The sequence below is a fragment of the Oreochromis niloticus genome, linkage group LG23 (assembly GCF_001858045.2).
Source record: "Oreochromis niloticus isolate F11D_XX linkage group LG23, O_niloticus_UMD_NMBU, whole genome shotgun sequence".
Lineage (NCBI taxonomy): Eukaryota > Metazoa > Chordata > Actinopteri > Cichliformes > Cichlidae > Oreochromis > Oreochromis niloticus.
In genome coordinates this window covers 20,982,520-21,126,698 of record NC_031986.2, presented here as the reverse complement: position 1 = coordinate 21,126,698, position 144,179 = coordinate 20,982,520, and the positions used below count along the sequence as shown (strand labels likewise).

The window sequence follows — 144,179 nt, the reverse complement described above, 5'->3', positions numbered from 1 at the left end:
ACAAATGCATCCTCCTTTTACCTGGATTTGAACGATGATTCGGGTGTCCTCGTGGCCCACCCTATCCCAGGATTCATAGCAGTGGCAGTGGATAATTTTTTGATTTAAGCTTGTTCTGCAGCCAAGAGATAGGCACCTTGCAGTCGACAAAATCCTCTGTATGCCAGAGTTTCTAGAGTCAAATGTGAGGCCATCTGTCCGACAGCTAAAGCTTCTCCTAAATTAGCCATGCAACAGGATCATGACCCCAAGCACAGCAGCAAATCTACAGCATGGAAGTCCAGACCTCAACTGACTGAAATGCTGTGTATAAAGGAATGCTTGCAATGTCAATGAATTGAAGTTATTGCTGCTGACTGAAGGTTCTGTAAAATTCCTCAATCATAGAATGATTACGATATTGAACTAAAACAAATGCCTGAATCCTAAATTGTGATATCCTATTATGGTGATCTAAAATGTAACACTAAATGTGATTAAAACACTAAAACACTGGACTCCTGGGCTGAACGACCGTGAGAATCACCACCCGAGGAAAACACACAATACACGAGTCCATGACAAAGACAATTCATTCTTGAATGAAGACATTGTTCAGACCATTTAAAATGCAGCCAATGTGTTTATTATTAAATTATTGAGGAAATAGAGGGGGGGGGGGGGGTTAAGAAGAGGGTAAATTAAAGGGATAGAAAAGAGAAAGAGATAGAGGACAGAAACCCCAACAATCCCCTCTGAGCAAGCACTAGGTGCGACAGTGGATAGGAAAAACTCCCTTTAAGGAAGAAACCTATGACAGAACCAGGCTCTAGAGGGGGCAGTCAACTGTCGGACTGGTTGGGGGGTGAGGGTGAAAAAGAGAGAGAGGGAGGGAGATGGGACAGTGTTTTTGCACTTCAAGAGGGTAAATTAAAGGGATAGAAAAGAGGAAAGAGATAGAGGACAGAAAACCCCAACAATCCCTCTGAGCAGCACTAGGTGCGACAGTGGATAGGAAAAACTCCCTTAAAGGAAGAAACCTATGACAGAACCAGGCTCTAGAGGGGCAGTCAACTGTCGGGACTGGTTGGGGGGTGAGGGTGAAAGAGAGAGAGAGGGAGGGAGATGGGACAGGTGTTAGGGTTAAAGGGAATAGGGGAGGGAGAGGTGTCAGGTGGGAAAGGGAGGGGACAGGATTGGAGAGGTGAAGATTACGATGGAACAGAGGTGGAGGAAGACGAGGTGACATCAGCAGCAGAAAACATAGAAACGTAGAAAAGCAGGAGTGTCCCTCCTCCAGAAGAACGGAAGCGTTTTTCTTCTTCTCCAGGAGCTTTCCACAAGCACTTTTTCTCTAGGATGAGGGTTCTTAACTCATCGATCATTTGTGTATTTTCCTTCTCAAGTTTCCTGCATGTTTTCTCCACTTCTTCTAAGTTGGCTTGCTTTTCTTCCAGCCTTTCTTTCAGTTCGTTACATTTTGCCTCCTGCATTAGCTTTGCCTTGTGCATCTCTGTATAACACGTTCTAATTGTTGTGCGTGTCTTCTAGCTGCTGACTTCTCTCGATTTGTTGAAGTGTACACTGCAGGTCTTTGTTTGTTTTCTCTAGTTGCTGCTTTAACATCTGCACCTCAGTGTTTTTGCACTTCAAGTTGTTGGAAAGTTCCTCAAGTTCTGTGTTTTTTCTCAGCATGTCATTGAGCTACTCTGCATGTCTGAGCATTGTTTTTGCAGTGTTTCTTTCCCTCTCCAGTTCAGTTGTTTGTTGTTCATTTTGTTATAACGTTCTTGCAGTTTTGGTTTTCCTCTCAAAGTCCTGGAGAGTTTGTTTTTCTTCTTTCTGCTTTATTTCCCGTTGTTCTTTGTCTTGAAGCAGCTCTTGATATTTCTGCAGTGTTTCATCAGTTTTACCTGCTGCGCTCCGTATTTTTCCTGCATGCCTTGGAGTTGGCACTGCATGTCTCTCTGCTTTATGTCCAGCTTTTCTTTCTCTTCAAGGATTTCTTTATTTTTTGCAGAGCTTCATCAAGCATTACTTGCAAACCTTTGTTGTGTTTCTGATGTTCTGAAGCTCGCATCCGTATCTTTGTCTTTCATGTCTTGCTGTTCTTCTCTTGTTTGAAATCCTATTTCTTTGCACTGTTTTATCGAGCTTTATTTTCAGCGCTGTGTATTTTCCTCCACGTCTTCAAGCTTGCAGTCCATTTCTTTCTGTTTAATTTCTGTTGCTTTTTTTCTTGAAGCAACTCTTTATTCTTGTGCAGTGTTTTATCATGCCTTGCCTGAAGCGCTTTGTACTTTTCCTCCATGCCTTGGAGTTTGCGCTGCTTTACGTCCATTTGCTCTTTTTCTTGGAGGAGTTCTTTATTTTTTTGCAAGCTTCATCGAGCTTTATTTGCAAGCCTTTGTTGTGTTTCTCCATGTCCTGAAGCTTGCAATCCGTATCTTCCTGTTTCATGGTCTGTTGCCCTTTCTTTTGAAGAAACTCAACCCTTCCTTTCAGCACTTTGTGATTTATCTCTGTGCCTTGGAGTTTTATGACCAGTTGTTTCTTCTCTTGGAGGATTTCTTTATTTTTTTGCAAAGCTTCGTCAAGCTTTACTTGCAGCTCCTGAATCTTTTTGTCCTTGTCCTGCTCGTTTTTCTTCTGTTGGAGGACTTCTTCTGTTGGTTTTTCTTGAGCTTTATTAAGCTTTGCTTGGAGCTCAAAGATCCTTCCGCGCATGTCTAGGACTTCCATTTCTTTCTCCTTTTGAATATCTTCCTTTTCAACAAGCTGGCTGAACAATCTATGTACTTCAGCAGTCCTTCTCTCATATTCTTCTCTCAGCAACATAATCTCCGCTCGTTGTTAAAAAACTTTGCCAGACGTAATAGATGTACTCTGGCTGGGCGGGTGTCGCGTATTGTGATTCTCCTGAGATTTTCTCATGCATTTCTTCCAAGCACATCTTCTGTACTTGAATATTGTCCTCTTGATCGCAAAGAGGAGCGCTGGGCTTTACTATTTCTCTTTTGTTGTGTTTTTTGGAGACATGTTAGAATCTGTAAACAGTGACAGTGACTCTGAAAAGGATCCAAAAAAGGCTTCTCTGGCGAGCGTTTGAATGCTGCAAACGTAAATGCTGCGAATAACAGACTAAAAGTTGTTGTGTCTCACTCCTATTTAAGGGTTTTTAGGATCAAAGGATCAAAGGATCAAAGTGGTGGTAAGATTCTAAATGTGGGTGATGTCAAAACTCTGTAAGCCAATGAGGTTGTCACATGACATTTGTGGGAGGGCATTTTTTACCTGGACAAATTATCAATAAAGTTTCAATCTCTGTAACAATGATGACAGTATAATTGTTATTGTTCAGCAGAACAACAAACAATTATATTGACAATTATATGTGTCCAGTATGTTGGCTGATTTTCTTTTACTTTTTGCATTGAAAATAAAAGTTGTCCTGATTTTAACACCATTACAAGAAGTGTTGTTAATTATTCATTTTGAATCATAATCAGGTTACCACAAATTGTTATTCTTAGTACTGCATACTTGCAGTGAAGAAGTTGTCCTAACAGTCATCTTAAGTAAACTGCACTCAATTTTTCTGGAGGCAATGAGTTTGCATAGTTTTTTTGAGTTCTGGGAACTACTTAGATTTTACAGTGCAGTAGTTTGAACATTTGTAATAACATTTCTGCAAACTGGAACAAACTTCTCCTTTTCTAGAACTGTTGCTAACACTTATGACATGAAAATGAATCGAGATGGAGTGATAAATGTTATTTTCTTGTTTTGTTTATATCTAAAGTTTAAAAACAAAAATAGAAACTGTTACCTGGACTGCCTCAGCCCAGGTGATGTAATATTAGCAGACAGAGGGTTTGATGTTGCAGAATCTTTGGAGCTGTACCATGCTGAACTGAAGAGCCCAGCTTTCACCAAAGGGAAGAACTAACTGGCCCCTAGATTGCCCAATCAAATCTCTTAATGCCATCAGCCCTCCCCTTCCTTCACTGTGCGCTCACCTTGTAGAAAAGAGTTGAGTGTGGAAGAAATGGCAAAAATGTGGAGCTGAAAAGCTAAGAGAGAAAAAGAAATTATAAATAAATCAACGTGTCAAATTAACTGACATGTTAGCTGTTGCAGCTCCTGCTGCATTTTATGTATCTATATTGTGTCTTTTTCATAATAAATAATAAAAAACATGATTTATCCTCACTGTATGAACATTCTTGGAGTCCTTGAAGTCTCGTCATGGTGAAGTTACTCATGTGATGCGATGTTGTTATAATGGTCCAGCTGGTGTGTAGCTATCATATTAGAGTTCTCTTTCTTCTTCTGATTTTATAACATTTTTTGGTGATGGTGTCACATTTACAGTGGTTGCAACACTTGCACCTAAAGTGCCACCATAGTAACCACTGCATAAATGCAACACACTTGTTTTCTAACAGGAAAAAACTGAGTATTTGCACGGACATGCTCAAATTCAAAGTCATCTTTTTGTCAAAAAAACATATGGACAGGTCATACACAAGAATTTGTAATTGCAACGCTCCCACGGCCCTCGGTGTACACTAAACAACATAAACATAAAAGATACAAATAAAATAAAAGTCTTATGTACTATACATTAAATAAAATCATATAAACGACAGTATCCAACACAATCCAGGGTCAGAGGGCCCGGTGGCGCCAGTGTTCGGCAGCCTCGCCTCTGTCAGTGCGCCCCAGGGTGGCTGAGGCTACAATGTAGCTTGCCATCACCAGTGTGTGAATGTGTGTGTGAATGGATGGATGTAAAGCGCTTTGGGGTCTTAGGGACTAGTAAGCACTAAACAAATACTGGCCATTTACCATTTACCATTTACAATCCAACTGTTTGATGGGAGAAATCACCTGTTTTTCATAGAACAGCAGGTAAGCTGTTCTCTGCCGCTGCTCATCATTGACGAACTCGTCATCGTATGTTAGTCAGCAGTGTGTGACGTGGTCTCTTAGCATGGCCCCTGGCTCCCACCGTGACCTGCTGGGGTACACGGCCTGGAAAGTGGCTCATCTCTCTCATTGACTTCAGGACAACGCGGCTCATCATCTAAGGTCACCTTTTCTTTGAGGAACACATCACCAGTTAGTTCAACCAAAATGGATGACATAATGAGAATTTGAGTGTCAATCTAACATTCAGACTCCACATGTTCCTATAACAGCTGTTCACGTGTCACACTCGGCTCTGTAGAACGTACCGTGCAGAAAAACAGCAGCGAGTTGGGAGGGCAGGAAACCTCTGTCTGGACACCAACGTCCTTGACTTCACATTTTTCAGTGCTGATGGTACTGTTATGGAAAGACACAAACAGTGCAATCACAGTGATGAAATTACAGGAGAAGAAACACAAAGCAATCAATCAGCTTTAAATAGGAACACAGTAAAAGGACCAAAAATCCTCAGACTGGCTGACGGGGTTAACACTGGACAAAACAAAAGATTCTCCTTCATGATCCAAGAGGAGGAGTACCAGCAGAACTTGTTCAGACAGTAAATAATATCGTACCTCTGTTGGGGTTCAGAAGGTGGCACGACCGTGTCTTCTGCCTTGTCTCATTTTTGGGAAAACCTTTGACTTTTTCTGCCAGTTACAAATAAATCCAGTTAAAAACAAATGATGCACAAATTCCTGCACGTTTGTTTGTTCAGAGCTTATTCTCTGCAGTGGTAAACTCACCTCACAAAAAAGCCATCTGCGCCACAGGAAGCCTTCTTTGATTTGTTCGTCTGAGCCTCAGCTGAGGTGAGACTGGTGCAGAAGAGGTGGCTGGATGTCAGGGGCCACATGTTATCTGTGAGATCCTTTCGTGCACTCACACTGGAAAGATAACAGAGAAGATCAGTCTGCTGTAATGCACTCAAACTGCCCTCAGTGCCTCAAGAAAGTCAGCTAAACGACTGCATGAAGCTGTGGACTCCACAGAGGAACAAATCTACAACTTACACAGTAAAAACTGATTCAGCTCAAATATTCAGACAAATATTTACTTTCAAATGAGAAAACTGTGCATGCATGTTTATATGTGTATTTAAAATGTATACATAAACATAATTTTAAACATAGTAAAAATGTGACAGAGAGCAAAGATCGTACTTTTTCAGTGGGTCCTCTCCAACACCCACAGTATCCTCCTTTATTATCTGTTTCAAATAAATCAAACAGCATGTGATTTAATAAGAACTGCTGCACAAAAACAGCATTTTTTTTTTTAAATATTAAAAAAACATGACAAATCAGGCTGTGCCTTTCTTCTTCTTAGAGTCCAGCAAAACATGTTTGCACTTTTGCTGTTTGAGCAAATAATCCGTAGAACTTGTAAAGTTTTTACAAACCACTTCGCCTTCTCTCTGCAATCTCCAACTCCGGTTTGCAAAAGTCTGAAAGTGTGTGAACTTACAGTCCTCAAAATGTGACACCTACAGAATGTGTTTGAGTTAGCAGGTAACAACATAAACATGGTTACCATAGTGATAATAATAAACTTTATAATGTGTTGCTAACATTTTGGTTGTTGTGATGATTCAAATTTGTTCAGTAAACCTCATCAACATGAACATGTGTTGACATTGGCATATATTTGGATCTCATCAGTAGCGGTTTTAGATACGGGCGACACGGGCGGTTGCCCGGGGCGGCATCACGGGCATCGGCAAAGAAAAAAAAAAAAAAAATGCTCGTACTCATGCTGCCCCGACGGCAGCCAGCGCATATGGGAATGGCATAGGCACCGATCGGTTTTCTATCGCCCATTTGCTGGGAGTAAGGGCACCCTCCGTTTGCGAGGTGCGCCTGCTGCTTGCGGCACAGGGAGGAGAGGGCGGGGCGGCGGGGGATTCTCTGGCTGGCTGGAGCAGCATCTAATAACCAACTCACAAAATAAAACAAAATAAAAACAAAACAACAAACACGAAAACACCGGACATTATGATACAGACTTATAATTTGCACCGATGTTTTTCGAATTCTATACACGAAAACTGAGCGCGAGAGCCCTCGGTGCGCCTGCGCGCTGCTGAAGTCAAAGTAAACTTTATTGTCATCTCCGCTACATACAGTCCGTATATAGAGAGACGAGACGACGAGGCTCCAGTTACAGCAGTGCAAATAAACGAACAATAATATAGTAGAGTAAGAAAATAAATATACACTTTAGGACTCGGCGTAACGGGATCAATAACAATTTAAAATTTATAATTTACAGTTTGATGATTTAAAGTCTCACACATAACCCGTCGAAAGGGAGGGAGACCTGCTGCTTCCAAAGAGAGCACATTTCATTCATAATGTTGTAAATCCAAGCCCATTATGTATTCATGATTGAATCCTGGGTTGTGTGAAATCCCAGAAATACACCCTAGACAAAGTTAATCTGTGAACTAAGGTGTAGGTCTATTAGGTTATGTTGTGGTGATCCTCTGGTTGAGGATGGGTGTTCATACTGGAGTGCAAAATTAAAACCAATGGAAGATGGACAAGAAAAGTTCAAAGCCATCAGGTGCTCAGTTTAGAAAAAAGAGAAAAGAAGAGGAGAAGAAACGAACAAATGATACAGGTAAACAGATGTGTCATTGGATAATGGCAGGTCATCCTGAAACAATCAGAATCAGAATACTTTATTAATCCCTAAGGAAATAATGTGGGTTACAGTTGCCCCAAGAAGAAATGGTAAAAATAGTAACAGCAACAGACTAAACTCCAAACAATACATTATGTTACAGATTTTAATATTAATTAGTCATTGTTGATTTGTCCTGTTCTCATTGTATGACGAATTATGATGGCTGTTTGGTAGCCGTTTGCATACTATGCATACTCTCTCTCTCTCTTCATATGTGTGTGTGGACAACAGTTTTATGTTAATGTACAATCCTTAACATGTTTTGTGTGTGTGTGTGTGTGTGGGGGGGGGGGCACTGGATCTCATATCTTCTTATTAAATGTAGCTAATGTCCGATAAACTGAAATCTGGGACTTAGATAGCAGTAATATTTCATACATTACTTAAACTCACTAATTTAATTAAGGGATTTGTTTTAAATTATAACGTAAAAAAACAAAACAATACACAATGCAAGAAGGTTGTGCATGTAAATGTGCTGGCTGCTGTTTGCATATTGTGTTCTCTGAGGGTGCTCCGGCTCCCTCTCACAGTCCAACAACTCGCTTTTTTAGGTTAATTGTCGATTCTTTGGGGAATTACAATCATCTATTGGGAATGTGATTCTGAGCGGTGAACTGTCAAGTGTGTACCCTGAGTTTTACATTATGGCAGCTGGGATAGTCTTCAACCCCCTCTCCAGCAACCCTTAAGTGCTTAAGAGGAATGAAGAAGGAAAGGGAGGAAGGCAGAAGGAAAGGAAGGAAGGATAACTACACTTTATGATCTCAGCTGTGATTATTAAAGGTTTGTGCTTTCTAGACATTCCCTGTAATGGAAAGAGCAGAGGGTATGGTACTTCATCACGGCACTGTGGAACTATCAAACAAAAGACCCCAGTGCTGATAAGGCAACATGCTGTCCATTACCACCAGTTATGAGGACATAAGGTAGGTGGAAAACTCATCTGATCCAGCCTCAGTCGCCCTAAATGAGAGTAAATGTGTTACTTTTCTTCAAGTCCTGTCATATTATTTTGTATGTACAAAAGTTTTAGAACAGAAATATCTTTATGCATGCTTAATCAACCAGGTAAGGAATCCCAAATGTTGATTCTGTTCAGCTGGACGTAATGTTTTCAGTGGGAGAAACGTTTCATCACTCTTCCAAGTGACTTCTTCAGTCTCAGCTGACTGCATGTTACCCCAACCTTATAAACAGTACATTTGCACAATGACTCAAACTAGCACCACTGAATGAACAATGGGTTGGTAGGTCAGTTCCTTGACCATTACAATGCAAATTTGAATGATATTGATCAATGATCATTGATCAAAGGACATGGTTACCATTCACAGAGATTTGGGGAATGGCTGCAATCACCGGATTGTAAGATGATGAAAGCACAGAAATATTTAACTTAAAAAGATAAATCCAAATAGATTAAATCACTGTTCCCATTTTTTTACCTTCCTGAATTATAGCTACATTTTCAGGAGGGTAAAATTAGTACTTCTGTAATGGAAGTGCCCGAGGTGACTGAGAACCCATGATTGCAAGGTGACTGAGAAATGTTCCAAACTAAGAAATCATGTTTGTTAAATATGTGTAATTTATATGTTTTTTATTTATCCTTCTCCTTTTCTGTGGTTTTTCTTTCTATTTGTTTTTATCTATTTAATCTTCTGTAAGGCACTTTGGTCCATTGTGGTTGTTTTGTGATTTGGAGGCTGCCTTTAACAGCCGATTACGTGACAGCCAGGCGACAAAGGCTGCTCCAAATGTGACCCACAAATGCATCCTCCTTTTACCTGGATTTGAACGATGATTCGGGTGTCCCTCGTGGCCCACCCTATCCCAGGATTCATAGCAGTGGCAGTGGATAATTTTTTGATTTAAGCTTGTTCTGCAGCCACAAGAGATAGGCACCTTGCAGTCGACAAAATCCTCTGTATGCCAGAGTTTTCTAGAGTCAAATGTGAGGCCATCTGTCCGACAGCTAAAGCTTCTCCTAAATTAGGCCATGCAACAGGATCATGACCCCAAGCACAGCAGCAAATCTACAGCATGGAAGTCCAGACCTCAACCTGACTGAAATGCTGTGTATAAAGGAATGCTTGCAAATGTCAATGAATTGAAGTTATTGCTGCTGACTGAAGGTTCTGTAAAATTCCTCAATCATAGAATGATTACGATATTGAACTAAAACAAATGCCTGAATCCTAAATTGTGGATATCCTATTATGGTGATCTAAAATGTAACACTAAATGTGATTAAAACACTAAAACACTGGACTCCTGGGCTGAACGACCGTGAGAATCACCAACCCGAGGAAAACACACAATACACGAGTCCATGACAAAGACAATTCATTCTTGAATGAAGACATTGTTCAGACACATTTAAAATGCAGCCAATTGTGTTTATTATTAAATTATTGAGGAAATAGAGGGGGGGGGGGGGGTTAAGAAGAGGGTAAATTAAAGGGATAGAAAAGAGAAAAGAGATAGAGGACAGAAAACCCCAACAATCCCCTCTGAGCAAGCACTAGGTGCGACAGTGGATAGGAAAAACTCCCTTTAAAGGAAGAAACCTATGACAGAACCAGGCTCTAGAGGGGGCAGTCAACTGTCGGGACTGGTTGGGGGTGAGGGTGAAAAAGAGAGAGAGGGGAGGGAGATGGGACAGTGTTTTTGCACTTCAAGAGGGTAAATTAAAGGGATAGAAAAGAGGAAAGAGATAGAGGACAGAAAACCCCAACAATCCCCTCTGAGCAAGCACTAGGTGCGACAGTGGATAGGAAAAACTCCCTTTAAAGGAAGAAACCTATGACAGAACCAGGCTCTAGAGGGGGCAGTCAACTGTCGGGACTGGTTGGGGGGTGAGGGTGAAAGAGAGAGAGAGGGGAGGGAGATGGGACAGGTGTTAGGGGTTAAAGGGAAATAGGGGAGGGAGAGGTGTCAGGTGGGAAAGGGAGGGGACAGGATTGGAGAGGTGAAGATTACGATGGAACAGAGGTGGAGGAAGACGAGGTGACATCAGCAGCAGAAAACATAGAAAACGTAGAAAAAGCAGGAGTGTCCCTCCTCCAGAAGAAACGGAAGCGTTTTTTCTTCTTCTCCAGGAGCTTTTCCACAAGCACTTTTTTCTCTAGGATGAGGGTTCTTAACTCATCGATCATTTGTGTATTTTCCTTCTCAAGTTTCCTGCATGTTTTCTCCACTTCTTCTAAGTTGGCTTGCTTTTCTTCCAGCCTTTCTTTCAGTTCGTTACATTTTGCCTCCTGCATTAGCTTTGCCTTGTGCATCTCTGTATAACACTGTTCTAATTTGTTGTGCGTGTCTTCTAGCTGCTGACTTCTCTCGATTTGTTGAAGTGTACACTGCAGGTCTTTGTTTGTTTTCTCTAGTTGCTGCTTTAACATCTGCACCTCAGTGTTTTTGCACTTCAAGTTGTTGGAAAGTTCCTCAAGTTCTGTGTTTTTTCTCAGCATGTCATTGAGCTTACTCTGCATGTCTGAGCATTGTTTTTGCAGTGTTTTCTTTTCCCTCTCCAGTTCAGTTGTTTTGTTGTTCATTTTGTTATAACGTTCTTGCAGTTTTTGGTTTTTCCTCTCAAAGTCCTGGAGAGTTTGTTTTTCTTCTTTCTGCTTTATTTCCCGTTGTTCTTTGTCTTGAAGCAGCTCTTGATATTTCTGCAGTGTTTCATCAAGCTTTACCTGCTGCGCTCCGTATTTTTCCTGCATGCCTTGGAGTTGGCACTGCATGTCTCTCTGCTTTATGTCCAGCTTTTCTTTCTCTTCAAGGATTTCTTTATTTTTTTGCAGAGCTTCATCAAGCATTACTTGCAAACCTTTGTTGTGTTTCTTGATGTTCTGAAGCTCGCAATCCGTATCTTTGTCTTTCATGTCTTGCTGTTCTTTCTCTTGTTTGAAATCCTTATTTCTTTGCACTGTTTTATCGAGCTTTATTTTCAGCGCTGTGTATTTTTCCTCCACGTCTTCAAGCTTGCAGTCCATTTCTTTCTGTTTAATTTCTTGTTGCTTTTTTTCTTGAAGCAACTCTTTATTCTTGTGCAGTGTTTTATCATGCCTTGCCTGAAGCGCTTTGTACTTTTCCTCCATGCCTTGGAGTTTGCGCTGCTTTACGTCCATTTGCTCTTTTCTTGGAGGAGTTCTTTATTTTTTTGCAAAGCTTCATCGAGCTTTATTTGCAAGCCTTTGTTGTGTTTCTCCATGTCCTGAAGCTTGCAATCCGTATCTTCCTGTTTCATGGTCTGTTGCCCTTTCTTTTGAAGAAACTCAACCCTTCCTTTCAGCACTTTGTGATTTATCTCTGTGCCTTGGAGTTTTATGACCAGTTGTTTCTTCTCTTGGAGGATTTCTTTATTTTTTTGCAAAGCTTCGTCAAGCTTTACTTGCAGCTCCTGAATCTTTTTGTCCTTGTCCTGCTCGTTTTTCTTCTGTTGGAGGACTTCTTCTGTTGGTTTTTCTTGAGCTTTATTAAGCTTTGCTTGGAGCTCAAAGATCCTTCCGCGCATGTCTAGGACTTCCATTTCTTTCTCCTTTTGAATATCTTCCTTTTCAACAAGCTGGCTGAACAATCTATGTACTTCAGCAGTCCTTCTCTCATATTCTTCTCTCAGCAACATAATCTCCGCTCGTTGTTTAAAAAACTTTGCCAGACGTAATAGATGTACTCTGGCTGGGCCGGGTGTCGCGTATTGTGATTCTTCCTGAGATTTTCCTCATGCATTTCTTCCAAGCACATCTTCTGCACTTGAATATTGTCCTCTTGATTGCAAAGAGGAGCGCTGGGCTTTACTATTTCTCTTTTGTTGTGTTTTTTTGGAGACATGTTAGAATCAATAAACAGTGACCAGTGACTCTGAAAAGGATCCAAAAAAGGCTTCTCTGGCGAGCGTTTGAATGCTGCAAACGTAAATGCTGCGAATAACAGACTAAAAGTTGTTGTGTCTCACTCCTATTTAAGGGTTTTTAGGATCAAAGGATCAAAGGATCAAAGTGGTGGTAAGATTCTAAATGTGGGTGATGTCAAAACTCTGTAAGCCAATGAGGTTGTCACATGACATTTGTGGGAGGGCATTTTTTACCTGGACAAATTATCAATAAAGTTTCAATCTCTGTAACAATGATGACAGTATAATTGTTATTGTTCAGCAGAACAACAAACAATTATATTGACAATTATATGTGTCCAGTATGTTGGCTGATTTTCTTTTACTTTTTGCATTCGAAAATAAAAGTTGTCCTGATTTTAACACCATTACAAGAAGTGTTGTTAATTATTCATTTTGAATCATAATCAGGTTACCACAAATTGTTATTCTTAGTACTGCATACTTGCAGTGAAGAAGTTGTCCTAACAGTCATCTTAAGTAAACTGCACTCAATTTTTCTGGAGGCAATGAGTTTGCATAGTTTTTTTGAGTTCTGGGAACTACTTAGATTTTACAGTGCAGTAGTTTGAACATTTGTAATAACATTTCTGCAAACTGGAACCACCTTCTCCTTTTCTAGAACTGTTGCTAACACTTATGACATGAAAATGAATCGAGATGGAGTGATAAATGTTACTTTTCTTGTTTTGTTTATATCTAAAGTTTAAAAACAAAAATAGAAACTGTTACCTGGACTGCCTCAGCCCAGGTGATGTAATATTAGCAGACAGAGGGTTTGATGTTGCAGAATCTTTGGAGCTGTACCATGCTGAACTGAAGAGCCCAGCTTTCACCAAAGGGAAGAACTAACTGGCCCCTAGATTGCCCAATCAAATCTCTTAATGCCATCAGCCCTCCCCTTCCTTCACTGTGCGCTCACCTTGTAGAAAAGAGTTGAGTGTGGAAGAAATGGCAAAAATGTGGAGCTGAAAAGCTAAGAGAGAAAAAGAAATTATAAATAAATCAACGTGTCAAATTAACTGACATGTTAGCTGTTGGAGCTCCTGCTGCATTTTATGTATCTATATTGTGTCTTTTTCATAATAAATAATAAAAACATGATTTATCCTCACTGTATGAACATTCTTGGAGTCCTTGAAGTCTTGTCATGGTGAAGTTACTCATGTGATGCGATGTTGTTATAATGGTCCAGCTGGTGTGTAGCTATCATATTAGAGTTCTCTTTCTTCTTCTGATTTTATAACATTTTTTGGTGACGGTGTCACATTTACAGTGGTTGCAACACTTGCACCTAAAGTGCCACCATAGTAACCACTGCATAAATGCAACACACTTGTTTTCTAACAGGAAAAAAACTGAGTATTTGCACGGACATGCTCAAATTCAAAGTCATCTTTTGTCAAAAAAACATATGGACAGGTCATACACAAGAATTTGTAATTGCAACGCTCCCACGGCCCTCAGTGTACACTAAACAACATAAACATAAAAAGATACAAATAAAATAAAAGTCTTATGTACTATACATTACAATAAAATCATATATAAACGACAGTATCCAACACAATCCAGGGTCAGAGGGCCCGGTGGCGCCAGTGTTCGGCAGCCTCGCCTCTGTCAGTGCGCCCCAGGGTGGCTGAGGCTACAATGTAGCTTGCCATCACCAGTGTGTGAATGTGTGTGTGAATGGATGGATGTAAAGCGCTTTGGGGTCCTTAGGGACTAGTAAAGCACTAAACAAATACTGGCCATTTACCATTTACCATTTACAATCCAACTGTTTGATGGGAGAAATCACCTGTTTTTCATAGAACAGCAGGTAAGCTGTTCTCTGCCGCTGCTCATCATTGACGAACTCGTCATCGTATGTTAGTCAGCAGTGTGTGACGTGGTCTCTTAGCATGGCCCCCTGGCTCCCACCGTGACCTGCTGGGGTACACGGCCTGGAAAGTGGCTCATCTCTCTCATTGACTTCAGGACAACGCGGCTCATCATCTAAGGTCACCTTTTTCTTTGAGGAACACATCACCAGTTAGTTCAACCAAAATGGATGACATAATGAGAATTTGAGTGTCAATCCTAACATTCAGACTCCACATGTTCCTATAACAGCTGTTCACGTGTCACACTCGGCTCTGTAGAACGTACCGTGCAGAAAAACAGCAGCGAGTTGGGAGGGCAGGAAACCTCTGTCTGGACACCAACGTCCTTGACTTCACATTTTTCAGTGCTGATGGTACTGTTATGGAAAGACACAAACAGTGCAATCACAGTGATGAAATTACAGGAGAAGAAACACAAAGCAATCAATCAGCTTTAAATAGGAACACAGTAAAAGGACCAAAACATCCTCAGACTGGCTGACGGGGTTAACACTGGACAAAACACAAAAGATTCTCCTTCATGATCCAAGAAGGAAGGAGTACCAGCAGAACTTGTTCAGACAGTAAAATAATATCGTACCTCTGTTGGGGTTCAGAAGGTGGCACGACCGTGTCTTCTGCCTTGTCTTCATTTTTGGGAAAAACCTTTGACTTTTTCTGCCAGTTACAAATAAATCCAGTTAAAAACAAATGATGCACAAATTCCTGCACCGTTTGTTTGTTCAGAGCTTATTCTCTGCAGTGGTAAACTCACCTCACAAAAAAGCCATCTGCGCCACCAGGAAGCCTTCTTTGATTTGTTCGTCTGAGCCTCAGCTGGAGGTGAGACTGGTGCAGAAGAGGTGGCTGGAGTGTCAGGGGCCACATGTTCATCTGTGAGATCCTTTCGTGCACTCACACTGGAAAGATAACAGAGAAGATCAGTCTGCTGTAATGCACTCAAACTGCCCTCAGTGCCTCAAGAAAGTCAGCTAAACCGACTGCATGAAGCTGTGGACTCCACAGAGGGAACAAATCTACAACTTACACAGTAAAAACTGATTCAGCTCAAATATTCAGACAAATATTTACTTTCAAATGAGAAAACTGTGCATGCATGTTTATATGTGTATTTATAAATGTATACATAAACATAATTTTAAACATAGTAAAAATGTGACAGAGAGCAAAGATCGTACTTTTTCAGTGGGTCCTCTCCAACACCCACAGTATCCTCCTTTATTATCTGTTTCAAATAAATCAAACAGCATGTGATTTAATAAGAACTGCTGCACAAAAACAGCATTTTTTTTTTTAAATATTAAAAAAACATGACAAATCAGGCTGTGCCTTTCTTCTTCTTAGAGTCCAGCAAAACATGTTTGCACTTTTGCTGTTTGAGCAAATAATCCGTAGAACTTGTAAAGTTTTTACAAACCACTTCGCCTTCTCTCTGCAATCTCCAACTCCGGTTTGCAAAAGTCTGAAAGTGTGTGAACTTACAGTCCTCAAAATGTGACACCTACAGAATGTGTTTGAGTTAGCAGGTAACAAACATAAACATGGTTACCATAGTGATAATAATAAACTTTATAATGTGTTGCTAACATTTTGGTTGTTGTGATGATTCAAATTTGTTCAGTAAACCTCATCAACATGAACATGTGTTGACATTGGCATATATTTGGATCTCATCAGTAGCGGTTTTAGATACGGGCGACACGGGCGGTTGCCCGGGGCGGCATCACGGGCATCGGCAAAGAAAAAAAAAAAAAAATGCTCGTACTCATGCTGCCCCGACGGCAGCCAGCGCATATTGGGAATGGCATAGGCACCGATCGGTTTTCTATCGCCCATTTGCTGGGAGTAAGGGCACCCTCCGTTTGCGAGGTGCGCCTGCTGCTTGCGGCACAGGGAGGAGAGGGCGGGGCGGCGGGGGATTCTCTGGCTGGCTGGAGCAGCATCTAATAACCAACTCACAAAATAAAACAAAATAAAAACAAAACAACAAACACGAAAACACCGGACATTATGATACAGACTTATAATTTGCACCGATGTTTTTTCGAAATTCTATACACGAAAACTGAGCGCGAGAGCCCTCGGTGCGCCTGCGCGCTGCTGAAGTCAAAGTAAACTTTATTGTCATCTCCGCTACATACAGTCCGTATATAGAGAGACGAGACGACGAGGCTCCAGTTACAGCAGTGCAAATAAACGAACAATAAATATAGTAGAGTAAGAAAATAAATATACACTTTAGGACTCGGCGTAACGGGATCAATAACAATTTAAAATTTATAATTTACAGTTTGATGATTTAAAGTCTCACACATAACCCGTCGAAAGGGGAGGGAGACCTGCTGCTTCCAAAGAGAGCACATTTCATTCATAATGTTGTAAATCCAAGCCCATTATGTATTCATGATTTGAATCCTGGGTTGTGTGAAATCCCAGAAATACACCCTAGACAAAGTTAATCTGTGAACTAAGGTGTAGGTCTATTAGGTTATGTTGTGGTGATCCTCTGGTTGAGGGATGGGTGTTCATACTGGAGTGCAAAATTAAAACCAATGGAAGATGGACAAGAAAAGTTCAAAGCCATCAGGTGCTCAGTTTAGAAAAAAGAGAAAAGAAGAGGAGAAGAAACGAACAAATGATACAGGTAAACAGATGTGTCATTGGATAATGGCAGGTCATCCTGAAACAATCAGAATCAGAATACTTTATTAATCCCTAAGGAAATAATGTGGGTTACAGTTGCCCCAAGAAGAAATGGTAAAAATAGTAACAGTAACAGACTAAACTCCAAACAATACATTATGTTACAGATTTTAATATTAATTAGTCATTGTTGATTTGTCCTGTTCTCATTGTATGACGAATTATGATGGCTGTTTGGTAGCCGTTTGCATACTATGCATACTCTCTCTCTCTCTTCATATGTGTGTGTGGACAACAGTTTTATGTTAATGTACAATCCTTAACATGTTTTGTGTGTGTGTGTGTGGGGGGGGGGGGGCGGGGGGGGCAGAGGGAGGCTAGGACCGCCACTGCATATAAATGGCCCACCCTGTAGGTTTTAGACCATTTTTGAACACAAGTGTGTTTCTGGCTTGACATTTCATTTTTAGCGTGTGTGTAAAATTGATTTAGCAGAGTTTAAATAACATGTTTTTTAGCCCCGAAAACGTAACCTCCTTTACTTAACAAGTCACGAGTCCTTGAAAATACAAAGTGCCACATTTCAGCCCACTCCTGTGCACTTTGAGTGCCGGTAACTCAGAAAGTATTCATCATATGGAGGTAAAATTTTGTGGATCATTCTGGGTCAGCTAAAGGAAGCTGTACAAAGCTAGTACAGTGAATAAAGTACGTTCTTACAGCTCGTGAGGTAAGCGGATGCTCTGGGTGGCAGCCCATCTGTGCGCAGTCCTTGCACAGGTAGAAGTAACTGCACACTGTGCATCTGTCAGACATAAATATGAAATCATATGGAGATTATACAGTTAGAAATTTACCAAGCGTTTCAGCATCACAACTTCTAAAATGCTGTTTTTTAAAAGCCACTGAAGCAAAACTGCATTTCTTTAAGGTGCCTTAAACATAAGTAGACTAATGCCAGAGCCCATTTTATGTGGGAAAAGCCTCAAGTTTCACTGAAACTAGACGGAGTAAAAGTACATATTGAGGTCATCCTCACCCCCCCCCCCCCCACCCCCCACCCCCCACCCACTGTATTCTCACTGTATTCTGGCAGTAAGCTTACTTGAAACACATTCTTGGCAGATGTCAAAGTCGATCTTACGTCATCTCTAAATGAAGCTGTGTGCGAGCACACCTGCAATAAGCCACGGGCTGTTTTTTCTCCAGCAGCTCCTCCAGGCAGATCGGACACACGTCCTGGGCCTCGATCGCTTTAACCCTAGAACACTATCGCTATAAATAGTAACACAATCACTAGTGCCGGGTGATTTTTACCCGATATAATATAACCAATAAAAAGTAATCAAATATATCAAAATATGACAACACATGACAAATTAGAGTGGTCTTCTGTTACTTTCAACTGTGCCATGTCTAACAAAATGAAAAAAAAACCTCCTAAAACAAAATAATGACTCTGGAAAGCTGGTCTTTGGTCCACCCATTCCTGGGAAATTTGAGACTTCCCTGGTGAAGGCACAGGCTCCTCGACACGCAAACAGCTGCAGGAGAGAGAAATCATGTAAATGTATTTTCCCGGGTGTAAATCACCCGGCGATAGTGTTCTAGGGTTAAAGCACACACTTCCAGACTCTGGTCCCGTGACCAGTTGGCTCGCTGCCCTGGAATCAGAGGGGAAATCTGTATCTGTCTGCTGGACTTTGGCTTGGTGTGAACCTTGAAGCACCTCCTCTCTCCACAAGTCCGAGCTGAAATGCATCTAGAAAGGAATTATTTTTATTAGCAGCAAAACAAATGGTGGGCTGATTCTCTCTGACAGCAACTTTACAAAGAAAAGTTTCACCTGAAAGCCGTGTGATGCTAATTTTTAATGATTTCTTTCAACTGTTCTTTTTCCGGGGTGGAATGATTGAACAGCTTAAATCGTTAATGTAACTGGTCATTTTCTCTTTGCAGCATTAAAGAGATTGTTTGACAGCACTCATTCAATTAACCAATACTCAGAACAATGGGAAAGTCCAAGGAACTCCAAGTGAAGATCCAAGAAAGAGAATTGTTGATTTACATAAATTGGGAATATTTTTTGGAGCCATTTCTAAACAACTGCAGATTCCAAGATCATCCATTTAACTGACTGTATGTAAGTAAAGTTGTTATTAAGATCTGTCACCACGTTTTAAAGGTCTGGAAGAAGACCCAAACTGTAAAGTATCATGACAGGTAAAGGTGAGGCTTTCAAACCTGAGAACACTGTACCAGCTGTCAAGCATGGTGGTGGTAGCATCGGAGGCTGTTTTGCTGCCAGTGGTACTGATACATTATACAAAATGGTTGGAATAATTAAGGAGGAGGACTAGCTCCAAATTAGCAGCTAGATGGTTGAAACTTGGACACAATTGGGTGTTCCAACATGACATTGATCCCAAATATATGAAAACTGGTTACGGAACGGATAAAGCCGGCTAACACTGAGCTTCCGGAATGGCCTTCCCAAAGCTTCGGCCTCAACCCTGTTGAAAATTTTTGGACTGAGCTTAAAAGCCTAGATTGTGCCAAGAAACCACCCGATTTAAATGAATACTTCCTATTCTGCCAAGAAGAGCCATTAGATATGAACCAGGATTATTCCAGAAGCTTGTTGATGGCTACCAAAAGTGTCTGGTTGAGGTCCAACATGCTAAGAGACATTAAGCCACAAATTAATGGGAGTGTATATGTATAAAATCAAAGTTGGTCACACAGTTCTTGTTTTTTAAAGCTTTTAATGATAGAATTATATAACATACATAAGTTCTTTTTCCACCATGGAAAAAGAACAGTTCAAAGAAATCATTAAAAGCCCCAAAATACCATGAGATTCATGCCCATGGGTGACTAATAATCGTTTCAAAGGTTTTTACAATCTTTGGCCAACCAAAAGTCTGAAAGTAACTCACATTCATGTTCTCTGGGTAGTCTGAATTTCTGCAGTAAAACCATGAAATGATAAAGGTTAAAAAGGTTGATTTAAGAGGTAGTCATGCTCATTTAACCCTTTCCATCCTGGAGTTTCCTGTTTGCAGCCTCTCATCACTATTCCTGTTGGTAAAGCTACCGATTAGAATTTTTAGAAAGGATGCCATAACATAACTGCTGACTCTTTAGAGGCATAAAGGAGTTTTTGGAGAGGATTGTTAAATAGTTCTCCTAAAAATGGGTAAAGAGAAAAATAAACACTATGTACTATGGACAAATCAATGCATTCAACTGTTACAGTCAGTGTTTGCCTTCACACAGATACATGTATTTAAAAAATATATTAAAACGCTCATCAATGGCTATTCCTTCCTTTTTGTCAGTGATATCAACAGATGTGCTTGCAGGGCTCCAGCTCCTTGGTGAACACAGGTCAGGAACAGGTATGTGGGTCACCCAGGAAAACCTGAGCATCGTGACAAAGAGCAGCACGTTAGCAGGAAGGATGTGAGTCATTTCTGGAGCGCTACCAGCACGCTCCCCCTCGTCTCTGAGCAGAAATCCAGTCGGACGGTAGGACCTCAGCAGTAACATGCTGGTGTTAAGGGCGTGTACCTGGTGGAGAGTCATGACTTCACTGGGTGTGTTCCTCCACGCCGTCTTCCTGAACATCCTGACCTGGCACAGCATGAGCATAAGAGCACTGTGATTTGATGGGACTCACTACTCTGTTGATCTTTAGCCCAGATCCTGCAGTTATAGATGTGCAGTTTACAAACACATATAAGGTCGTGATGAGAGGTCACATTATTTCCTTCGAATCTTCCAAGAAAAAAACATTGGAGAAAAGGCTCAAAGAAATAGGAAAAAAGCTCCCCGAACTAGAAGAAGTATATAGATCATCCTTGTCGCAAACTGACGTAAATGAAATTTTGAAATTGAGGTATGAATACAATACAATTTCAAATAAATGCATTAGCAATCTTCTTTTGAAGCTCAAACAGAAACATTTTGAATTTGGAGATAAACCAGAAAAACTGTTGGCAAATCAACTTAGAGGAGAACAAGCAAAACGAGCAATCCAAAAAGTGAAAATGATATCCGGTAAAGTAAGCACCAATCCAAATTTTACAAAAACTTGTATTCTAGTAAATTAAACCTTCTCAAAGCAACTTCTGCAATTTCGACCAATTATCTATTCCCCAACTAGATGGAGCCCTGAGAGATGAAATTGATTCCCCTCTCTCTGAAAACCATCTTTTAAGAGCAATTCAGACCCTACCGCTTGGAAAGACAGCTGGTCTGATTGACTGTTTAACCAACATTAAAAAATGGTTGAACAATAATTGCTTACAGCTAAACCCGGCCAAAACAGAGACTTTGATTATTGCACCAGGCAGTGCAATACCCGATATTAAACGGCGACTGGGTGATTTAGGTTCCTCACAGAAACATAACCTTAGAAACCTGGGTGTTATTTTTGATGAAGCTTTTTCTTTGGAGGGACATTTAAATCAGATAGTAAGAACCTGCTTTTTTCACTTGAGGAACATTTCTAAACTTAGATCCATCGTGTCAACTCGAGATGATAATACATGCTTTTATCTCTACAAGACTCGACTACTGTAACAGCCTGTTTACTTGTCTAAACATGAAAGGGCTAGCCCGCCTACAGGTTGTTCAAAACTCTGCAGCGAGGCTACTGACCCGCTCGAACAAGGGTGCTCATATGACCCCTGTTTTAAAGTCGCTGCACTGGCTACCAATCAGATTTAGGTTCCATTTTAAAATTCTAGTTTTAACTTTTAGAGCATTACAGAGACAAGTCTAAGATGTTAACACCCCCTGTGCTACAAAGACGCCATCTTTTAACCCCCATGTGGCAATTTCAAAAAAGTCTTATGTTTATAAATGCAGAACTACAGAGAGATAAATCTTTGGCCAACCACAAGCTGAATTTCATTTGAATAGATCAACTTATTTGGTTTATGTTGTCATTCATGGCACAGTTTAACAGAAAACAATGGCAAATATTTTAAGGAAATCTCACACATTTAAAAGAAAAACAAATCCATCAAATTTAGAAAGAAGAAATGGCAAATTTCTACAGTCTACAGTGTGATGATCTTTTTATGAAATGCTGTTAGTTTTATGTTAGACGTAACGGGACTCAAACCTTCCACAAAGTTCAGCTTATGTCTCGTCAGTCCACAGAATATTTTCTTGGGGATCATCTAGATGTTTTTAGTAAATGTGAGACTGAGATGAGCTTTTGTGAGCTTTTTGGTCAGCAGTGGTTTTCTCCTTGAACTCTGGCATGGAGGCCATTTTTGCCCAGTCTCTGTCTCACTGTTGAATCATGAACTCGGACCTTAGCTGAGACTAGGCCTGCAGTTCTTTAGATGTTGTTCTGGGTTCTTTTGTGACCTCCTGGATGAGTCGTCGATGTGCCCTTGGAGTAATTTTGGTGGGCTGGTCACTCCTGGGAAGCTTCAGGACTGTCCCAAGTTTTCTTTATGTGTGTATGTCTCTCACTGTGGTTCACTGGAGTCAGAAATGGATTTGTAACCTTTCCCAAACTGATAGATGTCACTGACTTTATTTCTCAGCCGTTTCTTTACATCGTGGCCTGATGCGTTGGTGTTTGAGATCTTTCAGCCCAGGGGTCTCCAACTCCAGGCTTCAAGGGTCGGTGTCCTGCAGTTTTTAGATGTGTCCTTGATCCAACACAGCTGATTCAAATGGCTAAATGACCTCCTCAACATGTCTTGAAGTTCTCCAGAGGCCTGGTAATGAACTAATCATTTGATTCAGGTGTGTAGACCCAGGGTGAGATCTAAGACCTGCAGCACACCGGCCCTCGAGGCCTGAAGTTGGAGACTCCTGTTTTAGCCTGTTTCACTTTGTCAGACAAGTTCTGTTTAACTGATTTATTGATTCAGCAGGTCTGGCAGTAATCAGGCCTGAGTATGGCTCATGAAACTGAACTAAAAGCTTTCCAAAATGTGATTAATCACAGTTAAGTCATTATTAATCAAGGGGGTGTTACTTTGTCTCCCCCCCCCCCAAATATTCAGTGCATTGGGAAATTAACAAGTGCAAATATAGATTTATTAAAATTAAGTCTGATTGTATTTGTATTTGTTTGCACTTGTATTCATTTGGACAGAAGTCAAACACAGTTGCAGATTTTCTGATATTCTTCATCTTTATTGTAGAACAGAAATTATGCATCCTTCATATCGATTACATCAGTACTGGAAGTGGAAGTGAGGCAGTGCTTTTCTATAATAAAAAATAAAAACATTCCTCCAGCGTGGTTTGCAGAATGAGACATAAGCAATGTGTACAGTACCTAAAAACAGTCATACCACTAAGGTGGTCGAAAAACCGAGGTTTTTCGTCTTTATTTTTCAGGACGGAGCTACTGTTTGTTAGTGTGACATTCAGTCACTCAGTCTACCTGCACGATAATCTAATCTAAAACCTCTACAGCAGGAACCAGGCCACATGATGGTGAAATTAAACAGTCTGTCATCACAGTATCTTCACTGTACTCAGTCTGATCGCATAGTGGTCCTCTGATCTCCTCCGGTCAGGTCTCCACTTTGCCAAAGGTGCCGTCGGGCGGTCGGTATTGTCTGGGGAAGGCCTTGAGCTGCAGCGAGTTAAACGCGTACTTCCGGCATCCGACGTTCTTCACGGTGTTTTCCCGCCTACAGCCCTCGCTGAGGAGACAGGAGGAGGAGGAGACAGAGGGGAGAGAGGGCGTTCACAGGCAGAATGAGAGCAAAAGGAAAAAAAAAAGCAGAGATGATGACTTGTGCACATGATGACAAGAAAAGATGAAAATGATCATTCAACCATGAGTGCAAAGGACTAAGAGTTCTGTTAGAGGACACACGTCTCTTCATATGAAGTCAAAAGGAAACGCTTGTTGATGGATTGAAAATCAGGGATAAAACTCAATTTTGTGTACTTGTAAAACTAACACTATTTTCAAAAGGAAATGGATTTAAATATTTAAAAAAAGATAAAATATTATAAAAATATATTCTATTATTTCTCCTATTCTCTATTATCACATCCTGGTAATAATAAAAAGTAAACTTTAACTTTCCTGGTAGAAAATTAAAGTTAACTTTAGTCATTGTGATGCTGTGACTCCTCAGCCTTTTTTTTTTTTTTTTTTTTTTTTTTTTTTTTAAAAAAACCAGAGCTGTCCAGTAAGGGTTGAACATGACTGAGAAGTGCTCACTGTGTGGTCGGTTTCACTTCAAATGGAACCAAAATTTAAAAAAAAAAATTTAAAATCACATTATATTCAGTAAGACTCAAAACTACAGACCAGTGAACTCATTCCTGATAATTTTGTGATTATGAAGCAGGAGATCGAATGAGAAGCAGGGACATTTTTGTCCCAGACGTCTGTAGAATGACTGATTTCTATAGGCACAGGAGTAGAAAGAATGCAGGTTGGAGCCAATGGATGAAAACACGTTCTTCATGTTTTATATCTAATCTTCATATCAATCTAATCTACCATGCAGACAGGCAGTCAGATCACTAAACGTAATGTTAGTACAAATGACAGAAAATAAGACTGAAACTTTAATTAAAAAAAAAAAAAGCATCTGTCTCAAACCGAGAACACTAACGTTGGGTAATTTTCACCAACGCGATATTAGCTACGTGATTTTCATTGCGTTGCATTAGAGCCTGGAGGGTCCCGCCATGATGCCTTTATTTTGTTTTGAGACTTTGCACAGAGGTTACGTAGAGAAAGAAGAGTACTGTTGATGTTAAGTATGTTTTAACAGTATATCAAGTAAAATAGACCCAATGTTAGTGACAAAACAGCACATTAGGGTTCAAGGGTTTAAAAAATGTATTGTTTTATTATTTAAAAAAATAAATAAAAAAAGCCTATGGATTGTTTCACAATAGCAATTCCTGCTTATGACCAGCAGAGGTCAGTAAGTTTACACGCTTTCAAATTGACTCTAGAAAGGCTCAAAGCCTAAGGCGAAGCAGTCATACTTTAAAGCAGGCATGGGGGAACTCCAGGCCTCAAGGGCCGGTGTCTTGCTGGTTTTAGATATCACCCTAGGTCAACACATCTGAATCAAATGATTAGTTCATCTAGAGAACATCAAGACATGTTGAGGTCATTTAGCCATTTGAATCAGCTGTGTTGGATCAAGGACACTGGCCGTTGAGGCCTAGAGTTCCCCCGTGCCTTAAAGATCTCTGATTTGAGACCAGGAGGAGAGACACTCATCCTCAGGGGGGTCACAAGCCAGTGTACTCTCACTGCCAGTCACAACTAAGGCAGCAGCTCAAAACATGTTTCTTAAACTGATAAACAGCATAACTACTGCCGAATTTAAAAAAAAAAAAAAAAAAAAAATCCATTCATAGACACAACAAATACACATTATGACACATGGACTGACAAACACATGAATAAATAGATAAACGACCTCCAAATTGTCTGCTACCAGCTGGATAATCTCATTTGTCTGTTTATTCAGAGCACAGCTATTCAAGGATAACCAGGTAGAACCTGACACCGTTAAAGCAGGTGAGAATAAGATGAGAGTGCACAACTTTAAAGACTATTAAATATCACACGGTTTACATTCTGCAGGTGGATGCAGGAAGCATTTATTTGAGCAGGAAAAGGGGAGGTTTTCTGGGGTTTGCGATACTCTGCGAGATTAAAAGCCTTTGGAGGTGAAGAAGAACAGAAACTCTGGAACCATGATTTTCTGCTGTTTGCTAACTTAAACAACAAGAGAGCCACAAAACCCGTGCAAGTCCTTCAAAACGAGGTTTGAAAACACCTGCAAACAGAGAAGCAATCAAATCCACAGCTAACAGTCACAACACAACAAAATACATATAAATATGCATATCACAGGGAACTCAACAACAGTCATGTTCAGCTGTGACCAAGAGTAATGACAGCGTGACAGTTATGGCACAAGCATTATGATAATCAGTATATACACACTCTACTTTGGAATAACCTCAGACTATATATATGTATACATATAGCAGACAACAATATGATAAATAAAGCATTTTGGCAATACAGGCATTTAAATACAGTTTATCTACAGCAGTACAAATATATTCTCTGATATATCTGATTTCCTAAAAATAAATAAATACATAAATAAATAAATAAAGCAAAGGAAAAGGCAAACTGATGTTTTCTCTTCAGGTGGATAATATAACAGATTTATTTTTGTAGGAAGCACTTTAGGGTAATTACACCTGCAGGTATAGTGGGATTTAATGTTCAAAGTATCTGAAACCATTATCCCTCACTGGCATTTAGTCTTGATCAAACTTCCACAACTTTTTACCGTTTCCCAATAATACTTACATTCCTACTGCTCAGTGATGATAAGTTTTGATATTATTTTATTTTTGAATAAATGCTAAGCTCACAGAGGTAGTTTAACAGATGATAAGAAAGCAATAACCTTAAAACTAATGCTAAAAACCTCAAAAGCAGCGTATAATCACTTAAATTGAGACAATTTGTAGTTGCATTGTTACTAGATTTGAGCTAAAACAAAAGTCGACTCCACACTCACATTAGCATGCTAAGCTACCGCCAGCAGCTAGTTAGCTTCAGTTAGCTATATTGTTTATAAAAAAACATCTTTTATATTAATTAAAGATTTTTAAAAAAAAGAGCTTTAAGGGTGCTGGTGGATTTTCAAAATACCTTTTGTAGCTTTTCACAAAGCCTGGCTTTTTACTCAGCTTTATTTTTAGTCTTACTGGAAAACATTAAGCTAGCTTACAGCTACCAGACAACACGGGTAAGAAGGAATAAAATGCTAGCCAGGCTGAGTTCAAAAGAAACAAAATCCACCAACCAGCAGTTTTAAGGACTTAAGGCCATTCCATTTATGAGCAAAAAAGTTAGGACACAACATAAAATGTAAATAAAGACATACGATGACTTACGAATTTCATAAACTCCCATTTTCTTTACATATGAAAAATATGTTTAAACTGACAAAAATGTACCATTATAGACGGGCATTGTTTCTCAGAAGTAAATATGAACTCTCCCAAAAGTCTAACAGTTAGTCTCCTCAGTTCGTAGATATTTATAGGCTGCTAAAGCAGAGGGGATGCTGCACAGAGTAAACACTGCACTGTGTCATGTTGCTGCCATCAAATTCAATTTAAGCGAATATTTTTCTCAAACATTTCTCAGTTTAAACTTTGTATGTTTTCTCTGTTGTACTGTGAATAAAATATCAGTGTGAGATTTACAAATCATTGTAATTTGTCTATATTCACATTTTACACAGCATCCCAACTGTAATTACATTAACAATGTAAGATTGTTAAATATTTAAAGAATAAAAACAACTTTTAGTTTTATAAGATTAGCTAAATTAAGCTAACTAGCTGCTTTATTAAAAATGGTACCAATCATCTCACTAACCTTCCAGGAAGTAAATCCCCACATTTAATACTATTCTTTTAATATAAAGCACAAGACTGATATTTTACTGAAATTACTGCACATATACTGCATTTCCTGTGACACAAAACATTTCTCAAAGCAGTCTGAAAGATGTTCAATATTTTCAGGATCCAAAAGAAAGCATACAGGAAGGATCATTTTACTGTAGTATGTGACTGTTTAGAGGTCATCAGCACGGGTAAGCTCCCCAGAGGAAGCTATTTCAGTCTGATCCATTTCCATACTGGGTCGATCTTAATGAGGCAGAGCCTCTGAACTCTAGGGAGGCGACCGATGCTGATGGTTAGTTTTACAAGCAAAGATATTGATTTTTACATTACAGATTTCCAATATGTAAAACAATCTAAGTGCTTCTGGTTTCTAACACACTTTCCACATACATTGTTAAAGAGGACCTACTATGCTTGTTTCCAGCTCTATGATTTTATTGGGGCACCGTATTACAGTAGCTATGGATGGCTCACAGTTCAGATATACTTAATATTTTACAGAGGTGCCTCATGCAACCCTCAGTTCATCTTCTGTTCCTAATTTTCTCTTTAAGGCCACAGTCACACAGGCCTAGAGACTGGTCAGCAACCCCTGACAGGTTTCAAGGGGAAATCATCTATTTCTTGACATATTTGATGAGGTTGCTGGCTATCATTGCGTGAAGTCGGTTGCAGAGAGGGCGCTGCAACAAAATCCTCTCTGCGATTGCTTTGGTCTGTCCTTCCACATTCAGTCATCCAGGTAAGATAAGCCCAGACAGTTGACTCTGTTCATCTGGATGTAGCTTCCCAGTCTTCAACTAGCCACTGCAAGTTCAATGCCCACAGTTGTCATAATTTTGGTTGTGCTGCACTCTGTAACCTTATCCCTAGTGCAACTTTAGTTTTAAAACTGAAACCAACAACTTTTACTTTGAAGGAAAATTTTTCTGGTTTCTGGTTTCAATGAAACATGAAATGTTGCAATCTGCTCAGATACAAAGCAATGACAAGGAGGTTTTCGGTAGAGCCCCATATACTTTACAACCTAGCAACAAGAAGCAACCCCCAGCAACCAATCACCAACTGGTTACAGATTACACCCTTTCCCCTTCCAATTAGGGGGTAACTGGCCATCAGTATGACTGCATGAACAGGGTTAGCAATCAATTTCCACTGCCGACAAGCACTCGCAATTAGTTGGGGAACCCTAATTTTTCCCTAGTGAACTGTGGTTACCAGGCAACTGTTCTCTCCTGTGTGAAAGTTTTTAATAAGAATTCCATTTAATATGAATTTCCTGTCACATAAGCCCTTTTTCCATTAGTACCTATTCGGTTCATCTCGGCTCAACACAGCACGACTTGCCTCAAATCATTTTTTTCCCCATTACAATCGAGTACCACCTACTTTATTTATTTATATAGCAATCTTCACAGGATAAGAACCACAAAGGTGGACATCGAGGCAATGATATACCTCCTGCTTTGTCTGTGGCTTTTTTCCAGACTCTGGGACCACAGCGTTGCTTTTTGAAGCCATTTTCCTCGTTGCCGGGTTTTAAAAGTGGCAGTTTTGATTTTCCTGAGGGAGATGCTCTAATGACTGACGCCACTGACGAGCCAATCGGTGGCATGCAGTCTGTTGATGTCACATTTTTAGATCGCCCAGGATCGCTTGGAATCCTGAGCGAGTAGGTACCTGGTACCAGGTACTACCACCTAATGTAAAACCCAGTAAATTGTAGCGAGACGACACGAGTAGGTACTAATGGAAAAGGGGCTATATATATTTAAAACTAAATAAGAAAAAAGCAAAGTAGGTCCCGTTTACTACCCGTTTATTCTCAATATAACCAAAATACCATGGAAGCCATGGAGTTAGTAACTGGGAAATAAGACTCTTCATAATAATACAATTATATAATTAACAGTGGGCATATCAAACATCAAAACAACTTTCTTATAGGAAGCTCTATGAAAAGTGCATAAAGTTAGATAAAATCACGAAGTTGATTAACTGATGATCCAGTGGATTAATTAGTCAGCATGTATTTTTATTATTTTAGCCATTTATTAAGCATGAATGCCAAATATTTGCCTTTTTAATGGTAAATTTGCTATCTATTTTAAAAATATGTTTGTAAGCAAATTATCTTTGGGTTCTGGACTGTTGGCAAGGTAAGACTAGAAACAACAGTTAATCAGCTAACAGAAATCATCACACTGGGATCTTTATATTTGACACAAGAATGCCTGAAACAAGAGGGACACACACTGCATTGTGTATTGTTCCGTTGTTTCTAGGATGCATAAGCCACAATGAATGCAGACATCCCATCTTTAATAGCCTAAACTCTTTGCATCTTAACACCTCACATTATTCATCAAACACTCTACCGTCACTATAAAGCTTATGAAAACATATCGGCTGGTACAGATAAATGCTCTAAAGGGTTCACAAGCTGCAGCAATGCAAACACATTTCCCCTGAATATCCTACAATCATACATTCCAGTTACAAGCTGCATCCTGAAGTATGCAGAGATCAGCTCTGTCAGTCGGCGAGACAGAGCTGATCTCGGCCGCATTGTCCTGAAAGCTGCAGAGCAGATGTGGGTCGAATCGCTGACTTACTGCATCTATTTTGGCACACTGGGACCAATTAAAGTGTCTGAAGAGTGCCATCGCTGGCCAGTCTCAGCCTCTGGGCAGGTGAAAGCCAGGATGTGACGGCGTCTTATAAATGAACTGAACCCATAAATAATACTCAGACTGGAAAAACCTGACGCTATGAAGAGATAAAAGAATGAAAAAAAACAGCCACTCATATCTAAACTTTAAACTTGAGAGGGTCACTTTAATGATAGTGAGCAAATCCAGGCTACAGGACAAGACAATAAAAGATAATTAAAAGTATGCTGGTTAATCGTGGGTCATATTATTGCTGTGTAGTCTGACTTGAATTTTAACTGATCAAAAGGGTACAATTTAAAAGGTTGTTTTTAGTTAAATATGTGATTCTTTTAATAAATATTACTAGCATGAGGAGCTAATACTGTGACTACCTGATAAATCAAAGTTTTTGCTCCATTTTTGGTCTTCACCAGCTCATGGGGGAAACAGCTAAAGAGCAGCAGGAGAAAAGTGAAACAGTAAAGTTGTGCATTGCAAATACAAAACACTGGACTCAAAGACAGTAAATTGTGCCACTAAAGTATAGGCCTGAACATACCTACATTCATGTGCAATGACCTGAGATATGATTCATATCTGGGTAGGCCAGATTACAAATTTTAAAATGTGCCGTGACCGTTAGTTTGATGACAGATGGAATAAATAATTCATTAGTTAATGAAAACAACGGGAAGCCTATTTAATCACTAAATGAGCATTTTGACATTCAATCTACTAAGCAGTGCAGCTTTAATTTGAATAAGGAATTAATTAAAGAGAAACACAAAGTTTTTAGTTTACATTAGTTGTAGTCATTTTTATTTTGCTAACTTTTACAGCAGACATTTATCATATGTAGACTTAAATTAAGACCAAATTAACTACAAAGACATTTCCAGTGTATTTTTATTTATATTAAGGCAGCTATGTGGTTGCATCATTTTAAGTCATTTTCTTTTTCAAAAGTCTAGTTGTTCATTTTATTCCAGTTAACTAAATATTTCTTTCCACATCTATTTTTTAACGCTGGTTTGAACACAAATAACAGCTTTCACATTGACTTTACTTATTTTGGCACACTCTACACTCCATATAAGACTGTCAGATTGTTCCGTCTACTAGCAACGATATTTCAGCTTTTATGATTTTATTTTTATGTTTGTGGGTGTGCTAGGAGTTCGAAATAATTATTTGTCTGCTTGTACTTGTGCCAATATGCATTTAGTCGACACAGTTTGGAGCAGTATTCCTGCTGCTCAGTGAACTCCTCTTTTAAAATGGGTCACACATTTCACGAGGCTTTTTGTTTGTGAGGTATTTAAACTTTAGGCTAAATGAATGTGAGCAAGCAGAGTTTTCATATCAGCAGCACAAGAGACACGTGTTTAATATCCATCAAGTAAACGGTCAGTTAATGGGTTCAGTTCATTTTTTCTGATTAAACAGGGCTATCAGGTGATTCCTAACACTAACACTGCCTCACACAAACATTTCAATAGGCTGGATCTAAACAAAGACAGAGACAGACCCGGATCTGCTGGAAAGTGCAAAAGCTCAGGCAGAAGCAGGAAAATGCTTCCACCGTCTATATAGAAGCAGGAAGACCAAAAGAAACAAAATCAAGCAAATGCTGCCTTAAAAATATATATCTAAGCAAGCGCGTACTTGCTTCATTTTGGCACGAGATAAAAGCTTTAGGTACCTCCACATTAGCGTGTAGGGCAAGTGCAAAAGCACATGGAAGACAATGATAAACCAAATGTTCCAGAAAATGTATTGATGATATAAGCTGTTTGCGCTGAGCTTAAATCATGAATAAAATAATCATCTGATTGCTACTGTGGGTCTTTCCTGAAAGCAAAGTTTAGATATCATCTGCTTATCCTTATACACATTATACACTCTTTACAATAAACTTTCACCTTCCACCAGTGAAGGGTAAGGCAGAGTACTCACTGACCATCACAAAGGAGCAAAATATGTCCATCAGAGGGCGCTATACACTAAGAAAGAAGTAATACACTCTCATTAGGCAGTACTGGAAGTGGATTTGGATAATAAAGGTAACATCTTAATGTCTTTTAATGGTTTTGTGTTATATGTTCGCACGGAGCCAGCTGAATTTTTTTTTTGAAAGTCCTCTTTTTGGCAAATACCGTCCACGTGGACAAAACTGAGCTTTTTCAGAAACACTCTGAAAATCGCAGCATTAGTTTCTGTAAAGTCTTAGAAAAATGCATGTTTGGTTAAACCTCAGTGAAGAAAACAGAATTGGAGATTTAGGACTTCGTAATGGTTAAAATTTAGTATTTTACATAAAAGCCCAAAAAAAGGATTAATCACGTGGCAGCTTTTAGGACTGTAGTGACAAGGGAATCGTGAGTTTAAAACAGCAGTGTCTGCTATCTTAATCCTGGACGAAAAAAAAAAAAAAAAAAAAAGGGAAGAGAAGAGAAGAGAAGGAAATAATCTGGGTAATTTCGGCGTGTACACGTGGACGGATATGATCCTAAAAAACACATGAATGGAATCATGTAGACTTCACATTCAGCAGGCTTAGTGTGAACATGGCATGTGGTCTCACGCTCAAGTGTAGGCAACACAATGAATATATCAGGAGTGTCAAACACGTGGGATAGAACTAGCCCACTAAGACCTCAGGCACACAGGCCTAGAAACCAGTTGGTGAATCCCTGGTAACCACAGGTTGCTAGGGAAAAATGTGCGTTACTGAATAGGTTGCCAAATGGTTGCAAAATCGTACACGGTGCTGCGCTACAAACGTCACTGTTGCAGCTGCTACTGGATAGCCAGGAGTCACTCATATTTTGCATGTGAGACAACTTGTCTGCAACTGCTTACTAAGCAGCAGTGAAACTGAAAGGTGTAAAACTTGAAATAGAGACAAAAAAAAATGTCATCACAACATTTCAAAAGGCCCAACCTTTACTTTGAAGGCGACCTTCTCAGTTTCTGGTTTTCTGACTTTTTTGCTACCTCTTGGCAAGTTTGCAGAGAAGTCACGATCTCACATGTAAACTACTACAACCACTGCAATCACAAGGTGTTTTTTTTGTTAGTGCAGCACCCACTTTGCCACCAGTTTAGCCAGCAGCCTGGCAGGCAATACACATTTTTCCATAACTATTGGTGGTTGACAGGCAGGGGTCGCTAGACCTGCAAGACTGAGGACGTCTTCTCGTTGTATTCTGTCCTTAACCTCCGGAAACCTGAGCTCGTTAGGGATGCATTTTTAATTTCTCTTAGCGATTTACGATTAGCTGAACCTAATCTTAACTCCACTATTTCTTTGACAACCCAACAGAATAAAGTAATCATTGTTTTTTTTGGGTTTTTTTTAAATAAACACTTTATTAAGAAGAATGAAGAGTAAATATGTTACCGTATATCCCTGTATGATGACGCAGGGCCTCAGGAGTTCAAGATATCGCAGAGCATTTATCAGATTTATAAATCAGATCAATTCATTATATTAAGAACAATTTGGAGGTTTAGGGGAGTGGGAAGAGGTTAGCCTTCTGGTCCTGTTAGGATCATACAGGATTGGGTTAGTGGCCCACGAATAAGATGAGTTTGACACCCCTGAGCTATGACAGGTTTTTAATAGAAAAAAGAAAAAGATGTTTAAACAATAGAAAAGAAAGAAAAAGCCCAAAGCGTGGCTTCTGATAAGCGGGACGTAAGTCGCATACAGCCCTTAGTCATGGTGGGACAGTGTGTGTGAGCTGATTACACCCCTCTCACAGGTCAGTGGCACAGTTTCAGAAACACCCTGGGGAGTCAGCGTGGAGAGTCCCCGCCCACCCTCGCAGTACGTTTGACATTTGGTCACTTCCAGCGTAGAGCTGCTCGCTCAGCTGCAGCGCAGTTTGGCCAGGAAGTAGGCCATGCTGAGGAAGATCCACACCACCAGGAGGTTGGGGCTGAGGGCCAGCAGGGGCAGGGAGTACATGAGGCTGGGGTCCAGCCGGAAGTCACGCACCGGCAGCAAGCCGCTGAGGTTCTTCTGGATCACCCCCTCCCTCGTGCCAATGCTGCCGAGCCACGGGGACGGGAAGAGGAAGAAGAAGAGAAGGAGGAGGTGGTTGTGTGAAGCAGCAAACAAGGCAGGGGGAAGGAGGGAGGAAAACAGGGGAAAATAAAGATAAGAAGAGGGATGGAGGAGGAAGGAGAAGAAATAAGGAGGAAATTGCAAGAAGGAAGGAGGAAAGGTGAAGGAGGAGGCCAAAATAAACAGATGGAGTGTGAGTGCACACAAGTGCGACGGCAAATTAACACGTGACCAAAAAAAAAACCAAACAAGAAAAAAAAAAAATCACAGTGACAGTGAAGAAGCCACATCCACAATGACCAGAGGCATTTTACACCAAAATAAAAGCAATAATATCAAGGCGACGACAAATGGGCGGGCGGAGTAGAAATCAACAACACAACAACCCCGCAAGAATGAGCCAATCGTAGGAACAAAACAGCAATCATGTAACGGGAAACAAGAGGAGGAGGAAACAGAGGAGGAGGAGAGAGAAAAGAGAGAAATTAAGAAAGGGAAAGAAGGTAAGAAAACACAGCAATGGCTCTCCATGTTTATATACTCTAAGACATGGGTGGAGGAAGGAGGGACAGATGGAGGGAAAAGACTGGAAAAAACACCCTTTTATTGAAGGAGTAAAGCTTAAAGGAAGAACTTCAGACTATAAATGATAAAGATGGCGTCCTATTAGAGGTAACATGCAATAAGGGTGTCTTATCATTTACTTCATCCACTTTAGACCACTTAGTGCAGATAGCTGGGGATAAAAGAGGGAGTGAAGATGGCCGATATCTCCAAGCATTGTTTAGCATGCTTCTGAGCTCCAACAAAATAAAACAAACTCTAAAAATGATCAGATTTCATGCGCGTCGGCTGGTGAGGAGGAGGAGAGGAAAAAGGGGAGAGGAAGAAAGGTGAAGAGACATTGTATCATGCGAGTATCTGCGGGACTCTATTGTAGACAGGCGTGTTTCCATCTTTAACAGAAATATTCACAACAGGAAGTCACACAACCGTCAACAGAGAAAGTAACAAACACACTCAGAGGCTTTTAAAGGAGAAACACTGACTGTCCTCCAGCAGGAAATCACATAAATATCAATAATGCTCCATTCAGGAATATAAATTCCCAGCATCCCTCGTGTTTCCTGGATTTTTTTTGTATATGAATTTCTTTTAAAGGGGGCTGAGTGAGAGTGGTTAGAATTTTGAGGAAAAAAACTTTAAGGTTAAAGATAAATACAAGAGAAAGGGTAGCAAACAACATGCTATTTTACAAGAAATTAAAATTACATTAACGGATAAATTTAAGTGATAAATGTTGTAAATTTACCAAGATAAGTGGGAAATTAGAGAGAAAAGTGACAGATTTCCAAGAAAAGTTACAAACATATACAGGATAAATGTGGAAAATAAATAAAATGCCAAATTTAAGAGGAAAAAGTATCAAATTTACCACAGCATGTGAATAATGTATGAGAAAAACCACGCCTCTGTTTTTCAACTCTAAAAGTTTGAGTTTTTACTCTTCTCACTCAGACCCTTTTTTGATTTATCTACTTTCTTTAATTTATTTAGTTGTTTTTTGGTTGTTTTTTACCTTCAGTGACCCTAATTTGCTGTCATGAACAGAGAATGATTGTTTCCATAGTAACAATGTGGGGTGAATTCATCCCCAAAAAAATCTTAAGCAAATGAAGGAAAAGAAAAGCCTAGGTTTTGTCTTTATAAAGTATAGAGTCAGTGTTAGTTTACAGTAGCATTTGCCACAACGTCAAGCCCAATGTTTCTACAGGCTAATCTTCTTTTTAAGGCTCTTCTGCAAGGCGCTTTGCAACCCACCTCCACCCCAGCTCTACCTTTATCTGGTGTTCCTGACTTCAACCCTGATCATTTTTATTTATTTATTTATTTTTTTTTAAACACACAGAGGCAAACGAAGTCCAGTTCTTTTACACAGGCAGAGATTGTTTTTGGAAGCGATAAAATGAGGATGGGTGAAGGAACTCGGTGGCAGGTGTTTTAGTTACACAAATAAAGCAAAGGAAAGACAGTTGAGACAAGTAGACGGATGTTCAAACTGATGTTTAGACAGACAAGACAAGAACACAGACTAACAAACACTCGACGTAACCATTAAGAGGACTGAGTAGCAGTTGGGTAGCTCTCTTCTCCATGTAAGCGTCCTTCTTAGGTTTAAAAAGCATCAAAAGTTACTGATAAACTTTGAGCCTTTATGAGAGGAGTCTGCCGGTGAAGTGAGGTAACCAACTGAGTCTTAACTCATTCGAGCATCCCCTTCGAGACAGCCTCCAGCTCGCCTTGTTTTGCAGAGGAAGCAGGTGATGAGTTTTCAAACCACACATGGGCAAAACTGATTTTAGAGATTCAATAAAGTAAAACACTGAATCTGAGAAGCTGTGGATGTATTTCTCTAGAGCTGCGTAACATCAGCCATGTCTCCACATTTTAAAGTGGAGGTATGAATATTTTCTCCAGCAAGAACCATTTTGAATTTTGAGAAAAGTCAGAAATGTGCTTGTCTATGGTTCCTGTTTGTAATATACACCATGTACAGGATATCCTACATGATATCCTATCTCTCATATATCTCATTTCTCTTACAGACGTGTGCCAACAAGGACTGAAAAATCAAACTGACCAAGTACCTCAAACGTCTGCTCAAGGCTGACTTCAACAGTGAGTCAGTCACCATAGACTGCCGTGCTAAAATGTCCATCATTACAGCAGAAATAAACATGTTTACAGCCTGGTTTCAGTCTCTTTAACCAACAACTGCATGCGGCTGAAACTGGCTGCTTTGACGTGCAGGCTTCACCTCCACTAGTCTGAAAAGGAGCTGTCGACAGTGTTTGTGCTGATGTTCTGACAGGACTCAACCAAATATTATGGAAGCTTGTTATCGCCCCTGAAAAAGCAATTTTCGTGAAATTTAAAAATATTTTTTTCTCACAAGCCTGAGCTCCACACAGCCATTTCTTACTGCATGACAGACTCAAGACAGAGGTCATGGAGGCAGCAGTCTGAGCAGAGACGTCTGGACTTTCCTCACCCTGACCACGTCATCCACCTCATCCAGGAGGGGAAACTGAGTCGCTCCCAAGCCATCTGAGAGACATAATCCCTCCAGCAAATCCTGTAAGTGCCTCGGGGCCTCCTCCTGATAGGACATGCCTGGAATACCTCTCAAATGACCAAGTTCCCAACAAGAAATTTTGACTTGTATTACAAAATACTATCAAAAATATATTTAAACATTTTTTTCAGTGTGAAAATAAGCCTCCATAAAATATATTATCTTCTAGTTAAAAAAAGAAAAAGTAAGACACTGCTCCCTTATTTCCCACAGCGGGCGGATCCACATATTTGAAGTGGGACAGAAGTAACCACTAACACACCAGTTAAACACCTGCTGTATTCCCATTGGTTAAAACTACATGGAGAACAGTTAAAGTCAGATTACCAAGTAGAACACTGATGAACTCCTGATCTTTTCATCCCCGCACAGAAGTTATTTATTTAGTAAAAGTTGTCTTGTTTTTTGCCCAGGTGTGATTTGCAGCTGTGCATTTTTCCATTCGGGCACTGTGAGGGCATCCTACCTGCGCATGCAGTCGAGGGCCTGCGTGAAGACCTGCGGAGCCATGCCGTGCTCGTGCTGCAGGATCAGGCACTGCTCCAGCGTGACCGACATGGCTGTGCGGTCTTTGGCGCTCTTGCAGCTGGTGAAACGAACGCCGTTCAGCCGCCGGCAGATCTGAGATGGAGAGACAAGCAGGGAGGGGAGGTCAGTCACTGCTGATGATTTTCTTTTTGACATCTTTAGAGAAAAGCAGCTGTAAAATTTATAACGCAGTGAAATCCTACTGGAGAATTAAAAGTTGCTAACAAAGCAGTCCGACATTGTGAGTAAAAGAACGCAAATGTCACCTCTGCAGCCTGCCACAGGATGTCTACGTTCTTGTTTTTCCTGGCGCTGACGTTCTGCCGGAGAAACCTGAGCAGTTCAGGAAGGCACGTCTGAGAGCGAGACCTCGGGAGGCCTTAAAGTAGATAAGAACAGAAAAAAGAAGGGTTAAAGCAGGAGTCGCGACACTAATGGCTTATGGTGCAAGTCAGAAAGAAGGAAAACATGAAAACTGTGTACTCACAGTCCTCCGGCAGGACTTCTTTGAACTGCTCGTAGTACGAGTTCAGTCTGGAGAGACTCTCAGAGTTTATGTTCTCCTGCAGGGATGTGTCTCCAAACCTGAAGAACACATAAAACAATATTTTTTCCAATCTCAAACACCTGTGGTGGTAAATCCCGGACGTGCTCACTCACTTCTCGGCCAACGTCTGCTGCTCGTTGATGCCCACGTTGAAGTGCACTGGCTGCACCCGCAGCAGCATGCCGCTCTGGATCTCTCGGGGCAGGGCTTCAAACATGGGCCCCGGCAGCGGGATGCGGACGTTGAAGCCATCCCGGTTCCCTGTGATGATCGGCAGCAACTCGGGGACGGAGGTGCTGGTTGCCTGGGTGACCTTAAAGGAGCAAAGGTACATGTATACGCAGCTTTAATACCTAGATGGAAATTGTGAACCAAGTGCCCGTGAAAAGCAAAATAAATACTCAATTAAAAGTAACAGAGCCCGTCCAGCGAGGCTGCGAGTTTTTGAGCATGCCCTCGACTCTGCAGAGACCATACCTCAGCTTCAGTATTAAACTGACTCAACTTTGATTGCAAGCTTAATCAGAGCGGGATTTGTACTTCTGTATTAAAGATATGTCGTAACCCTGAATCCTTCTGACTCCATAACCATACATTCACCTCCTCCAGCGCATCCTGCAACGATATCGATTCCTCTTCCTTCTTGACTGACCAGTGGCCATGAGTACCATTAACAGAGAGCTGAGTTAGACAGAGAGATCCCTGGAAAAATTGTATCGATTGTCTAGCCCTTAAGCGCTTCAGCTTGGGATAACCCAGGATTACCCGGAAAAGCTCACTGGAGGAACAGGATGTCTCAAATATATAATGCTTAGCCCGATGCCACCACAACTGATGACGGATGGAGCTGCGACATGCATGCATCTAGACTTCCATCCACCTTCTTCTGCATACAAACTTAAATCGTTGAAGAAAATGAATTGATCACTTTTCCTACATTGTATTAACTCTCAGCAGGGATGCCACAGAGAGAGAATACAAAAACAATGACAATGAGGGCAAATGCTTGATCAAAACTAAGGAGGGCTGTAAAATCCACAGGAAGGGACAAAAAAAATCCAAAGCTTTCAAAATAAAAAACTGTTTTTGTGCAGTTTTAATGAACATGTTTGCAGTTCATAGCTGCACTCTGCACATTTACAATTTACACAAAACTTTTCATGCCCTTTTTAATGCAAAGCCAGAAAAACTACAATAAAAAGGTCAGTAAACACATCCTCATTCAGTTGAGTTCTGCAGTACATCTACTCCAAGTTGTGTCCTCAGAGTGGGTCTAATCTATGTGAACGTTTCCACGTTTCATGCCAGCTCCACCCAAATCTCTGGCCTCCTAATATCATCCTTGTAGAGTGGCTCTACAGCCTGGAAAGACAGTTAGCATGCTGCTTTTCCTTTCTACCTTAAAGGTGACGTTGCGTAGATCCATTATGCCGATGCTCATGTCCTCCAGCATGGAGAGCTCCTCTCCTGCAGACACACACACTGAAAATCAGAGGCTCAGCTGGCTGTGTGCGATTAGAAGAAGCTCTAAGTGTGTTTGTACCGTAGGTGCTGAGCAGGGACTCGAACTGAGCGAGCAGGCCGATGGTGTAGAGCTGTCGCAGGAATCCGTTATCACGGAGACAGTTTCTCAGCTTGATAATGAAGCCGCAGATGAGAGCGGTGAGCTATAACACACACACACACACAAACATGAACTCGAACAGCAGGTCAGACAAGAAAGAGTCAGTTTGTTGTTTTCGAAGCTCAGTTTTATAAACTTTTAAAGCAGCGGTCTGACACCATCATCAGCCACAGCTACTGCTGCAACTGCAAGCTGCTTTGCAACCCCGGTCCACCCCAGCCTCCCACCAGGCAACCTGTGGTTTACAATCAAAAGTGGGACTGAGCTGCATTTGATGTCCCATCTGAAATCTGACGTCTGGGAGGTCAACAAATATGAGCACAGTGTTTTTCAACCATAAACCTGACCAAAAAGCAATGAGGAAGCAAAACGACTCTATAGCTGTCTGTTTAACACAGTGACCATCACTACACACAAAGACATCCTGCAGTCTGAGCTCGGCATTAATCGCCTGTGTCTGTTGTCACTGATGCCTGCTGCTGCGAATGTGTGCAGTTTAAATAAAGTAAAACTGAAAGTACTTTCACTGCAGATTCCCTGAAATATTAAACGACACATGATTTAAGCTGTAATTACCACAAAAATCTTACATTTAATTTACAATTCAGATCACACTTTCACTTTTAACACAGCCGACACTGACTGCAGTGTGGGTTTTTAAACCTGCATCATATTCTCTAATGCAAATCAACATATGGTTTCACATCAAGACACCACCGATTGGCTGCTTATCACATTATGTAAGCGGACTCATGCGGTTGGTTTCTGTGCATCTTCGTGCAGCTCAGCATGTTGCGGCGCACGCTTCAGGACTGCACTGACAAGTTTTATGTAACTGATTTTCAGTTCACACTGCCAGAAGCTCACTTCAAACTGATCTGACTGAAGACGATCAGAAATGTTATACACCTACCAAACCCTGAAAGGCTGAGGATCACTACTGAGTTTGCAGTTGTGTGCTCTTTAATGCATGGTTGAAACAGACTCTGAAATTCTGCCTGCAGAGTCCCAAACTCAGGAAGATATTTTCATTTGATGAGTAAATATAGCCCCCAGTATGTTTGACTGACCAGTGATTCTACGTTGGCCTAAGGTGCCTGTGATGGCGCCAATGACAGCTGGGATACGCTCCAGCCCCTCTGAGAACTGGACGAGCCATTAATGGCCCAGCACACTATAGTAAAAACAAAACAACAGCCATCTCTACAACTAGGAAAGGAAAATAATAAATCCGACTGCCTGCTGGGAGGCAACCTGTCTCCAAACAGTTGCAGTCCAAATCAGACCGACTGCAATCACTCTGAGGCAGACTGATAAAGATCTGCAAATAACTGTTGTCTAATTTATAAACAGAGACAGATTGTCAACATATTGCAATCAGTCTGCACAGATGAGCGCAGCAATTCTGGGACATGTGTTTTTACAATAGAGGACTGAACTTAAGTGGTTGCAAACTGGTTGTATCGTGGTTATGTGAAAATTGCCGAGTGCCTATGGAGGAATTTCTGAATTTCTCTGTCAAATCTACAAATGTAAATAGTTGATGTGAATGTCTGTGTATGTAGACAGCAAGAGATTTCAAATTTTCTCTGACAGTTAATCACCGTATTATCAGACCTGGTCCCTGTCTTTGAAGCAACAATTTCAGAGGAAACAAGATCACAAGTTCAATGTGCACGGTGGGGGTTGCGATCATGCAGTGGCCTCCAACCACTGTTTTCCCAGAGTGTGACTGTAACATAGGAAAAACGATGGATGTGCCAGTGATGGAAGGCCATTCTCAACACATGTGGGTCATTTCTGAGAACTGTAATCAAAGCATTAACGATGTCAGAAAATAGGATCTCACGGTCTTTAAACATTGCTTTGGAGCATTGAAACTCAAACACTTGATGATTGGAATATTATGGAATATTTAGCTTTATGCTTTGAAAATGCTTGACTGATTACTTGTAAGTATTTCAGCTCTGATTATGGCTGACTATTACGAAATGCTATTCTTACTTCTTTACTTAATGCTTGGATTAGAGTTTAACTTGAAGTGTCTGAGTCCTGTAGCTGCTCATTTAAGAGCTGCAGGGATCCACCGCTGGGTAAATATAACTGATGTGAGTCAGACAAGAGGGTTTGCCAAAAAACTACAATCGCCTCTAAAAAGAGCCTCTAAAAATACCGAAGGAAGGATCCACTGTGAGGACTACATCTGGCATCATATCCTCTTTATAACTGCAGTCTCAGGTGAGTGGGAGTGTGAAATCCTTACTTGCTGGGCTCCCTTTGCCTTTACTCTTTACTCAGACATTTAATAGTCATATGAATTCCGTAAAGCCACTAAGTCATAGAGCTCTGAACTCCTTGCTTTTACGATATTTACACTTTTCTTGGCCTTTTCCTTCACTCTGAGTCACTCCAGGATAAACGCATCAGCTCAGACATACATTAATGGAAATATGTGTAGGTGAGTGCGTCTGAGTCACTTGGATGATGTTTGCGTGCTGACCGTTTGGCAGAAGACAATGTCGCGGCGGTACTGCAATGACACGTCCATGGCTATCGTCGGGGCGGTGTCCTGCATGAGCAGGAAGACCATAGACTTCTTGGCTTTGTCGCTCATCATGGCAACGCAGTCTGTGAGCGTGGTGAGGAGAGGGTACAGCGCCTCGCTCCACTCGCCTGCAACAAGTGTAAATAAACCATGAGAAACCAAACACAAATATGCCTTCAAACCAAGTTTCCACACCAAGCAGCAAAGACTGTATTTTTCAGAGTGCACTTCTTGTTAAATTTGAGAGAAACAGAAAAAAAGACAAGAAGGACAACAGGGAAAGGAGAAGCACACACACATTGAAATCTTTTAGGGTGAAGCTCCAGGACTAGCCACAAATCCTGCTGGAAAGAACCTAAAAACACTTACAGAGATCTGACAGAGCTGTTTGACTCAAAAGCCTGGTGTCAGGCTTGTTCTTTAATAAATAGGAAAGGAGCTGAGATAGTGTTACAGACCCCAGTCTTTATGTAAAGAAAAAGCTGAAATTTTAGAGCAGTCCCAGCAGATTTTAAAACAGTGACACTGATTTGTGGGTTTTTTTGGACACAAATTTGAACCTTTTTGTTTTATCCATATTCCTGAACACAGCTTGTGACTTGGGCGCTTTCATATGTACCGATTCATTTAGGTTTGTGCACTGAGGGCAGATTTAGGTATTAAAAATGAGTCAGTCATTACACTTCTGACATTAGTTAAAAAGTTGCGCTTACACTAACCCCCCCCCCCCAAAAAAAACCCAGACTGTAGCTTTTTTTTTTTTTAAATACCGAGTTTTTGTAACTATTTTAGGGTTTGTTGGAATTTACTCAGTCCAGACATTGAACTATATCTGCCTGGACTTCTTATCAAAATCATTCTGAGTCCTGGAAAAGTGAATAGAGTGAGAGGAGCACATATGGGGAGGCAGCTCTTACCTGGATACGCCTCCTCAGCACTGGGGCTTCCATCTGGAAGAGGGGTTGGAGGTGCGACATGCATGATTAGCAGCACTGTACGCCATAGAGGGCAGCAGAGACAACACAGAAGAAACACTGCAGACCAGAGTCCAAACATCCTTATTCTCTAACGGCTCACGAGGAGGAACTCTTTTCTGTCTTATTTTATGAAAATCTAGCGTGTTTTGGGGGGAATTTGGACAGATGTTCGACCCTGGTCTGCTACAACATGTAGAAAATCTCAGATACAACAGCTACATTGCTACAGTACTGTTGCAACACTGTGCACATAAAGACACGCAGACCACACATAAAACACTGAACACTTTTTGAAGACGAGTCATTTAAGAGTATTTTCTCAAAGAATAAAGTTGGCTGATGAGGTGAAGGAAAAATCTGCTCATGAATCCTCCCACTTCTTAAAAGTAAGCAGTGACCTGAGCTGAAAATAGATGTGAGAGGGATGACTCAAGAAGAAGAAGAAGAGAAAAAAACGGAAAAAAACAAAACCTACAGGTTTCCTGTTCGGGACTGGGAGGCCGTGCAGAGGAGAGGGCAAGCTGAGAGGAAGAGGATGGTGGTGGAGATGATGATGATGATGATGATGGTGGAGGCGGTTCTAATAGTGATGACGATGATGATGATGGTGGTAAGGATGGAGATTCCTCTGACGTATTTTCTGGGTTGATCCAGAAAGCTAAACACTTCCCACCATCGCCTTTTCACACCCACATAAAAGAAAAGCAAGGGTCAGCAAACAAGTTTAGAACTTTAGTATAAAACAATGAGAATATTTCAATGTTTTAATTTAAATACATAAAGAGAACGGGTGGGTGAAAGTGACTTTTAATCCCAAGTGGTGATAACTTCACACCATATCTGTCTATGTCGGAAACAAGCAACAGCAAAACTCTATTTCTCAGTATTTACTGTCTCTTTGTGGTATTTTTCTCTGAAATCTGCAGAGCTGCTGACATCTTATTGGTGACTTGCGAGAGGTTTAACCTGCACTGGGTTAAAAGCCAGACTTTAGGAATACTGTCTTACTCTGTGGGACTGGGAGAGACGAGGGATATAAAAAACACTGTGTAGTCCCACAACTGGGACATCTGGTCACTCATAACTGCAGACCTCATGGCTCCTATAAACGAGGTAAACACTGGGCTGATGAGCTTCTGGCCTGTTCTTTAGAGTCTTTTTCTAAATATAATGATGTTTTTGCTGTAAACTGTGGTCCTGTGCAGTTTCTGATCCCTCACCTGTGCCGTCTGGTTTCACAACACGAAGGACATAACCAAGAGATCCAAGCTGGTTTTAAAGTAATCCCATATTATTCTAGACTTTTTATACCAACTCCCACTCTTATGGCTCCCTAACTCACTAAAATGCAATCTTTTGACTTTGCTGTGCTTTTTTAGTCCTCCAGTTTGCAGATTCCTATTAATGATACCAAAAGCATGTCAGTAAAGACATTTACCAGCTTTTGAATGATATTGACACCGTTTTCCTCCAACAGTTTACCACTAATGAGCCAGATTAACATGTTAGCAACACGTGCATCTCTTTTTACTACCCAGAGTGATTTCAATTGACCCAAAAGACATGGAAACAGTAAAACACTGCAAGCATAAATTAAAGAGCGCTGATGAGAGAGCACAGAAGTAAACTACAGCTAAAAGACTGTGTGAGAGTCTCTTACCTTTCTTACTGCTGCCACCCTGCTGGTCACTCTGGGTACTGTCCCGACTGCCGACGCTGGGTCTCCTCTCTTTCTGAAGCAGCTTGTCGACGCGCTGGATGATGCACTCCAGAGACTTGTCCACATTTGACCACACCTTCTCCTGAGATGACATGTTTACAGCATTCAGCTGTTTCAGCTTCAATTTTAGAGAGCAACAAACCATTCAAAAGTGGGTCTTTAAGTAATGTGCTAAAAAGGGAAAGGTGACACTTTGAAAATATTTATGTGCAAAAAAGGAGTAAAAAAAGTGTACGTCTCACACCACTCCTAATTTCTTTGTATATATGTTATAAATGTTTGTTTGTATGTAGTTTCAATTAGAAACAGAGTTACAACTCTGAGCCTGAAAGTCAATATTTGGTGTGACCACCTTTATTCTTCAGCACAGTCTGAACTCTCTTAGGCAGCTTTCTTGTCATGTCATTAAGTAGTCTTCAGGAATAGTTCTCCAGGCTTCTTGAAGGACATTCAAAGCTCTTCTTTGGATGTTTCTTCATGGTGGATCAAAATCTGATGGCACTTTTCTGTATTTGGACAAGATCTCCAACACCACTGGCTGAAATGCAGCTCAAACCAGCCTCCACCATGTTTAACAGATGGCTGAAGACACTCACTGCTGTACATCTCTTCTGACCTCCTCTGTAGTATAGTGTAAAGTATCTATTGCTGTAGATAGTTATTTAGGCCTGACACTTCTTCTTTTGTCCTCCACAAACAAATGATATGTTTTTGTGGCAGGCTGCTGGTAACAAAGTGTCTAGATACAATTTAAAACTGGTTCTTTGCCAAGTCTGTTAAGTGTAGACATAATACCTGTTCATCCTTTGTGTTTGGAGCCTTTTTTATGCTTGAATGATTCATAGGTCAGAGTTAATTGGCTTAACAAACAAAAACATTCCTGTGGAAATGTTCAGGTACAAGGACTGGACTGAAAAAGAGTAAAAAAAGCAGCCAATGTCCAAAGAAACACTTTGAAAGACTTTAAGATAGCCTGGAAAAGTATTGCTCAAGAGCACTTTACAAACAAAAGAAAGTCTGTCCTCTTGGAAACAAAACAGTACTGTATATATTGAAGAAATAAATTACAGCAGGGAATTATACTCAAGTCAGAGGAAGGAGAGGAGGAATTCAATCAGTGAAGATTCATGGATTTCATTACATGAGCCTCGCCTCAGCACACAGAGGCAAAACGCACTCATGACAGTAATGTTACTTCAAGTTCATTAAATTTGAACATCATTTATATAATATTTAAATAAACATATTTTGCGCATCATTTACAACTAAGCAGTGTCAGAGAAGCCACCATTTCTATGAAGACTCATGACTGCACAATTTCTTTTCTTTGTTATTTATATTTTGCACTTATCACATTTGAGTATAATAGCAGAAAAAACAACGTTTTTGTTTTGATATATCACTACTGTAGATAAATATCATATAGCATGGTGTATTTGGAGAACTTCAAATGACAAAGTGACCACAATTTCAATAATAAGATGGAAACTTGCACTGTTAAAGGATAATCATTTAAATATTCTGACGCGTAGGTATACATGTATTTTCAATAACATGAGCTCAAACGTTCACTTATAAGCATCCTGCATCTTTAACCACCACTCACGTGTTTTTTCAGACACTGCGTTTTACTTATATAAGCTAACAGATGGCTAAAAATAAAAAAAGACTGAAAAACGAACCCAGAGCTTCTCCTTTTTGAGTTTCACCTGTTTTTTCTACTTTCAGCTGGAAATCTGTTAAATTACAAACTGCGTGTCCTCTTCTGAAGATTGTACCAAGCTGGATGACAACCAGAGTGTAGTTAAGATCTTAAGCTGTATGCACAACGTGTGCCAAGAAACTAAGCTCATTTGTTCTCATGCAAAAAAAATAAAAAAATAAATCTGGAATCAAAAAACAGCCAAAAACTGCTGATCAACTCACCCACTCCTCTTCGTGCCAGTCCACGTGCAGTGAAGACCGGCTGTTGCGACCACTGTACTTTGCGGTCAGTGTGTCCTGGTCGTTGCGGAGCACTACTTGTTCGGACTCAGCGGAAGGAGACGCTTTGGAGGCGATGTACTCGGGCCGCGCTGCGTTCAGGGCCTGAATAGCTGAAGCTAGCAGCTTGCAGTCGCACACTGTCACCAGCTGACGGGTCTGAAAGGAAGAAGGTATGAATGAAATAAGAAGCGTCCCCACGTAATGTCACATCACTTCCAAACACTTTTAGTACCTTATCAGCCAGACTGGCGAGCGTCCACTCCAGTCCGCTGGCCGATCGGTCTTTGGCAGCCCGAGACAGCCTCTCGGCGTAGTAGCCGACCTGAGTCTTCAGCGTGTTGATGTGGGCGATGATCTCTTTGGCTCGGACAATGTCCTGGGGTATGTAGATGATGGACTGAGAGCTGGAGAGGGCGCTACTGCAGGAACAAAGACACACAGACACGTCTGTATCCGAGCTGGGACTGAGGATACTCTCCACTCTACACTCACCAGCCACTTTATTAGGTACATCTGTTCAACTGCTCATGGCAGCAATTTAGTGCATTTAGACATGGTTAAAACAACCTGCTGTAGTTCAAACTGAGCATCTGAATGGAGAAGAAAGGTGACTTAAATTGACTTTAAATGGTTGTTTGGTCTGAGTATTTCACAAACTGCTGATCTACTAGGACTTTCCCAGACAACGACAACCACAGAAGACCATAAAGATCCAACTTTTGTCAGCTAAGAACAGGAAACTAAGGCTATAACTAGTGAGTGGCAGTTCATTGGGTAAAAATGCCTTCAGAGGAGAATAGCCAGCCTGCTTCAAGCTGATAAGAAGGCAATGATAAGCCACCACTCATTACAACCAAGGTATGCAGAAGAGCAGCTCTGAATACAGCAGAAGAGCACACCAGGTCCCACTCCTCTCAGCTAAGAACAAGAAAACTGAGGCTACAATTCCCACGGGCTCACCAAATCTGGACAACAGAGGACTGGAAAAATGTCACCCGATCTGATGAGCTTCAATTTGTGATGTGACATTCAGTTGGTAGGGTGAGAATTTGACATAAACAATATGACAGCATGGATCCATCCTGCTTCAGGTTGGATGAGATCATCTCAAGCTGGTTTCTTGAACATGAGGATGAGTTCACTGTACTGAAATGGGCTCCACAGTCACCAGATCTCATTGCAACAGAGCACCATTGGGATTTGGTAGAACAGGAGATTCACATCATGGATGTGCAGCTGACAAATCTGCAGCAACTGCGTGATACCATCATGCCACTATGGACCTAAAACTCTGAAGAATGTTTCCAGCACCTTGCTGAACTGTGCGATAAAGAACTAAGGCAGCTCTGAAGGTCCAACTCAGTACTGACATGGTGTACCTAATAAAGTGGCCTGTAGGTGTATATTTTTGTAATGTTTCTGTCTTATGTCTGAAATATGCTTCGGCAGGAAATATACGCTGTAACTGGAAACAGAATAGCATGACATGAGGTTTTAGAGGGGTTTCGGTTACATCTTCAGTTAGAACATAAATTTCCTGCAGAAGTCTAAATCAAGCTTCAGAGGGGCCGTTTCAAAAACGTAGCGAGAGATGTTACTCACTATTCTTAACTTTAGTGTTTCACAGATGTACAAACATACAGTGTCTGCATGCACATGCCTGCTCTTAATGGACCGGAGAGACAACATGGAGCAGACTTCAATAAACGCCAGGGACGGGGCACGATACCACTCGCTTCACAAATTCAGACCATCTCATGTAGAAGAATTTTAAAAACGTCTCTTTAATATTGTCAGGGTTTGACTTTTTAAGCACAGAAACATGTTTTTAATAGACTTTCAAATGATGACTGAATTCATAAAATGAGCAGTATTCATACAACTTTATGACAAACCTTGTGCTCGTTTGAAGACAACACACATTTTAGTTCTATATTAGTTAACACAACACTGTTAAGACTGATGCGCCATGTGCTGTTATTTCTTTGCATTAACATGATAAGCTATGCAAAACCCCATTCTTCCAGCTTAAAACTGAAAATACATTGTTGTACAAATCTTAAGGATCTATGAAAGTGTGATTTTTAAAAAATTTTTTTAGAAGTGTCAAATGAAAACAAGCAAAGCAGTGCAACGACTCACCATTCCTCCTCATATACGCTGATCGGAAAAGTAACAAAAACAAAATTAAGAGGAAGCCATGAAAAGGGAACTGCAGAATTAATGCAGAAATTGAAGAAACAAAGATGACAAAAAAACAACTGTTTAAATACAAATCACAAGATGAATAAAGCAAAATATAAAAACCCAAAACAGGAGCAGAGGTCATCGCAATTTGGAAGAAAACACACATGCTTCCCCCCCTTCATTTTCCTATGTGACGTCCCACTTTGTGCTCAACTTACTGTTTCTTTGCTTCCTCGAACTTCTGGATGAGCTTCCTCAGACCGCCGTTCTTAAAACCCTGGCAGTGAGCGGCTGGGGCACCAACTGTTACCACATCATATGTCTGTTCTGGAAAGACAAACAAGGATGTTTTAAAGGCACAAAAAGTGCGTGCGATCACAGCAAGATTTGTTTTTTAATCATTTGTATTCGTGTCTAACCAAAACCCAGCTCATCCTGCACCCTCATCCTCTGAACGTGAAGGTTAGTGGGCATGAACTCCAGCTTCTTGTCTGCTTTCAGGTTACTGGCTTTGAATGATGGACCTGACAAAGAGACAAAGCAGCTTAGTCGTTGTCTTTTTAACTTTTTCTTTTAGGTGTACTCGGGCCTGCACCTACACTGACCTCTGTATTCACTGAGGTCAGACAGTGTCTCTTGGTAAGCGAGTATTATGTTCTGGTACTGAGAGACGATCTGCCGCCGCAGGTTCTCCCAGCAGGGGGACAACTCTCCCAACTCCTCCAACTCGCAAACCCTGCAGACAGAATAGTTAGAAAGAGGAAAAAATGAATCATCAAGTACTGCGCTCGCTTCAGGATGCATTTCAAATGACTTGCAATAAGAGCCGTGGCAATTATCCACAATCAGAAATAATTTCCATAATTTAAGGACTTTCTCTGATTTCAGCTTCTCAGACGGGATAATCTGCTGCTTGTTTTGGTTTAATGTAACATCCTTTCATTTATCCTCCCTCTCCTATATATCCAGGTTCTAGGTCATGGGTTTGGTCAGTCTAAAGAAAGAAACTCAGACCTCCCTTTTCCTGGCCGCCTCTTCCAGCTCATCTGGGGGAAAACTGAATTATTTCCAAGCCAACCGAGAGATGTAATCTCTCCACCGAGCCCTGCTCTGCCCTGGGGCCTCCTCCCTGCAGGACATGCCGGAAACACCTCACCCAAAGGCAAAGGCAGAGGCTGTCCACTCTTCAGAGAAGGGTTATTTTGTCACTTCTGTCTGCAATCTCATTCTTTCTATCACTATCCAAAGCTCGTGACCATAGTTGAGAGTGGGGAGGTAGATTGACCGATAAACCAAATGCTTTGCTTTTATGCTTAGCTCTCTCTTCACCAAAGCAGAGCCCCAATCCGTCAGTCAACCTCCCGCTCCACTCTCCCTTCATTCAAGAAGAAGACCTTAAGGTAACTAAACTCCTCCAGTTGAGGCAACAAGTCATCCCTGACCTGGAGTGAGCACTCTGCCCTTTCTTTGCTGAAGACCATGGCCTGGACTTGAAGGTGCTCATTATCATTCCTGCAACTTCACACTTAGATGCAAACCATCCCGGTGCAAGCTAAAGACCTACCCAATGAAGCCAACAGAACAGAATCATCTAGAAAAAGCTGAGATGATATTCTAAGGCCACCAAGATTGAGATCCTCCAACTATCTGGCTATGACTAGAAATTTTGTCCACAGAAACTAAGGACACACAGTTTAATGAAGCAATAAAGTAAATTTCTTTGGGTTTAAAGCTGCTGTAGAGAAAACAAAACATCTGCAGAAGTCAAACTGGGTATTATGAAGTTTAAACTATAAAAAATTGAAAATTATGATTCTTGTTCTTTATGTATTAAATATTTAACCCCTCAAAGGTTTGAAATAATTATTGAGCTCACAAGCTTGTCTACGGTTATGAAGATGAATCATGAGACTGGCAAGTTGGGACCATCTATGAAGTGCAACACTGGATAAACCATAATGGTACAAAAACATGCATTTTAGGTCTCTGCTAATTTTTGTTTTGTTATATTCATTTGGCCTTCATCACAAAGGCCTAGAAACCAGTTGCAAACCTATGAAAAACTGTATTCCCAACCAAGCAAGTGGTTGCTGGCTGCGTGCGACAAAAACCTCTTCATGACTGCACTGGTGACAAGCAGATTTCTGTACTCAGCAGCAGTGTTTGCAGACAAGACACCCAGTTGTCTGCAAACACTCTCCAACTACTGACCAGTAGGCCATATCGAAGTCAGTTTACACATCACTGGTCTCCTGTTGGTTATTACAGGAACTTAGTTTTGCCTTTTTTTTTTTTTATTAGTCATGTCAATTCAGTTTCTTTATAAGCACATTTTAAAAACAAGAGCTGACCAAAATGGCGTACAGCTAAGAGGAAGAAAACAGAGCAGGAAAATACAGAAAAACTGAAGATGAACAAGTAAGAAAACAAAAGAAAAGTATCAAAGCTCAGACTTTAAAGATGTCAAGTGTTGATGAGATCTTAATTTGTAGAAGCATAGTGTCCAAAGTTGAGGGAAAATATATTTAACAACTTCACTGTTACACTTTGTCACCAAAATGACTTCACAGTGCAATGGTGGGGAAACCAAAAACAAAGCTAAACAAGGAAATCTGATTTCTAGTGACGGTTGAAGGAAATACCAGTTGTGATGATGTCCACGTGTCATGGAACTTAAGCAGACTGCTGCTAAAATTCTCCACCTGCATAAATATCGCAGTTGAAACATCTGATATTGTATTTTACACAGTGTTAACCTGTTTTGAATCAATTTTGAGAAACTATGGATTCTTTAAAAGCACAAAGCAAGGAGCAAAAAAAGTTTTACAGACCAGCAGCACACAAGAGGCGGTATCGGTTCAGTTTATTCAGTATAAGAAATGAAGAATAAGTAAGAACAAGTAACATGTTCTTTATTGGTAAACTTTAGAAATGCATGGGTGGCTGTACCTGGCTGCATCCTCCTCCAGCAGCAGTTTGACAAACTGTCTGGGAATGTTTATAGACAAGACGCTCTCGGCCATCTGCTCCAGCACTCGTAGGTGGTTCCCATCAGTGGTGGGGAAGCGGTACATCCTCGACATCGTGCCGCCAAACGCTGAAGCAACACAAAATTCAGTTAGCTCGGATTAGATGAAGACGGATCTGACCAAAGTTTTTCTCAGTAAACAACGTTATTGCTTTCCGTTATTTTTGGACTGCCACTCAATCCCCGAGGTAAACAGACACCTCCCACTCACCGGGGACAATCAATACAACTCAACTGCATGTTGATGGAAAATGTGAGTGAGAGAAATGAAGGATGAGGAGAGAAAAAATAAAAAACCAACAGGTGCAGGGTTGAAATTCAGAAGACATAGCTCCTCTTAGAATATATGACTATAAGGGTTTATGAAGCTCTGTAAAAGTGTCCAAATGAGTCACTTCCTTCCAGAGACAGAATTACTGCTAGGAGATTGACTTGGTATAAAGATGTAGGTAAAAAGGTTCAAGTTCATATGTTGTAACTTGTTTTGAGCAGTCATGTATGCCACATGGTGATATGAGACTTCAAAGTCTTGCCTTTTTGAAGTTTTTTCAGAAAGCAAACATTCAGGGTACCAATGCTCGTTTCTGTTCCTCTACATCCTACACACTGAAATGGGGCTATTGAAACTAAGTTTTATCCCATGATTTATACGCTTACTAAGATTGCTCAATGAAACTTGCAGTATCACAGTCTTAGTGTACATTTGATTTGGTATCAGAAAAATGTAAGGCAAATTAAAAAGAGTCACATTTTTACCTACTACTATGTCCTCAGGGACTTTAACTCAGAAAATATTCAGTGTGTGCAGAATACATTCTGGCTGAAACTAAAACTAGGGCTGTTCGATATAACAATATATATCGGATGACGATATAAAAACGTCTATCGTTTCATTTTACGCTATCGTTTGTTTCGTGGTGTCGCAAAATAAACTGTTTACGGCAATATATTTTCATTATTTTGATGGTCACTGTAGTGGCTATATTAATTTCCTAAAGTTCTCTCTTTCTCTTATGTTTAATATAACCACACTACAGACGGACAAGCGCTTGTTTTTATGCGTTGTCGTTAGCAACAACGACGGTAAAACCACCCTGTGTCCGCCTGTTTATTTTCCACATAAACCTTTCACAATAAAGCTCAAGATCCTGTTGAGACTTTTCAAAATAAACTGAATCACGTGAAAGATGCAGAGTATTTACGGATGAGAAGCAAAAAAGAGCCGTCAGGTGCTAAAAAATAAACCTTAGACTCAAACGTTAGAACAGGCTTTTCTCCGCAGCACGCTGTGTAATAAATACTCACAAAGAAAACGGCCTCTGTTACAACCTATGTCTAAAAATGTATCGTTTCATGCATCAGTTAAAACACTCGACTCCAGGTACGCGACGCCCAGCTGGAAACACTTCACGCAAGTCGAGCTGCCCGACATTCACAGAATTTACAGAAAATGTTACATTTTTGTGATTTATATCGTTATCGGACGATAGATGTCTTAATATCGGGATATGAGATTTTGGTCATATCGCACAGCCCTAACTAAAGCTATTAAATATTAAGTTCAACGAGTTAGTTTGTTTTATACATTTCTCCTTTGGTTTTCCATGCACATAAACCTAATGCCCTAAGGTCTCAGTGACACAGGGCTATAGACCAGTATCCAACCATTTTACAACCTGTGGTCAATAAGGAAAAATTTGTATTCCCCACCCAGGTGCCAGGTGGTTTGTAGAGTTTGATGGGCACTTTTTGGGACCAAAAGTCTCTTTGGCTACCAATAGTTTGCTTGGAAGACGCTGACTTTCTTCTAAAACAAGTTTTCTTCTAAAACTTCTTAACTACTCTCACAGGGAAAGTGAAACTGTGAAAAGTACAAACCAAACTAAAAAAGCAGATTCAAGATTATAATTATAACTAGAAATGAAAAAATCATTCCGTAAACTAAAATAAAAATCAAAACCTTTGACACAAAATATATAACTGAAGCAATTTTAAGAAACTTAATTATAGAGCGCATATCCTTAGTTTTTGTTTTTGTCAGTTGTTTAATTGTTTTTTAATTGTAATAACTATGCTGATATTCCTAGGTCTTGCTTCTAACATATGCCCTGCATACAATATGAATAGAATAGAATAGCTCTTTATTGTAACTGCTACAAGAACAATGAAAGGCAGTTTGGCATCTCTCCATGAGTGTGAAATGCACAATAGCGTAAGTATTTACACAATAACACAGACAAATTTACATTTACACAAGAAAGATATGTACAAGTTATACATACACCTGCATACATACGGACATACATACAGACACATACATACATATATGTATATATAATATACATGCATGTATGCATGCGTGCATACACACACACACACACACACACACACACACACACACACACACACACATATATATACATACACATACATGCCATCTGAGGAGCAGGTGCATTGAGAGGTGCAGTGTGATCAGTGATATTGCACATTGAGTGTTGTGTGGGGGGGCTGTTGCTACTATAATAAATACGGTTATAATAAATACAGTTTAAAAAGGTAGGAATGTTGGTCGCATTATAGTATAAATAAAAATATGGTTTTTAAATAAAGTGTAATGTCCATGAGTGTTGGCAGTGCAGTTATCCTTCAAACAGGGCGGCAGTAGGGCATGTTTGACAGCCTGTGGGTAAAAACTTCTATTGAGTCTTTTTGCCTTCTGATCAACCTGCTCAACCTTAATTAAATAGACTAAAACTACCAGTGAAACTAAACATTTTCAAACAACATAAACTAAACTGAAATAAGAAAATTCACTCTGGAAACTTAACTGAAACTAAACTGAATTGAAAATGAAAAGTCAAAATGAAATAAAAATAAAAAACAATATCTACAAGTTGTGGTGTGTTGGCACAGCTTTTACACTCCCTTCTGGTTTGTGTGACAGTTTATCAGAGTTTCAATTTCGCTCAAAAAGTAAACAACGAGTGTTTCTAAACAAGCTTACAAGTTGTTAATGGAGGTTTTATGGTGCACCACCATGTGACTGACAGCAACTTCTAGCAACCACTCAACAACCAGCAAGGAATTAAACATTTTTCCTACCCACCAGAGGTTGCCAGGGATCCACGGACTGATCTCTAGGGTTTATGTCAAAGGGTTCTAATGAAGGCGTTTAATGCAGGAAGATCTGTTAAACATCTGTGTCTTTAAATGCTTACTCAGTTACCAGATTAAACAGTTTCGATCCAAATGTTTCATTAAACTGATTAGAAATATATCAGCAAAGTACAGGACAATGTAGCCAAGTTATTTTAACTGATTTAAGAAAGAAAAAGAAAACTTCACCGAAACCTTACTAACACCACGCTACTTTGCACACACTGAGTCACAGAGCAAAGCTGTCCCACCTGAGCGTAGCAGGGTATCTTTGCAGAACGAGGCGTACTTGATTCGGACTCCCATAGACTCCGTCAGGCTCTCGTCGACGGGCAGCACTGTCTGCAGGACACACACAAGCACCAACATTATACTAAGTCAGCTCTGGCAGGCAGCATCCACCTTCCTTTATCTCTCCACTATCACCTACACCACACTCCCAGAGCTTTCACAAAACCCAATCTGCCGAGATAAATGACTTTACTGCCATATGGCGATGTCTTTATTGTACCATGATCATTTAATATATATGCTTTATATGCAGTCACAGAAAAACAGCAAGGCTCAGGAGCAAACATGCAGCATTTTACCAACATTTGAGAGACAATGAAGCGTAAACACAACACATATTTAAGTATACAAGTCTAATCAAATTCTTTACACGTAAACATCCAAACTTTTGATACAAATGCAAAATTATATTTATTGATTGTAACCTCAGAACATTTGTTGAGCTTGCAGATATAATAACTGATGCCTTTTTTGGCCAATCATGGAAAATAACTACTCTGATCACAAGGAAGATAAATAAATCTGCCTGTGGCTGCCAGCCTCTTACCCGGCCGTTGATGCTTTCTGGCAGACGTCCCATCGACATCCTCTGATCTGTTCTCTCCTCCATCTGCCACGCCGCCACAGTGATGGTCCCTACCCGCTGGTTCTCTGCTGATCTGTCCATTTGAACACAAAACAGCTTTAAAGCTGCTAATCATTCTTTTAGTATCATTTAATTCCTAAATAGCTTTTTTAGTGCCAAAAAATCTTCTGCAAACTAAGTTAAAATTAAGAGATTTGCTTTGAATCTTCTATGTTCTTACCAATGGCTGTATAAAGATCTTCTACAGTCAGTGGCTCTTTCTTCTCTGAAAGAACATCTTTGGTAGCCTTAGCTAATACTTGCTTCCTGTTTCTTATTCATTTTAAATGCGAATGCCGTGTTCCTCAAGTCTCCCTCCTTAGCCTACGTTTGTTCTGTGGTTTTTTTTAAAAATATCCTTCTTCTCAGCCGGATGATTCATTTCCAGAGTGCCACCCACCACTGCCATTTCGATAATATTGAGTTACATGTCCCGATGCTATCCAACAACCTCAACAGATCTTCTTCAGTGGCACACTAGAAACTAGAACCACAAATCTGTCACTATATCCTTTTTCCATTTCAAGTTTTGTCTTGCAAATTTAGCAGGAAACACATTTAAAGTAAAGGAAGGACGACACATCATTTCATTTTACTAACCACATTAGGCTTTGTGTCAAGATGGAAAAAAAATTGAAGTAAATGACAAGCAGGCTTTTATATGTTGTAAATACATAAATGACAACACTTCTTACTTTTCAAAGTAAAACCAAACATTTCATAAAAATGAAATGTAACTTCTGTACAGTTAAAATTCAAGCATCTTTAATTTCTTGCTTACCATTGTGGTCAGCAGTTTACACACCATCATCATGGGCATGAATGTCATGGTAATCTTTCTTTTGCTAGACTGGCTTGATGACATTAAATCGTGGTTTGCATTTAATCTTTTGAATATAAACGACCAAAAAATTGAGATTGTATTATTTGGACCTTCTGACCCTTGCTTTTCTCTTAAGGTTGACCTTGGTCCTCTGGAAAAGCCCAGAAATCTCTTTGCTAAGAATCTGGGAGTGTTCTTTGATAGCAGCTTTTCATTTGAGAAACAAATAAATTCTGTTGTAAAAGCCAGCTTCTTCCAGCTCAGGGCCCGTGCAAAAACTAAGAACATTTTGTCATTTGCTGACTTCGAGAAAGTGATACATGCATTTATTTCATCCAGGCTTGACTACTGTAACAGGCTTTATTTTGGTATCAGCCAGGCTCTGCTTTCTCGTCTTCAGCTAGTTCAGAATGCTGCAGCCCGACTCTTGACAGGCACTCGTAAACATGACCATTTTTCCCCAGTCTTGGCTTATTTACACTGGCTTCCAGTACGTTGTAGAACTGATTTTAAGATTTTATTGCTTGTTTTTAAATCTCTAAATGGATTAGCTCCGTCATACCTCTCTCATCTGTTAACTACAAATACTCCAAATAGAACTCTCAGGTCAGCTGATAAGTTGCCTCTAGTTGTCCCTAGAAGCAGACTAAAAAACAGAGGAGACCGGGCCTTTGCGATTGCTGCGCCCAAACTTTGGAACAGTCTGCCTCTTGAAATTAGGATCTCTCCAACACTTAACATTTTTAAAACCCGTTTGAAAATGGCGTATGGCGCTGGCAAGGCTGGCAGCCTTAACCCAATTTCCCTCGGGATGAATAAAGTATTATCAATCAATCAATCAAAACACATTTTTACACTCTAGCTTTTAATTGTGACTGAGTTTTGTTTTGTTATTTGTGTGCGTTTGATCTACTTTTTACTTTTTTATTATGTACAGCACTTTGGTCAACCTGTGTTGTTTTTAAATGCGCTTATAAATAAATTGCTTGATTGATTGATATTCTTGGCTTTTTTAATGATTTCTTTTAACTGTTCTTTTCCAGGGTGGAATGATTGTGCAGCATACATCTTTAACAACTTTAAAACACTGGGTGCACAAGTTTGGATTTATTTTGGATTTTCTCTAATCTACACAGAGCCAAAATATACCTACAGGCTCAAATATATACATACACTCACTTAAATCTTTTAGTAAAAGGTGTTGAAGGTTCTACAGTGTCTTTTGACATTATAAGGCTTATTAACTTCTTGTTAGTGATCATGATTGTGTCCAACTGGTAGTTTCTCTTTGCAGCATAAAAAGGATTGTTTGATAGAACTCATTGGACTGACCAATACTCAAAACTAAGGGAAAGTCTAAGGAACTCAGTGAAGATCCAAGAAGGAGAACTGTATATTTAAACAAGTTGGGAAGGTCTTTTGGAGTCTTTTCTAAACAACTGCAGATTCCAAGGTCATCGGTTCAAACAACTGTACTTAAGTACAAGTTATTCAGATTTGCTGAGGTCTGGAAGAAGATCCAAACTGTCACCCTCAAATGAGAGGAAATTGGTAGGGATGCCCAGGAACAAATCAGGAACCATCAAAACTCAAGCCTGTCATGAACTGGAAACTGCTGGAAGACCAAAATCTCTGTCCACGGTGACACCAGTTTTACATCACCATGGACTGAGATGGTGCTGACCAAGAGAGAAGCCCCTTCTTGAAGATCTACACCTTCAAACTTGACTAAAATTTGCAGCTGCCCACATCAACAAGCTAGTTGCCTTCTAGAAAAAAGGTTATATGGTCAAACCAAACAAAGATTGAGCTATTTGTCCACAATGACAAGAGGTGTGTTTTCAAACCTAAGAACTCTGTACCAGCTGTTAAGCCGGGTGGTGCTAGCATCATGCTCTGGGTCTGTTTTGCTGTCAGTGGTACTTGTGATGCAGAAAGTGGATGGAATAATGAAGGAGAAGGACTACCTCCAAAATCTTTAACTTCACCTCAAATCAACAGCTAGACCGTTGAAACTTTGACATAATTGGGTGTTCCAATAGGATAATGATCCCAAACACACATTAAAAGTAGTTTTGAATAGATAAAGCAGGTTCACATTAAACTTCTGGAATGGCCTTCCCAAAACCCTGACCTACACCCTGTTGAAAAAAATGTGTGGACTGAGTTTAAAAGCCAAGATTGCACCAAGAAACAAACACTTTAACTCTCCCAATTCTGCCAAGAAGAGCAGTCAAATATAAGCCAGGATTATACCAGAAGCTCATTGATGGCTGTGAAAAGTGTCTGGTTGAGGTGCAACATGCTAAGAGACCTTAAACCAAATATTAGTGGGGGTGTAATTATGATATTGGAATATGCAGTTGTTTAGAAATGGCTACAAGAAATCTTTCACTCACAGTCAGTTTATGCCTTCAAAGTGACTGTGGTGCATCAAGACGGCAATAAAACAGCAATAAGATGGAGTGAGTTTTGCTTAAAGAACTGGGGTGAATTTAAAGAATCTTGAATACAGCAGTAAAAAAGCAGAAGGTGTTTGTGTGTTTAAGTGTGTGTGTGTGTTACCGCAGTTCGAGCTGTAATTTGTGGCTCTTCTCTTGCAGTATCTCCTTCACAGGGAAAAGTGCTGAGCCCAACATGTACATCTGGACAGACAGACAGTTCACACGCTGAGCTGCTTCTTTGCTCAAATTATTAAAATAAAATAATCAGTGCTGCTGGTCGTACCGTGCCCTGCGAGCGATCCTTCACATCATACACAGCCAGTTTGACCTGCGTCAGCTGGTTGATGTTGGAGTCCTGGAAGAAGGCAATGCTGCAGAGGAAGCTGGGGTTACTGGTGCCCTGTGGAGAGACACAGGTTACACAAAATAGTTCAGCAGCTCATGTTTTGTTTTATTGCTATTATGGAATCACATTTTCAAGGGAAAGTAACACAATAGCAGCTTCAATTTGCTTTGCCATTTAAGCTAAAAGTTCAAACCATGTGCAAAACAGGCATTTTGGAAGAAGAAAGTCATTGTAACACATACAGATAACCCTAAAAGTACACTGGTTTCACACTGTATCATTCTAACTTTGCCAAATATGCATAAAAATACATATTTATGAGTGTTTACCCAACAAAATCCTTATTTTTGATGACTCACTCTGCACTTGAGGGGGCGTGTAAATAAATGCATTCAATACAAAGTGATGTGACCTCTGAAATTGCTCTTTCAGAGGTCACAATTGTGTTTGCAACAAAACTTTTCCAAAAGTGTGTTTTTGCAGTTTTATTATTCATTTCTCCCTCGTCCTCTACATCCAGACTGAATGACGTAGATAAGGAAGGTGTGGATGGTGGCAAACAAGTCACTATGCCGTAGCTAAGTCACACCTACAAGCTGAAATCAACATTATGGAAGCTAGCGCTGCTTAAACATTAGTCCAACTGTAACTTCAAGGCTGTTTCTGTATCTGTATCTGAGTGACGAGTCTGACCTCTATGACTTCAGTCTGGGCGTGTTTGGTCCAGAAGGCCTGCGGCGGTGTCGTGCAGCTCACTGCTACAAAGGTGTTGGGTTTTCGGTCCAGAGAAGGAGTCACCAGGTCTGTGCATGCTGGGTGAGAAAACACAAGCAAATCAAGCCAAGAGGCAAGCAGGAAGACTGTCTGAAGGCGCTTGTGGTTGCACAGGCAGTCTGGCAGCTGTGAGGTTGGAGAGTGTGTTTCAAAATGTTTAGATTGATTGCACATACTCATTAACTCACAACCAGCTGACCATATATTTATATATCCTGGCTTGCTTGACATAAATGACATCTCACTGTCTGATATATTTCTGCTGCTGAGCTGCTGTTTTATGGAGATTTTCTGATTATATTTTGCTACCATAAGAGCAGACTCTATGCTGAAAGTATGTGCACTGTCACTTGCAGTGAGTAGATCATGAACTGAGGCACTAACGACCACTAAATTTAATTACGGGTTATAAATGTCCCGGACAGCCATCATAAATGCTCATATTACTCACCCACACTGAATTCCAGCACAGGTTGATCTGGGTCCTGACTATTTCCTGCAAAGTAACACAAACGTCATCAGAACATTAAGTCAGAGAAACAGCATTTGAAGCTTTTGTACATGATAAATTCTGCTGCAGCACTAAAAACAAATTCGACCAGCAGTTCATGTATTAAAATCATCTCCAGCTGCAACATTGAAGCTACTTTAGGTTGATTTTGATTATGTTTAGATGAAAATGAAACTAGCACCCTTGTAAATTAAAGGTAAACACAGCTCAGACTTTCAAAAGGCTTTTATTTTGAAATACACAGAATGACTTGACGTGGAATGACAGTCTGAGGTATCATACTTCCCTTTAGATTAATAGCATGTCTGTAAAAAGGATGTTTTCCTGTAATCCCTTTCATGGCTATATGAGCCATGTTTACCTTTATAGGAAAGGTTTTTATTTTGATCAGATCAGATCAAATCAGACTGCCTTGATATTAGATGAGTGACAGTCTGACGTGTTACACTATCAATGTAAAGGGAAATACGTCTGTGAAAACAGGACGTTTCCCTATAATCGGTTTGTAAATTAAAGGTAAAAAACTCATACAGGACATTTCAAAAGGCTTTTATTTTGAAATACAAAATGGACCATTTTGATAATGCGTGAATACCTCAGGGTGAGATGGACTTATTTGACCTTTTTCTAAACCTAAACTCCTTAAATGTGACCAACTATTTTGCTAAAATGCACAAAAGACTAAAAAGTTTCTGACTCTAGCTCAGTTTCCACGATGCTCTGACCTGCGAGCGCCAAGCTGATCATCTCATTGGACAGCTCCAGCGTGTTGGCTCGGTACACCGACCACGGCCTCTGCGTCTTTGAGCCGCTGCGCTCCCTGCCCCCCGCCATGCCTGTCTGGGACGAGCGAGCGACAGCAGGAGGCCTAAACACACACCGTCACGCGCGCAGTCGCACACTCCCATGTGATGTGACCCTCCACCTGCGCAGATCCACGGCGGCGCCAAGGAAACGCTTCACCTCTGTAGGTAGGACAAGAGCAGAGAGAAAAGGAGAGGTGAGGGATGTTTTACCAACCAGAATTTAAAGCAATTTTATATTTTTTAAAAATGAATTTTGTCCTTAAGACATCAATGATCAGTTGGAGTTCCAAAACCCAGAACAACATACACCTAAGTCCCCATCATCTGAGGGCTGTGCCATGAAGTCAGATTAGCAGATTCGTAGGTATGTTGAGCTTGAAGTCTTCAGCTTTGATCGCCACAGTAACTTATGCTGAACACATAACTTGGTCCAGAGCAATCAATAAAGTTAATTTCAGTTTGATCTCCTGACTAAAGTTATCTCCACATCTTGTTTACCACGCTGTGAGACAGTCAGCTTCAATGTTTCAAAGTATCCAGTTTAAAGTTTCAGAGATCTGACGTGCAGCCAGTAATTAATTAAAGTTAAAATGTTTATTTTACCGATCTGTGCACCAAATCTAATGATTAATGATTTTCTGGGGTATTAATGTTGTCCTATTTACAAACAAATTTGCATTTCACTTTTATATTTTTTGTATTTATATTTTTTATGTTCTTTATAAATTTTTTCACCTTTTATCATTACATGCTAATGTGTCCGATCAGGATAGGGGGCACTCACAGGGATTCTTTGTGTAAAAGAAGAGTGAAATACCCCTTTTTATGTAAACATACACCGGGCCTAGAGTGCTCGGCTTAACAGAGGAAGCTGACAACCACTGTCATGATACTGGTCATCTTGTACTAGGGTAGAGAAAGAAAGCTTGCTGTTGTTGACCTTTTTGAATCGTGGTATACCCCTCAGATCACAGTCGATCACAATGATCACACAGCATGTTAATCCTTTAACATAAAGTTAATTCTAAGAAGCACATTAGAGAAAAACTAATTGCTATATTTATCTATATTCTTTTCAAGCATTTAACAGCAACATCTGTTGTGGCATTTATTTATTTTTTTAAATTTTGGCAGTTTTGGTCCTCTATAAATACATAAATAAACTGCACTGCTGTTTTAGACTGTTTATGCTTTATTCTCTGTTAAATACGCTTGACTTGCTTAGTCTGCCTAGACTGATATAGTCCATTTAATCTATTGTGATAACAAGTTTGTTTGCACAAACAGAGGAGTCAGAGAATTCGTGGTTTATGGACACTAGCTGGACATCATCAGGACAACGTCTTTCAAGAGAAACAAAATCTAAAAACTGCATGCAGTGTAGTTTCAACATAAATTCCAACAAATACAATAATGTAAGTGTTTGAAGAACAGAAAAGAGGAACGAATCACAGAAAGTAAAACTGAGTATCGGCTGTGACTTTTGGGGTCGAGAACTCGAGCCTTTATTCACAATGGCCGCCCACGTAGCCTGCAGCATAAGTTCTTATAAGGTTCAGCCCGTCTTCCTCCAGCTTATTTAATATTCTGCTTGTGTGCTCATGTTCTGCTTCAACCGTCCACCCTTTTTGTTGCTGGAAGAATCTGATTTCACTAACAGGGATCGATCAATACGGCATCATGTCAGCATCTGAGAAACATGCAGCAACTTCACATTTCTGTGGCTCTCACTTTCACATCGGAGTCACAACACAACACAGCAATACATTCAATAATTTAATCATATGCAAATCTCTCCATGCAAATACAATACAGACAGCCAGAGCGGAGATGGCCCCTTGCAGCGTGTTCAGGGTAAAGGTCAAAAGCATCATTAATTTTCATGAGGACACAAACAGAAAATCTTGTTTTTACAAATATGAATCCGCTGCAGGTTCAGTGTCTGCGCAAGCAGCAGAATTTAAATGAGTGAGCATCCTCTTTTCCCACCGTGGGCCTTCATTACTGCTTCATTCACTGAGACACACACACACACAAAATGTATCTGCTATTCATTTAACCCAGCCACCACAGAAGTGCACATGTGCTGCATGCACAAGGTTGAGCTGTGCCCCCTTTTAAAGGTGATGTATATTCACTAAATCAGGGGTGTCAAACATAAGGCCCAGAGCCTGAAGTGAAGACTGAAGTGGGCCGTAAGGACTCCAATCCGGTCCACTGGACAGCTTTGAAAAAATGTGAAGAAGAGCATAGATTTTGGATTTTTAACTGAGTTTTCATTAATTTTGCAGCTTTTCCTAATTGTAGACCTCCTGCACATAGATTTTATTACCAAAGTAATTAACCCATAAACAATTAAATGACAGAAAAGTTTGTTTTTTCACAGTCTATTATAGAAATCTGCTTTTTTCTGTTTTGTTTTGTTGTTTTTTCCTTTTTTTCTCATATTAAGATATATCAGGGACTACATAAGTGGTTAAACTTATTTACACGGCCCACAAATATTTCAAGTGGTCTGTATGTGGCCCACAAAAATAAAATAAAAGCTTATTACACACTCAACACACAAGTCTGTCCAGCTAGCAAGCAGAAGCCACTGAGTCCATTTCAGCTGCTTTGGTGCAAATCAAAGTGACAACAGGTGCACTGGAGTGGCAATAACAAGACAGCCCAGTAAGGAAATGGTTCAGGAGGTGGGGCTTCTCTTTATCCTTGATTTTCCTCCAGTTGAGCTTTGTGTTAGCTTGTATCCTTGTACCTGCTGGTAGCATGAGACTGTACCTGCAGCCCGTTTAAGGCGGCGCAGGCAGTCCAGCTCCTGCAGGATGGAACATCTCAGCACATGCTCAGCGGTGTGGAGGAGATACCAGAAGACAGGCCATTAAACCAGGAGAGCTGGACATTAACCCAGCAGCGGGACCAGTATACCTGCTGGAGGAGGACCAGAGAACAACAACACGACCTCCAGTGGACCACTCATGTTGATTCTAACCAGAAGTGGCAGGTTATTCCTGACAAAAACAAGACAATAACTAAAGCTGTGATGAAATTTACACTTTAACCAACAAATGCAAAACAAGATGAAAATATTCTGGAGACGAGATCCAATCAATGAAGTTGCGTAGAACAGCGTTATTTTTGTTTTACGTGAAAACATATTTATGTTACATTCATGAAATGAATATGGCCCTATCAGGTTGTATTTTTTTATTTTATTTTTTTTTTTTATACTTTCCTTTTCACTTTTGGTTTTTAAATTCAGTTTAGTTTCAGGTAGCTTTCCGAGCTTTTAAAAAGAAAAAAAAATTATTACAGCATTTTTGGAATAATGTCAGGCAAGCTTAAGGAAAATCAGTACACGTATAACAATATAACAAGAACATTTGAAAGCACTTGGGATGTCTACAAGATAGAGAGCCAAGTCTCATCAGACAGTTTGTGATAACAAATTTAACCACAATATACAAATATCAAAACTATTTATATTTATTTTATTTTCCAAAAAATGTTTCAGTTTTTCCGAAGGTCTAGTAGTAGTTTTTATTTTATTCAACTACACTGTTTTAGTTTAGTTTTATTTAACAACAGTAACCTTGGTGTAGGCTCGAGGGTACATGTATCTAAGCCATGAACATCACTCCTGTCCAGTGCCACTGAATCAGCGGTGTTTACTGCTGACACAACACAGGAGCAGCCTAGGTGAATACAGCACATCCGCTGGTTAAATAACATATCAACTTTTTATTAGCACTATTTATGTCTTTCATAAAAACTGTCTTTATGAAGGGTTTATGAAAGACAGCCCGCAGGCCCGCCGTGTCCCAGAGACCAAAACATCTGAATGCTTCCAGGAAGACTGGCCATCAGCTCAGGACCAGGACTGTTTGGAAGCAAATAATTCAAATCACACAGCAACATTAAGGACTAACCTCGAGCAGTGCATGGTGGACTAGACCAACGTCACTAACCATAGTTTTAAAGGTTTCCACCTTTGTTTATGTCTAAAGTTGCAGTGCTGCTTTTGTTTGTTTTTAAAATACCTCAGTCAGATCATCTGTAGATTTCAATGTGCTACTTACAAATTTTTCAGAGATGAAAGAATGTGGACCATTTTTAACCACCTAAACTGTGTTTGTCTACTTTAGGGAACTGAAGCACAAACTGAAAAGGCCACTCAGAAGGTTTTGAAGGTAAAGATGTGGAAAATTCTGCAAATACCTCAACCTAGCATGAACTTCACATGCTGAAGACAAACTAACAACTGGAAACCTGATTCTTTGGTAACACCCATTAACATTTAATTTCTGACTGTCTTAAACTGGAAAAGAACAATTATTTTTTGCTCTGCCCCTCAAATGAAAAGCTTAAATCTACATTTCTTGCACCTCCAACCCTCCACACGGTGCCACAGTCCAAACACGTCCAGGCTATGTTGTCTCATATATGGATATGTTGATAGTGTGAAAGAGTGAAGAGCGTGTGTGCGTGTGTGTGTGTGTGTGTGTGTGTGTGTGTGTGTGTGTGTATGAGTTTGAGCATGCTCTGTCAGCCTCCTGAGCCCCAGCACGTCTGCATAAACAGTGGAAAATACATAAGAGCACAGTTTGTGTCTGTGTGCGAGCTCTTGCTGCTTTACCAGAGCATTTTATGTGATGTTTTAATGCTTGATGAACGTTTCCCATATGCCCATCTGTTTTTTTTTCTCTGTTCTCCTGCTTATTTTTGTTATCCTTTTATATGTCATCTTAAGCGTCTCACCAACATCTTGTCTGTCCATCGTTCTTCACCCCTGTACTTTTTTTTCTCGCTCCACTCCTCTTTTGGGATTGTCCCCCTAAAGGTTTTGGTCTGTGTACGAGCAAATGTCCCACTCTTTCTCCTGCTTTTCTTCCCTTTGTCCCATTTTTGTAAAGAGCAATTAGCCTATTTACAGCAAAGCTGTCCACATGAGGGACTGTACCCAGCTCAGATGGAGGAGCACCGCGGTCTAGATTAACAATACACACAAGGAGATCTCTGCAGTCTATTTGGGTTGAGTTGTGCTCCATTTCCTATCGAAAAAAAAAATCAAAATAATGTGTGGATAATCACACCTGTTCTACAAAACAGCCAAAATGTTTTCCTGACACTATGTGCTACACAAAAGCCCAGTCAAATTTAAACACACACACTGTATATAAAAGCTGGACTTAGCCATTGGGACATCACCCATTGGTTTGGTCTAAGTGGTTAGAGAATTTGCAGTTTTACAGGTTGAAATGAGCATATTTGGACGAGAGCATGGAGCACTAAACTACCAGCTAATGATAGCAGGCTTAGACCTCAGTCACACAAGCTAGAGATCAGTTAGAGACCCCTTGGCAAACTTAGGTGGAGACATAAAAATGGTTGTTCTGTGACCAGTTGGTGAGTGGTTGCTGAAGGGTACTACACCAAAAAACCCATTTTGATTACTTTAGTTGCTAGCAGATTGCCCCCAGTCATCCGGCATGTCTATAAGCACTTGCTAACTACTAGCCAAGAGTTAGTAAAACTAGCAAAAAACAAACAAACAAAAAAAACCAAAACTTTTAGTTATGAACCTGGCTGATTTAAAACATGTAAATCTGACAGTGCAGCAGGCAGATTTTCCTGGCAGTGTCTCTTAAAATAAGTCATGCGGTCTGACTGTCACTCAAAGGCATAAAAGACTCAAGCATTACAGCTGAGCCCAGTTATTACAGAGTAATCAAGAATTGGTATGTTCTTCCATTGAGCTAAAAATAACTTAAAGTGGCTCATTAAGAAAAGTGTTAATGTATTTATCTTTGGAAAATTTTTAAAAATAACGTACAGGAGTGCACAAAATGTGTTCCTTCAATTTCAGATGTTGAAAACTGGAACCATAAAACCGGCACTTTTAACCAAAGAGGTCCAGAATGTGGGCTTAATTGTGGGTCTGGGTTAATAGTCACTGGCCTACTTCCTGATGTATATGGTCCACCACTAACAGTGTTCCATTTCGGGCCTCTCAGATAGAGGTGCCCTACATCTGTCACTGCAAACAAGTGGAGCACTACCTGAAGGAAAATCTACCCTATTTGCATTTGCATTCAAATGTAGTTTTGCACTGGACTGTGAGCAGGATGCTGCGGGTCTAAATTTTCCTAACTACACCATGAGGTGGCTGATTACTCAATGAAATATTAACCAATAGGACACTGTAGCTGTAAAACCAATCATTAAAACATTAAAACCACTGACAGGCTAAATGAACAACACTGATCATCTTCTCCTGGAAAACTTTAGTCCTCACATTCAGGTGGATGCTATTTTGACACATACACCCCACCTAAACACTGCTGCAGAATAAGCAAACCTCCCCCAGCTGGACAATTTGTCCTGCAAACCCACAAAACTCCTCCTCATGTTACTACACAGCATTTAACACTTAGTTTTGCAGAACTACACAAAGGAGAGCAGCAAGTCACATTAATAAAACCCAACACCTAAGTAAAGGTTAAACCAGTAATTTCCAGCAAATTTGACTTAAATAAATCAGACCACACATAGTATTGTCTTATTTTACTTTTAATAGCATTCTCCTTTTGTGACATTTGTCGCTGATGCACATAAACAAGATATTTCTATTACTTTGGCTTTAGATTTTGATTCAGAGTTGTAGTTTTACTATTAGCATTGCTGCTTTTTAATCATTTGGCCTTAAATATCCACTCTCACGTAACTTCTGCCTGATAATGAATGCATGAATAATTGGAGAGGAGTCAGTAAATGAATGCACAGCATGCATGTCAGGTTCAGACAGATTTAATAGAGCTCTGTTTTAATGAGGTACAAAATTTAAGACCTGTGAAGACAAGCTCATTTACGGTGGAGGTATTGTGCTTTTAGCTATTTTCTGTCACCTTATTTCCTTTCAGTGTTGTTAAGCACGGTCAAAGTGACCGTGCTTTTGACCTGTGAGATCAAGATAACGTAAAAGTAATTACTCTGAGCCAAAAGAGGCTTCCAAAAACTCTAAATGCTCAGTTTCAGGCATTTTTTTCTACTCTTGGCTCTGTATGATGTCAGAAAGAGCGCCCATGCGAGGGGCACCCTATCAGAATAAAGCTACCTTAAAGGAGGGAGGAGCTAGAACAGTCTGAAGTAAGGGGGGTTCACAGAGGTCCGGTAGAGTTAAGGAGGGATTATTTTAAACTATAAACCATGCAAAGTAGAGTCCAAGAGTAAAACTAAGGAGCTAGAAATTAGTGGAACAACTCTGTTTTAATATCAGTCCAACAAATTTGAAGAGCATTTTCTAGAAACTGTGACAATTTGTCTTTCTAAGTTGGATAAATGGGAATCGTGGTGATACTTTCTGCATAAAAAGTAGCAGCAAGGCACAATTTAACAATTTTTACTAATAAAATTGTCTGATGCATCTGTTAAAAGCTGCAGTCACAGTATGTGCAGATACTGTACAAAACAAAGTGCATCACAGTGAACAGTAAACATGCAATAACTGTACACTCTATAACCTTAAAATGCTGCTTGTGAGCTCAGACTCCAGCAGTCAGGATGGCTGCAGCTCCATCTCCCTAAAGATTTATATATCCACACACACACACACACACACACACACACACACACACACACACACACAAAGCTAAGAGTCAACAGCTATACAGCCGTCGTGGCTCCAGTTCATTAATGACTGCAGCAAGTCTCAGCTCCAGGTGCGTGCCTACCATCTAACCCCCTCACTATCAGCCGACTGTATCTGTAGAACAGCTTTAGTATATTTAATGAACTCATGCAAACTTTTACCTTTGAAAATAAGTGATATTTGTTGTTTTTAAATGAATTGTTTCCAGCATTTTGAGCCCTCTAAGCTTCATAAGTAAAGGCTGTAGTTACATGAAAATGTCGATCTTATATTAGAAAACTAGCTACAAGTTGAGCCTGGTGTCAAATTGTAGCTAAAAGTAGGCCTTTGGCAAGCTAGCAAGCAAATTAGCTAATTCTCAGGGGGTCGTGTAGGGAATTTATTCCCTATTTGACTGAGTTTTGATTTTTGATTTTTTTTTAAATTGGAATGAGATTTCAGGAAGAATTCTTGACTTCATGAGTAGTATTTAAAGGGAACGACAATACCTCTGATTTAGCTTTCAGATCTACTGTCCCAGCAGTGGATAAAATAACAGTGGTGTGTGGATGAGTTCAGATAATCAGTCTTATTAAACGACTAATCAAACTATCAGCATTCAGAGCAATAGACGAGTCTCCTTCTGAATTACATGAGGTCATTCAGCACTAATTAGATACTAGAGATCTCTCTAATGAAAGAAGGAAAGGCCACTGAAGAGCAACCTGTAAACAGCCACACAGTCCTGAAAATACATGTTATAATCAAGAGCATCTCCGTTCTGGCCCTTCTTATTAGTCTTTAGATATACTCAAAGCAGAAGGTGTGCCAGAAAATTCTGTACAACTTAATTTAATCATTTCAGAAGGTTTCAAATTAAGTTAAGGTAACAATCCAACACTGTAAAATGTAATATTGTGTTTAATTAAAAATATTAAATAGGCTGAACTCAATTTTTATCAATTTGTTATTAGAACTCGATTTAAATACGTTACCAGTACTTTTTATGCAAAAACGCTGATAAACTCAATTTATTTGAGTTGTCTTAACTTAGAAAAACTAAATAAGCTGGAAGTTTTGCTTCTCAGTGTGGAAGGATGAAAGATGTGTTTTGAAAATGCCACGTGACTACCGTCCTCCTCCCTCCCGGATCAGTCCGCATGTTCATGGCGCCAGCATTTGTTATGGAATATATTGAGCAAACCTGGAGATATTATTGTTGTCATTGCTGTGGATCTTTACTGACTTGGTGAGTAAATGTTTACTCTTATTCAAACTGATTTTGTGGCTTCTCTTAGTTTAGCACCAGGTTTAAAATCTTGCTAGCTAGTTAGTGTTAGCCTAGCGTTGCTGCTGCCGCTGGGCTCATGTTACTTAAAAATTAACACCACAGCCTTAAAAACCTTACATAAAACTATGTGGTGAAATTTTCTGTTGATTGTTTGAAATAAAAAAGTGAGATAAGAGCCCAGACAAAATTCTTCGGGAGGTGCAGCCGTTAGGGGTGGGGTAGGTGTGGGGGATATTTTCAGTCCATAGCCTTAACTAACTAACTATATATATCATGTTTAACCTGAGTAGCAAAAGACCACAGGGGGGTTGAAAACAATATGCCAGGAGTTGGCTGTGCTCGCAGACTCTATCAAGCCTTGACCTCCCAGTCAGCTATCGCGCTGGTGGATAACAAAGCTCTCCGAAAACGTGGAAGCACTTTTGCAAATATGTGATATTTTGATAAATTAAGTAGATATTTGAGCATTACACAGCTACATTCTCACCTGAAAATATCTTAAAAGGTTATTTTGTGACCCAGAAAGGGTAGTCTGGGGAAAAGGAGGATCACATTTGTCGGCCACGGTTGTCGGAGCCTGTGCGTACTTTTAAGCGCGGCAATGGCGGAGGAGCGCCGCTGAAAAACTTATTACTTTTCTGGGTCACAAAATAAACTTTTAAGATATTTTCAGGCGAGAATGTAGCTGTGTAAAGTTCAAATATCTGCTCGATTTATCAAGACATCACATATTTGCAAAAATGCTCCAACGTTTTCAGAGACGTCCACTTTTTTCATGCTTTGTGGCAGCTTTAGAACATCTGTGGCATCTATTAATGTCAAATCTAGCCTTTATTTAACAACATAAGCAAACTCTATGTTACAATGATTGCACAGCCATTAAGGATCAAATCAGTTTCTGAAAAATGTTCTGTTTTTTCTCCCTCTGCTTGCTTCTTACTGTCTTTGAGGCTCGGGACCAGCACTCCTGCTGTTGGACAGAAAGACATCAGTAAGTATTTTGGTTTTCCAATATATTAGCAACTGTCAGTGACATTTATATTAATCAGGCTGAACTTTAATCATACTTTAGATCAGCCTGTTTTACTTATTGTTTTGTTTGTGCTTTGGTTTGGGGAAGTTGTTTCTTTACTGATCTTTTCCTGTCTTCTGTTATTAGACTTGAGATATGACTGCACTATGCTGTTGCTGGTGACTCCAGTTAATTCTACAAGACATGCTGTGTAAGTAAACAAACAACAACAGTTTGGTCTGCATTTCTTGAAAGATCACATCCCCCAAACTTAGTTTAGAGGGTCTACACTGTATATAGTGAAGTCTGCAAGTTTTCTAACAGCAAAATTTGTTTTGTGCCCAAAATCATTTTGCACATCATTAGAATGAAAGTTATTGCCCATGTTTGCATAGCCCTTTTTAAAATGATGCTTTCATGACATTATTGTGTGTTGGGTGGTGGTCAGGGCTATCCAGACTGACAATTGGGACATTGAATGTCACCTCTCCGGTGGGGAGGGGGCCTGGGATCGTCTAAATTGGAGTCTGTTCTATACCAAAAAATGTTTTAAGACAGCAATTAAGTTCATGTTCCAAAAAATATGATTGTTTGCTTGCAGGACACCAGGAGAGATGAGTCCTCCGTCACAGATGGTGTGGTCAGTGAAGATGGTCGCCTGCAGGTTCAAGCTCATTGCATCTCCAACCCACATCCACTGCCACTGTACTTAAGGGAAGTTAAAGACTTTCTTCTGCACCTACATTTGGATCACCTCGATCCATGACAGTCATTCAGGCAGTAATGCCTGGACTGGAAACAAGCATCCTTAAAATAATACAACATTCCAGCTCCTGTGTTGGAATGGAAAACAAATGTGTTGTTTAAATTAGAGACTGCACTTGTGACAGAACAACAAATATATTTTATTTTGATTATATAAGTAATGTAAGTACAAAACAAACTTGTGGTAGGCCTAAAGTTGGGCTGATTTTAACATCATTACAAAAAGTGTTGTTAATTATTTTTAATCATATTCAGGTTACCACAAATTGTTTTTTCATTTAGTTGAACTTGAAATGTTTGTCAGTAGGTAAACAATTAGTATTGTACAGTCAGAAATATCAAGTTATTCTTAATACTGCAGACTTGCAATGTATAAGTTGTCCTAACAGTAATCTTAAGTAAGCTTTACTTAGTTTTTTTGAGGCAACGAGTTTCCTCAATTTTTTGGAGTTCTGGGAACTAACAAGGCTGTACAGTGTACTCAAAATGAGTAGGTTGCCCTAACTTGGTCATCTTACGTAAACTTGATCCAATTTTTTTGAGTTCTGGGAACAAATGAGCTTGTACAGAGTACTCAAAGTAAATAAGTTGTCCTAACTTAGTCATTTTTAGCTAAGCTTTACTCAATTTTTTTGAGGCAATGAGTTTCCTCAATTTTTTTTGAGTTCTGAGAACTAATTAGATTTTACAGTGAATCTGCTGCTGCAGTTTTAGTGATTTTTCCTCACTAATACATTCAGCTTTCTCCTGTAATTAGTTTCCACCTTTGGCAAGTTTCCTTTAATCTGTGTAGATCGCCAATGTTTTTCCGCGTATTTCATAAACTGCTTTCCACTGCTTTCCCCTCCACACAGCGTCTCTCTGTGGTCCAAAGAACAGAAAATATCCCCTCTGGGAGAAAATGTCTTGTTGATGTCAGAGGTCAGAGGAGAATGGTCAGCCTGCTTCAAGCCAATACATTAACTCAAATAACCACTCATTACAATGAAGGTATGCAGAAGAGCATGTCAACAGCAGCAGAAGACCACACCAAGTGCTACTCTCAGCTAACAGCAGGAAACTGAAGCTACAATTCACACAGGATACCAAAATTAGACAACAGAAGTTCAGAAAACTGTTGGCTGATCCGTCGAGTTTCAATTTCTGCTGCCAGATTTGCTTTAAACAGCATGAACGCATGGATCCATCCTGCCTTGTATCAACAGTTGAGGCTGCTGGTGGTGAAATGGTGTGGGGGATATTTTTTGGCACATTTAAGCCCAGAAATACAAATTGAGCATCATTTAAACTCCACAGGCAACCTGAGTGTTGTTGGTGACCATGTCCATCTCTTTATGACCACAGTGTACCTTCTTATGAAGGCTGACTCCAGCAGGTTAACACACCATGTCACAAAGCTCAGATCATCTCAAATTGGTTTCTCGAACATGACAATGAGTTCACTGTACTCAAATGGCCTCCACAGTCTCCAGATCTCAATCCTACAGAGCACCTTTGGGATGCTATCATGTCAATACAGATCACCATCTCTAAGGAATGCTTCCACCACCTTGTTGAATCTGTGCCACGTACAATTAAGACAGTTCTGAAGGCAAAGAGGATCAAACCTGGTGCAAGAATCAAAACATTTAAGGTGCCATCAACCCCCCTAAAGAAAAGGTTTAATAGAAAGAATCTACCAGACTCTGTGCATCTCTGGTCTTTGTTTCTAGAAGAAAAAAAAAATTCCAGCCTCTCAGCCAACTGAAGTCACTTTTTCCACTCCCAGGGCCAAAAAACACCAGGGTTTGAGAGGGCTCAAGATGTCCAATTTTCCTTATCAAAACTGGGCTCATATACACACTCCAAAACAAAAGTCCAGGCATTTAATGGGCAGCAGTTAGCGATCTCAATCCTTTCACTACCCAGAAATGGTTGAGTATATTTTCACCATTCACAGATCTGCAAACCAATACTGCTTCCTGGCATTTTCCTTCTTCAGTTTGAGTTCACACTACATCCTGCCAAAAACAAACCTTCTCTGTATGACCTGCAGCTAGGGCTGCACGATTTTGCATAAAATGAGAATCACGATTTTTTTGCTTAGAATTGAGATCACGATTCTCTCACGATTTTCTTTTCCAGTATAAATATTTATTACACTTATTAACTGCACATCAACTTCGTAACAGTTGAGACTGAACATAAAAACAATAAATGAACATAAAAACAATAAATGTCTCACATTTTGTCGTTGCCGCAAAATGTTGTACTGCTTGTAATTCCGTCTCCACCGTTGCTCGACACTGCGTGTATAGAGCAGGTAGTGCAACATTTGAAAAGTAGTTGCGGGACGGCACTGTGTAGCGTTTGTCTAGGTTGTTGATCATTTTCCTAAATCCCTCGTTTTGCACAGTGTTGATGGGAGCCATATCTTTAGCCAGGTGATAAGTGATAGCCTCCGTAATTTCTTTGTGCCTGCGGGAGTTCGACGGGTATGGGGAAGCGCTGTATAAGGTTCCCGTTATTGATGTGGTTGACCGGGACGGATTTGTCACTTTCTTGGCCTTTAAAGCTTCGTCATCTCTCACGTGCTCTCCGTTGTTTTTTCCCTGCCAGCTGGCTTCAGTATTACGTGGTATAAGGCTCCGCCCTTGTCATTTGTTGAGCAGGAAGAGTGAGCGCTTGTTTTCATGCAGATTATGTCCTGGATCAAAATGCGGTACAATCGTCATCTTTTTTTTTTTTCTTAAATCGTTGTCATTTGGAAATGAGATCGCACATAAGTATGAATTGAGATCGTGATTTTCTAACGATTAATTGTGCAGCCCTACCTGCAGCAGATGACAGTGACGGATTTAACTTCTCGAATTAATGCAGCAGGTCTGGAAATTCACTACAAACAAAAACACCAAACAGCGAACTTTTACAAAGGGGTAAACCCGCCATATAAGGCAGCTCCAAATTTAGCCTGCTTCTATGTGTCAATGTAGGTTTCTGAGTCACATGAAGCAGAGACACACATACACCGTATAAACGCCACGGTTAATCCAGGCCAGAGCTCCTGACCTAAAACCCTTATCCAGGATTCACAAAGTGCATTCAGGTTAATTAGTGGTACAAACAGGCCTAAAGATCCATCAACAGCAGCAATTACAGGGAGGACTTGGGTACATCTCAAGTCTTACTATGAAATACTGCAAGTAATAAAAGCCTCACTTAAGTTCTAGCTTATAATATTTGTAGATCTGAAAGCATTTGATCACCTCAGGTGGAAAACAATGATTTCTGTCATTTTCTTGTCCTTACTGGGAAACTGGGTTTACAGACAGATTCTCAAGGAATCATCCACTAAGAACAAGACAAAAACAAAAAACAAAAAAACCCAATACACTACAACCACAAAAAATTACATTTTTATGTGCTTCCAATTGCTTCCATTGTGGACACAGCTTAACCAGAGAGGCTGATGAACAGCACATCTATTATTAGATATTAACTTATTAAGAAAATGTAGGCCTGCTGGTGAGTGCACAGGCATACTACTGCCATAATCAGAATTTAATTCTAGGGAAAAACACTGATTAGCAAGAAAATAATGTAAATTTTACTATTTTCTTCTTATTTTACAATTATAATATCATTTCCTGCAAATACAACTCATTTTAAGTCAGACATAACCTCCTCAGGATTAATTTTTTATGATAGATATAGCGTATCAATGCGGTCATAATAAAAACGTATTCACATGTAACTCAGGAAGACATTGTTCGTTCATGGTATTAACCTCACTTGTCATTCAGGGCATACAGAAGGTTTGGGTTGCTTGTTTGAGGTATGCACTACCAGCACAGAAGACTGAAGTGCAATCCAGAAAGACCAGAAATCCCAGTTGGAAGGCGCAAACTATTCAAAACTGTGAAACCAATAAAACCCTGCACAACCAGTTTAAGATAAACGTTTACAGTAAGTGGCGTTTCAGTTTGTGCATTCATCTCATATTACAAATATCAGAAGGTAAAGAGCAGAAACAGATCTATCACACTGGAAAAGAAAAAGCCTGAGGTCAACATTAAGTTGGGTTGTTTATATATAAGATTGCAGTCAAGGTATCCTGTATGACTAAACTAAAGCTAGTCATTTTACTCTTTAATGCCATCAAAACTAAGCCATAGAAAACTCTTAATTGTGCCATAATTTACTGGTTAATTAAAGAAAATCTTAGAATTCCTGTTTGTATTTAAGAAATCATTTAGGTCATTTTGCCAAGCAAAATCTTATATTATTTAAATATTTGAAAGTAGTGAATTTGCACTTTTGTTTGGAAAAGAAGAAGCAAATGTAGTAAACTGTGTTTATTCCTTCAATCATAGGATTATAATGATTATTTACAGCCCTCTTTAGCACAAAGAATAAATCCTTAATCCATCATTAATCACAACATTTAACATACGGGATAATAGCTGCTTTATTTCCATTTATTCCTGGAGAATTTGGTGGGTATCCAGCATGAATACGATTAGAGATTTTAATCAGTAGATTGAGAAATCTTATTTATTGTCATTTGGCAGAACAATGAGCCACTGAGAGCTCACAATGAACCTCTAGCATGACAACAGTCCACAAAAAAAGGTCTCTCCACCCTTCAGCTCACTCAGTCGCGAGTCTGAAACACATTTAGGTTTCTAACCCTGCTCACATTAGCCTTGAACACTGTCTGAGTGCATATTTATGTGTGTTTGGAGCTTCTGTCTTTGGCTTCATCCTCAGGCAGAAAAAGACAGATTTGGAAAGCATGAGCATGAGACTCAAGTTTGACCATACATGGTGAAACCTCCTTTTCACAGCGTCCTCTGTGCCAGGAGGCCTTTCACACAGTGAGGACAAAGCCTTACGACACACGCTTTCGTGGGAGAATGTGTGCGTGTCTGTCTGATCACATCTGTCAAACACTTTCTTCTAAATTTGGTTCTTCCTCGATGCAGAAGGGGAAAAAAAAAAAGCTTTATTCCGCCACATGATTAGCTGTCCAACACAGAGCTTGAGCTCTAACAGGTTTAATACTCATCAACGTTGTGTGCAGAGTGGATGGACTTCCTCGGAGATAAGAGGAAATCATTTTCTCAAAACTGCCCAATGTACAGTTTTGTATTTAATCTACCTTTGATATAAATCCAGGGTGTCAGACGTGCAACCCAATCTGGACTTTTGAATTTATTTTGGTCCAAAAGTTACAGTGTGTAAAATTTTTACCACTAGATATCAATAGTTCTGCTTTCTTATCTCTCCCAACTCAAGTAAATAATACTAGCTACAGTGGCTGCTACCGGACAAACATGTTTTAGTCACCCAAGAAATATCAAAAACACCAAAGCATGTTTCTACTACCGTTTGGATTGGATCTGGCTCCGCCCCAAAGTTGTTCCCTATCTGTGGAAGGTTATCAATCTACCGTTTACCTCAGCTGTAAGTGCTGGGCAAGAAACATCCACCTATCTTTACTCTGAGAAGGCTGTAAAACTCTATGACAGGATTCAGATGCGTGTCGATGAGTCAGTGAACCTCACTTCTGACCAATGACAGTCATGCTGAGGGAGGTCTTTGAGCATATGCTGAACTGCAGGCAAGACTGCCGTTAGCCTTCGTTAGCTACAGTTAACTGTCGTCAGTTGCCGTTCACTGGCGTTAGCAAACATTTCTTTGAGGTGGCATTGTTGGAAACTCTTTATCAGAGGCAAAGTGCGATTTTTTTTTTTGCACACTTGAGTCCAACATTAACTAGTATGATATTAGTTTATTAGCTTAAATAATTACGACTATACCAGTAATAAATAAATGAGCATGTTTATGCAGTTCAGGAGATGAGGCTCGACATGAAGAGGAGGATGACATTTTATTAAGTTGACCATCACGTCTCTTTCTTCATGCTTTAGTTTCTTGACACCCCAGATATAAATTATGATAAACCATTACCCAGTGTGGCCGTTTAAATGGAGCTCCATATCTTTATCCTTGGACTCTACTAGAGCAGCTTTGCATAATTCAGTTTAAAATAACCTTTATTTACCCCATATCATTTCCTCTAAAAGATCATCTTGCCATGCTTATTTTGAGGCTGTGACAGGAATAACCGTGGAGATATATATAACTTTTATTTTAATGGTGTTTGGGAAATCAAAAACTACACGTATAAAAATACAAGTCAAATCAAAAGTTTGGTGACTTTGACCCAAAATAAGCTTTTATAAGCTTTTTAATGCTATATTTGAATTAATGTGCTAAGTTACAGAAGTGTATGGCTCAATCCAGAGCAATGCATTTCGGAAATCACCCACAAGATTAAAGTTGCACAGATATAATAAAAATAAACTAGACGGATGCACTTAATGCACAGAGACTCTAGGGAACACTGTGTTTAGATAGATTAAAACATTTTAGGAAAGGGTCAGATGAACATGGTAGTAGATGACATGTTAAACTACTTTCAGTTGTTGTTTAAAAAAAAAAAAAAAAAAAAAAAATCCCACCATGAATATGGCTAATATTGTTCCAGTTTCAGCACGTGGATTTGGATTTGTCGGGTGTTGTGTAGCCCCTAAGTTCATCATCTTACAGTTTTCAGCTAATTCACTCCTAACATATGGCATCAATATTAAAGAGGACATACTTCCAGCTCCTTATTTTTATCCCTAAAGTTTACTAGAGCAGCTTTGCATGATTCACAGCTCAAAATAATCTTTTTTTCTAACTCTTTAAGATAGCATTCTTCTTAAACAGCAGATGGGTGAGGCTTCTGTATCTCTATATATGTATCTCCATATTAGGAATAATTACTCTTAATGACATCAAAAAGATCCAAGAGTAGAGAAAAAAATGCGTGAATGCGTGAATCAAATATAATAAAATGCTTAAGAGTATCAAAAATAATCCACTTTAGTTGTCTTCTGTGGTCATTCAGGCCCTTTCAGGGAGCAGATTGTTGATTTGACCACTCTTAAAGTTTATGCTGTCTCTCTGATAGGTTTATTTTGGTTTTTCAGCCTAATGATGGCCTCCCTGAGTTGTACTGACATCTCTTTGGACCTCATACTCAAAATCCACTCAACAGCTACCAAACAAAAGTTCATCACTTGGAATCAACTCCTAGGTTTTTGAAGTAACAAAGGAAACAGGCCTTGCCTGGCTATGAAACTGCTTTTCTGACAACTGTCCAATTACTTCTGAGCACCAGACCTTAGCACACATGCTCAGCAAGCAGAGAAGAAAAGACGAGTAGCGGCAAGAACAACAAAAACAGTCAGTAAACTCAGAATTAACCCATCAGCAGAGCAACAAAAGCCTATCTGCACCTGTGTGAGTGACTCAGCCTGACTGTACGGCTCACTGAGGGAAGTGAATCTCTTGGTGCGTGACAAAACCTGCTGTCACTTTATTTTACTCAGACTTTCAGCATGCAGCTGCAGTAAAGCAGCTCCTGAAGGAGGACAGAGGAGGAGGACAGACCTGAGATAAATGGTGAAGTTTTTAAAACACCCATAAACTCCAACAGCCCTTGACACAAATATGTGAGTGTGAAAAGGTGCAGATATAAATCCGTAAAAGTGATTCACTGTTTTAAAAAATCCAAAAAAAACCCCCAAAAAAACCAAAAAGAAACCCCCCCCCAAAAAAATCTGAAGGTTAGCATTAAAGGATTAATAGATCCAGGGGAAGGAGTTAGCTCACATCTCTGACCCTCAGAGTAATGATCCATCACTCTGAGTTTTTAAGCACAGAGCAGCTTATTCTGTCTGTGATATACATAGAAAAACCTTCTTAAATATGAATAAATCAGTTCCTCTGCTGAGCTCAGGATGACGTGTAACGTGATACGAGGCTGCCCAGGCGTGCCGTGACCTTTCCGGCCTTCATACTTTTAGAGGAAGCACCGACAAAATGACACTGGCTGCCAAAACTCTCTGTCGACTGCCGCCCAGCTGGTTCACAAGCACAACAATGTGAAACAGCAAGTGACAGTAATCAAGAGTTACAAGACCACACTACGCTATCTATGACACATCACACATGTAATAAACTCCACTCATACTCACAAATGTCCTTACTGTCTTCAGCAATCATTCAGTTAGTAGGTTACAAACAGTTCTCTCAAAGAAGGCAACACATTTCGTGAAAAACCAGAGTGTGAGACAAAGAAATAAAGGACTGTTTTTGTCTTTATGCACCACTCACATGTTATAATTAACAGGAAACAGCTCAGTGGGTTGATTAAGAGTCATATTTCCACCAGTTTTTGCAGGTGGCGTGTTTTTATACTTTCACAACTCTTTTAGGGCTAAATTTGAACAAAATATGATGGACTAAACAGACACAGCCCGGCTTTCAAACACTATTTCTGAGCTTTATTTTTCTTTATTTTTCTTGACATCAAATATGAAAAGTCTCCATATGTTGCAAGAAACACCAAGCATGGGAGCTAGCTGAATCCCTCCTCCACCCCTGTTTTCCTGAGGGCAGATCAAATGTGCACGTCTAACCTCACTGCACAAGTAGCTTACTTCTCAGCCCACAGTGTTTGTTGTGTATCTACTGGCCTCAAACAGCTCTAAGATATGGACGAAATGTAAGCAATGTAACTGTAAGTCACAGCCAGCTACAATCTTTTGGGGTTTCACAGCTACTCAAACAAAATAAGACACATGAGGACACAATATGTCCGATTGATTCATTGGATTTTAATTTCATTTCACTTTCAGTGATTATAGTTATTGTCTTGTGTTGTAAATCAAGCGCACCTTTTCTTTTACAGAGGTGCATTTTCACCTTTTCTTTAAAGTAGTTTAGTTCAGCTCAAGCAAACATAACAAAAGGGAACACCACCCCTAATTTTTCATTTGCATCCCATTTAAATTTAAAGAACTCTAAAAAAACCAAACAGTTTTTAAAAGCTCAAAAGGCTTGTTCACGTTAAATATTCAAGAATAAAATACTGACAGAAGCAGTCCTGATTCTGGCCATGTTGGTGCAGCCCTGAGACATGACTATGTGGGAAATTATTATCAATGTGAATAAATGAAGGAATTAAAATCCACACTACCCGAGGCCTGTGCTGTGCTGTGGGTTTTGTGGATTATGATGGCAGATCACTTTAAGGTCATGTCCTATACTGACCACCATAACACCAGTATACATTTTTAGGCATTTGTCAATGATACAATAATGCTGCTGGGAATCAGCGTATCGATACAGGGACACCAAATACCAATATTTTATTAATTAAAATGTTCTGGGCATGCTCATCTCATGCTTACATTAAATCAGCTCAACTGAAAAACCCTGGACACGTTTAGCTTCGATGATTAATCACAGCTAATTGCTGTATTATCAGAAACAGGCTGCTTATAACCAACAAGTTGATCAAATGTAACTGCAGACTGACAGCAGCCTGAGTCCATCTTATGGTAACATTTATGGTAGGTTTGAATGACAGTGCTAGTGTGGATACATGAAACAGTATTGACAACGTTTAACTCTGAGAATATATGATAACATGATAATATTGTATTGAGTATTGTGATTCTCTCCTAGCATGGGTGTCTGGTTATCCCCATGTCTACTATCTAGTAACTACAAAGAAAGCAGCTTAAACAAAGCTTTTAAAGAACGATTGAAAGGAAACTGTTGATGACAGTAACAAACTTGTTTCATAGTTTGAGGCAACAACAACAACAAAAAAAGGCCGTTGAGGCGATGAAGGCACGCGTACAGGAAATATTAGCAGCTGTTGAAAAGTAAACAAATGACTCCACCCAGCACTCGATAGCAGCACAGAAAGAGGAAACGGTGGATTAAATGGTGGAAAAGCAGGGCTTAAGCTGACTGTCAAGCCAAGATAAGGTGAAGCTAAACATAGGTCTTAAAATCCCAGGAAAAAAGACCACCTAGGATACGTTTGAGCTTACATTTGGCTCGTGCTGAACATCTGGATATAATGTTTTTGTATAATTTGCTATTAACAATAAAATGATGTTCAGGTTTTCTTTCACTATTTACTTTTAATATAAAACTTCATAATTATCATTATCGCAAATGTCCTTATTGGAGTTACCATGGTAACTTCTGCTCCAGCCCTAACCTGATGATGTTTGATGTTTTTTAATGAATGTAGTGCTCTATAACCCTTAATGTATGATCCTAAAACAGGGCACCCATCCTTGGAGATCATATGATAAATTTGCATCCAGTTTTTATACCTATTCTTCACTGTCAGAGCTTTAAAACCCAGCACTGATGTAGCCGAAAGAATAAAACTCATCTTTAAATCTGAACGTAATGAAATACTGGAGTACGCAATAATCTGTCAGCTCCTCCTTTGACTTAATGATAGAGCACTCTAACACTGTCTGCTCTGACTTCAAATAGGCTGAACTTTATTAATATAGCACCTCTTCTCTCCAGTCTTACCGCTCACACATTCATGCAGCTCTTTTCAAATCCTACACGACTGAACAAGCGCTCGCACAGCACTGCAGCAGCTGTGTCGCCTTGTATTTAACTGTTTTTAATCTCTCCAAACTTTTCTGGGCCACCACCACCTCTTGTAGCTAAACTTACAAAACCCTGGTTAACCTGTCAAGCTGATAACGACGTTTGTGCAACACCTTAACCTGCAGTACTGCTGTTACAAATACCAGTACCATTATTTTTCACAAACAAAGGCAGCTTATGTAGTGTGTCATGATTTATGAGATGAATCATTATCAATTTACACACGAAACTTAAGAGGACAAAGACAAAATATCGAACCTACCACGCTAGTATCGATACCAATACCGACATAGTATCGATATTAAACGATAGTTGATAGAGCCGCACACCCCTGCTTAAATCCAGTGTCACAGTAAAGTCTTTAACATGCGAATATTTAGTGCGCTAAAAATATTTTTCAGACAGTAAAATGAAACTATTTTACCTGAAACACAGAGCTAGAACATGTGAAATTAAATATGTAGGAAAGTGGGTCCTGGATCAAAACAAACTCTTCCCTGCTCGTGAGAAACAGATGAACCCAGCATCTCAGTTTCTTCCCTTTTTTTTCAATTTATGTGCATTTTTGACAGCAGATTTTTGTGTTTTGTATTTTGCTCACTGTATAAAGCCCTAAAGTGAAACCAGAAAGCAGGAACATATGCTGGGTATTCTGCTTCATAGTGCAGGCCATAGGTGCCATGCTCGTTGGTTCTAGTGGTTTAGGTCTGTGGTTTCTCTGATATTTGTTGCCTACTCACAATCTGCTGATGGGAAAACGGGAAAGAGGAAGTAATCTGATCTGGGGTCAGTGACGACAATGTTCCAGGCACATATCACAATCTGAAAAAAGCAGCAGAAGGTCAGGGTTCTAGAGCTGATCTGTGACGTGTCCCTCTCACATCCGAAACTCTTAAATGAACCCGCAGTCAGGGTTGGGTTAGCGGTTGTTCTTGCTGCTCATTTTCAACCACTGAAACAAAACTGGAAAATAAAAATGACACAGCAGCAGCAGCAGTAGCGGATCAGTCTTCAACATTTGCACCCATGCTGCTCAACTGAGCCGATAACAGTTACCCCTGTGTGTGTGTGTGTGTGTGTGTGTGTGTGTGTGTGTGTGTGTGTGTGTGTGTGTGTGTGTGTGTGTGTGTGTCCCCCCTCTGGGATCGGCATTAGAATAAAGCATGAATAATTTCTTCAGAGCGACAGAGCAGCTGTAGCCCTTTCACATGAAAATGAGCATTGCCCGCACCCTCAACAGAGTACACCCACTTTCTCCCCCTCCCTCTCCGCCTCATCACCCTCACCATCCATTTCTCACTTCAATCGAGCTCAACTCCTGCTTGAAAAAGCTGCAAATGCCCCGACTTCTCCTCAACCCTGCGAGCCAAAGAAACCCAGGCAACAACAACAAGCTGACGTGTGCATTTGTTAACTACGTTTCTAATATTTGCTGAAAACTTCCTGGAATATATGAGCTGACAGAGAGGGATGTTGAGCATGAAAGGAGAGTCAAAGCCTCACTCTGTGTTTTGTAGTGTGAAACTGATTCTGGCTTGAGTCAGCACCCACTTCCTTCTGCTGTTTCAGGAAGTGTCTTTAAACAATCTGGCCCATAGCAGCAGCAGCTCTCAGTCTGGCCAACAATAACACACAAACAAAAAAGTACGTGGATTTAATGCTTCCCTACCTTTTAATAAGCAAAACACCCCCTGATCACACTTAAGAGCTGATATACTAGACTTCCTACACTTCAGATTCTGACAAACAAATATCTCCTGAAGGTCTTTTAGACCTTTTTAGAACATAAAGGTTAAGTTTGTAGACATAGGATTAAATATAGTAAAGCCTGACTTGTTTAAACCAACTATCACACAGCTCTTTAAAGAAATGACACAACCACAGAAGTAAAACAACACACAAACCACTCAGTTCCCCAGTGAAGAGAAAGCTGGCAGTCACATGTTGACAGGTGAAAACCTCTGCTTAGACACATTGGATACTGACTTGTCAGGGATATTTCCTCAGAAAGAACGATTATCTTCAGATTATCTTGTCTAAAATAGCAGATTGATCATTTAAAATGCAAGCGAAGGGTCACTTAACAGCCACGATTCAAACAATGCCTGATGATGGCTTTTCCAGCATAAACCTAAGACGAGTACAGTTCCGGTACATTAAATAAACACACAAAGGGTTACTGAAGACGGTAGGGCTTTCAAACGTGAACCAGTGAAGCCGCGGAGGCCTTTTCTGCTCAGGATTATGATGCAACACAAAAAGATGCAGAAAAGAAGTGTCTTCAGCTTTGGAGGACTAGAAGAGAATGAAAGCAGAAGCGAGCTGGCAGTGTCAACTCGCGAGTCTCTCTTTGATGGAAACTGTAAGCACTGGTTCCTGCACCATAAAGGAAGTAATCACTGAAGACTTGCTGATGAAGAACAGAAGCCTTGAGCCACCAAACACAACACAGGGCTCTTAAAACATCTGCAAGCTCCGCCGCTTCAAAAGGAAATGACCTTCTAACTATTGTTGAATACAGCAATGCTGCAAAATACTACAAACACTGGGTGTGTATCTAACACCCGCCACTCTGCAGCCACTGTGGTAATGCCTGTTGAGAGGTGTGAGCAGGCAGCCATGACTTTTATAAATGGTGACAAAGACATCAAACCAAATTTGACTAAGCGTGTCCCCCTCTTTCTCATTATATCTATCCCCTCCTCTGCCACTGCTCTCTCTCCTCCCACATCGCCACCTCTTCCAATCCACTTTACCTCAAGCTTCATCTCCTCAACTGAAGTCAGGGCTCTAACACACGAAAATGTGCTTAAACATGCTCATTTATTACCAATATTGACGCAATTAATTACTGTCAGCAGATTAGAAATGCGACCCTCACATCTCCAGACAGCTGAGAAAGAGCTGGCTAAACAACAGCAGCTGGTTATCGGTGAACATGATATCAACTAATGTAACTAATGTTAGGCTCGAGTGTCCTAAAAATCTAATTTTCCCTCTGATAAACAGTTTGATTACATTTTAACATAGTATGAGAGTTTATTCACCAAGTGTCCGAGTCCAACAATGTTAAATCCACTTCAAAGCAAAGTTTCACTAATGCAGGCTAACAGCAGGTAACAAAGGCTAACAGCAGCAAAAACATCCACGCTTACCAACAGTAAAGTTTAAGACATCCTCAAAAATCAATCTCCATATTGTTGTCATCAGGCAGAAGTGAGCTTCACCAACTCATCAACTTGTATTGGACTCCTGCCACAAAGTTTTACAGCCTCCTCCAAAGTACATAGATGTGAACTCACATGGATAGCTGAGGCAGCCAGAGCTGTTTGTCCTACACTGACCACCATAGCCAAGATTATGAACTTAAACTGGAAGGGGAAAGAAAACAACTCAGTTGACCGCAATCTGCAACCAACTGAGTTCTAGTGGTGAGATTTTATATACTGTGAACTCAAATAACAGAGCACCTGGAAAGAAAATGAGGCAGGATGTGCATGGTCTGCAGAGACTACAATGTTCAAAATAGGACGAGAGATTCTTCGGTTGTAAATCGATTGTTCATAGCACCTAAAAAAATAAAATAAAATAAAAAAAGGAATTATTTATTTTATATTAAGTTGGCATTCGATACACCATTCCCAAATAATGCTGTTGACTGGCTCTTTGGGGTAAGGGACAGGTCAGCATATCTATTAAGGGCCATTCTGCTGTACTTTGTTCAGAAAGTGAGATTCAAGATGAATTCTGTCTTTTAAAAACCCATCTTAAAAATACAAAACACAAAATCAAATGTGATATTTGGCAGTGGCACATTTGACAGCACTACAGCACCAGGATGGTGGCATTTGTCATTACTAAAAAGCAGCAAATCCATGTCTTTTCTTTGTCCTTAAAAGCCGTCAAAACTCAGTCTTTTTAAGTTGGCTTGTGCTCTAACTGTGGCTTAAAATAAAAACAGAGCAACAGTTTTTTTAGGATTTTAACATGAATTCAGAGACTGAACTGCCATTAAATTCATCATGTAGGCACAAACATCAGGGAGTTTTGAAACCACCTTTTGTTTTTTGCTAACTATTCTTCATCCTTTTCTCAACCATGGCCCTTTATCTACTTACTAAGTATGTTTGTAATGACACAGTAAAACTACCAGTCACACTTCAGCCATGAAAGCAACAGTTATCTAACATAAAATCTTTATGTGGTGAAGCTGACTTACAATCACGAGAAAATAAAACTTTCCACGGCTCTAATTGTGAAAACTGATACTCAGACTGCTGGCTTTATTTCACCGTCTTGTCCCTTGATTCAAAGCAACTTGTGAGTCGTGTGAAAAGTGAAATGCTTCAGTGCTTGCATGTGCAGGAAAAATGTATTTTGCTCATAATGGTGGAAAGAAAAACCGCTAATAAACAGATCTACGTGACCTTATCTGGTGCGAAGGAGAAGTATATCACTAATAATGAATCATCACAATGAGACAAAAAAATGTCACCATGATGAAGGCGGCAAGACAGAGCACTAAGGCTGCTGTAGGTAAAAATAATATCAATAGGCTGGGCGTTGGAGGAAGGGGGTAGTAAAGAAGCCAATAAAGTAAGATATGCCAACATCCTGACTGGTTACTCACCTCAGTGCCTTTTAAATAAAGGTTATCGTCACCCCTTAAGACTAAGATTTCACTTCCCTGCAGACACATATGGACAACTGTATATACCAAAACCACAGCATTGGTTATATTATCCTACCTCTTTTCTTGCTAGCATGAGGCTTTTTACACCAAGTTATCCTATGTAGGAGATGTATTCTTCCTTTCCCTCTACATATCACTGCACATTTGATTTTCTTTCAAATCATTCACAAACAAGACACGAGCAGATAGCAACAGAACACTTCACCACATTTTTAAATTCATCATCCTCATCTAACAAGTGTTGTTAGGCCCCGGTCACAAAAGAGTACGGCCCAGTCAGCAACCAGCTGGCAACTACTAGTTGCTAAGGAAAAATGTGTATTACCATCTGGCGAGTGGTTTCCTGAGGTTCCTGGCAGGTTGTAATTGGATGTGAGGGAATGTGGGTGCTGCACGAAAACATCCTTGACATTGGTTGCTAACAGACTGCTGCAGTTAGCTATAGTTTGCATGGTAGACGCTAACTTGTCTGCAAACTTTTGTCAACTGCAACAAGTGCAACACAAACCAGAAACGAAGAACATTCACCTTCACAACATCGGGGCCCTTTTAATGCGTTAAATGCAGCACTGAGGCCCCATTTCCAGTTTACACCAGTTTTAGTTCTCCTCTGCAAGTAGTTGAGTGTTTGCAGACAAGTCTGCATCTTTCATACAAACTAAGACTGACCACAGCAATCAATTTCAATTTCAATTGAGTTTCAAATTCCACAAGGGGAAATTTGTTTAGCAGCAGGCAACAGTAAGAGTAAACATAACAATAATATTTAATTATAATGACTATAATAGCAATAAAAAGCCACAGGACAGTTATTTGCCATTAAGGAGATGGGTTGCAGTAGGGATAAAAGAAACCTGGAGTCTTTTGGTCTTCCTCCCAGGTACTATAAAACAGCGGCCAGAGGGCAACAAGTCCCTCACTGTGAAGTAAATGGTTCAAACAATTAACAACAGAATGAGCCTTCCTAAGCACATTTCTGTTATAAATGGCAGAAAGTCCATCTTGCCAGCGCCCTGAAATTTTGCTAGCAGTTTTTACCAGAAGTCCCAACCGATTCTTATTCTTCACAGTCAAGTTACTGAACCAGGCAGCGATACAAAAAGACATAACGGATTCAGTAAAACTTCTATAAAACAAAGACAACATCTCAGATGACACATTAAAGGATCTCATTTTCCTTAAAAAGAACAGTCTTTGTTGAACTCTTTTGGTAGTGGCATCAGCATGAGGTCCAAAGCACAATTAATAAAAGTAGGTGATGACCTATAAGAGGACTTCCTAAAATCAATAATCATGTCTTTAGTTTTTTACACATTCAGTGAAAGGAAGGACTCATCACGCCAACTAGATGCTAGCAACTAAAGCAATCAGAAGGAGGCTTCCGGTGTAGCACCCTCATTGCGACTCTGGACTCTCCTCCGCCTGCTCTACACGCCCACTATGGATCACAATGTCATCTGTAAACATAGTTCACAAAGACTAGACTGCAATGACTAGAAGTGGGGCAAATGAAAATTTAAAAGACATTCAAAAGAAATTTCTTATTCATCTTGCAGGGAGAAATCAGTATATCATTCCTCCAGGTTTGCATCCTCATTTCCCTGCCTGTCTGCAAACGTTCGTCTCCACACTGCATGAGGACTATAAACTGATAAAAGCCAAAGGAAAAATCCCTTTGACTACAGCTGAATCTCCACTACAGCTGTGACTGTTAAACTATGATTCATCTGTAAGCAATCATTTTCTGCTTTAAATGCAGCTGCAGTCCAGCAAGCTGTGAAGAGTACAAGCGATTAGCACACAGCATGATGCTGCATTTAATCCTAAATACCCCAAACACTCATCAGATGACTTCTTGAGACACAAACCCGGGCTCTCAAAGCCAACGAGTGTCTGAGGGTGAAAACGACGGCCCGCTCCACCTGCTGCCGACGGGTGTACACAAACTCATGCTGCAGCTGCCGCCAGCCCTCGTCCTCTGCCCTTGCTGCGTCTTTACCTTGTAGGATAGCTCGCTGCTTCCCAAATATCTGAGCCAGTTAATACCTTCTCTGCCAGAAAAAGCAACAGCATCTCCTCAAGAGGTTTCCCATCATACCCAAACTGCACCTCTCCGAAATGGTGTCAAATATAAGCCAGTGTGGTTTCAATGGTGGATTCTCATATTAAAAAAAAAAAATAATGAGGTCACCATGTGTACAAGTCAGTCATCCCCCAGGCTTCAGACTGCTCTGCGCTCAGTGTCAAATGCTTTCTTTTCTTACTTTAGGCTCTGTTTGATGTCACTGAGAGCTGATATCTTGGCCCTGCCCACCTGCGATTCAAGCCTTCTGTTTATGAGGGGCAGCCAATGAGAAAACAGATGGCTTTTAAAGGGACAGAAGCTAGAAAGGATCTGGAAAGAAACTCCAAACTTACTTTAGTTACTTAATTTGGAGAAAATATTTTTGGTGCGTCAGTTCAAAGGATTATTTTTCTTTGTTCCCTGAGACTCGAGAGAACAATCAAATAAATCAATATTTTGTGTTCTGATAGCAGGACAGTAGGGGTCTACACACCTGAATCAAATGATTACTTCATTACCAGGCCTCTGCAGAACTTCAAGACATGTTGAGGAAATAATTTAGCCATTTAAATCAGCTGTGATAGCTCAAGGACACATCTAAACCCTGCAGGACACCGGCCCTCGAGGCCTGGGTTTGGACACCACTGGGGTAAGCAATGGTGAAGACTTAGATCACAGAGGACTAAGCAACAAATTCAGACATTCAAAACTGCATATTATAATAACTGTAGTGGCAGGAATACTTTTTTACTACTCTATTTGACAGAGGCTTTATTGATAGCAAACTCATTATCGAATTGGCTTACTGATGTGGTTCTTTATCGAGTCCCTTTATTGATTCTTGACCTGGTTTTACATGAGGAAACAAGTATACCCACGCAAATTTTCAGTGTTGATACAACTGCTTTATTATCTGAAATCCTTCTCCCACATTTAAAATGGAGGAGGTGAAAAAATATTTGTATGACCATTGTTTTCATTCATGTTTCAGCATGTTGCTGTTGGCTTCCCTTCAACTGAAATAGCCAAGTTACAGAGAATACAACGAGCCAGAACCTGCAGGGATTAATAAAGTTGATAAAAGCACGTACAAGTCTCATTCTTTGGAAAAATTTGGAACCGGTTTCAAGTGACAACAGTTTTCGGTTTCCATCTGAAAAACCAAATCAAAGCATCTAAACTATTTTGTAGCCAACTCATCATTACAGTTTTACACTTGAAGCAGAACTTTTCAAATTCCTCCTTAACCAATCTGAACTGGTCTCCTTGTATTTTACTTACTATTTATTTTATTAAGTTTGCTCGGGTAGCTGTAGCTAGGAGGTAGAGCAGGTCATCTGCTAAACTGATGATTGGTGCCAGTCTACATGCTAAAGTATCCTTGGGCAAGACACTGCCATGTAAGAACTTTATCTAAACTCTAAGTCTACTGAAATATGGTTTATTTCTTACCAGAACTTTTCTTTGTGGTTTAAAAAGAACTGTACACAACAGATATTTGCAGAAGAAACTAAATAACTCATGCAAATCTGGAATTAAAATTATTTAAAATTACTTTCTTTTCCTGAACAGAAGTAAGATAAGGTTGAAATAAGATACTTATCGGGTTAAAATTACATTCACCAGACTTTCGGGTTGGCAGTATTAACTATCATGTGATTTTCATGCACACCGCTGTGCGATAACAGGAAGTGACATAATTTTCCCAGGAATTGTCCCCACCCCCCAACACCTATCACTGATGGTATTAAAAACTCATGTTTTACTTTGTGCCTTTCTATATATACGTTTCTGGACACTTCAAACTTTGACTGCACTACTGGAAATGGTTTTGACAAACATGCTGTTTTTTTGCACACTGCACATAATCCACATTATTTTTGTTTTCACAACAGTTTAAACTTGAACTTTATTTCCATTTACAGTTTTGAGGGAGACAGACATATCATTTCTGTAGCTAGAAAAACATATTAAGAAAAGAAAAAAAACAATGTTCTTTTGTGTTTTATTGCACCCTTTAGCATTTTATTTAGTTACATTGAACTTATTACAAACTTATTATTAAAATTTGGGACATAAAGGTTGCATTGAGGTACAGTAAGTTGAAATGCTTCAAAAAGGATGGCACTGCTGCATGTATAGATGTAAAGATAAGCACTGGTGGAATTGTTCTAAAGGGTTAAAAAAAAAAAAAAAATCATCCAATCCAATAGAGCTCAGTGCATTTAGGCATATAAACAATGACCTGCTGAAGTTCAAACTGAGAATCAGAGTGGGGAAGAAAGGTTACTTAGGAAACTTGGACCAAAATCTCAAAGAAACATTTCCAGCACCTTATTGCCACAAAGAAATAAGACAGCTCCAACCCAGTACTAGCAAGGTGTACCTCATAAAGTGGCCAGCTTTATGTCCAAGTGTATTTATATTTTACAAATGTCTGTATTTTAAAAAATATGATATTTAACTTATATGTAAAAGCACTTTACAGAGGAGTCACATGTTCAGCAGCACTGGGGGATCATTTTCCAGTGTTCATGAGAGACCACGGAGAAACAAATCACGTTTTCTGCCACGCTCCATGGGGTGGTCCCAGCTTCGGCAATGCATACGCACACACATATTTCAGTCTTGTTTTTGATCCCACCCCCTCACTCCTCGTGAATTATGAAAGGGAGGCTGCACAAGAGCATCAGCAGACCGGACTGTCTGTGTACAGTCAGTCAGAGCTCCTCAGCTGTGTGCATCTGTGAGTGAAAGAGCGTTGAAGGCACTCCTTTTGAGGGCGTTTACTTCTTACTTCTTAGTTAGAGCTAACAGTTTACAGAGAATTAAAATGTTGGCACATGTTATGCAACTTCATGGCCTGGACCGAAGAAATTCCAGTGTGTGTAATTAGCCATAAAAGACAAGTTACATGGAGAGAAAACTGATTATTAAAAGTGGGGTATTTAAATTTCCCTCCGCGAATCGCTACCTTATCGTGGTGGAGGGGTTTGTGTGTCCCAGGTATCCCAGGGGCTATGTTGTCCGTTGTCTGCCCCCTGGTAGGGTCTCCCATGGTGAATTGATCTCGGGTGGGGGACCAGACAAAGAGCAATTCAGAAGACCCCTATGAGTAGAACATCAAGGGAACAGTTCACCCTGCCTGGGATAGGGTTACCGGGGGCCCCGCCCTTGAGCCAGGCCTGGGGAGGATCCCCGAGGGCGAGCGTCTGGTGGAAGGGCCTTAGTCCATGGGGCCCGGCTGGGCACAGCCTGAAAAAATGACATGGGCCCATCCCCCTGCAGGCCCACCACCCACAGGAGGCGCCATAGGGGTCAGGTGCATTATGTGCCCCCACGACCCGGCCCCAGACAAGCAGAAGAAGATGGATGGATGGTATTTAAATGTGAATAACATTCGGTTTATATACTCTACTGTAGGAAAGCTTTATATGTCTTTCAGTTTCTGTTGATCGGCTGGAACTGCAATAGACATGAAGACGTCTTTGCAGGAAACGCAAACATAACCTTAAATTAACTTTAGAATATTTGTTGGTGCCTCTGTGAGATAATGTCTCGTTACACAGTACTATAAAAAAGTCTCGAGTCACTTCTCATTTCTTTATTTTGTTTGGGATCATTGTCATGCTGAAACATGAAGCCACTGCCAATCAGGTGCTTTCCAGATGATGGTACTTTACTGTGTTCATAATTCATTAATTTAGACACAGACCTCCAACACCACTGGCTGAAAGCAGGATTGCTGGATTTTTTTTTCTCACTGTTTGTTGAAAACGTGCCTTTCAAATACAGTTCATCTCTTGTAGACAGTTCTCTTTTTAGGCTTGCCACTTCTTTGACCTCCGATTGTCCAATTTCCTCTGATTTTTATGAGGGCAAACTGCACACCATGCTGAGATATGCAAAAAATTTCAAGTAACAGCTCTTTGGGAATCACCTTGTTGGTGAAAAGAAATACTATTTTGTTTTTTTGGAATTTTCCATGGACTTATCTTTGGCAATTTTCATAGATTCAACTAAAGAAATGGAAACAAATGTTGTGTTTCTGTGACAGGCTGATAGTAAAAAAGTGCCTAAAGATACATTTTAAAAATCAATTCTTTGCTGAGCTGTCTGTTGTGTGCAAACACAACACTGGTTCATCCTTTGAGTAAGGAGCCTTTTGTGCTCAAGTGATTCATATGTCAGTGTTACACGGGTTAACAAAAAAAGGAAAAAACTTTGGAAAACCTTCAGAAAGCCTGAAGAACTATTGCTCAAGAGCACTAAAAAAATATGAAAGAAAGGTCTGGCTCCATGGAAGCAAAATATAAAGAAGTGAGAGGTGGCTCAATACTTTGCTCAAAGTAGATATTATGAATTTAACTTTAAATTAGTTTTACACTTGTATCAGACCAGTGCTTGGTATCAGCAGATACCCACAGTCTAGTTATTGGTGTAGGATCGGTAACTTCTCATTAGTCGCTGATCTCAATAAATGAAACCAGAACTAGCAGATGTGATGAAACATTTCTCTTTGGTTTTATTCAGTTTTCCTTATGTCCTGAATCCCAGCAAAATGCTGATGGCAGCGGATCTACTAGCTCATCTCTACTGTCTTTCCATCTTTGTGTTTAACATGACCTGATGACATCGAGGGTTTATGGAGCGATCCATTTTGATGAAGAGGATGACACAGCTCATTACCAACCGACCTCCTCCTCCTCATTATTATGTAAGCTACATACTTCTCCTCTTGCATGTATTAAAACAGACGGGTAATGAGACAACAGAGAGCATCTGCCACGACCGCCGCCGCACACGTGCTCGCTGTATACATGACGAGAGCGCAGAGAAGCAGAGGGAGACGCGGATGAAGATGAATCAACGTGCTGCCGCCTGACCCCCAGCTCGGCACTGAGTGGGAGAGTTTGATGAGTCACCACGCACACACAAATATGACAGAGATAGAGGAGGGTAGTGACCAGATGGCTTCAAATCACATCAATCTGTCAATACAGACAGAATCAATACGCCATCTTTCGAAATTCAGAGACTAAATTTATTTAACTTGACATGCGAAGCCTCTTCAGTCAAAGGTAATTAACGATCAGCGGCAAGCTAGTGTATCTGTTGCTCTTCTTTCTCATAAACTGGATTTATTTAGAGAAAGTTAACCCTCAAATGTGGCCAATCCTGAGTCATAATCAGAAGTCCCTCTTTTTCTGTTAGTTACTGTCTTCATTACTCGGTTTAACTGCTGCACAGGCAAAGATGTAAACAAAAAACTATAAGAAATCGTAAAAAAAAAATTAAAAAAAAATCACTGTTTCGAAGCCTCCCTGACTTCTAAAATATTACATATAAACTCAGTGAACACTTCACCAGATGGATACAGCTGTTCAACTGCTCGTTAACACACACATTTTAACCAGCCAATCACATGGCAACTGCGCATCAGGGTGTGGAAGAAAGGTGATGTAAGTAACACTGAATGTGGCATGGCAGCTTGTCTGGGTAAACCAGAAACTGCTGATGTGCTGGGATTTTCCCACACAATCATCAGGGTTTACAGAGAATGGCCAACAAGGGAAGGGCCAGGCTGCTTTGACCTGAAAGGAAGGCAACAGTAACTCAAATATGCACTTTTTTACAATCAAGGTATGCAGAAGAAAATCTCAACAGTAGAAGACCACACTGTATGCCACTCCGGTCAGATAACAACAGGAAACTGAGGCCATGGTTCAACACAGGCTCACTAAAACTGGACAATAGAAGATTAGAAAGATGAGTCAGAATTTGATGTAAACAACATGAAAGCATGGATCTGTCCTGCCTCATATGAACAGCTCAGACTGCTGGTGGTGTCATGGTATGGGGGATATTTTCTTGGCACACTTTAGGCCCCTTAGGCCCCCAACTGAGCATCGTTTGAACACCACAGCCTACCTGAGTGTATTTACTGACCATGTCCATCCCTGGACAAGGTCTCTGGACAGTGCACCATCTTCAGATACATGTGGAGCAAATAAATGTGCAGCAACTCTGCAATGTTATCATGTAACGTTGACCAAAATCTCTAAGGAGTGTACCCAGCACCTTATTGAATCTACAACACAAAGAATTAAGACAGATCTGAAGGACTTAACAGTTTCACCAAAGCAAAGTAAAACACACTCAAACAACTGTCTAAATGTAACACCTGTTCCACACAAATGCGTGATTATAACCTATATACTGTAAATTCAATAAACCAGACTAAACTTTTAGGGGTCTGTTTACATGCCTGAAATCAAAGATGCAAAAGCCAGCTGGAAGACTTATTTGCTCATCATCTGGCACCAGCATAGAAGCTAATTTAAATCCAGTCATACACACTCGCATTGAAGGCCTCATTTCCCGGCAGGTCACCCTCCTCGACGACCACCACCACCCCCTCCTCCTCTAGAGCACCATCAGCTCTTCAGAAATCGATGTCCAGCTGACCTTGAAACTCAAAACCAGCAGAAAAAAAAAACTGCAGTAAAGTGCGCGGACCACATGTGCCAGCATCCACACGCAGTAACGCGAGAACAAATGGCCATGTTGATGCGTGCATGAGCTGCAGCATCACTGCTGTAAGCACGCCCAGTGGTGTCATAGCAGGACACTGTGTATGTTTACACTCCTGTCACACACACAGAGGCACGGGGTTGTAGGAAAACACACCGTTTTCCTCAATAAGTTACGTAATAAAGGCAGCAGCAGCATTTCTGCGCTCTGACCTGCCTGCCACACTCAAGAAACCACCTACACATCTTAATATGTCCTGTCAGTACAACATTGAACACTTCAGCGCATTTATACCCCCCGTGCTGTCTTAGTTAATGTCCTCTGCGCCTAACGTTAGACGTCAGTTACAAGTTTTATTCGTGAACTCTGTCTCCTTCACTGAAACCAAACCAAAGCTTCCGTTTCCCAACTTACACTCAGCACTATAAACACTGACAAAAGCCGCAGAAATTAGCTCTAAACAGCCGACAAAAAACGTCTCAATACGGCGTCACCTAAATTAAGGTTCACCGTAAATAAATTCTACTTACCGGCTCGGCTGCGTGCAAGGATTAAATATCCGATTAACGAGCAGAAACACAAACTGTTGGCAGGAGAGCGTCCTCAAAGTGCCGTACTGTTTCCTTCACTGCTTCTTTCTGGCTGCAGCAGCCAAAGCCGTCGGACACGCCCCCTCCGCACAGCACGCCGGGAGCGTCATCACGCAGGCCTTTACGCAATTTACGTTACTATTTTTTTTTTTTTTTACAGACTTTGACAAATATTAAGAAATTATCTTCCTTAATAATAATAAACTGTTAAACTTTGAAATAATAAAGCTATTTCTTTTAATATTTGCATTTTTTAATCTCCTCATTGTATTTTATTTTGATTTGTATTCACTGAGAGAATGAATAACTTGAAATGCTTCCTCTTATCTTCATCAGTGCTCTTCAATTTGTAATACTATTTGTTAACAGGATTTCTGATTTGTTACTTTTCCACAGTTGACTTGTCTTGTTTTTACAATGACTTGCTTTGACTGCAGCCCTCAAAAAAAGACTGTATCTCTATATAACTTACATAAAGTCCATGGCTGAGACTCCAGCAGCAATATTCAATAACTTTCCATCAGACTGGGTCCATGTTACCAGCCAAACGGGTAATCATAAGGAGTTTTGAATTCCGTACGTATGTATTTGGGTGTTAAGGTGACATTTTTGCGAGAAAAAAATTATATAATTAGTTATAAAAAAAACTGAACATGTATGTATTTAAAAAACATAAATAAATAAGCGTGTTAGAGTTAATACAGCAACAGGTTGTAGCTAACTGTGCCATTTTTGAGCGCAACTTTGGTCCTTTTGCCCCATTTTTAAATTAGTAATCCCAGTAGCACAGTCTAAGCAGAGACCTCAGTGCTCGGCAAACAATCAACAGAATCAATATAATTATTTAAAATAAATAAATAAATAAATAAATAAATAAATGTCAACCTTTTAAAAAATATAAACTTCAGGAAAAAACTTAACTTGATTTTGTGTCTTTAGGCTATTGTTAACAGCAAGCATGAAGTTAGTGCATATGTATTTTTAATGGATGGATTATTGCAAAGGAAAAAAAACAAAACTTCTCCTGGGGAACTACTGCTCAAGACCACTTAGAAAAGACAACAAGATCTCCTGGGAAGAAAAATGTAAAGTAATGAGCTGGTGGAATGTTGCACATAAATATGAGCATGTGTTACTGACTTCTATAAAATTATTTGTTAAATACACAGAATGAACATTTTATATAACAGTAATAAACTACTGTCTCTCTGACAAAAACATGTGAGTTTAGTTGAACCAGGAGGGGGCGATATTGCTCTTCTTACCATGAGTTGTATGCAGGACATTTCTTACAGTATCAGTCACCTGTATTTATTTATTTATTAAAAACAGCTGAACCCACTCAATTAAATTCAGTTTCATTTATACATTGGCGAATCACAACATTTTCCTCAAGGCGCCTTAGATTGAAAGGTAGAAAGCCTACAATAAAAAAGAAAAAACCTCAACAATCAGACTACCCCCTTTGAGCAAGCACCTGGCAACAGTGGGAATGAAAAACTCACTTTTAACAGGAAGAACCCTCCGGCAGAACCAGGTTCAGGGAAGGGCGGCCATATGATGCGACCCGTTGGGGGATGATGAGACACGCTGTGGAAGAGATTAACAATAACTATTAATTAAATGCAGAGCGCTGTATAAACACATAGTGAGTCAAGAAGAAACAGTGTATCATGGGAATCTCCCACCAGGGTAGGCCTGTTGCAATGTAACTAAGGGAGGATTCGGGGTCATCTGATTCAGCCCTTAGTATATGCTCTATCAAAAAGGAAAGCTTTAAGCTTAATCTTAAAAGTAGAAAGAGTGTCTGTCTCCTAAATCCAAAATGGGAGCTCAATACAAATAAGACACTTCATGAGGGCAGCTGAGCCTTGTACATAACAAATGAAATTGTTGAAAATTGAAAAAACTCATGCCTGTTGTTGACAAAAACCTAAAAACATTGAATGTGTACTTCTGTCTTATTTAGGTCATTTTTGTAGTCACAGAAAATCATTTGAATTCATTTTATCCTTAAATTATTTTAACCCTCTATTTCAATGATTTTAAATTTTCAGACAAAAAAATATTTCAACATACCTTTTGGGAGCTTGGGGCTCCTTGTTCATATATGAATCAAGACATTCGTCCCTCCCACCAACAGAAATTGGTTTGTTGCCTCAAGGATGATGATATTAGTCTTAGCAGTAGCTAGCATTGAGATTTGGCCCCTGAAAGGACCCACTCCCGGAGGTCAAAGGTCAAATCCTCTGCTACTCATAATTTTACTTAACACTGAGGTGTTTTGCATCACAAAATAAGTAAACAAATGAAAAATAAATTTAAGGGACAATGTAAACACCTAAAATTAGGTTTGTTGCCTGAGGGCAACACCATGCCATAGGGTTAATTAATTCGACTTTTTTTTTCTCCACTCATAGTTTTAGTCAACTTACATTTAAATACTGATAGTTAAAATTTGCCTTGGTTTGAGCTCCATAAAGCAGGGATACCAAACTCAATCACAGAAAGTGAAAAAACTGAAACTACGCTTTAACTTGCAGGCCAAACAGGATGAACATTTATTAAATAGACCAAAGGTAACCGTGTTTTGAACAGAACTGTGAAGAGAAACAGCCAGACTACTGTAATTTCTCAATAAAATACCCTAACCATCAGCTCCTTATCGCTCTTACCTCACTTTCACGAACAGAAACGTGAGTCAATTCAGTAAAAATGCAATTTTCCAGCAGCTCATCATGTTTGGGATTTTCTAATGTGCACAGTTCACGTTTAAACGGTGGTGCTGAGGTCCTTTGAAGATGGGCGTTAGCCCCGGCCCGGGCCCCAACTACTTTGCGTTTAATAAGGCTGTTGTGTTTTTAAGATATTTTAATGGTTTGTATCTTGTTCTATTTAATCTCAATAAGCCCCTAAAAACAGTCAGTGATCACTGTCGGCCTCTCTCTGTTCTTATTACCGCTATTCATTTTAAAGCTCAGTTTTTAATCCTTATGATGTAACTACAGCCCAGCCCATGCAGCAGTATATTAATGACTAACCTCGTATTGTGGACAGTGTTGCCAACTCCTCAGTAAGGAAAATCGCTATTGGCTGTCCTAAAAGTCGCTAAATGATGTCATTGCCTAATTGACCGGCAAAAGTGACCCGAGATTGGCACTCTGGGGGAGTTACTTTGTGTGTGTGTGTGTGTTTATAAGTAGTTTTAAACCTTGTGATCCACAAAACAACATAACAGTGAAAGAAGAACTGACTGCGTTACAGTCAGTGAGGGAGCAGCAGCTTCGCTCATGCGCGAGTCATTTGCAGTTTAGACGCATAGGTGTGAACGTCTCCTGCCCTGATAGCAGCTGGGGGAGGACTATCCTCCGCCTGTGAGCTCTTTGGCACGGGTGAGTTGCCCACGGCAGCACCGCTGCTTGTTGAAAGTAAAAATGATACGCGTTTTCACGTCAAAAAGTCTTCATAAATAAGTCTCCAATAACACCAGAAAAAGTCGCCAGGTTTGCCGCTGTCTTCATTTATGTCGTCAGTGATAGCAGAGCTGTAGGTCTTAATTCGTTTCAGAAATCTCTCAGGCTACGTTCACACTGCAGGCGAAAGCGCATCAAATCCGATTTTTTCGCCCCTATGCGACCCGTATCCGATCTTGGTATGACAGTGTGAACGGCACAAATCCGATATTTTCAAATCCGATCTGGGTCACTTTCGTATGTGGTCCTGAATCCGATACATATCCGATGTTTTAGAAAGCGACTGCTGTGTGAATGGTCAAGTTGCATTAAATCCGTCTTTTACGTCACTGACACAAGACAGACGCCAATTATCAGCGCCGGAGAAGCGCCCGAGAAGACATCGCGAACGCTTCCTGGCCATCTATTGTAGATGTTAGTGAGACTTTTGGGAAGACAACGTTGGAGAAACGTGAACATTTTATTTGTACTGTATAATCTGCAGATTCTGACTGAAATCTGCAACGATCCTTTGAAGCACCGCTCCTCTAAAACAGCAAAAAGGATCATTATTAGGTTATCTACATTATTATGTAAATAACAAAATAACTTAAAGCAAAAATCTGGAAACATAAAGTCCGAAGTCTTTATATTAAGGGCAATCAGTCAAACAATATTGTTTGCTCTGGGTCTAAACAGAGCGAGTTGTGTGTGACATCTTCTTTTGCGCATGCGGGCCGCTTTGAGCGTTCACACTGGAGAGCGTTTGATGTCGCATTTTATGTGTAGTGTGAACAAGCAGACAAAAAAATCGGATTTGATCAAAAAATCGGAATTGAGCATTAAGACCTGCAGTGTGAACGTAGCCTCAGTCAGAACATGGTATATTATATTCAGATGGAAACTAGTGAACTAACTCCCTGCTAACTTCTAACGCCGTTAAATTTCATAATTCTGCTTTCATGAATGCCTGGATGTTAAACTTAATTGTGACCTGGTAGAGCAGCCACACCCATCATTTTATTAGAGATGAAAGAATTTAGACAGTTTTTTAACTCTCAGTGATGCTGCAGTGATCGTTTGACTTAGGGACCTGCAGCGGAGTTTGGGCCCAGACACGGCAAATTACGTCAGACTTAAAGATCGGATAGACTGGTATTTCCTCACTATGTTCAGTTAAAACGCATTTATAACGCGTTGTCTTGCAACATTTTAGACATAAAATTGACATTAAAAAACAAAGCAAAATAGCAAGCTCAAACTGTAACACAATGACAAATAATAAAACAGCTATGAGCAACCCGGCTAATTCCACAGTACAAGCTGTCATGTCACTCTTGGATAACTTGTTCAATAATATTACATCTATTCAGTGGGAACAGCTTACATGAAGCCATCTGGATAGCTTAACCACAGAGCTGCTTGTAGGTTTTGTAGAGGACATGCTGGACCTGTGTAAACAGTCAGAAGGAGTACTACTGAGGTCTTTCCAGAATTCCCCCATATATGAAGACTCATCTTTCTACACCATCACTAGCAAAACTGAATTGTCATGTGTGAAAATTTTCCCTAACAATTCTTTTGAGCAGGAGTTTGATAGAGGACAGAATATAGATGCTAACACCCAAGAAGCAACAGAAATCTTGTGTTGGACATGAAGCCACCATCCCACCGTTAACAAACATAAGTCAAATGGAGTCATGCGAAAAGAAAGACAAAGACAGATCTTCTGTAGCCTGTGAGCTGCCGCAAAACACCTCAGAGTTTAAAACTCAATTAAGCACAATAATTCAGGCTGTAATGTCACAGCTTGCTAAAATATCAAAGTCCCGCCCTTCTCATTCTCTCCAGAAACGTCTTTTGGACAGAATCTGGGCTGAAATCCAGGAAACTTATTCGTCTGTCAGCCTAGAAAACCTGAAAAATATGGACAGCATTGAAAACCCAATTTTCACTGAACTTTGTAAAAAAAACTACATTAACCTGTGGGGACAAAGATGTAATAAGTTTATTGAAGTCAGAGGAAGCGGTGTTGGACGTTGTAGCTGCCATGGTATTCAAAAAACACCTGTTGACATTAATAGAAAAACATACATGTGAACAAAATGAAAAGAAACACAAATACAGATTTTCTGTGGCCAGTGATCCACCCGAAAACAACTCAGAGTTTAAAACATGGTTGAGCACACTAATTCAGGCTGTGCTTTCAAAGTTTGGTAAAATATCAAAATCCCACCCTTCTCATTCTCTCCAGAAACGTCTGTTGGATGAAATCTTGGGTGAAATCCAGAGGATGGATTTGCATTTAGGCCCAGAAATGCAGAAATGTTTTGACAGCTTTGCTAACGCTATTTTCACTGATATTAGCTTTTATTAGTAATTCAGTATTTTTTATTAGTATTATTTAGTTTCCTACAGACAGGGCGCCATGAAGCAGCGAACACACCCTCATGTTGATTTTACCAGCTGCTCTCACTGAGAAGCTGGACTGGAAACGGTAATTGCACAAAACTCTCAAGTCAAATATGCTTCAGTCGTGGAGGTGCCAGGTCAGAATTTGATGGCGGACTTTATGGTTCCAGACCTTTTATTTTTATTTTTTTAAACCATGTGAAAACTCTGGACTAACAGATAACGCTGTGACTTGTGTCCAGAGATGCTACCGTTCATTTGTAGTGAGAGCAGGCTGTCAATGTTGTGCGTATGGTAGTGAGAGGTGTTGCTGCTCTCTCTCTCTCTCTGTCCTCTCTCAGTCTTTGTGCCCTCAACACAAACACAAGTTTGACCACGAGCTTTAACATGAGAAGAAGTTCTCACACAGCAGCAAACAACAAATCATGACACAATGAGAAATAGGATCACAGCCCCAAATGTTGATGTCTATTTCATTAACAAATTACCTTCTATGTAACATTATGCAACAGCAGAACAAGCTGCCTCCATCAGGCAATTTCGTGGAGGTGTTTTCACCACCGGCACCAGTAAAGCCAGGAGGCCAGGATACACCTGCATGTGATGGCTTGTCAGTCTCTGCAGGCAAAAGCACCACGGAGAAACCTTCCAAGCAAAGACGTGGCTGTGCCCTTGTGCAGCGGAAACACAAACATGTGTCAGTGTCAACTGTTATATCTATCTTAAATGGGAGAGAGATAGTAATTTTAATCACCTTGGTGCCCTGTGTCAATTTAAAAGTTCGACAAAAAAAAAAAAGAATTATTATTTGTTTATTCATTTAAAAAACGTATAGAAAATCATGCCCAGATTTCTTACAGCAGCATGACAATGAGGAGTCAAATCACTGAGTGCAAAAATAGTTGATTGAGGGGTCAAATTTACCAAAGCAGCCAACTCCAGTCTTCTTTTCATTAAGATTGAAGAAACTGATCCTCACACAGAACTTAATGTTGTCAAGATAGTTCAGCAGAAACTCTGGATCTCCCCTGTCAAGTTTGATGGGCATATAAACCTGGATGTCATAAAATCTGAAGACTTAGAAGACAACCCCCAAAAGACATGCATCCCCAGACACACTGCCAAAAATGGTCAAACTAAGTAAAGTGAACAGGGATGAAAACTAAACTTAACGTAAACTGGAAGAAACTAAACTATGACAACTGTGACAAAAGACATGAACATGATTCAGGACAGGAACATGCGAGAAACTGAATGAAAACCCACAGACTAAATACCCACAGGAGGGGATTAGGGGAAGTGGAAACACGTGGGGAAATAGCTGACTGTAATAAACATAAGGACACCACAGGGGACGTAAAACTAAACACATTAAAGATGGAAACACCAGGCCTTTCAAAATAAAACAGGAAACATGGGTGTTTTATGTTCAAGACATAAAATAAAGCAAAAGCGTAGGCCAGAGCCACAATGGGGGAGCTGATGTGGTCATTTACAATTTCTTGATCAACAGCTACCTTAAAACACAAGACATCAGTATTACCAAACACAGTCACGAATGCCCATATGTTTGTTTATTAGGATCCTATTAGTTGTGACCTAAAGCAGCCTCTTCTTGGGGGTCCATGTTAAAAATATACATCAAAACAACATTAGCATTATACTAATATCATAAAAAGGTACAAAAACAATGGCAGCCAGGTTAACCAGGTTACTTGTTCCACAAGTGGTGACCTCTTAAAGAAGACTGCTCTAAAAACTTTAAACACATTTTTTAAATCCAACTTCATGGACAGTATTAAATTTGTGCCATTTGTTTAGAGTAGGTATCTGTCATGTAAATTAGTTTTAATAATATAGTGTTTCATGTCCAATTTAAGTGAACCTCTGCTTTTTTTTCATCTGTTTTATGTTATTCAGCCACCCGTTCCAGAGAGATAATGCATCTGTATAGAAGAGTTGTCTTCATAACAGCCCACTGGTCAATTGCTATGTCATATGATCATGACTAAAACCAGTACTTAAAGGAAATGTGGCATAGTTTTTACAGTAGCTATGCGCATGAATAACAAAAGACATGCCTTTAATTTAGTTAATTTAATTGATTAATTGATTATTTTTATTACTAGTAGTAGTAGTAGTAGTATTTTTGTTTTTCAGCAGCACAGGACCAAATGTGTGAACAGGTGAGCAGACAACATCAATCACAACAGAGATGGCAACATATGCTGATGCCCTTTGCCATTTCAGAAACAATGCAATAGATATAACCAGACTGAAATCTCATCTATCAAACATTCCTGTTACCCAATTCAGTGCATATAGTTTTGATAATGTTCAATTCCAGTTTGTTCATTTTGACACATTTGGTAATATTCTTCCTTAGTTCTTCTAAATTATTTAAAATTATACTCAAAACAATTTGTTTGTCTATATGTAGTGTGAAGACAACCAACCATCTCAACTGTGATGCTGCTAATGCATTTATATATTATATAATATATTTTTCTTTACAGAGGAAATCATCAATAATAACACCAACAAGTTCTCTTCTCTCCTTAGGCTCTGGTCTTTTCTTTTCCCTCAAGGCAAGCATGAGGTTAGGAGGCATTTTTGTGCCATGGTACAGCATATGGCTCAGAGAGCGAGGAATGTGCTCTATGAAATACACAAATTAATGTTAGATCAGTTTTTAAAGTTACTTACACACTTGATTTTATTCTCAACAATCCGAGGAAGGTATCCACAAATTTATTCATAACTTTGCTTTGGCAGCAGCATAATCTCAAAACTCAATATAGCGCCCTCTTTCGCGCTGATGCACAGTGCGCAGGGGTGTTCCACTCATCTTAAATACACGATGATTCCCCAGAGGTAACATCCGACTTTAACCTTTTGCCTTTAACTTTCTTAGCATAAAGAGTGAACACACAGGATGATTTTATTTTTGTCACTGGGTGGTGTTGAGGTCTGAATCCGGGATCAGCTACTGTAATCACAAAGAGAAACGAATCATCATCTCTCAAATGTGAAGTTTATCTCTCACAGCTGGAATGAAGCTGATCCCTTCCTGTCCTCACACACTTAAGCATCTGAAGTTCCCCCTTTTTTCAATTCTGTTGACAGCTGACGTGTGAACTGTTTGTTAAAAAGGCCAAAACTCTATGTACAGATTTTCCTGTATAATATTTATCCACAGTGTGTGATACTGTCATGTCAACATCGACCAAAATCTCTGAGAAATGTTTCCAGCATCTCGTTGAATTAAAGCAGCTCTAAAAGCAAAAGTCGGGGCCAATCCAGTACCTGATAAAGTGGTCAGTGGATGTAAATTGTAAAATCTCACAGAACAGCTCGTGCTCTTACAGATTACCAGTGTAATACATAAAATGAGCTACAGCCCACATTGCTTTCAATCTACTGATGTTGTTCCACACAGCTGTGCGATGTGGTTTCAGTTATGTTTAAAGATAAATTCCGATCCCATAGATTTAAATCCAGGATGCATTAAGTGCTCTATCTATTTATTATTTTTGTCCAGCAGAGGTCGCCTTTGTTAAGGAATTGAAACCTTCATGCTCGTTTGTTCAGTTTCTGCAGTTAAATAAATAAGAAAAAAAAGTCCAAATGCACAGTGATTTATTACATATTTCGTCATTTTATTGTTTTTCGTCCTGCTTCCACTCATCATAAGGTCGCCAATGAGTGTTACACATTTGCAGTCATTTCTTAAGACTATAAAACTCTCTATGCAGTAAAGCTAAAGGTATTAATAAATCCGTTGTTCAGTCATAGCACTTACATCCTCACATTCTTCATCTATATTAATATCCAGCTGTGTTGTAACGCTCATCGTTGCTCTCCTGGGATGTCTCGTCACAGCAGACAAGCATGTGATGTCATCAACAGCCCCAGTCAGTCAGTTTTTATCAGGACAGCCCAGCTCAGTGTCGCCTCTGTCTCCGGTGTGAAACAAACAGTGGAGAACTGCCCCTGGAAACAAAAAAGGGGGATCAGGGTTGTTTCATTGTTTCCATTTATCAGCAAAGGCAAACTCTCAGACTGAAGGATTACTCCTGGATCTTTTGTTTCTTCTTTTGTGTAAAGGTAAGCTCTTGGAACTTGTACTTGCACTCTGGTCAAGATGCTCAAAACGGGTCAAAATGTTCATTGCTTAATGTCACGTTGTTGTCATATCAGGCACGAGCACAGAAAGAAATTAAAATGTGTGAATGATGTGGAAGAATTAAAAGACAAGCTGAAAACAAACAAACAAACGTCAAGTCCAATTTGAACTGTTTAAAATGTTGGTGGGGACTTCTGGTGTGACATGAGTCCACAACATACTTACCGACTTACCAAAGTGATGCAGTAAAATACACTTATTAGCCACTTTATTAGGTACATGTGCTAGCCAGGACTCTTTCTCTTCAGTCCTGTCTTCTTACTAGCACAGATTCAACAAGATGCTGGAAACATTCCTCGGAGATTTGGGGCCATATTGACTTCATAGCATGTCAAGCATGGGTACACTGTGGTCATAAAGGGATGGACATGGTCAGCAACAAAACTCAGGCAGGCTGTGGTGTTTAAATGATGCTCAACTGGTGCTGAGGGGGCCAAAGTGTGCCAAAAAACTATCCCCCACACCATAAGACCAGCAGCCTGAACTGTTGATACGAGGCAGCATGGATCCATGGGTTCATCAGACCAAGCAACATTTTTCAATCTTCGATTTTCTACTTGTGGTGAATTTGAATTGTAGCCCGAGTTTCCTGTTCTTAGCTGACAGGAGTTACACCCAGCATGGTCTTCTGCTGCTAGTGGGATGCTTTTCTGCATACCTTGGTTGCAACAAGGTATGCAGGATGGTCATTCTCCTCTGAAGGCATTTTCACTCAGACAACTGCCGCTCACTGGATATTTTCTCCTCTCTGTAAACCCTAGCGATGGTTGTGTAGGAAAATCCCAGCAGATAAGCAGTTTCTGAAATACACAGGCCACCAACAACCACGAGGCATTCAAAGTTGTTTTCTTCCAAATTTTGTTGGTCAATTTGAACTTGAGCAGGTTGTCATAATCAGGTCTGGACACCTAAATGTGTTGAGCTACTGCCAATGAAATGTACAGGTGTACCTGATAAGTGGCGGGTGACTGTATATGCTTTCTGTAATACCTAACAAAAAGCTGCCAGAGTGGCCGTCATGAGTGGGAAAAACACAGACTTCCTGGACAGGAAAGTGTTTTTAGTGAAGGGCACTTCTCATGCAGAAGTGTTTAAATCTCTGAGTTCTCACACAAATGGATTACACAGCAAGGGAGTGACTGCACAAATAGATATTGGATGTCTTTTTGCATGGCAGCAGGAAGTCATTCTGCATGTAGTGTTTTCTCTTTATTTGGGTGTGTTCAAGAAGATATCAATCTGTTAAAGTGACAAAGATTTCCTGAATTAGCAGCCAGAGGAGGTGGAAATTAATTACATTTGTGCTGCAAGATTATAGATGGGTTGTATGACACTCGCATACTGAGAGGAGAAAGTCAGAAAGAGTTTGATGTCAAGAGAGACTTTCTGGTGCTGCAATAAACTGTAGATATGAAAGGTAGACTCATTAATGACAGTTTATGCAGTGGTGCAAATGCTTTAATGTAATCAACAGTTTTAAAGTTATTGTGCAACGCCTTTGTCACCAAAATTTTAACCTTTATTTTTCTTCCTGTAATACATCATGGCCTTGACACAGACTTTGGTTTTAGACTACCCAGCTCAACGTTGGACTTTTTCCTGCCAAAGCAGGTTTAACCCTCTTATTTAGTGTAGTTACAAACATGAATCTTCATCTTCGTCTATTAGCATCTAAAAGAGACATTTAAGAGGATTTTAAATCTTTTCTGTTAGGTTACAGTTTTCTGGCCCTTTAAGGCCTGTATGAGGATCGAAATTGCCATAGTAAAAGTTACTTTTACTTAAGCTGTAAGCTATAGGCATTAATTTATGTGACATAAATTTAATATTTATGTTTTGCTTCTCTATTTATTAACCTTTCTCTCCCCCTGATGTATTTACTGTTGCATTTAATATTTCATTTTTTATTGTATTATTAATTTTTTTATCCTAAATATATTCTTATACATATGTTCAACCACAGTTTGCAGTGAGGTAAAATGTGAATTAAAAAAGACTCTTGCAAACATAAGAAACTTTGTTGTTGTAGCTAAATTAAAATATCTCTAAGTAGCGGCTGCTTTGATGTTAGCTTCTTCTATGCTACAGTCCTGTGCAGAAGTCATGAACCAATCCCCATTTCTTTATATTTTTCTAGGAAAATGGGAAATGGGTGGAGGGATTTATTGTAACAAACGTGTAATTACAGTGTGTAAGGCAAAAACACAGTTTATACAATTCAAAGCATTCAAAGCTCTTCTTTGGATGTTTCTGCCTTTTGTTCTGTTCTCTGTCAACATGATCCCACACTGCTTCAATGATGTTGGGGTCCGGGCTCTGGGGAGGCCAGTCCATGACTGATAGTGTTACACTGTGTGTTTTTCTATACAAGTATGATTTTATTTCACTGGCAGTGTGTCTGGGATCATTGTCATGCTAAAAAATGAAGCTGCTGCCAATCAGATGCTTTCAAGATGCTTTTGCATGATGGTACTTTTCTGTGTTCATAATTCATTAATTTTGAAAAGATCTCCAACACCACTGGCTGAAATGCAGGACTTTGGGATTTTTTTCTTGTTTGTATGTGAAATGACATGACTTTCAGATCCTGTTCATCTGCTGTAGATAGTTTTTTTTTTTAGACCTGCCACTTCTTTTGTCCTCCACTTGTCCAATCTCCTCTGACACACTGCACATCATGCTGAGATACGCTGAAATTTTGAAGTAACAGCTTTTTGAGAATCACCGTGTTCTTGCAAAAACACAATGTTATGTCAAACTGTGTTATCTTTGGCATTTTCTATAGATTCAACTAAAGCTATGTGAACAAATGATGTGTTTTTGTGACAGGCTGCTAACAGCAAAGTGCCTAAAGATACAATTTAAAACGGATTCTTTGCTGAGTTATGTGTTATGTGTAGCCACAACACTGGTTCATCCCAGAGTTAGGAGACTTTTTTGTGCTTGAATGATTGTGAAGTAACTTAACAAACAAAAAAAGCATTCTTCTGAAAATGGGTGAAATAGCAGCCAGTGTCCATCCAAAAATTTATTTCTGGCTCCTTGGAAGCAAAATAGAAAGAAATGAGGGTGGCTCAGGACTTTTGTGCAGCACTGCATTTGTCAGGAAAAACTGAGCTTCTCGTTGACTGTAGGATAAATTTTTTTTAATGTACGAACCACACTAGGTTCAAGAGCTTCTGCCACACCAACTGTACAGGTATTTGACGAGCTGCTGTCTTCTGGCTAAACTTTGATTAAACCTGCTCACGGTGCTTAATAAGCATGCAGGAAGGAAGGAAGGGAGAACGGAGGAAGCAACAGGTTAAATCTGTAACCTCAACATCCAAAAAAGGAGAGGCCTGCTCATTACAAGTTAAAAACATGAAGCTACAAGCATTTCCCTCTCAGTTTGAAAGGATGGGGGACCTGATATTGGCTTTGAAAGATAATTAGAAGGCAAAATTACAAATTTAATAGTAAAAATAATAATACGAAGATAGCAAATTTTGATGCTAAATGTGTTGTTTTATGGTCCTGGCAGTACAGAACACGTGAACGTTGAGTTTGTTTCCAGCTCCTGTCAGCACATTGTGTGCTGGATCAGCCCAGCAGCTGCTGCAGCTCAGGAAGTGTTGTTGTTATTATCGGGCCCTTGGGAGAAAACTATTTGGGATAGTGGTGACATTTTTACCTGTTCCTCCAACACCAATAAAAATAACATCCAACGAAGTATAAAAATATCGTCCAGTCTAATGGCGCGTGTCCAAAAGGCTATGCTTTTAATCTGTATGCGACCAGCACCTGTAATATGTTGTGTGCATATTTTGGAGAAATTTCTTTCCTCAGCTGCAACTCTTGTGACTTTTCTTTAGAAAGCGTATGAAGATCAGAGCGCACATGGATCTGAGCTACACCGTGCTACTCCTGGTCCTGTGTTCCCTCAACAAGGTACTTAAATGTTTTCCTTTACTATTGATATCAGGGACAACAGTCTGGTATGTATTTATGAGTTGAGCATTAACCGTCACGCCATCAGTTGATGTTTTAAGATGTTTTTAGTAAAGAAAATGATAAGTTGGCCCTGCTGGAATAAATGATATATCCTTAGAGCATTTTCCTTTTTTTTTTACTGTCATATAAATGTTCCCAGAGGTATCACAGAGTGCTGAATTTGCATTTGAAAAATAATCTCAGCTATTTAAAATAAACTTCATAAATTCCCGCAAACTCTTTGTTTCTAACAAACAACTCTCTGTCACAATACAATAAACTCTTTGTTTTATTGGCTAAGTTTGGCTCTTTTGATTGACTGTTGCTTCCCTAAAGTTACAGAACTTGTAGTAGATCAAGTCAGAGCACAGCCACAGTAAAAAGAAAGCAGAGTCTCTTTTGGTTCTAGGGTTTCACCTCTCAGGGCATAATAAAAGTATTCTGGTGCTCAGCAGGTAAATACAACCTCAAAACATGACAAATTTACATTGTGTCAGTATTTATTTATCACAAACTGAGCCACAGTTAGCACGTTAAATATTAAAGTCCAAGACACAAAAATTAGAAAAAGAATGACCAAGTGTGGCATGGAAGGATTACCAGAGGAAAGCATCTTCTCTCTAAAACTAACACAACAGCCCGGCTTAGGCTTGTAAAGCTGCATCGGAACAAACCACCAAACTTCTGGAACAGTGCCCTTTGAACAGATGAGACCAGTGGCGATGATTGGCCATAACGCACAAAGCCAATAACCTCATACCAGCTGTCAGCACAGTGGTGGAGGGGTCATGATATGAGCTTGTTTTACAGCCAAATAGAGTCCAATGTGAGAAAATCTGTCTGGCAACTAAAGCTTTTTACTGTAAGAGTGTAACTTCCAAGCTAAACGTATGGGATAACAGTTGAGTAGATGGCTAAATTATGTATAAAAAGTCAATTATTTAGCTTTGAGTATAGCGTGAAAGGTGCTTTATGGAATGGGTTCTCCGTATGAGAGGTAAACAGGATGAAACAAGTTGAGGAACACTGGCTCGAATGGTTGAATTACACATTTCTGACATTAGCAAATTTTGTGTTTCCAGATGCTGGTGGAGGCAACAGCTAAAGACGTTCACAAGGAACCAGCGAATCATTCAGTGAACCACGGAGATCTGTTGAGACAGTCCAAAATCACCATGGCCCAGTACAGATGTTTCCAGAGGATAACAGAGTCGCAGCACAAAACAAAAACGACTGGTGAGCAGTGGTAGACATGTACAGTATCACACCATAAAAATACTCAATGGCATGTAATGCAGTAAATGCTGCAAGTATAATCTGTATATGTACCTAAAGAATTGTGTGTTTTGTATTACAGTACTAAAATCTGTTAATATGACTATAAAATAATTAAAATGAAAGGAAAAGCAGAACTGAACTTTCATGCCTTTCTTCTTTAACGTGATTTTGCCGGTCTGTCTTCTGTCTCTGTTAGCGGAGCCGATGTGCAACATGACGTGGGACGGCTGGCTGTGCTGGGATGAAACTAAAGCTGGCGTCAAAGAGCAGAACTGTCCAGACTACTATGATGATTTTGATACACACGGTAAATCTCTTTGCCCACATTATTGTTCACATTATTTCACATTAGTTCACATTATTTTTCCTTTATGTCATTACGGTTGTTAAACTGAGAGAGGTAAAATCACTATAGACATAGCTAAGAACGGTATCGATCAGTCAGTCAATAAACGATTTGAACTTTCATGCAGTTTAGTGCAGTTTGAATTAAAGCTTCAGCTGCTGCCTGGGCTACATCCTGCTTGGCCTGTCGGTACCTGTCAGCTGCTTCTGAAGTCCCACAGGGTTACCAAGCCTGGATTCCTCCTTTAGCTTGATGGCACTCTTCCCCTCTGGTGTCCACCTTCTGTTTAAACTCAACAGTCCCAAAGTATCAACATAATAAAATGACGATTTATTTTCAAATCTGCTCACAGTGATGGCTCAAAAAGTTTGCACAGAGACTGGAGAGTGGGCACGGCATCCGGAGAGCAACAGGACGTGGACCAACTATACAAACTGCAAAGCCAACTTCACACATCACGGAGAGGTAAGAGTGAACAAAGTACAATAAAATCAGTAAAGCACAATGGATTTCAATAGTCAATAATTAATGCAAACCTGTATTTATTGCATTTTGTAGCAGGCAACAATGACTCACTTCTACTTGGTTATGATCGGTCATGGACTTTCGCTGCTGTCTTTGCTGATTTCACTAGGAATTTTTTTCCATTTTAAGTAAGTCTGGCACTGTTCTTGTTTATATTTTCTAGTATATTCTTTTATATTTTATCTTTTCTATTGCCCTTACTGTGATTAGTTAAGATTTTGTACACCCACTTTATTAGGTACACAACTCAAATGCAATGCAAATATCTTTGCGACCAATCACGTGGCAGCAACTCAATCCATTTAGGCGTGTAGACGTGCCTGCTGAAGTGAAAACTGAGGATCGCTGATTTAAGTGACTTGAATGTGACATGGTTGTTGGTGCCAGACAGGCGGGACTGAGTATTTCAGAAAATGCTGATCTGCTCAGCTTTTTGCCACACAGCAATCTCTAGAGTTTACATAGAGTGATCGGGGGGGAAAAAAGAGTCTGTTTCAGTTCTCTGGGTGACGATGTCTTGAGAGAAGAATGGCTTTAGTGCTTAAAGCTAATAAGAAAGCAACAATAACTCAAATAACCACTTGTCGTAACCAAGGTATGCAGAAAAACACCTCAGTCTTGAAACAGATGACTTACAGCAGCAGTTCTAAGCCACTCCTGTCAACTGAGAACATGAGGTTGAGGCTTCAATTCACCAAAATTGGACAATAGAAGAAGAAAAAGAAAGATGTTGCCTGGTCTGATGTGCCCTGCTATGACATTAACACGGTGGGGTCAGAATGATGAAAACAACATGAAAGCATATCCATGCTTTCATCCATCCTGCCCAATATTCATGCCCAGTTCAGGCTTGTGGTGGTGTCATGGTGTGGGGGTATTTTGTTTCCATACTTTGGGCCCCTTAGTACCAACTGAGCATCTTTTAAACACCACAGCCTTCCTGAGTATTGTTGCTGGCAATGTCTATCCCTTTATGACGACAGTGTACCCAGCTTCTCTGCATTTTCTCTCTGAATTGTTTTGTAATAAGTAGCAGAGGCTTGTAATGCTGACAACAGAAAGCAAGGAGTCAATGGAGACAAGTCACATACAACAAATGAGACCAAGTTTCATTGTAAATGTATGTTAATTACATAAATGTGTTGAAAAGTCATAGGACTTAAATTAAAGAAAAGGTTAATTACTAAAAAGCTTTTAAACTTTCAATCCCAGTGTTTCATGTCCCATATAATTTGCTAAATTCTGCTTTTTATTCCCTTAAATCTCCACAATTTAAATTGCCATAGATTGTTTTTCTTCTTTGTAGCTTTAAATACATTTAATTTTCCTATCTCATCAGGGCCATTTAGAAACCCAAGTAGTAGATAACATTATTAGTTTGTTATTACTAACTTTCAATGCAGGAGAAACTAGATTTTAAGGCACGTGAATCAGATCTTGCACATTCTCAGCAGTTAACAACTGTTTAAAGGCTAACAAGCTGACATTTGAAAGTGCCCGAAACTGTTAGAAAGAAATCCCTAAGTAATAATAATAATAATTAATTACAGAATGCATTCCTTATTGCAACAACAAACATTTTATTTCTATGCACGAACACTGTCAACATCCGTCCATTTCTGATACAGTTTTTGGCATGATGCCTGGACCTGTTTTGACTGGGGAGATGGGGTCGGTGTCTCAGTGGTGCTTGTTGGGACTTTATGGACAAATCTGTGATTCAAAAGTAAAATTTTAATGTGTCTTCTTTTCTAATAACCATCAGGAGTCTGAGCTGCCAAAGGATAACTCTCCACAAAAACCTCTTTCTCTCCTTCATGCTTAACTCGATTGCGACCGTTATTGTGCTCACAACGTTAGCGAAGCAAGGACACAAATATGCTGACTCTGTGAGTGACCTGCTTTTCCACCTTTTATATTGGATAGTAACCCAGGCTCCATTTGTTTAAGTGATGTAAAAACACATTTGATTTTGTTTTCCTGCAGATAAGCTGCACACTGATGGAGTTCATCCATATGTACCTTATGAGCTGTAACTACTTCTGGATGCTTTGTGAGGGCATCTACCTGCATACTCTGATAGTTGTGGCTGTGTTTGCAGAAGAACAGCATCTCCTTTGGTATTATCTGCTGGGTTGGGGTAAGTTAAAGACATGTGAATATTTATGCGTGCATACTTCCTGGCTATCAAACACAAATGTCACACAACATTATTGATTTCACAGGCTTTCCAATCATGCCGGCAGTGATATACTCAATAGCGCGTAACTTTTACTACAGTGACAAGTGAGTCTTTGGATTCATACATCATTTCAACAGATATCACGTGTTCCCATCCCATCTGGATATAACGATCTGATCTGTTCCCTCACAGGTGCAACATAAATACTTCCTTGCTTTACATTATCCATGGACCCATCTGTGCTGCATTGGTGGTGAGTACTAAACTCTGAATCCAGGTTTACTTTTGCATATCAACACACAACAAAGAAAGATAACAACAAGTTCTGTTAGGTGGACAGAGTTCATTTTCCTGACTTTTAAAAACTCAGTGCATTTAAGCATGTAGGCATGATCAAGACAACCTGCTGAAGTTCAAACTGAGCAGCAAAATTGGGAAGAAAGGTGATTTAAGTGACTTTTCACGTGTCAAGTTTTTGTTGGTGGCAGTCGGGCTTGTCTGAGTATTTCAGAAGCTGCTGATCTGCTGGAATTTTCCCACACAACCATGATGGTCTGAAAAAGAGAAAATGTCCAGTTAGCAGCAGTTCTCTGGGTGAAAATACTTTGTTAATGTCAAAGGTCAGAGAAGAATGGTCAGACTGCTTTGAACCGACAGGAAGGGGAAAAGAACTCTAATAACCACTTGTTACAACCAAGGTACGCAGGAGAGCATCTTAATAGCAGCAGAAGACCACACCAGTCTATCCTGTCAGTTAAGAACAGGAAACCGAGTCTACAGTCCATCCTTATAGGATCACCTTACATCAATGTGTCAGGCTGCTGATGGTGGTGTAATGATATTCAAGATATTTTCTTGGCACATTTGGGCCCCTAAGCACCAAATAAGTATTGTTGCGGACCATGCCCATCCCTTTATGACCACAGTGCACACATTTTTTGATGACTGCAGGATAAAAAATCTCAGATCATCTCAGTATATTTTCTTGAACATGACAATAAGTTCACTGTACTCTAATGGCCTCCACAGTCACCAGACCTCGATCCAACAGAGCATCTTTGGGATGTGCTGCTGATAAATCTGAAGCAACTGTGTCATACTGTCATGTCAACATGGACCAAAATCTCTGAGGAATGTTTCCACCTCTTTGTTGAATCTGTCTCATGCAGAAATAACCTGGGTGGCTGTAGCTTAGAGGGTACAGTAGATCACTTACTAAATGAAAGGTTGGGGATTTGATCTCTGGCTATCCAAATATTCTTGGACAAGATGCTAGCTCCAAGTTGCTTGCGAGTGTTAATGTTATATAGAAAGGAGCATATGAAAAGAGGTAAATGGATGAACGACGCATTTCCAATCTTTAAGTACTTATGTGGAGTAGAAAAGCACTTCACAAGAACCAGTTCATTGCTTCCCAGTACTTCCATACCAATTGCATTGAAAGCAAACAATACCACTTTATATGCTAAAGTAAATTATGACCAACAAACCTTGAAAATTTTCAGTTTATTTGATGTAAACACTGCACTGATGATGTATGATGCACAAAATAATTCAAGCTGTATTAAGAAGAAAGTATGGACTTGGAGGCAAAGGTATGTTAAAGAAGGCAGGGGTCAAAACAAATGTACAAAAGAACAAAACACATCTATCTGATAAAGAGGTAAAATTGTGGAAGCTGTCATAAGGAATTAAGATGGTGTACTTCACTATATACACTAATTTATAAAACTCTAGAACCACCTATTTTGCTTGTATTTTGTATGCTATGTATTTTGCTTTATGAGCAGGCTTTCTGAAGGTCTGGCACAGGTTTTCTTTTGGTGTTGACTTGATAAGAACTCTCCTGTCCTTTTAATCTGCATCTGTTATTTCCATAAAAAGTTGTGTGTGCCTACTTTGACTCCAGGTGAACCTTTTCTTCCTGCTGAACATCGTTCGGGTTCTCATCACCAAGCTGCGAGTGACACACCAGGCCGAGTCCAGCCTCTACATGAGGGCTGTGAGAGCCACCCTCATTCTCATCCCTCTTCTTGGTATCCAGTTTGTCCTGCTCCCATATAAACCTGATGGCCACTCTGAGATCTATCACTACATCATGAACATCCTGATGCACTACCAGGTCAGTCCATGCATCAGAGAAAGAGGCAGAATAATGTTAATATTAGCACATATTTTACGTAATAAACTTTCTTTTTTTTTATTCAGGGTCTCTTGGTTTCGACAATATTCTGCTTCTTCAACGGGGAGGTGAGTAATTGAGCAAAGTAATAAATGAACAGTTGCCGATTCTTCCATAAAAAATAATTAATTGCTCTTTCTCTGTAACTTCAAACTTACTCCGTGACAAGTTAAGCAGATGAAAGTTATGGGGCAGATTTCCATTTGCTAGTAGCTTTTCCCTGGAATTCCCACTAAGAGGTCAAAGAAAATTCTGCTCTGAAGGACGCCATCATTAGTGAGACTGGTTTATTGATGATGTGACAGCTGATAGGAGTAGCAGGAGGAATCTGTAAGTGTGCAGAGCTATAGTCTTCAAGAAATTGGATATTATTCAGATGATAAGTTAGCTGACCTAAAGCCAAGCAAAACATATTGAGGGATGAAATGCAGCATTTAGTGAGGTCCATGAGTTATAGATTTGATTGCATCCAAGTCTTTAAACAATTCCTTTACATATAAAATTACCTTAGTTTGTTCAACTTAAATGAAAATCGGCGACTGTGTATAACAATTGTTGTAATTTCTCAACAGTTAATGTAGAAATGTTTGTAAAACCCCTTGAATTAAAGTTGAAAGTCTGCACTTTAATCACCTCTTGATTGTTTGATTTAAGAACCACTGTTGTCATATACAGAGTCAAAATTACAAAAATAAAAAAGGTTCTCATGTAATAATGAATCAGGTGATTGGAGTTAAAATGTGCAGCTATGCTCAAACACATCGACTCATACTGGGCATGAACGTTGTGGTTGAGGATTTCTTTAAAGACTTTATGACTGTACAGTATACACATTTAATGACTTTGGAAAAAAAGGTTTGAGTGGACAGTTTTCTCTGACCACACAGTGTCAAAATGTACATTCTGACTCATTCCAGAAACTTGATGTTAGCCTGCTTTAATTATTCCAAAACCAGTTATGATCATTGTCCTGTTGGACCCACCCAACTGTGTCCAAGTTTTAACTGCCTAACTTTTGATTTGAGGTGAAGTTGATTAATTTGGAGGTAGTACTCCTCCTCGTTCATTATTTCAACCATTTTGTGCAAAACTTTTTTGCAACACTGGCAACAAAACAGCCCCAGAGCATGATGCTACCACCACTATGCTTGACAGCTGGTACAGTGTTCTTAGCTTTGAAAGCCTCACAATTACTCCTCCAAACATACCTCTTGTCTCTTGTCACTGTGGCCAAACAGCTCAATCTTTTAATCCAACCATGAAGCTTTCAGTCTAGCTTAAAGGTGTTGATTTTGGAGCAGCGACGTCTTTCTTGGTCAGCTCAGCCCATGTAAAACAGGCGTTACTGTGGACAGTGATGCTGATGTTTCAGTAGTTTCTAGTTCTTGAAATTCCAAAAATACATTCAAATTTGTCTATCCTGTTCTTGTTTTTTTAAAGTTATGAAATATGTATGCTGTGCAATCACTCTACCCTGGAAAAAGAACAGTTCAATGAAATCATTAAAAGCACATCATTGCCATGACAGTCATGCCCATGATGAGTGGAAGTGAACTTATGACCCCGACTGCATGAATTGTGCTCTATTTGCTTCCAAATAGAGCACAAAGGGAGTGTTCGCCCAGGGCACCAAACAGGCTAGGACCGCCCTTGGAGATAAGTCAAAACACCACCACGGATTTTTCTCTCACCGTCTTTGTTCCTCCTTTTGCAGGTTCAGAGCATTCTCCGGAGATACTGGAATCAACAGCGGATGCAGTTTGCCGGTACTTTCGCCAACGCTGACATCTTCCGCTCGGCCTCCTACGTGGCGTCATCGCTGACCGAAGTCCACCGATGCTACAGCATCGAGAGTCACACTGAGCACATGAACGGCAAGAGCTACTCAGACATATTCAGATCGGACAGCCCATTTGTGTGAAGCTCTTCAGGTTCACGACTTACTGTTTTGCTCTCCTCCCAAAGTATTTTGAGAACTAACAGAGGTATTTTTTCCATTTTCAAAGCAAAAAACAAAACCAAAAGACACCCTCCCATATTTCACTTCATTAGAAGGACTGTGAGAACAAAGACTTAAGATCCTATGAAGATAATACCATTAAACAACAATAAAGTGTACTGCACTGTGCAGATAACCTAGAGAATATTTCTTTTTTGTATTGTGCGGATATCTTTTCTGGGCATTTTCAAGAGCTTGATGGAATTTAAAAATAGACGGTAAACTAAGTGAAATACTGCTTCCTCTATCATCACTCCTTCTGACACTTCAAGTTTCATGGAGGAGCTCAGTGTCGTAGCTGTTTACTATTAAGCTGAATGGCAAGCATGAAGAGCAAGAAGTTTTATTTATATTATTTGTAGTGATTATCAGTGGCATCTGTAAAGTACATGTAAAATAACGTAAACTAAAATAGAAACGGATAAAAAGACACATTCAAAAATAACCTGCTCGCTTTGCAAAATGTCAATTATGCTTTAGCTGTTTGTCAATTAAAGATATGCAGCATGGGACGAGGACTGAACTCATCTTTGAGGTAAATTTTCTATTTATGTAGTTCTTGTTTTCTGAGTGAGGTCCACAAAATAATTTTGCCTGGCTTGGCGACAGCTCCAATCTCTATTAAGTTAATACTTAATAGATAAGCATACTGGTTTGGCTCACTGTTGTTTTATTCCAAAATGCTGGAGACGTGATTGATATGTTTGTACATAAATTTGATTGTGTATGAATGACATGTTGTAAGGGACTTAACATAATGTTGTTTTCATTAGTTTCAGTTATAAACCATTCGTTGTATATAGCAATATTGTCACATAAACTCATAACTTCTGGATCACTTATTTCACACAATGCACTGATAATTATTGTCATTCTCACTGTTACTGTCATTTAAATCAAGTAAATGGGGGGAAACTGTATATGTCTGAGATTAAAAGACAAAACTGTCCTGTAGAGCTGCTGGTTCTGGCCTTTAAAAACAGGAAGCACCTTTCCACTGCTGGTTTTCGGTGCAGGTGCAAGGTGGGGTGAAATTTTATGGGACAACATGCGGGAAACAACAGTGAAAGCCAATAGGTTTGTCTAGGATCACAAGCGTGAGGCTGTCATGTAGAAGACGACAGCATAGCTCGCAGGTCTGATATGAGGAAAATATAATTTTAAAATGCTTTAAACCTGAATTCTTTTGCAAAAGAATTGCAATTGATTGCAAAAAGTATTTCCAGCCCTATTGAGGCTTTACTTAACTGCCAAATATGTGATGCATGGCAATGTAGAGTCAGATGGCCCCAGCCTAGAGACCAGTTTGCAACCATCTGGCAACCACCATGCAAACTACAGGCAACCACAGCAATTTGCTAGTGACAAAAACAATCACAAGGAGGGTTTTGGTCTCTCTTTGTGATCGATTTCACCTAGCAGCAGGCAGCAACCTCCAGTAATCACTCTCTAACCAGTGGGGGAATCTATATTTTTCACTTGCAACAGGCGGTTGTGTCCATGTAGCAGATAATTCTAGAGCAATGTGAACACAGAGAAATCTTTGGGAAAACAGCTCTTGGCTGTGACAGTCTACATGGTGAGTTTTTGTTTGACTTGCTTGAGAGGACACACAGAACTTTGCTGTTCTTTAATTTTATGCTAGATTTTTTTTTTCTAATGGCATTTGTTCTGAATTTAACGAATAAGGACCCTCAGCAGTTTTCCAGAAGTATTTGCTCTGGAGTGGGTACTTTTGTGGGAAAGTTTTGGGCAATTTAATTTCCAAAGGGAACAAATCTTCCTACCAGTGTCTACTACAACTTATTAATTAAATCTTGCTAAAGCAAATCTAATTAATATTTTAAATATTGTGGGACAATAAATCCTCTAGTACACAGTGCTTTGTGTCTCAGAAGAACAAACTGCACTTTGCAGTGTTAAAGAAATCTTTAACACTGGCTTATATTATAATATTTTATTCGTGGATTCTCAGCTTTGATTTCTTGAATTAGTAGTTTGGAATTTGCAAACTACTTTTTGGTGAGAATGAGAAGACTGATATACATGATTGTATTTCCTTTGTAAATAATAAATAATAAATATCAAGCTGAAATATAGCTAGCTAAAGTTAGCTGGTAACCTAATGGCTAATTTTTGACAGAGCCATGCTAGCTGTTCGATTCCCTGATGAAGCTAACCGGCTAAAATTCCTCTGGCCCTGGTAGTTATGGATACATAACCATGGCTACTTCTCATCTCTGCGTGAGTGAGAAAACATGTTGTTACAAAAACTACGCTACCAGACCAGGTGATTACCATGGAAGTTTCCTTACAAACACAGTACACTATACTGGTCATAATTGCTTTGTGATCACAAAATATCCAGAACACAGAGAGATTTTTTTGCAATGTAAGCAGTCTATATATGATTTGATATATATGATATTTTACAGGCCTTTGATGTCACATTAGTCAGAGTAATGTTTTATATTAGGTCTCAGTCACAGACCAAGAGACCAGTTCCTGACCCCCTCGTAAACTCCAGTTGCTAGGAGAAAATGTGTATTGGTGAATAGTTAATGGAGGTTGCTTGTTGTTGCTAGGTGCTGCACCAAAAACACCTTTTCACAATTTTGGCTGCTGGCAGAATACCACAGTCGTGCATAGTTGGAATGCAAGACGGTGACCTGAACACTCATCAACTACTAGTCGAGCACTAGCGCTAGTAGTTGTTGAGTGTTTGCAGACTAGTTGGCATCTTACATGCAAACTACAAGTGATTGCAACTATCCGCCAGGGACCAAAGCATAGAGAGTTTTTCATGCAGCACTGCCGGTTGTTTCTCCTGCCTGTTGTCAGCAACCACTTACAACCCTGTAGGGGAATACACATTTTTATCTCATGGCTCCCAAATGGTTGCAGACTGGTCTCTTAGAATTGTGTGACTGTGGCCTTACGCCCTCAGATGCACTGTTTTTAGAATGTAAATGTAGTGTATTGACAACCTGACTGGTAAGCTGGTCTTATGGTTTCACGTTAGTGCTATGTATTTTGAACTGTTAAAGCAGATGTAAAACATGAATACAAGACCAAATTTTTTTTGTTAGTCAGAAAGAAGAGCTTAAGTAATTTGGGCTGTTGTACAGTTTGTATTTTGTGGCTTTTTTTCATTCAGTTTTTTGTGATTTTTTGTTTTGTAACAATTTCCTGGATAAATCCTAACGGCACTCATTTAAACTGGAGAAATAATGCTGTAAATAAAAACAAGCTGATTTAAACTGAGATGCAAGACCATCTTTAACCATCTTAACCATCTTTCCCACATATTTATTTAAGGGTGGGATTTCCTTGACTTCAGAAAGTGTTTCCCACTGCAATGAATATTGTTTCCACACAAAGCAGGGTGTGTTACTGTCTGCTTCTCATCCAGAATGTATGTGAGCAGGTACCATTAGGAAGTCCCAAAGGAAAAAGACTATATCTGTCCGTACAGTGCATACTTTATTAATTTCAAAAGAGAGAAGCTGTAAAAGCACTTAACCGGCTACTTTTCCTCCTAAACAGATTCATTTGCAAGGAGAACGCACATTGATGAAAAGCATGTGTGCACGACCAGTGTTTTTTTGTTTTTTTTACGATCTCACATGCCTTTCATAGTCATGACCTCAATCCACAAAGGACTCCTGTTATCTGCGGGTTTTTGAGCAGTGCTTGGAGCATCATTACGGTAATCATGAAATCGTCCCCTCCCTTGTTATTTTCTGCAGAAACATTTCTGCAATACTAGAGCTAAGTAAGTTTAATAAGTTGCATCAAAATTAGAGGATGTGATATCCTGTGAGGTTTTCGGTAGCATGGGCTTCCTTTAAAACTGAGATAAAGTCAGAGGTGCAAATTCAGCTTGAAGCAACGCACATGTAAAAACATCAGCGCAAGATCAGTAAAGATCTGTGTATTTCCTGTTTACCTATCACAGCACCACTGGATAAGCTGCACCCATCTGTAATTACTTCGATGGAAATCAGACCACTGGATGCATTGCAGGCTTCCTGTTTCTAAGAATACATTGCCATTGAACTCCTGATCCGTCGGCTCTTGTGTGCTGGTAGCAAACACTTCCTCAGCCTCATGACTAATACTGCTTTAACTTCCTCATGCCTTCACTGAAACTTTAATGCATGTTTTTGTCCCCTGGTTTCCAGCAGTCAGTAGCAGTTCTGTGAATTTGTCAAGGCCATTTCCACAGGACGTGACTTAACAGAGACACATGTGCGCTCATGTTTGGCGACAATCCTGCAGATGTGGCAGAAATCGTCACATAAATCTGTCCCATATTGGCATTGCCACAAGTAGATTTAATTCAGTGTAGCTGATGCACTGATCTGGAGTAATTTCCTGTTGTTAAGGGATAGACTGGTATAAAAATGCACAACATCTGTTACTGTTAGCTGATGTTCAAATAAGGAAGGTAGTCCTTAGGTGGTCATGATCAAAGTAAAAGTCACAAATCCATGTGTGTGAAACATGCTTTGAGACTGTCAAAGTAACGCCAAGGCATTTGTCACAAAGTGCGGTCTCATTCCTGTTCACAGCATTTCAAACCATCAAGCACAGTTAAGCACTATTGCTTCATACACAGCTGGCATCAATTAAGTGTGTGACAGTTCAGGCCTTAAGGTGGAGATTTAAATTAGGCCTTGGACTGTGTGGGATGTAGACAAGCTTACAACCACTCATCTTGGGCATGAATGTGATGTTAATTTGGTGTTTTTAATGATTTCTTTGAACTGTTCTTTTTTCAGAGTAGAATGACTGTACAGCATACATCTTTAATGACTTTAAAAACAAGACTGGATGCCTGACGTTTACATACAAGCTCAGTTATAGACATTCAATTAAATCTTTGGTGGTAATGAAGACTCTACGATTAGTTTTTACTTGACAAGGTTAAGGCCTGTTAATGTCTCATTAGTGACTACAACTGGTAGTTTCTCTATGAAGGATTTTTTAACAACATTTATTGTACTGATAAATACTCAAAACAATCGGAAACTCCAAGGAAATCAGTGAAGATCTAAAAAGGAGAATTGTAGATTTGACAAGTTGGGAAGGTCTCGTGGAGCCATTTCTAAACAACCGCAGATTCAAAGATCATCAGTTTAGACAATTCTGGAAGAAGACCCAAGTTTCCATCCTTAGATGAGAGGAACAATCCAGGGACCACCAAGGCTCAAGCCTGAACTGTCTTCAGTGAAGACAGTGAAGAAAATTTTACATCATCATGGACTGAAAGGGTGCCGACCAAGAAACTAACTCCTGCTCCAAAGTCGACACCTTCAAGCTCAACTGAAATTTGCAGATGCCCTCATGGACAAGCCAAAAAGTTCTATGGTCAGACGAGACAAAGATTGACAAATTGAGTCACAATGACAAGAGGTATGTTTGGAGGAGTAAAGGTAAGGCTTTCAGACCTAAGAAAACTGTACCAGCTGGTGGTGGTAGCATCATGCTCTGGGTCAGCAGTTCAAATCATTAAGAGTCTAAAATTACCATGACGTTCATGCCCGTGATGAATGGATGTAAATGTTTAATCATAACTGTATCTCTGCATCGCTGCATCGTTGGGCAAAGTAATTACCAATTAAGTTGCTGTACGACTAGGACCTTCAGTTATCAGTAAACCATGCAATGCTGGCTTTGCTCTGTAATGTCAGAAGAAACATTTCTTTAAATCTGACTGAGAGTAAACGTATAATAATTCTAATAATTATTAATAATGAAAAATTCAGAGTAATTTTAATCACACTCCATCTTTATCCACTAGCTTTTCTTAGCACTTTGGTAAAAAAAAAAAAAAAAAAAAAAAGGAAAAGGGACCACTAGATGATAAAACACTGTGTGAGTTTTTTGGAGCCAGATGTGTCTTTATTTAAATAACATTATACTAGCTAGCTGGCTTAGCAAACATAGATAATTTCTTTAAGTAGTCTTCAGGAATAGTTCTCCAGGCTTCTTGAAGGACATTCAAAGCTCTTCTTTGGATGTTTCTGCCTTTTGTTCTGTTCTCTGTCAACATGATCACTGCTTCAGTGATGTTGAGGTCCGGGCTCTGGGGAGGCCGATCCATGACTGATAGTGTTAAACTGTGTGTTTTTATATACAAGTATGATTTTACTGCATTGGCAGTGTGTTTGGGATCATTCTCATGCTGAAAAATGAAGCTGCTGCCAATCAGATGCTTCCCAGATGGTACTGCATGTTGGATCAATATCTGGTGGTACTTTTCTGTGTTCATAATTCATTAGTTTTGACAAGATCTCCAACATCACTGACTGAAATGCAGCCCCAAACCATGCCACAGCCGCCATTGTGTTTTAAAGCGTATGTTTTACTGTTGTAACTCTCTCCTGACCTCCTCAGTAATTATTGTTAATTATTAGAATGAGAATTCAATCAAATGTGGATTCTTCAGTCCATCAGATCCGTTGTCACTGATTTTCAGTCCAGTTTGTGTAATTTTCATACCTCAGCATTTTCTTATTGTTTTCCTTCCTTAAGAAACCATTTCTAAGCTTCTGAAATGGGATGTGCCACGTGCCAAAGGGTTCAGAACCTCTGCATTAAATGGTTGATGGCTCAGTTCATAATACTGCATTACGCTCTGTATGATATAAGTGATCATATACTGCACTAAAAACAATTAACAGACACTGAAACAAGTGAATAGAAATGCCAATAAGCCCGTCATGCAGTTGAAGTAAGTTAATAGTTTATCATCTGAGTTTCTGGGTCAGTCAAATGGATTTTTCCTCTCTTGAAAGAGGAAACTCCCCGCTTCCCATTTGTCATGACTGTGGTGTATGATTGGAAAATCCCTCTGATATAAAAGACAGTGAGATCTACCTTCCTAGCATCATGGGCGGTATGTTAGGAATGCTGAAGAGGTCTGAATGAGCTCAGAAATGCGGGAAGAAGGTGTTCTGTCACAGAAAATGTGATGACACCAACCACCGGTGAGCATATAGCTCCAAAAGCTGGATGGACAGCATACTGTGCATCATGCCAAGCACATTTTGCAGTAGGTTAAAATAGCGAGAATCAGTTTACTTTTTCATGGAAGAATGACTCAAGCTTGAAACAATATGCTGAAACAATTTCCAGTAACTGCACTTCATTAGAAACTTCTCTTAGGTTTTTTTTGTATTTGTTGAAAACAATGCTTTGCCCTGTTCATACACATACCATACGCACATCTGGCCCATGGCGTGCTGTTCTGGCCACTTGTGCATGAGGATGTTTCACTCCTGAGAACAATGGAATGAGTTCTTGGCTGTGCTTGAGGGCGTGGAGGGTGTACAGCGCAAGGGTTGGGGTGAGCGATGTGGCCCCGGCTGTGTGGATGTGACCCGGGCCTGGGTGGGACCACAGGAAGTCTGCCGCTTGCTGCACGGCCCTCTTAGACCGCCGCAAGGTCATGAATTATCTAAGCAACTCATCGCAGCGTGATGTCAGCACTTCGTTGTCGACTTTAGAGGCTCCAAAAGGAACGTCACGATCAAATGTGTGAATATATCTTGTTGAGAGTTCATTTCCCGAGTTCTAGCCAACCAGGGGTGTAGCTAGGAAGACCCATGACAGAATACCGCCTTTCTTAAGGCAGTATTAATTAATCCTACTGAGCCGTTTCTGTTTTTTTTTTCTTTTTGTCCTCTGCAGCTGTATGAAGTTCGAGCCATTATCTTGGAGGAAAAACATTCGTTAATACTCTGTTGCTGTAGGGTGAGACATTTTTATCACATTTGCAGGAGGGCACTTATAACCAGACAGGTGTCAAACTAGTCAGCTTAATCATTTTATTTCAAGGCAAAATCCAAAAGTGAGCTCAGCTAAAATAAAGCACAGGTACAGTGCTGTGCAAAAGTCTTGAGCCAACCCTCATTTCTTATATATTGGAGAAAGACAGACTTTCTTGTCACTTTTTAAAAAGTAATGTTAAGCAATGTTTCTCCAAGCTTTCTGAAGGCCTGTCAAGGTTTTCTTTGGACATCACTGCTTTTTTTACTCATTTTTCAGTCCAGGCCTTGTACCTGACCATTTTCAAAATAATTTTTTTTGTTTGTTAAGCCACGTAACACTGACGTATGAATCATTCAAGCATAACAAGACATATAACAGACAACCTAGCAAAACAATTTGAAATTGTATCTTAAGGCACTTGACTGGCAATGATCCCAAACTCCCTGCCAATGCAGTAAAATCATACTTGTATATAAAAACACACAGTATACCACTATCAGCCATGGATCGGCCTCCCCAGAGCCCGGACCTCAACATTATTGAAGCAGTGTGAGATCATGTTGACAGAGAACAGAACAAAACAAGAAACATCCAAAGAAGAGCTTTGAATGTCCTTCAAGAAGCCTGGAGAACTATTCCTGAAGACTACTTAAAGAAATGACTTGGAAGCTGCCTAAGAGAGTTCAGACTGTGAATAAAGATGGTCACACCAAATGTTGCCTTTCAAGTTTATTAGAATTGTACAGACTCTGTTTTTGCACATGTTTCATTAACCCTTTAGACAATACTTCAGATGGAAATCAGTCTTTAGATTATCCATCCATCCATTCGCTTCCGCTTATCCTTTTCAGGGTCGCGGGGGGCGCTGGAGCCTATCCCAGCTGTCATAGGGCGAGGGGCGGGGTACACCTTGGACAGGTTGCCAGTCTGTCACAGGGCCAACACACAGAGACAGACAACCATTCACACTCACATTCACTCCTACTGGCAATTTGGATTATCCAGTTAACCTATCCCCACAAGTTGCATGTCTTTGGATGGTGGGAGGAAGCACCGGAGCACCCGGAGAGAACCCACGCAAACACGGGGAGAACATGCAAACTCCACACAGAAAGACCCCGGCCTGATGTTGGAATTGAACTCAGGACCTTCTTGCTGTGTGGCAACAGTGCTAACCACCGTGCCACTGTGCTGCCCAGTCTTTAGATTACTGGAGGCAAATCACGCAACAGTTTTTTATGTTGGAATCTGTTCGGACTCTAGTATCAAAATGTTGAAAACATGAAAAAAGAAACCTAATTATTCCTTATCTGTTCAATTGAACTCCTTAACTTTAAATTTAACTTAAGATCCATGTAATGTTCTAACTGTAATAGTTGAGCTAATCTTTCCATCTTCCTCCACCCACTGCAGCAGTACCCCTTGGGTTAGGTGGAGCCCTGCTTGATGCTAGTCTAAATGAACCATAGGTACTATAACATCTACCATTTGTTTACCTTGCAAACAGTTGTGTTCTGATATTCAGGGGTTTTTTATATTTTGCAGCAGGACATCTAAGACATCCCTCCTTGCAAACATCAGTCATTTTGAATCAAACACTTGAAAACATCTCAAACAATAACCTTATTCTAGTTTTAAAGAGCACAGTTCCTCCTGCTCAGGGCAGCGGGCCAGTGTCCACTTGTACGAGGCGTGCCATCACTCTCGTCTTCAGGATCATCTTGCCAACAGGAACTCCCTAGCTCCTCTCCTAGTTTCCTGCCATTGTTCTTCTCTTTGCCACCAGGCGCAGGCTCCTCCCAGGATCTGGGAAAAGGTGGGATTCTATAGCGGCCCATTTCCCCTTTGATCAGCTACCATCACAGCTGGTGGAGGAGGGGTGTATTAGGGGCAGAATCCATAAACGTGACTGTCTTTTTGTGTGTATGTGAGATGTTTGACTTTAAATACCATCTCAAAAAGAGATTAAAAACAAAACAAAACAAAAGACACCAGCCTGGAGCTTTGGCATGTACAGATACATGATCTTAAACAATAACCCAGGTAAAATCTTACTTTTATAAAGTATTGTATGTAGATTTAACAGTACCATTTAGATTCAAATCTGACTGAGGTTTCGTGATGTCAGTGAGTTCCCACGGTTTAGGTTTACAATCTATTCTTAATGTTTCCTGTCACACCATATGAGTGAGTTTCTCCTGGAAAATATCTAATCAGTTAAATCAATTAAAAGGCGGATTTGTGGATTTACGGCACAGGGTGTTAAAAAAAAAACACCACTGTTGACCTTCTGCTCAAAAAGAAAAGACGTTTTTAGTCATGTGAATGAAAGTGTTGATACAACCCCCCCCCCCCCCCCCCCCCCAAAAAAAATAAAAACACCGTTGCCGTAAAGAGTTTTACAACACAGCTGGCTCCAGGACTACTTTTTTTTTTTTAGCTGTCATGAAACCCACAACAACAACAACTAAAAAAAAGGTGCACTTTAGCCAAAATGAGAATAAAGAGAAGTACAGCTGATAGTCGTTACTGTAACATACAGTACTGTGCAAAAATGTTAATTCAACCCTCATTTCTTCAGGAATAGTTCTCCAGGCTTCCCAGATCGTATTCCATCAATTTTGACAAGCTCTCCAACACCATTGGTTGAAAATTCAGCCCCAAAACTATGACACAGCCTCCATCATCTTTTAAATATAGCATACAGAAACATATTAGTGAGGATTTTAACCAGACGTTTCGTGTAATTTTTATACTTCGGCCTTTTCTCCCTGTTTCCCTTCTTTAAGAACGGCTTCTTTACACCCGCCTTTCCAGTGAGACCATTTCTGATGAGGCTTCAGATAGTTTTTTAGGCCTTGCACTTGTGTTGTCCAGTTTCCTCAAATCTTTTTTTAAGGACACACTGAGCCTTAGCTCTTATGTGCAGACACAACACTGGTTCATCTCTTGAGTTAGGAGCTTTTTTATGATTGAATGAGTCATATATTGTGTTAAAGTGGCTTAACAAACAAAAAGATTTCTCCATAAATGGTCAGTGAAAAAGCAGCAAATATACAAAGAAACACATTGAAAGACATTCAAAAAGCCTGAAGAAATAATGCTCAACAGCACTTTTAAAAATGACAAGAAAGTCTGACTTCTTGGAAGAAAAATATAGAGAAATGAGATCTGGTTGGAGACTTCTGCACATAGGGGAAAGTGGGGTGATTTGTGCCACCCCTTTTTTCTAGGGAGCCATAGAAGAAATTGATCATGTGGCAGTACATTTTTGAAGAGTCAGCCATTTTACTCATCCTGCAAAGAAGAGAGCCTCATTGCATGAGAAATAGGCCCATTTGCCTCAAAGTAAAATTTCTACAATCAAGGTTTTTTGATTGTTTTGTCTGAACAGTTATAGACAAGTTTGAAAACATTTCCCAAATTTTCTAGTCCTTTGGTAAGCTACACTATGAGTCTATATGCCATGCTTCTTCTTTTTTCAAAATGTTGGGGTTGGCATGATTTGTGGTAAGGGGCCTGGGTTAAGTTGTGCCAGTGCCACAACTCCCCCAAATTATAAATATTTTAAACATATTGTTTTATTGTAATTGTAGATTGTTTTTTTGCAGTTTTTCACAGGGACATTCTTAATTTCAGACCAAAAATAGAAATAGACATGCAAAGGACTTATAATAAGGAGGACAGGCAGGGCTTCCACTCCTTTAGAAGACATGGACAGAGTGAATGAGGTGGAGAAAGGGAAGTCCATTCGTCAGGTGGCGAGGAAGATGAACATATTCAGGATGACGTTAAAACGATACATGTAAAGGAAAAGGTAGATAGAAAAGAAACAAGGCTAGAAAAAGAATATAAAAGATCTGGACTTGCCAATCAAGTCTTTGACAAACATATGGAGAAAGAGCTGGTAGAACATATAAAAGCACTAGCAGCCTTTATGTGTTCATTTCTTTTTCATACTCAGAAGCCAATTCACGGTATTTGAATACGCACAAAGAAATGACTCCGTTATCAAAATGCAGAGAGTTCCCAGGGAAGCAAAACTGGCTACTTATTTAGAACGTGTAACTTATGTTAATCTGAAAGTAATTGTGATTGTCACTGTGAACTTTGCAGGCAACACCAAATCCTACACCTACGTTGGATTGGTTGAGACGGTTGATGGTGCCGACACTGGTGCTCATTTTCACTTTGAAAGAAAATGATGACGGAGGCTTCCCTAAAGAAGATGTGCATAAAAAACTACCCACAGCCAGAAGGGAGCAGTGGGTAGCATTAACATGTGGGATGTTATGAAATAGGCCAGATCTGTGAAGAGAATTGCAGTTATTTTCGTCTTCATTTGAGATTCATTTTGTTCTGAACATGTGTTCATGTGACCCTAGGCCTTGTTTAATAAAACTGACTTTTGATGTGCTCATATGGCGCTATTGACTTTTATAAAACTGGCCTCTGATGTTGTGAAATAACTTTAAATAAACCTTAGAAAAGTAATTTCATGTTGAATTTGTCTAGCTTTTATAGAGCATTACAGTTTCTGAGATCAAAATATACTGTTTTACTTTAATAATCAGTGACACAATTAACCCCAAGGTATTCTCTTCAAAGGCCCAACTTACCCCGCACTGGGGGCAAGTTGTGCTCCAAGACCACTTTTTTTCAGAAAGCTATATTTCACATCCAAAGTGATTGTTCCCAGTGATGCACAACATCCTGAAATACATGTATATATTTTAGGTGGAAGCATTACTATCATGGCCTCGCTTTAAAGTCACTTTAAGTAAAAAATGGCACCACTCACCCCTGGCCTCATAAACCAGGGGGTATGGGTTTGAGTCCCATCTGGGGAGACATCCAATAGAGTTTTGCAGTATGTGTAGGGCTCATAACCCAGAAAAGAGTCAGCAGCCATGACGGTTGGTGCTTCAGTCTCTAGTTTTTCCAGTTCTTGATCATGTTGAAACTCACATACTCTCCAGTGTGTCCATTGGGGTGCTTTGGCTGCCTCACCAAACTGCCACTGAAAATCACAAGTCAACACTGACTATTGTTTCACAGGGGACTTCCTGGAGCCCTGAAGGGAAACTTTGTCCACTACCACCAAACCATAGGGTCTGGAAAATGAGGCTGCATTCGAAATACTTTGGTTTCTTATCAGTTCTGCTCTGTTTTTGTCTGTAATATGATTAACATCCAGTCTCTGGCTATAAAACAATTGTTTAGAGGATTTTTTTAACATCACTTTTTCAGATCTCACAAGATTTCAGCAACAATGTGTCAATAAAAGGGATATTAGCAGTGGGAGGTGTGTAAAAACAAGAGGAAAAGTTGTAAAAGAAATCAAGATGAGATTAAGCCAAGGCTATAGAAGAAATACCAAGAAAACATATTCCCAGGATATCCAACAAATCTGATCTCTTTGTTGACAGAGAAAACTGAACGCCGTCCTTCAATGGTGAGAATTTTGTCGTCAGCCCCGAGTTTTCACGCCAGTGAGAATAACTCACGCCAGAGGCTTGATCCTTTCTCATGCTCCTTTCCCAGTGTGCTTTAAGTGTTTTTTAGAGGGGCGTCAGTGAGGTGGGGTTGGAGGGTGCACAGGAAGGAAAAGGTGTAGCTGGGAAATCTCATCGAGGCTCCTCAGCGAACAAGAGGACACCCCAGTCAGGATCTGGGCGTCGCTGCCAAGTCATCTCAGGGTCGCAGACTGCAGCGGCCGTCGTTTCGGTGAAGCGTGCACAGAAAGCCTTGCAGAGAAAACCCCAAAATGTAAACATGCATGTGAGCGGGAGGACGTGGAAAGAGGAGAAGGAGCCTCGGTGCTCATGTGCAGTGTTTCCTCAGGAGATGAGGAATGACTTCCTCTCTGAGATTAGCAGAAGACTGCACAGTTTCTGGGGACAAGCACTTCCACATGCCCGTTTATAATAATAACATTATTGATATGCATTCATGCAGTGCTCATTTAGCACTCCATCAGGGTGATAGACATGAATTGTTTCCATGTTATACTGATCTGCCTTAGTTATAATATTTAAACATCTATCACACCCTCCTAGCTTCACTTTTTATTTAGTGCCATCAGCCAAAAGTTTAGTCCAAAGCTTAAATTTTCCAAACCCTGGATGCTGACAGTGTCTCTATGTTCACATCGGCATGCTCATAGAAGCTGTTTCATGACACAAAATATAATTTTTTAAGACGCTATTATCTACAGGCAACCAGAAAATGTGCTAACAGCTAGTAACTCCCCACTCAAACCCAAGATGGCTGCCCCTCCCTGAGCCTTGTTCTGCTGGATGTTTCTTCCTGTTAAAAAGGAGTTTTTCCTTCCCACTGTCACCAAGTGCTTTCTCATAACTGGGTTTTTTATTGATGGGGTTTCCTCTATATTTTTGTAGTGTCTTTACAATACAAAGCACCATGTGGTGACTGCTGTTGTGATTTGGTGCTATAAGTAAAAGTGAATTGAAACGAATTGAATTGCAACCAATTTTACTCAGTGACAGCTGGTTGTTGACCAGTCTCCTGGCCGGCATGACTCAAGGGAGTAAATCAGAGATGAATAAAGGTATGCAAACGGAGAAACATAAATTTTGGGTTGTCAGATTGTCAGAAATGCACAGACTACATGCAGACCACAAGCTCTTACATGCATACTCAGTCCCTAAGTTTTAGCTCCTGCTTTAGCATGACAGGCAGGATAAAACCCACCAGTGACAGATACACACCATAGCCATTCTTGATATTTTAAGAAAATCAATTAAATGCAAATAAAAATGATCTTTATTTGCATATTTTAAGAATATGTATAAAAATATAAGATATAAGCTCATTGCAATGAGGTAATATGCTCAACGTGGTCTTAAAAAAGGTACAATGAATGAATAAGAGTAGTTCATGTCTTTTATTTGTGAAGCAGTGAGGGATTCATTTGTTAAATTACTCCTGCTGAATTTTACTTGCAGAAATAACGTACATCTAAGGTGCAATGTGGAAAGACTTGAGCGGCATTTACAGCAAAGGTTCTTTGCAGCAAACTGATGGAAACGTTTGCACAGCCACACTTGTCAATCTGGCTCGGTACAACTTTCCACACTTCAAATGAAAATAGTAGGGCCCGGCTAAAAATGACCACCTCGACAGATGTGCAGCGAGCTCGGGCAGCAGGAAATGGCGAGAGTGTCACGTCTTTCAGCAAGCGAGGAGAGGAGAGGTCGACCCAGAAACATATGCTGCCTGACCTTTGGCTTTTTCTTCCTGTGAGGACGCCTTCCCGCTCCCTCTCTCTCCGGCTGTCTTTTTTTGAAAAATGTTGTCATCGGAAAAATATTTAGTCAGATTAATAATTATACACTTATATTGGATTTGTAATTATTTTTTTTATATTTATATACTGGAGGATCTATAAAAAAAATCATCAGGATTTATTTACCCAAGCCACCTGGGTTGTTGTGCTCAGATGCTGAAATCTAAAGCACTGACTCCCTCTAGTGGTGAGATGGTGTTTTTCTTTTTAGTAGTAGTAAGGAGGGCCATGAGTGCCAAAACAAATTAACTAAATACACAAGCAATTCATTAAATGTAATTATTTAATTAAAATTGGAATTAAATAACTGTAACAAATGTTGTAAATGAAATAAATTGGTATTAATTATTAACATATTTAATTAATCATTTCCAGTTCAAATTAATTAAAATGGATTAATTATCTAATGATATATGTATTCATTTCATTTTGGCACTTGTGACCCTCCATAATTTCAAGCAAAATGAACGTTTATTCACCTTTTCTTGCTTTGGTTTTGAGGAGGAGCAGAGTCAGTCCAAAGAAAGACATTTTATTCAAACATCCATAGTCAACAATAAACAAATAATTTGTCATTTACAGTCATTCTTTGCATTTACAGTCGTGTTAAAAAGGAGATACAAATGGTTTCCGCTAAATGAGTTTCTGCACAAAACTTAATAATTTAGGTTCAAACATAATTTTCAATGAAAATTAATAACTACTGTTAACTCTCTCTGTCTCTCTCTCTCTGTCTGTCTCTCTATCCTGGCCTTTCGATGTGCATGTACTGAAAAAAAAAAGCCATAAAAATGAAAAGGTTTGAATGCTTTTATTCACTGTAAACCTTCACTTCTTATGTTAACTCGTCTGCAAAGACTTTTCCACAGTTCATGCAAGGTTACATTCCATCTAAACCGCAGAGAACTCGTGTAGAGTTCGGTGAATTTATCGAAGAGGTGAATAAATTATATCCTAGCAGTTTGCGAAGCTCTCGTTCGCTGTGCTTCAGCAACTTCTGTGAAACATCTGGCCTTCGTCTTTCTCCCAGAAAAAGAAGTCCCCCCTTCCCTGTCCTGTTTCCTATAATTCCTGATGATGATGTTACTCAGTTTCAGTCAACCCTGTGTTGGGGATTCTAGTTTTATGAGAAGCACACAGGGCCGATGTCCAGGCCAAACTCCTGATCAGCTTGTCCGATGTCCATGGGGGCCAAGTCCATGATAGGCAGCCTGGTTGAAGTTTGAGTCCTGTACTCAATCACCGTCCGACCCCATGCGTCACTTGATTTCTAAAGACAACCACAGAGACATCAGTCAGTGTATTTTCCAGGAAAAACAAATTTAGGCAATTTATCGAAGACTCACCGAGCAGCCATCCTCAATGACGGTATATCGTAGCCGGTTGGAGCCTTGGGCTCTCAGTTCTTGACCGTTGAAGGCTCTGAGGACCAGCGCTTTCTTCAGATTCCCACTGTTCTCGTCTTTGTAAGCAACGCTGTTCCTGCAGTGGTAGGTGATGTTCTGGTGCGACTCTTTGGACAAAAGCTGCAGCAACTTCAGCTGCACGGCCACCGCGTTTGGTTGTTCCTCCTTGTTGCCGTAGCGGAACTGAAATCACATGTCATATGAGAAGCTCAGTGATTTTTTTTAAGCAACTACACCATGCATGCTATTTCTAGAAAAGCATCCCCTTCTTACCCTGGTGCCACCATTCATGTCAGCCTCGAACCAGATGGGCTTGTTGTCATTGGGTGTTGATTTCGTCCACCAGGCTTTGCGGGGAATGTTGGGTGGGTTGGCAGAGATGCAGGTTTCACCAGTCTCCATATTGCAGAAGACCCTGATGGCATCTTTTACGCTTCCTTGGTTTGGATCAATCCAGTACTGACCTGTATGGGAAATACAAGCACCATCACTGAAACTGTAGAAAAATCCAAATCTAATAATCAGTAAATCGTCGAAGAAGTGCAGATCCTGACCGCTGCTTTTCTGTGGGTAGCAGTTCTTGATGTCCTGGCAGGTTTTTGCAGGGTTCATCTTGCTGCCGTCGGGACTGCGGAAGTTCTGCAGATTTCCACTGAGGCTCTTCAGCGTGGCATGGATGCCGGTGTCTGCCCGCAGTGTGGCCGAGTTCTTGTTGGGAAGGGCTTCATCTTTGTTGAACTCGGGAAGCAGAGGAGGTTCGGCGGCAAAAGCGTCCTCAATGAATTCCACGGCTTCAGGAATTCCTTGTGCTTCATAATCGACTAGGCCAGCAAAAAGGTCTTCGGAAAGCGAGGTGGGAGGTCCTGGGGGTCCTGGAGGGCCGGGGGGTCCTGGTTCACCAGTTGGGCCCTGAATAATGAGAATGATTAATGAGCTTTCTAGTTACTAACATATAAAGCTATTTTTGATCCAAAGAGGATGATCTACTATGACTTTGTACCTCCTGAAATTTTATTGAGTAGCTCTATTTGACTTCTAGCTTTAACTTTAGGTGTGAAGTATCACATTACCGTCCTAAAATATGCTTCATTATCCTGTGACGATGAAAATCCGTGCCTCGAGTTTTCAGCTAATATTTTCATGCTTTCGTTGAGAAATCACAGGCTAAAAGCAGCAAGTTTAAGCTCTGTCCAAAATGATGCTTTGTTTACAATGCAATTCAATTCAGTTTTATTTATATAGCTCCAAATCACATCTTTCCATCTTCGCAGTCGTGTCCCTGTGTCTGTCTGGCCTCCCTGTTTGTTCTGAACAAACAGCATTCACTGTAATTTTATCAGATGTATCCAATGTAATGCATGAACCAGAGAGAAAACCATTGTACAAGCACATAAATGTATTTTGTACTGATAAAATAAGTGTGGTAAAGTGCTCAAAGTCTGACTGCGGAGCGCAGAAATGTTCCTGGAATATGTCACAATGGAACTTGTTGTACACGCTGGTTTCATCTATACAGGGTAAAAAAAAAAATCACAGCTTCTTTCCCGCTTCTTTCACCTGTGCTCCGACGTCTCCACTGCTCCCTCTGCTTCCAGGAGGACCCATAGCTCCAGGGTGGCCAATGTTTCCTTCCTTACCTGGAGGACCGACCACTCCAGGAGGCCCCTGTGTGGATATGAGAAAAACATTTTCACAAGACGACAGGAAGAGAAATTATGTTTAGTTTTTTTGTGATTTTGATTATTGCTTACCCTCGGTCCACTTGGTCCAACAACTCCTATAGCTCCTGCATCTCCTGTGGCGCCCTAAAACACAAGGGAGTACATTTAAACTTCTAATTTCTTGTTTCCATGATGTAACCTTAATGCCCAAACATCTTTCTTACTTCTATTCCTGGCAGGCCTTGGAGCCCGGTGAATCCTCTGTGACCTTTCTGACCCCTCTCACCAGGCTCTCCAGCAGCTCCTTTGTCCCCCTGTGGTCCTTGAGGGCCAACTTTTCCCCGTATTCCTGGCTGTCCTTGGGGTCCAGGAGGGCCTCTTTCACCCTAAAGTCAAAAGAGACGTAACAGTTGTGGATTTAAAGATGTAGCTGGAGGTTTCCTGCTGCTGAACTTTAATCTGTTGCTTACTGTTAAAAAAAAGAGAATTAAAAAAAAATAAATTGGCTAAAAAATCTGATGGGAGATAACAGTGGGTACTTACAGTAAAATAAATAATAGACTTTTATTTTGAAAATCAGGAAAGGGACAAAGTGTCTCTGTTAGTGTCTGGGATTGTTGCCCATTACTATGTGTGTCCGTGTGAGAGTTGCTTTAAACTATGAATGGCAGCTGAGACACTGCAGCTGTGATGATTTGGCTTTAAACTGAGCTGGAATTACATATCTATCCAATACTGTATGGATAAATAAATAATTAACTCTCAACAGGATTACATTTGTGTACGTCCATTTCAAGGAGAGCCTTACAATCAGATTCAGCCATTTATCTGAAATGCAAGGGAAAACACATCAAAAGTATCCACCAATCAGGGACAGGAAGGAGATGACCAATCAGATGATGACATTTAAATAAGCCATAGCTCTTTAACTGTCAGTTGTTCACACCTTTGTCAGTTACACAGCTGTTAAAGCTGAAAGGCCTGATTTAGACTTCTGAGGGGAAGTTTTGTGGAGCCTACAGCGTACATGAGTGGCTGACATCATTATCAGTATTATAAGTACATGATAATTACCAAATGGCCGTGTCCTCATGTTTTAAATCTGGTACCATCCATGATTTTTTTTTTAAAAAGTTAGAAATTTAGACCTTCTAGTTTTGTAGTCCTGGTTGATCTGTTTGTTAAACTCACGTTTTCACCCATTTGACCTGGACTGCCTGTTATTCCCACTGGACCCTCAGTACCTGGAGACCCTGGACCACCAGCCAGACCCTCTGGGCCAGGATTGCCCCTGTCACCCTACAAACAGGCCAGAGATTAGACCACACCAAGCCTCTAAAACAAACACACAGATACATTATACATGTCATCTTACCCTTTCTCCAACTAGGCCGTCCTTACCAGGAGGCCCCTCAGCTCCAGCAATACCCTGAATAAACAAATGATATTAGAAACTTAAGATCTGAGAAAAACAAAAAAACAAAACAAGAAATTGTTCACTTATAATAAGAGGAAGGAAAAAACAGATCTGTGATATAAAAGGCTGAGTCGTCTACAAAGAATTGCATGGCACTATGATTTCCAGGTTTTTAGCTGAATGTGCTGATACTGAAAACAAATTTTATGTGCTGTTGTTGCTAAAGGCCACAAACCTGCAAGCCTGTAACTGACAGGTTAAAAGAAATGTGACAAAACTGCTGTCTTAATAAACTTTTAATAAGTTGGTGAATACTGAACAGTCAAAGAAATCTGCTTTTGAGCTACAGAAACATTCTAGTTATGTTTTCTAGACATAAACAGCACTTTCTGAGAGTCATTTTAGATTGAAGCCTTAAACCCCTTAAATGAAAGTCCTTCAAATTTGATTTATAAAGCTCCATCTCAAGGACAAACCTCGGGTCCGGGATCTCCTCTTGGCCCAGTGGCTCCTGGTAAACCGATACCCCCAGGAGGACCAGTGCTGCCCTGAGGTCCAGGTGCTCCTGCTTTTCCTGGTGGACCCTGAGGCACAAATAAACACAAACTTCCTCACCTAACTCTAACATGAATAATGGCACTGCTGAGGAGCAAGCTGCCTTTGTGAGCGATAACAATAAACAGGAAACATTAGCGGGAGCACTCACAGCAGGACCTGGCAGTCCCAGCAAGCCTCTCTCTCCTCTGACTCCGGGCTGGCCGACAATTCCTCGCTGCCCTGTGGCGCCAGCAGGTCCCGGAGGCCCATCAGGACCCTGACGGAGAAGCACCAGAGCTGATGAGCAACTGAAACATCTCTGAATTTGAACAACAACAGCAAACTTCATCTTACAGGAGGACCGTCCTCTCCAGAGTCTCCTTTCTCTCCAGTTCCGCCGGGTGGCCCTGGAGGTCCTTGCTCGCCTTGACGTCCCTGACCTCCATTCTCTCCTCGAATCCCGGAAGGACCCTGTTTTCCTGGAGCACCTATAGGCCCGTCTGCTCCAACTGCACCCTGAAATACAAACATAAAAGTGACTTAATAAAAGAAAACTGGATGTTTTTGTGCATCCCAGTTCATTTACACTATGTCAGGTCTTTAAGGTTTGTTTTTATAAGGAACTCACAAGAGGACCAGGTGGACCAACTCCTCCAGGCAATCCAGGAAAACCAGGGGAGCCCTGTGGGAAGGAGACAAGTGTTACCTATGTATATGTTCATCACTGAGTTTTGGAGAGCCTTGTCCGGGTCAAAATACTCACCGTTGGACCCTTTGTTCCTCTGCCACCTTTCAGCCCGGTCACACCAACAGGTCCCTAAAAAACACAGACACAGGACAATTTTTCACGCGACCCATCTACTTCCTGTCAAGTTACTCATTAAGAGAAACGGAAGTCAAATGTAGCTCTCAAAATAAGTAAAGCATAACCAGAGAGACTTTTTTCTCTCAGAATGTATGCCAATTAAATCCATATGCGTGGCAATCACCCTCATGGTCCAGTGACGCTTGCCTAAGAACAAATGCATGAGTGAAAACTTTCAAATAAATAAATAAATCCTTCAAAAAAGAGGGGTGGCTCCTTCACATTGTTGTAAAAATGTGTTGAATAAGAGCTATTTTTCATTTTCATATTCATTAAGATTTTTATTAGAGCCACAGTGAGCCACTGATACTGAATATATGTGCACTGCTTTTGTACTTTTCAGACTGGTGCATGTAAAACTAAAACTTTGTGATTAACCCTGCTTCACAGAAACTGTAAACCCACATTAATAAGGATTGTTTCAGTTTTTATAGATTAAAACATTTGACAGCATACCTGTTCTCCTGGTTTTCCAGCCACGCCCTGAGGTCCAGGTGATCCTGCTTCTCCCTTCAGACCTGGCTCACCTGTTTCACCTTTGACCCCAGGCTGACCATCAGGACCCTGGGAAAGAAAAAAACAGTAGCTAGAGATGAATCTCTCTTCAGTTAACTTCTAGTTTATTATTCTGTTTATCCTTCGGTGGTTTTGTGGGTCACACTGTAGCAGGCCACTTACAGGAGGTCCAGGGAAGCCAGCAGCACCAGTCGGACCAGGCTCACCAGTAGATCCCTGTGGACATGGTCACACATACCAATACACACAATCAAGATGAAATTAAAGCATTGAAAAAAGTGGATATCAGCTCAAATAAATGTAAAATAAAATATTGTGCTGACAGCGATTCCTCTTGTTCCTCTGCGCCCTGTTGGTCCCGATGGGCCGGTTTCACCCTGAAATGAAATATTGTAAATATCTATAAAAAAATACATAACCAGTATTTTTTAACAAGAGTTTATTTACATAAATACAAAGCCCTTAAAGCCCTCTAACAATATATTTTTTATCTAATGTTCACAAGTTATCATAAAATCATCACAAAATCACCCTACGGGACTTGAAGGGCTCTAAATCAGTTTTACAGAAACAGTGTAGGGTCACTGTTAATCATCTTGCAGCTGTGCTTTATGATAAATCATTAAACTGAAACAAACACATTTCTGTGCTGAAAAACAGGCTTTTATGCTTACCTTCACTCCGTTTGGTCCACTGGGACCAGCAGGTCCAATGGGACCAGGAAGCCCCTGGTGCAATGACATGAGGAAATGTATTAGACATAATTTAGACCTATATTAGCCTTTGCAGGCTGCAGGTAGTGACCTTTTTTTTTTTAGTTTCATTAGTAGACTGTGATTTCATATGTTGTTTTTCACATTAACAGTCTTGATTTTGTCTTTTCACAGTGGACTTGGAGAGAAATCACCAAGTAAACCAGCAGAATTTTGAGGGATTTATATTTGGATTTAATCACAAACTTGCTTCAGGTGAAGTGAAATATTTCGACACACATTTTTTTCATCTGCAGTAAGGATCACGGTCATGGTGACTCACCCTCGCTCCATCAGCCCCCGCCTTTCCTTCTGGTCCTTTTTCTCCAGTAGCGCCCTGTTAGAACAAATCAGGTTCACTTAATGGTTTCTTAGTTTTCCCTCCTTTGGTTCTGATGATCCCCAATATCGCGAGGTCTCACAGTGGCTTACATTTTGCTCCTCTTACAGTCTTGCTATTGGTAAAACTACTGTCTTTTTCTTTGGAGATGATGTAATGAATGTATTCTTTAACTTACAGCATCTCCCTTCGGGCCTGAAGGTCCGGGTATGCCTCTTTCTCCTGGGATCCCCTGAAGTCCTGGACCTCCTGGCTCTCCAGCAGCACCCTTGGATCCAGGGCTACCCTAAAATGTGCAAAGTAAGCAGCGGGGCTTGTTATAAACAATATAAAGCAAGCAACGAGTCTTTTTGTTGTTCAGGATTAAGCATCAGTAGTTTTATGGTTACCATACCTTTGGCCCATCTGGTCCGGGTGCACCTGGACTACCTTTGGGTCCCTGCAGCCCATTGGGCCCAGTTTCACCTCTTTCTCCTGGGGAACCTCTCTCTCCCTGCAAGAACAACCAAAAGATAAGTTTACACATTTATTTCTTATTGGAGGGGTGTCACACATATGGGGCCCAGAAATGGCCCCTGGAACGACTCCTGAGACTGATCCCAGGGATTAAATGTGCAGTTAAACTCCTTTGTACTGACAGAAAGGGGAGTTTCACTGGATGAGGCCTCTTAAGCTCAGACTGGGCTGTATGTGGCCCAAGATGTGCAAAATTAGTTTGACGACCCTATCCCTACTGCACAGAACAAAAAAAGTATGTGTAAGGTTAGCGATAACCGCTGAGGCTAAAAAATCAAGAAGGAACTTGCAGTTTCACAAATGGCCACTAGAGGCTTGTTCCAAATTTAGTCAAAGCCCAGAGAGTCGCATGTTAAAAGGTTCAGCTTTAACCATATGAACAAATTGACCAATAAAACTCCACCTCCAACCTAAAGAAACAACTGGAATGTTCTTTTTTAAAAACTAACATTAGCCTACTGCAACTGCCTTGTTTTAGTTGTGGTAGCTACCTGGGTTATGTGCCACTTCATTATCTTTGATGTACTATTGCTGTGTGATTTATTACTATTACTGAAGGCTGCGTTACAACCTGCTAGCTGCAAATAATCATGTGCAGTTCTGAAAGCAGACAGAAAGAAAATATATTAGTGATACAGAAATAGTTTTCTATTCGAGCTCACTGCAAAAAGCGCAGCCTTACCTAATGTCCACCCTACTGTTACTCATTTTATATTAAGATTTAAAAATCTAGTTGGTATTGCTTTCAGAACAGCACATGATTATTTGCAGCTAGCAGGTTGTTAATTCTATCCATCAAGTCTAACAGTCTGCAGTGAACTAACCTCAGCTAACGCCAGCTAACAATGTTAGCTCATTTGCGAGTAGCCTTCAGTAATAGTAATAAATCACACAGCAATAGTACAGTCATGTAGTTGTAAAAAGCATGACAATATATCAAGTAATCCAAAGTATTCCGAATACGTTACTCACATTAAGTAACTTAACGGAATACGTTACAAATTATATTTTGGGCCATGTATTCTGTAATCTGTAGCGGAATACATTTTAAAAGTAACCTTCCCAACACTGGATGTGCTTGGTGCTAATGTGATACCCACTAATGTGTGATCACATTTATGTGAATTAATTT

At 40.0% G+C, this 144,179-nt stretch overlaps 3 protein-coding genes and 1 long non-coding RNA gene across 17 annotated transcripts in view; 2 read left to right on the top strand and 2 right to left on the bottom strand.

The window, feature by feature from the left end:
* Positions 1-23,212: 23,212 nt before the first annotated feature.
* On the bottom strand, positions 23,213-97,507 carry inpp4ab (inositol polyphosphate-4-phosphatase type I Ab). 14 transcript variants are annotated; one of them, XM_019351798.2, is made up of 27 exons: positions 97,356-97,493; positions 84,274-84,355; positions 62,234-62,473; positions 61,449-61,493; positions 60,917-61,035; positions 60,161-60,277; positions 59,999-60,078; positions 56,533-56,644; positions 55,946-56,036; positions 52,460-52,607; positions 50,116-50,246; positions 49,930-50,034; positions 49,729-49,837; positions 49,466-49,483; positions 47,556-47,742; positions 47,264-47,479; positions 45,278-45,419; positions 44,093-44,296; positions 43,558-43,632; positions 42,596-42,768; positions 40,015-40,138; positions 39,871-39,938; positions 38,585-38,784; positions 38,412-38,509; positions 38,191-38,303; positions 37,863-38,017; positions 33,540-34,243 (listed from the first exon to the last, which is right to left on the bottom strand). In XM_019351798.2, the coding sequence occupies exons 3-27, from the start codon at positions 62,340-62,342 to the stop codon at positions 34,063-34,065; spliced, it is 3,120 nt and encodes a 1,039-aa protein (XP_019207343.1). In that variant the 5' UTR covers positions 62,343-62,473; positions 84,274-84,355; positions 97,356-97,493; the 3' UTR covers positions 33,540-34,062. The 14 variants fall into 14 exon arrangements, with proteins under 14 accessions (XP_005465791.1, XP_025758645.1, XP_025758647.1 ...); XM_005465734.4 differs by lacking the exons at positions 33,540-34,243; positions 84,274-84,355 and adding an exon at positions 23,213-23,753 and having other exon boundaries at positions 97,356-97,506; XM_013267524.3 differs by lacking the exon at positions 84,274-84,355 and having other exon boundaries at positions 97,356-97,507.
* LOC112843807 (uncharacterized) lies at positions 71,016-72,410 on the top strand. The gene is made up of 3 exons (XR_003216322.1): positions 71,016-71,190; positions 72,183-72,223; positions 72,392-72,410. It is a non-coding gene; the product is annotated as an uncharacterized LOC112843807 (long non-coding RNA).
* A 9,700-nt stretch (positions 97,508-107,207) lies between the features above and the next one.
* calcrlb (calcitonin receptor-like b) lies at positions 107,208-123,213 on the top strand. Its single transcript, XM_003459923.5, has 13 exons — positions 107,208-107,386; positions 111,320-111,395; positions 112,520-112,673; positions 112,912-113,022; positions 113,414-113,526; positions 113,620-113,714; positions 115,352-115,475; positions 115,573-115,726; positions 115,812-115,872; positions 115,961-116,021; positions 117,678-117,890; positions 117,977-118,018; positions 119,665-123,213. The coding sequence occupies exons 2-13, from the start codon at positions 111,327-111,329 to the stop codon at positions 119,869-119,871; spliced, it is 1,404 nt and encodes a 467-aa protein (XP_003459971.3). The 5' UTR covers positions 107,208-107,386; positions 111,320-111,326; the 3' UTR covers positions 119,872-123,213.
* Positions 123,214-135,549: 12,336 nt separating this feature from the next.
* The window catches only part of LOC100707060 (collagen alpha-2(V) chain), an 18,898-nt gene continuing 10,268 nt past the window's right edge, over positions 135,550-144,179 (bottom strand). Inside the window, exons 26-46 of the mRNA XM_019352230.2 lie at positions 142,926-143,024; positions 142,710-142,817; positions 142,475-142,528; positions 142,114-142,167; positions 141,763-141,816; positions 141,602-141,655; positions 141,380-141,487; positions 140,822-140,875; positions 140,687-140,740; positions 140,413-140,574; positions 140,228-140,335; positions 139,998-140,105; positions 139,480-139,533; positions 139,296-139,403; positions 138,329-138,490; positions 138,195-138,248; positions 138,001-138,108; positions 136,998-137,352; positions 136,717-136,907; positions 136,384-136,626; positions 135,550-136,307 (exon numbers count right to left, since the gene is read on the bottom strand). Coding sequence (XP_019207775.1) covers positions 136,161-136,307; positions 136,384-136,626; positions 136,717-136,907; positions 136,998-137,352; positions 138,001-138,108; positions 138,195-138,248; positions 138,329-138,490; positions 139,296-139,403; positions 139,480-139,533; positions 139,998-140,105; positions 140,228-140,335; positions 140,413-140,574; positions 140,687-140,740; positions 140,822-140,875; positions 141,380-141,487; positions 141,602-141,655; positions 141,763-141,816; positions 142,114-142,167; positions 142,475-142,528; positions 142,710-142,817; positions 142,926-143,024 — 2,439 coding nt within the window. The 3' untranslated portion in view covers positions 135,550-136,160. The remainder of the gene's footprint in view (positions 136,308-136,383; positions 136,627-136,716; positions 136,908-136,997; positions 137,353-138,000; positions 138,109-138,194; positions 138,249-138,328; positions 138,491-139,295; positions 139,404-139,479; positions 139,534-139,997; positions 140,106-140,227; positions 140,336-140,412; positions 140,575-140,686; positions 140,741-140,821; positions 140,876-141,379; positions 141,488-141,601; positions 141,656-141,762; positions 141,817-142,113; positions 142,168-142,474; positions 142,529-142,709; positions 142,818-142,925; positions 143,025-144,179) is intronic.

Excerpts from the sequence above, each read along its gene's own strand:
- inpp4ab (XM_013267524.3), bottom strand. The coding sequence starts at position 62,342 with ATGGCGGGGGGCAGGGAGCGCAGCGGCTCAAAGACGCAGAGGCCGTGG. Across the intron at positions 42,769-43,557 it reads TGCTGAGGAGGCGTATCCAG|GCGAGTGGAGCGAGGCGCTG; the intron begins GTAAGAGCTGCC and ends CACTTGTTGCAG. Across the intron at positions 38,018-38,190 it reads TCCTGTGGCAGGCTGCAGAG|ATCTGCCGGCGGCTGAACGG; the intron begins GTGACATTTGCG and ends TCTCCATCTCAG.
- calcrlb (XM_003459923.5), top strand. The coding sequence starts at position 111,327 with ATGAAGATCAGAGCGCACATGGATCTGAGCTACACCGTGCTACTCCTG. Across the intron at positions 115,476-115,572 it reads GACACAAATATGCTGACTCT|ATAAGCTGCACACTGATGGA; the intron begins GTGAGTGACCTG and ends GTTTTCCTGCAG. Across the intron at positions 118,019-119,664 it reads TCTGCTTCTTCAACGGGGAG|GTTCAGAGCATTCTCCGGAG; the intron begins GTGAGTAATTGA and ends CTCCTTTTGCAG.